Here is a 144,179-nt window from a genome sequence, read left to right as displayed (position 1 = left end):
GTGATCAGCAGTCTGTGGAGACAGGTGACATGATGAGGACAATTAAACAGGAAGAAGAGACATCTGTGAGGAGTGATCTTCAATCTATGGAGGAGGGTGACATGAAGAGGACAAATAAAGAGGAAGAAGAAGAGACATATGTGAGGAGTGATCAGAAGGCTATGGAGGAGGGAGACATGAGAACAATTAAAGAGGAAGAGACGTATGTGAGAAGTGATCAGCAGCCTATGGAGGAGGGGAACCTGATGGTGACATCTAAGGAGGAAGACTTTATTACAAGGATGAGAATTGGTGAGTAATAAACATTAGATATTCAAAAGCCTAAATAAACTGACTAACAAATATGTCCCTGCTGGGCACAGTACAGATCATCTTCCTCTCAGTATGTGTGGTAATATTACCAGAGTTTCATGAATCTGCCCCTTTGATACAATGTAAAGCAGTCAGTGTACAGCTTGTATAATGGTGTAAATTTGCTGTCCCACCAACATAACTCAACACACAGCCATTAATGTCTAAACCGCTGGCAACAAAAGTGAGGACACCCCTAAGTGACAAATGTCAAAATTCTACTCAATTAGACATTTCAGGGCCCAATCCATTTCACTTATTTCCTAAGTTTTCTCCTTGGTGATATTTTCATATCTTATGGCCTTTTAAGCCACCCGCAGGCAACAACAAATACGTACTTTGAATACATTTACATTACTTTTTCATTTGCAGAGTGTTGGGAAGTTATTTTAAGCAGAACATGAAAATTGATGTCCTAGGAGAGAACTTAGCAGAGGAAGGGAATTGGTTCAGGCCCTTTCCCTCCCTGAGGTCATGTGACTGGTTAGTGTTACAAGGTCTCAGGTGTGAATGGGGAGCAGGTGTGGTACATTTGGTGTTATCGCTCTCACACTCCCTCATACTGGTCACTGGAAGCTCAGCATGGCTCCTCATGGCAGAGAACTCTCTGAGGAGCTTTAAAAAGAATTGTTGCTCCACATAATGATGGCCTGGGTTATAAGATGATTGCCAACACTCTTACACTGAGCTGCAGCATGGTGGCCAAGACCATACAGAGGTTTAACAGGTCAGGTTCCACTCAGAATATGCCTCGCCATGGGCGACCAAGGAAGCTGAGTAAACATGCCCATTGTCATAGACAGAGAGTTAGGGAGAGAGAGAGAGACACCAAGTGTGTATACACACACACTGTGCACACACACAGACACAGCCTCTCTCTCTCCTTCCGTTGCTGTCCTACACAGGCTTGCTGTAATCGTCCTGGCAGCAGGGGGTGGGTGGAGCTACATCCTGCCTGCTTGTGCTCCTCCCCTCTCCACCTACTGCATGTGAAAATAAGGTGATAACTTAAGGACTAGAGTGATAAGACAACACTCTCACTGTGAAATCTTATCCCTATATATTAATAAGGAAAGCCTCTTTAGTGAAGCAGTGAAGTATTTTACTGTGTTAGCCATAAAAGCAAAAAGTTTTGAATCAGGGTGATACCATTTATAGGCTAACTTAAAAGAACAAGAGTAAGCTTCCAGCTGGGCAGCCTTCCTCAGATTTCAGTCCTGTTTGCTTACAAGATGTTGGAACAGACAGCTGTATACATGCAACATCAAAAGGAATACATAGATTTTTTTTGCAAGTATAAATACATGTCATTAAGATGCCTTAAATGAAACAGAACATCTAAATGGGGTGAGAGGTTGTTAGCTGATTTATGACTAATAGATAAGACTCCTTGTGTACTCAATCCTCACACAATTGGGACTCGGACTGTCACAGAGGAATAGTAAATTCTGTGTTCACAAGTTTTAGCTACAAGCAGAATGGATGCTATATTTATCTAGGCTGAGAAAGAGTTATGGCAGTAAAGAGGAACTCCATTGAAAATAATGTAATAAAAAAGTGCTTCATTTTTACAATAATTATATAATTATGTTTAGATGATTGAGTCAGTGTTTTCCCATTTTAAAATCTTTCCTCTCCCTGATTTACATTCTGACATTTAGCACATGGTGACATTTTTACTGCTGGCAGGTGATGTCAGTGGAAGGAGATGCTGCTTGCTTTTATGGCAGTTGGAAACAGCTATTATTTTCCACAATGCAATAATGCTCCCACAGTGTGATGTCAGAACCATGGTCCTGACATCACACTGTAGGAATGGTTTCTCACAATATCAGCCATACAGAGCGCCTGGTGATCTGTTTTAGAAAAGGAGACGATTTCTCATGGGAAAGGGGGTATCAGCTACTGATTGGGATGAAGTTCAATTCTTGGTTACGCTTTCTCTTTAAATATCATTGGCCTCATACCAATATAAAAAGTTCTTGTCTTTATTCAATCCTTTGTCCGCAGCTTTGAACCAATTTATATATTTTTGTATCTGCTATTAATCTCTCTTTTGCCGATTTGAAGCCACCCTTCAGGGCAGTGACAGCCTCTAAAAATAGAGCATCCATTCTGTTTGTAGCTAACTCAGAATTTACTATTCCTCTGTGACAGTCTGAGTCCCAATTATGGGAGGATTCAGTAAACAAGGAGTCTTATCAATTAGTCATAAATCAGCATCAGCTAACAACCCCTGAAGACCCCATTTAGATGTTCTGTTTTATTAAAAGGGAACCTAAACTGAGAAGGATATGGATTTTTCCTTTTTAAAATAATACCAGTTGCCTGACTCCCCTGCTGATCCTGTGTCTAATACTTTTAGCCACAGCCCCTCAACAAGCATGTAGATCAGGTGCTCTGACTGAAGTCAGACTGAATTATTATTATTTTTTTTTTAATCTACCCACTCCCTCCCCCCGCCAGCCAATCAGCGTGATTGTCGGTCCTGGGCCTGCTGCCGCGTTCACGCCAATTGGCGTGGAGCGGTCGGCAAGTAGTTAATGACATATATTTATGCTTGTAAAAAAAAAAAAACACTATATGTCCCTTCTGATGTTGCATGTATACAGCTGTCTGTTCCTACAGCTTGTAAGCAAACAGGATTGAGTCTGACGAAGGCTGCCCAGCCAAAAGCTTACTCTTTGAAATATAAATAAAGTGGGATTGAAAGATAGTTCCTTTAAAAACAAAGTCCTCAGGAGACAGTAAAATGTGGATGTGGATTTTAATTAATCGTTATTGAATCTTCGTAGATGTTCTTTGGTACATGAAAAATTAGTTACAAAAGATATAAAAACAGAATGAATAAATAGCTGTAAAGTCTGTATATGGAATCTATAGTTTGTAGTATTCTTCTTTGAGCAGAAGTATATTTGTATCAGTGTCTGTCATGTAAAGAAAATGAGTGAATGAATGGGTGTGTATGTGTGTGTGAGAGTGAGTGAGTGAATGAGAGACCGTCCAGTCTTCCCTGCTAGTTCTTATACACATCTTAGGCTTAAGTTTTCTACTGCTTTGCCTTTCTGATTGGACCAACAATGATGCTGCTACATATGGTGTGAAACCTCTTTTGCTAACTCAGGACTAACATATTTTGAACCTTCTACATATGGTTATGTCATGAGCAAAGCATCCTTTCCTGGCTAGTATAATTTAGGGTGGAGTTACGTCTCCAATATCCATCACCTGTCAACTCCGTAACCATGACACTATTCCTGTAACTAGAAGCCAGGCTTGCCAGAGATCTATATTTACACTCCTAATGAGGATGGTCTCGACCTCTGTGACCCCAAACTCCAAAAGGAAAGGACACATGCTAAGCTCAGCTCACTTGTTCATTTTAAACCTTAGCATATATTCTGACTGTATATCTGTTAACCAATATTGCAAAGGTATCACTATATTAAACAATAGCTTTGATATCTCAATCTCATGACATCGTATACAAATAACTTAATTCTGTAAATGGCAGGGCCCTTAGCCAAATGCATAAATCTAAGTCATCAAATATTTTATATCATTTGATTAAAATCTCAAAACATCCAACATATTACACTCTTATTCTTTTAAGTTATCCTGTCATCCTGACTCAAAACGTCTTGCTTTTTAGTGAATTAACACTTTAAGGAGAACTGTAGTGAGTTGAATAAGAAGGCTGCCATATTTATTTCCTTTTTAACAATACCAGTTGCCTGACAGCCCTGCTGGTCTATTTATTTGCAGTAGTGTCTGAATCATACCAGAAACAAGCATGCAACTAATCTTGTCAGATCTGACAATGTCAGAAACACCTGATCTGCTGCATGCTTGTTCAGGGTCTATAGTTCAAAGTATTAGAGGCAGTGGATCATCAGGGCTGCCAGGCAAGTGGTATTGCTTAAAAGGAAATAAATATGGCAGCCTCCACATACCTCTTGCTACAGTGGTCCTTTGAAAATACTGATCGATATGTGGAAATTAGTGTTGATCTCCGGATGAAATCCAGAGATCAACTCTAAATCCTAATTAGTGTGGTTGTGTGCAGGGGGAGGGGTGGGTGTGGTTAAACTTACCCAGCAGGCATCTTTCTTAATCTGTCCCACGGCTGAATTGAAGTGAGAGAGGAGAGAGTCAGGAATAGATACGGCACCTATTCTGCTGAACTTCTGAGACACAATCTCCTCCCCAGTTCTCCTTGAATGTCGCTGTTGCCCATCCTCCTCTGACCTTCCTAACCCCGGCTTCCCCTAATCAGGCACTCCTTGTTGTATATGAGGACGAGGTCAGCCAGATTCTCTGCTCTGCATGGCCTGACCTATATTCATCATGGGATATTATGTTAGTGGCTTGTATAATTAGCTGCTGCAGCAGGACTTGTAATTCCATTAGGAATAGCGGCCGTGTTGTTTGGCCTCGCTCTCCCTGATCTCCCCACACTGTAATCTTGGATTGCAGGTTACTATTACAGTAACGCACTTTCTCCAACTAGAGCAGATATAGCCCCGCCCCCTTGTCATAGCCTCTGAAGAAGCGCTTGTGTGTGAAACTGCCGTCAGGCTCCCAGCAACCAGCACCCACCATTATCCACCCCCGCACCGGTACGTGTTTAGTCTCTTCTTATGGACTGTGAGGTGATGATGTAACACACAGCCTACTTGTCTGCACATTGCCAAATAAAGGAAGTTGTACAGCAGTGCCGACCATCCTCTTTCCTTTCATCCCTAATGATAATTGTTCCTCCCCTCAGAATTCTCTAACAGGAAGTGATGATGTTTCTCTATTTGCAGGGCGGAGTCCCGGCATCAGGAACCTCTCAGAGACTCGTCTCTCTGTATCCACAGACTGTACAACAGATGATGTCACTGGACAAGAGTCTCCTGCAGATATCCTGGTTACCCCAAATATTCCCCCAGACTCCCCTCACCTGTCTAACCCTGAGGGGCCTCATACCCAGCACAGTTCTCCCCCTGCTGGAGGGTCTTATTCCTGTTCCACATGTGGGAAAACTTATGCATGTAAATCGCAGCTTGTCATACATGAGAGATCTCACACTGGTGAGAAGCCCTATTCATGTTCTGAGTGTGGGAAATGTTTTTTATGTAAATCACATCTTGTCAGACATGAGAGAACTCACTTTGGAGGGAAGCCATATTTTTGTGCTGAGTGTGGGAAATGTTTTAGATGTAAATCAGAGCTTGTCAGTCATGAGAGAACTCACACTGGTGAGAATCCTTATTCATGTGCTGAGTGTGGGAAATGTTTTAAATGTAAATCTGCGCTTATCATTCATGAGAGAACTCACACTGGTGAGAAGCCCTATTCTTGTGCTGAGTGTGGGAAATGTTTTAGTTGTAAATCACATCTTGTCGCACATGAGAGATCTCATACTGATAAGAAGCCATATTCATGTACTGAGTGTGGGAAATGTTTTAAATGTAAATCAGAGCTTGTCCGTCATGAGAGAAGTCACACCAGTGAAAAATCCTATTCTTGTTCTGAGTGTGGGAAATGGTTTACTTGGAGATCACAACTTGTCATACATGAGAGATCTCACACTGGTGAGAAGCCCTATTCATGTGCTGAGTGTGGGAGATGTTTTGCACAGAAACCAAATCTTGCCAGACACAAGCTATCTCATATTGGTGAGAAGCCCTATTCATGTGCTGAGTGTGGAAAATGTTTTGTACATAAATCATATCTAGTCAAACATAAGAGATCTCATACTGATGAGAAGCCTTATTCTTGTACTGAGTGTGGGAAATGTTTTGCACAGAAAACACTGCTTATTTTACATAGGAGTTGTCATACAGGTGAGAAGCCCTATTCATGTGCGGAGTGTGGGAAAGGTTTTAGGTCTAGAGCAAACCTTAACACACATAAGAGATCCCACACTGGTGAGAAGCCCTATCCATGTGCTAAGTGTGGGAAATGTTTTAGGCGTAAATCACATCTTGTCAGACATGACAGATCTCACTCTGGTGAGAAGCCCTACGCATGTGCTGAGTGTGGGAAATGTTTTGGGAATAGAGCAAATCTTGTCACACATGAGAGATACCACACTGGTGAGAAGCCATATTCATGTGCTGAGTGTGGGAAATGTTTTGTGCAGAAAGTAGAGCTTGTCTTACATGAGAGATCCCATACTGGTGTAAAACCCTATTCATGTGCTGAGTGTGGGAAATGTTATGTACAGAAATCTCAGCTGGTCATACATGAGAGATCTCATAGTGGTGTGAAGACCTAATCATGTGCTGAGTGTGGGAAATGTTATGTACAGAAATCTCAGCTGGTCATACATGAGAGATCTCATAGTGGTGTGAAAACCTAATCATGTGCTGAGTGTGGGAAATGTTTTGCATGGAAATCAGATCTTGTCACACATTAGAGATCTGATACTGATGAGAAACCCTATTCATGTGCTGAGTGTGGGAAATGTTTTGGCCATAAGTCGCTCCTTATGAGACACGTGTGTTGAGTGTGGAAAATGTATTGGCTATAAATGTTCTGATGTATTTTGTCTATTTTATTTAATTTTTTTCCCCAAGAAAGCATATTTACTCAGAATGCTGAGGATTTTTTCATGCTGCTCAGTGTATTGGTTTGTAAAGCGTTAAAGTCCCTGAACTGAGGTGACATGATGAGATAAATATGTGTGCAGCTGTGGCTGGATTGTGTAATGGTTAAGGACTCTGTGACATAGGAGACCAGGGTACAAATCTTGGCTCTTCCAGTTCGGTAAGCCGGCACCTATTCAGTAAGCATTCCTGGGCAAGACTCCCTAACACTGCTAGTGCCTACTGAGTGCGCTCTAGTGGCTGCCTCACAAGCGCTTTGAGTCCGACAGGAGAAAGGCGCTATACAAATATTGGAATTATTATCCTTTTAAATATGGGCATGTATAGTACTTAGCCTTGTTAGAACTTGCCTGTGTTCACATTTTTTTTTCATTGTAAAGGTTAATAAACAAATAAGGAAGAGTAAATACAACCAAAATATTTTTTTATCTGTCTGAACAAACACCCCTGATAACAAGAGTGCTAAAATGATCATTATTTGTTTTTGTGAACTGAATGAACCAGATTTTACATCACACTGATATGGCTGCTGTGCATAATTCAGAGTCATGATACAACCCCTTAAAATGTACCTGAGACGGGGAAGGTGGTGGTATCAAAAATTTATATCTACTTTGGACTTCCTCCGGCCAGATCACTCCCATGCCGCTGTAATCCACTGCCTGCAGCCCCGCAACTGGCCCCGGCAAGTCTTCCGGTCGAGGCCACAGGCCAGTCGACGCAGTTGGGATATGCAGTATGCCCCAGACCGGAGGACTTTCCAGGGCAATTTGCGGAGGATAGTGGTGTGGGAGCAATCTGGCCCAAATGGGAAAACTCAGTTATGGAAACATATTTTTAATATCAACGTCTCAGATTTCCTTTAAAGTGTAACTGTTGGGCATAAAATCAAAATGTTTATCTGGTAAACAAGTAATAAGGATGATAACCAGGCAATCCAAAAGTTAAAATCACTCTTACTTTTCTTGTTGATAAATTATCATTCCCCAGTTTACCTGACTCCTATTTGGTACACACAACATTTGGTTCACACAAAGGAAGTTGCAGGGCATGCTGGGTTGTCCATTTTTGCTTCTCTACTTTCCTCTCAGACTTAACCTGATTGGCTGAAGCCTCTTTCCCTCCTGTCTTAACCTCCCACACCTCTGTTCCTTTCCGATTGGCTAATATTTCTCATGCTGAGACAATGCACTTTCTATAGTGGAAGGCGGGCAATGCATACACAATCAGGCAGAAGAGAGTAAGGGAGGAAATGACATCAGGATTGGCTTGAAAATAGACACAGTTAAAATGGGAAACGCTAAGAAAGATTTTTTTTTTTACTGTAGACAAATCACTAAAATCAACGTGGACAGTGCAATACATATGTTATGTATGTAGAGCAAGTATTTATCTTCTTATATATATGTGTTTTTTCTCTGAGATAGTATGGCTGACCGTTCCTTTAAAGTGAAAATAAGAATGTGAGTCTCCAGGAAAGTTCTATATAACATTGTTATTTACCTGCTGTGAGCTGCAGATGTGGGGATATTAGAAGCTCCCATTCATCCAGACTGAACTGAGGACAGGAGATTTCCCTCTCTCTGTATCTCTGTTTTACAGTCATATGAAACAGTATGTGAATCCCTCTTGTTTTTTTTTTTTTTTTTTTTTTTTGTGGTGGGGAGGGGGGTGGAGCGCATTTTCTGTATGATTGGCAGAGCCTTCAACAGGGTTTAAATTGAGAAAAATATACAATGAAAATAAAGTCAAAATAATAAATGTACGTCTTTTCATCAATTTGCAAGCAAGCCATACTAACAATGGCTCCCATGTCCTGATTTCCCAGGATGCCAAAAAGCATTTGACACGGGGAAGTGGGATTTTTCTCTCCCCTTGTTACGCAGACTAGGCTTTGGATAAGCATTTATTAAATGGGTCCAGTTATTATACACTAAACCAGTTGCGAGGGTGAAAGTCAATGGTCTGTTATCCCCACCTTTTAACTACAGAGCGGCACCTGGCAAGGCTGTCCCCTCTCCCCCCTTCTTTTTGACCTTGTTCTGGAGCCCCTTGCTATCTTAAAGGAACACTAACAAACCAAGTGTTCTAAAATGCCAATGTACAAATAATGTCTAAGTGGCTGTGTGAACATTTTCCTACTTTTCATGTTAATTATCAGAGGCAAAAGCTGTAATTTGTTGTGTATAGGTTGTATCTGCATTGGAAGGATTAATTAGCACAGGGGTGGTGTCTGGGCTTCAATATTATACAGCCAGTGCTGTTCTTTGCATGTGAGACTGCAGAGTTATATGAAAAGCCCCTGGTGTCAGGTTTCACACACAATTACAGATGTTTATGCTGCACATAACAAGATACATTTCCTCTACTTTCAGTGCAGTCAGCTCACAGAGACGCAAACAGCTGCAGTTAACCACTTAAGGACTGCAGTCTTAAAACCCCTTAAAGTGATCCTTAAGTCAACTGTAAAAAATGAGATTTACTCACCTGGGGCTTCCCTCAGCCCCCAGCAGCCGATCGGTGCCCTCGCAACTCCGCTCCGATGTCCCAGGACCTGCCGGCGAGCAGTTCCGGTTTGGCCGTCACCAGCCTCCAGGCAGCAATAGCAACATAAGGGGCTGGGAACGCGAAGAATCACTCGCGTTCCCATGCCTGTCGGCCAGTGACGGGCAAACTGGAAGTGCTCGCCGGCGGGTCCTGGGACATCGGAGTGGAGCTGCGAGGGCACCGATCGGCTGCTGGGGGCTGAGGGAAGCCCCAGGTGAGTAAATCTCATTTTTTACAGTTGACTTAAGGTTCACTTTAAGGACCAGACAGTTTTTTTCCATTCAGACCACTGCAGCTTTAATGGTTTATTGCTCGGTCATACAACCTACTATCTAAATGAATTTTACCTCCTTTTCTTGTCACTAATACAGCTTTCTTTTGGTGATATTTGATTGCTGCTGTGAGTTTTAGTTTTTATTATATTCATCAAAAAATACACAAATTTTGTCAAAAAATGATTTTTTTTAACTTCCTGTGCTGACATTTTTCAAATAAAGTAAAATTTCAATATACATTTTTGTCTAAATGTATTGGGCTACATGTCTTTGATCAATAAATAGACACTTATTGGATTTTTTTTTGTTTGGGTAAAAGTTATAGCATTTACAAACTATGGTGCAAAAAGTGAATTTCCCCAGTTTGAAGCATCTCTGACTTTTCTGAGCACCGGTCATGTTTCATGAGGTGGTAGAATTCCAGGATAGTATAAATACTCCCCCAAATGACCCCATTTTGGAAAGAAGACATCCCAAAGTATTCACTAAAAGGCATGGTGAGTTCATAGATTTTATTTTTTGTCACAAGTTAGCGGAAAATGACACTTTGTGACAAAAAAAAAAAACTAAAAAAAAAGTTTCCATTTCTGCCAACTTACGATAGAAAAAAAAAAATGAAATCTGCCACGGACTCACCATGACGCTCTCTGAAAACTTTGGGGTGTCTACTTTCCAAAATGGGTTCATTTGTGGAGTGTTTTACTGTCCTGGCATTTTGGGGGTGCTAAATTGTAAGCAACCCTGTAAAGCCTAAAGGTGCTCGTAGGACTTAGGGCCCCTTAGCACACCTAGGCTGCAAAAAAGTGTCACACGTGGTATCGCCGTACTCAGGAGAAATAGTATAATGTGTTTTGGGGTGTATTTATACACATACCAATGCTGGGCGGGAGAAATATCTCTGTAAATGAGAATTTTTTTTTATTTTTATTTTTTTAACACACAATTGTCCATTTACAGAGATATTTCTCCCACCCAGCATGGGTATGTGTAAAAATACACCCCAAAACACATTATACTACTTCTCCTGAGTACAACGATACCACATGTGTAACACTTTTTTGCAGCCTAGGTGCGCTAAGGGGCCCAAAGTCTTAGGATTTCACAGGTCATTTGAGGCATTTGATTCCCAGATAGAGATGGGCCGAACCTCCGATTTTAGGTTCGCGAACCTACCACGAAAGTTCGGTTCGCGGGAACTTTCGTGAACCGCAATAGACTTCAATGGAGAGGCAAACTTAGAAATTTAGAAAAAATTATGGTGGCCAGAAAAAGGATGGAAAAGATGTTTCAAACGGTCTAAAAATGGACAGAGACATGGTTGAGTGGCATACACGTCAAAAGTCTCAATAAAAAAACCTAGATTTGATACAAACCACTGTTTTAAGGTCAGAAATCTCATTGAATGTTTAATTGCAGGCCTGCAGTGGCTGGATAGTGTAGTGGTTAAGGGCTTTGCCTCTGACACAGGAGACCTGGGTTCAAATCTCGGCTCTGCCTGTTCAGTAAGCCAGCACCTATTCAGTAAGGAGTTTCTTGGGCAAGTCTCCTTAACACTTCTACTGCCTTCTGAGTGCGCTCTAGTGGCTGCCTCATAAGCACTTTGAGTCTGACAGGAGAAAGGCGCTATACAAATACTGCAATTATTATTATTACACTGCTTTACAACATCAGGAATTCCCCCTTTCTGCTCCTCCTCCTCCCTTCTCCCTTCCTCCTCCTCCTCCGGATGGTCTTGTCTTCCAGGGAATTGTAGGATTTCAAAAGCCAGCTCACATACATTGGCCGGGAATCGAACACAGGTCTAGTGCTTGGTAGGCAGCTCTCCTCACCACTATACCACCAACACTACATGCTGAAGCCAGCCTAGCATGTACCATTATGATATATCCAAGAGAAAAATGAGCTTGCTTAGGGATTTGTAGGATATCAAAAGCCAACTCGCATACATTGGCCAGGCCCAGGAATTGAACCCAGGCCTACCACTTTGTAGGCTGCTATCCTAACCATTATACCACCAACACAACACACTACAACGCTACATGCTGAAGCCAGCCTAGCATGTACCATTGTGATATATCCAAGAGAAAAATGAGCTTGCTTAGGGAATTGTAGGATTTCAAAAGCCAGCTTACATACATTGGCCGGAAATCGAACCCAGGTCTAGTGCTCGGTAGGCTGCTATCCTAACCATTATACCACCAACACAACACACTACAGTGCTACATGCTGAAGCCAGCCTTGCATCTACCATTGTGGTATATCCAAGAGAAAAATGAGCTTGCTTAGGGAATTGGGGGATTTCAAAAGCCAGCTTACATACATTGGCCGGGAATCGAAAACATGTCTAGGGCTCTGTAGGCTTTTATCCTAACCATTATACCACCAGCACAACACACTACAATGCTACATGCTGAAGCCAGCCTAGCATGTACCATTATGATATATCCAAGAGAAAAATTAGCTTGCTTAGGGATTTGTAGGATGTTAAAAGCCAACTCACATACATTGGCTAGGCCCAGGAATTGAACCCAGGCCTACCACTTTGTAGGCTGCTATCCTAACCATTTGACCACCAACACAACACACTAGAATGCTACATGCTGAAGCCAGCCTAGCATGTACCATTGTGATATATCCAAGAGAAAAATTAGCTTGCTTAGGGAATTGCAGGATTTTAAAAGCCAGCTTACATACATTGGCTGGGAATCGAACCCAGGTCTAGTGCTCGGTAGGCTGCTATCCTAACCATTATACCACCAACACAACACACTACAGTGCTACATGCTGAAGCCAGCCTAGCATGTACCATTATGATATATCCAAGAGAAAAATGAGCTTGCTTAGGGATTTGTAGGCTATCAAAAGCCAACTCGCATACATTGGCCAGGAATCGAACCCAGGCCTACCACTTGATAGGCTGCTATCCTAACCATTATACCACCAACACTTACTCTTAACCTCCTTGCCGGTTTTCCCGACCTGAGCTCCGGGTAAAAAAAGGAAGCTATTAGCGGTGATCCCGAGCTCAGGTCGGGGTAGGCATTGCAGAGCTTTACTTGTAGTTGTGGAGTCCCGCGCGCGATCTCGCTGCGCAGCGGGACTCCAGCCTCTCTCCCCGGCAGTGTGGGGTCTTTCCCTGGCCGCCGGGATCCCCCATGTCCCCGCTATTCTTCCGGGGACCCGGCAGCCAGTTGGAGCAGCGCAGCCGTGGTGGTGGCAGCGTGACGTCATCGGGGGCGGGGCTAATATTGAAAACGAACTTCTCTATATTAGAGAAATATAGAGAAGTTCGTTTATATGTATATTAGCGCCATCTTGTGGGCAAAGAGAAAACTGCAGCACAGGAGCCCAGGAAGGTACATTTTTTTTTATTTTGCTGCAGATCTCCCTGCCAGAATGATTTTTTTCAGGTTTTAGGGTCTGAAAGAGTGGGAAAAAATTGCACCGCTTTTAGACCCTAAAATCTGGAAAAAATCAGACCGCCAAGGAGGTTAAGGGGCCATAGCCCCTTAAGAGAAAGTGTCATTAGGGTCTTGCTGTAACATAGATTGGAGTGTAACTATGTCAACTAATGTACCCTTCTTAAACTTGAAGATTGTATACAAATGTAAGCAGACTGCAGAGTGGCGCAGCAGAAGTGTGCTGGGCCCATAACCCATGGGTTATTACGGTAGCTAAGAATACTCCTGGGCCTTTCTTGTAGTTGAAGAGATGAGTGAACTGTGACACCACACTTAAGAAAAAAAAAAAAAAAAACTACAAACAGAGAAGCTTCCCCATATTGGAGCATTGGATTTGGTAAAGTCTTAAGCCAATGTGTTGTAAAAGACACAAGTAAAGCCACCTAGCTATTCATCCTTCCCAGGCCAGCTAGGCTGGCTTCAGCCTGTAGTGTTAGTGGTATAGTGGTGAGCATAGCTGCCCTCCAAGCAGTTGACCTGGGTTTGATTCCTGGCCAAGGTATGTAAGCGTGCTTTTGACATCCTACAAATCCCTGGAAGACAAGATCCTCCTCCGGAGAAGGAGGGGAGGGGGAAGGGCTTATGTATATTCACCAGTAAGGTTAGTCCCTATATTTATTTTGTATAGCCATTAGTGGCCAAATTAATTAATCAAATTTTCTATTAATTTTCACTAATTCTAGCATCAGCTAGATATAGGAGCAATTTTATACTATAGAATAGCCACTAGATGGCAGGCACACACTCCATCCACTAGGAAGTTCATGGTTAATTATATAGTACACTAGATGGTGTATCTAATGCCAATAATATTGGTTTATAGGGCTCATTATGCAATTCCTTATGAATTTTAAGTAGTGTTTAGGATATAATGTTGTTTATAATTTAATGTTGATGCATAGAATTTTTGTAAACAGTGCCCATTCTGCTACACGGCTGCTTGTCCAATCATCAGCCAGCAGCTACTAAATAATATTGCGTCAGACGTCTGCAGGCGGAGCCCCTGATGAGTCTGGCATGAGGACGAAACACGTGTAGGGCGGAGCTTAGTGTCTGACGTCGTACGCACTGGAGGAAGTGAGCCGACCCGCCTATCAGACTAGGAGTGCACACGGACACGAACTTTGCGGCTGAGGGTGGACGCGGAACTGTGAGACCACGGACACCCGAGCGGGATTCAGCGGATGGGCACTGTCACTTGAGAATCGTGATATGCTCTGTCAAAGCCTGGATGCGTAAGTGCAATTCCTTTAGCGCACAGAGGCTATTGTTTTACAGTATTATGCTATGTTGGCATTTTTATGTTTCTATTGAGAGATTTTACCGGATTAAAAAGGGGAAACCTTGAAAGAGGTATTTTTAAGAGAAGAGTCGTGGTCTTTAATTGGTTATCATCATACTGCACATTTTCCACCTGCAGCGAGAGGTGGGCCGTATCTGGTGAGTAGTGTGGCATGTAGAGTTTGGAGTGGCTTATTCACATGGTGATTGTAATGGATTGCAGAGATGCCGCCGCGCGGTCTGACGGCGGGGCGGCTGCCTCTCGGCATTCAGACCAGCGGTTTCCGCACAGCAGTATGCGTCTGGTTTGTCTGAGCCTTCTAGTGCACACAGATGGAGAGCTACGCGTGCACTGGGAGGCAGGACCTTAATGCCAGGAGGAGAGGGATCAGCTGATCAGGTTGGTCAGCTGATCTCAGTGCAGTCTGTCATTGGTTGAGTGGCGCTGAGGAGCGCTGCACTATATATAGATCTCGCTGGTCAGTCTCAGGTTGTCTGCCGTTGCGAATACTTACGTGTGAGCACTCAGACCAGTCAGATCCCACAGTGTGTTAGAACCAGGTGGACCTGGGAATTCACACTTAGCCAGATTACGCTTGTGTTATACTTTAGACCAGTTCCGGGGTGTTGTGACCAAGGACCTCACACCCAAGCTTAGGATTACTGTGTCATTGCTGTGTTATACTTTAGACCAGTTCCGGGGTGTTGTGACCAAGGACCTCACACCCAAGCTTAGGATTACTGTGTCATTCCTGTGTTATACTTTATACCAGTTCCTGGGTGTTGAGACCACGGACCTCACACCCAAGTTTAGGATTACTGTGTCATTGCTGTGTTATACTTTAGACCAGTTCCTGGGTGTTGAGACCACGGACCTCACACCCCAGACTAGGACTCTGCTCTATATCTGTTATGACCCTTAGCTCTGTCGACCTCTCTCCTGATTTCTGATTCGGTACCTCTGCATATCTGCCTACCTGTTGCCAAACCCTGCCTGTGCCCGGTTACCAAATCAGCCTACTGTCTCTGTACTTTATCTGCTCGTGTGTTGCCGACCTGGCCTGGCCGACCCTTCTGACTGTCACTCACCCCTTGAGTGTTCAGTCTGTCTGTACTTCCTGTGACACTGTTCCACCAAGTGTCAGTTAGCTGCAGGGGCCTCCTGCTCCTCAGGGAGTCCTTCCTGCAGTTCAGCCAGGGGCCCTATCCCTTAGGAGTCCTCTGGCTGCAGTAGAGTCTGATTCCCAGTTTACCAGGGAATCAGTGGCTGTCTCTATCCCCTCTCTTAGGAGATAGTTCCCACACAGCCAAGGACCACCTGCCCCTCAGGTGGTCCTTGCTCGAAGTCATATGTGTCTCACGGGAGATACGTTACTGTTGCACCAAACACTTACACTCTATCAGGTATCCAGAGGTTAGTCATACTTGTATTATTGGTGATTCTGCAGATCATCAATAATCAGGTATACATCTGTATTGTTGGTGATTCTGCAGATCACCAACAATCAGATTCTCTCTGTGTGCTGACACCAATCGTTACAGTAATACTGTAGATGGCACGGTGATTTGACGCATAGAATTTGTGACTCCTGGACAATATTACCCTATGTGGAGTTTATTCATTTTTTACAGATTCAAGTGAATGGATTATTAACACTGCTTAAGACCCACCATAGAGCTGAGGTGGCTCAGATCTGGTGAGCATCTAGAAATAGGGGATAAGGGCATTTGAAGTGATTTGCACTTGGGGAGCACCTGGCACTTGTGGCAATAGAAGTTTGGACTGCAATATATTGTATGAACGTTATTACCCTATGTGGAGCTTACAGTATGTGTGTTGCAGGTCTGGAGAGTGCAGCAGACATTATACATTTTATAGCACCCACATAAACCGGACATTCTGCAGTGATCCCAGGAACTGGTGAAAGAACTGTTGTATAATAATTATTGTGGACTGTGGTGCAGTGTTTTATATTGAATATCAGGGGAGGAGCAGCACAAACCAAATTTTATGCAAATTTTGTGCAATACTATGTGCCACAAACAGGAAGTTAATATCACCAACCATTCCCATTTTATTAAGGTGTATCCATATAAATGGCTCACCCTGTATCTGTATATAAATACATACAATAAATACATATACACACTAAGGGATCAGAGTGTAAAAATGTGTGTTGGAAACTTTTGTTTGCTCCTTGGAGCACAGTGTGACTCTCCCTGTTAGAAGATCACTGCCCTGATGGGAGAAATAGGCAGAACGGCTGCTTCTGAGAGAGTGATTGCTGTTATTGGCTCACAGCGATCATGGGTACAGGAGCCATGCTGATTGGCTCCTGGTTGTTACATAGTAACTAAGCTGTCACTGATTGGCTCCTGGTTTTTACATAGTAACTAAGAAGTCTAATGAAAACTTACCAGCGGCGAATGTGCGTGATCGCAATGGGGACGCTTTATTCATTAGGACGATGAATCTGTCATCAGAGCAGCAGCACCACCTGCTGGACCTAGACTTATACTGCGTCGGTCCTTATCACTAGTTCTTCCACACTCCATTCCATACCCGGTGTAAAGCCCAGTGGACCTACAAATTTTTTTTTTCTCCTTATATACTTAATCCACCGTTCTACTTTGGTTCATCTCTCTTTTTCAGAAAAAAACATGCTTTATATTCAATCTTCTAATTCCTCAAAAAAATCTATTTTAAATCTACAAAAATTTTTGGGTTAATGAATAGTTAAGGCCCTTCCTCGGGATACTAATGCAGCCTTCCGGGAACTCTATTTCCGTTAAATTTACAATTTTTTATTTTCTGTGACATTTCCTTCTCTTGGACCTCTGCTCCACATAATACTTGGTGTCCCTCCACTTCACTTTGTTTGCTCTTTCTTTTGGCCTTTTCCCTGCTTTTCCTAAAGGGGATACCCAGGCAGCTGCAGAATCTTCTTGAGTCACTTTTTTAATAATTGTTTTATGGCTTTTCACTTTCTCATCACTTGTTTCAATATCCTGAAACAAGTGGCTAGGTCCTGAATGGGCATTCAGGACCTAGCCTTAAGGTGCGTACAGACATACGATAACGATCGTTCATTCTGAACGACAAACGATGTTAAAGGAGGTATCGGACGATGATCGTTTGAAGAAGGGCTACTTTGAACATCGTTCGTGTACGAACGATCTTGGAACGAGCAATGCACATACATCTGTGTGATGTATAAACTGATTTCAAACACAAGTGTCAAAAAGAACTGTTTGAGCGTGTGCAAAGCTTTGAGAACGAACAATCCACGACCTATTGTACAGACATTACTTTTTGAATGATGGTTGTTGGAAAAGATCTGGCAAAATGGATCTTTCTTTACCAACGACATATCTTGTTGGTCGTTCGCTTTAATGATCGTTCCTGCACTTTTTACGAACAATCGTCGGACAATGTTGTCGGTAACGATCCTTTCCATCGACTATAGTCTGATGTCTGTACGCACCTTTCGCCTGGATCTCCTCCTGTCTCTCCTCCTGTCTCAATGGCTCCTCATCCACTCCCACACCCTTCTCAGTTGGTGTTCCTCAAGGTTCCGTCCTACGACCACTACTGTTCTCACTCTACACTGCCTCAATTGGAAAAATCATCTCCTCCATGGGCTTCAATTACCATCTGTATGCTGATGACCCCCAGATATACCTCCACGCTCCAGATCTCTCCTCCTCCACCATGGACAAAGTCTCCGTCTGCCTCACATCTATTTCCTCCTGGATGGCTGCCAGGGTCCTGAAGCTTAATTTAGACAATACTGAGCTTCTGATATTCCCGCCCCACACAGGTGCACCCCTCTCATATATGCATATCACTATCGAAAACCCTACCATTTGCCCTACCTCCCAAGCCCGCTGTATAGGTGTTACCCTGGACTCTGCACTTTCCTTTGCACCCCACATCCAAAGTATTGCCCGATTCTGCAACTTCCACCTCCGCAACATCTCCAGGATCCACTCCTACCTGTCCCCTGACACCACTAAACTCCTTATCCATGCCCTTGTCATCTCCCGCCTAGACTACTGCAATTCTCTTTTGTCTGGCCTTCCATCTAACCGTATTGTTCCCCCCCCCCCCCCCCCCTTTCAATCAGTAATGAATGCGGCAGCCAGACTAATACATTCTTCACCTCTATGACTACCCTCTGTAAAGCCCTACACTGGCTACCCATCAGCTTTAGGATCAATTTCAAAATCCTGTGCTTGGCATACAAATCAGTGCATAGGACCTGCCCAACCTACATCTCTGATCTCTTCCACAGGCACAAACTTGCCCACCCCCTCCGATCTTCCAATAATCTGGACCTGTTCACACCTCGCATATCTCACTCCCATGCACAATTGCAGGACTTCACTAGGGCTGCCCCCACTCTCTGGAACTCCCACCAGCCATCAGACTTGCTCCCACCTTCAAACAAGCCCTCAAGACTCACCTTTTCATGCTCGCATACCCCCCTACACCAGCACCATAATATGTTCCTTTGGACACCCTCTCAACAGACGCACCTATTATCTCTACCCCTGCCCTTTATAGATTGTAAGCCTCTGGCAGGGCCCTCCTCTCTAGTGTTTACAGCTTAATTATGCAATGTAACTGTGTGTCACCCCTCTTGTGGACTAGAACAGTCTCTATTTTGACCTATGACACTGAAGTACTGTTATCAAATACATTTGCATGATCTTGTTTTGTTGTGAACTCCTCGTATGTTCTACCTTGTATGTTAACCCTTTTATCTCTTGTGCAGCGCTGCAGTTGGAGCTTTGTAAATACAATGAATAATAATAATAATATCCATGGTCCATTAGCCTTTTTTAGGGGGGGGGGGGGTCCTCCCTTTGGTCTTCTCGGTCTTTTGGGCCTCCCTTTCCTTTGCTCCCAATTAAAGGTCTTTCCCTCTTTAAAGAGGAACTCCAGTGAAAATAATGTAATAAAAAAATGCTTCATTTTTACCATAATTATGTATAAATGATTTAGTCAGTGTTTGCTCGTTGTAAAATCTTTCCTCTCCCAGATTCACATTCTGACATGTATTACATGGTGACAATTTTACTGTGGGCAGGTTATGTAGCTGTTTCTAGCTGTTCTGGCTTTAACAGACAGCTGTAAACAGCCATTTCCTGTCTGTGAACATTGTTACATTGTGGCAGTTTGCCCAGAGTACCGCGGTACCAGAGCCTCTTGTGGGAGGGGTTTCAGCACAAAATCAGTCATACAGCGCCTCCTAAAGGTCTGTTTGTGAAATGCAATAGATTTGTCATATAAAAGGGGGTATAAGCTACTGATTGGGATAAAGTTAAATTCTTGGTCGGAGTTTCTCTTTAAGATCCTCTGTGTCTCTTATAAACGTTTGCAATGTCCTCCGCTTGATTTTTTCCTGTATTGGAACCAGTTTCTTTTTGATCACTGCATTGTACCATTCTTGTTCCACTAAGCCTTTGTATTGTTCTTTCACTTTCTTAATTCCCTTCACTGTATTCACATGTTCCAACTCTGGTCTTAAACTGTTTCCTGCAGGGTCATTGCAGACATTAGACTAGTGAGATTAAGAATTGGACTCGGTAGTTGAAGAATATGACCACCTGTTAAAGATAGACGGTAGGAACAGGGCACCTTGATGAGACATGTTTTTAAATAAGTGAGGAAGGAATAGATTTTGTATTTTGGCTTGAGGGGTAGTATGGCAGTGACAATATGTCAAAAATGCTTGTTTCTAATGGGAATTTTGTGCATTCATTTTGAATAATAGTAATGTAATTTCTTTTTACAGGCAATAATAATTCATGCCTTGGATTGCCTATAGGCTATAACCCGAGAGTCCTCCATATTTTTGTCCACAGTATGGCCACAATGAGTTATTTCCCGAGATGTGAAAGCAATGTGTGCATCTTGTACATCTTTTTATATTCACTTTGTAGCCTCTGGGAAGCATCCGGTTTTTTAAAGCGTTTGCCTTACAAGCAGTAAGCCTTTAAAACAGGGACTGGGAAGGCCAGGTGGAGAAAAAGTTGAAATTTGGGTGTATTTTTGAATACGCAATATTTGCAACCCCAACGTCACGCGTAAAAGTTGACGCATCAATACGTATTGTACAGGATGATGCATGAAGTCAGCGTGACTCGCCATTGGCTACTTGCGTGGTGACGCTTCCATACCAGGAAGTCCCAAGTTTTGCGGCGAGGTGGGCAGCGACGAGTGACGCAAATCTTTGGGAGGAAATCCAAGGTATAAATATGCCATTGTATGGCCGCGTCCTTTGCCACAAAGCCTCTGAAGATGCGACTGCGAAACAATTGCCAGGCGGGCCCACACTGCCATACTTCCCCCACGGCCTCTTAACCTAATTTGGTATGTCTACCCATTTTAAATGATCCAGATGTAATGCATATACAGCACTAAGCAAGTCACACAATAAAGCAGTTTTAGTGCAAGGAACCGTGATGGATCATCTTTCTTCATTTGGAAAAATAATTAGTTCTGTTTTACTCAAGTTTTAATACGTGAGAGGCCATGAAAGAGGATATAGCAGACAAGCAGTCAGGAACACGTGTGAGGAGGGAGAGAAGGTCTGGGGCTTAGAGGTACAGTTGTGTATCGTCTGCATATAAGTGCTATTGAAACCCAAATGAGTTAAGTTGCCAAGACCATACATGTAGATAGAAAGGAGGAGGGGTCCCAAGATAGAGCCTTGTGGTACCTCCACAGACAAAGGATGAGGAGAAAAGATGTTTCAAAACACGTACCCATCTGTCCCATGGAGTTTTACCTCTCAAGATTGGAAACTCCTGCGGAGCTTTAACTTTAGAGTTTGCTTAACAATTTGAGGAATAATGTAGTTAAACCTTTATGACTGGATCCATATCCGCTCTCACAGCATGGAATCTGTATGGGTAAGTGTTCATGCCAGAAATAAGAGTTGCCAACTGCTTATTGGGGTCTGTTATAAACCTCCACACATAAATGACATGGCGGAAGTGCAATCACTGGAGTAGACTGAAAAAGCTGCAAGCAAAAGTGGGGTCATAATTATGGGTGATTTCAGTTATCCAGATATTAACTGGCGCTAGGCGTGCTCAAATTGCGAATTCGGATAAAACCCGAATAGGTGTTATTTGGAGTTCATCCACTTAATTACAACACCTGTGTGGGTGGGCGAGGGGGGGGTTAATCTTACTCATCAGCCATCTTCTTGCTCTGTCCCTCTGCACCTCCCATGCTGCTTTCCAATCCGCCATCACCTGACTATACGCTTCCTCCTTCAACCAGGAAGAAGGAAGTGTTTGTAATCACGTGACGGCGGATTGGAACACAGCGCGGGAGGTGCCGTGTCAAGAAGACGGCTGATGAGTAAGATTAACCCCCTTGCCCACCCACACAGGTGTTGTAATTAAGTGGATGAAATCCGAATAACACCTATTCGGGTTTAATCCAGATTCGTGATTTGAGCACGCCTGACTGGGGCCACTCGCTCTAGTAAAAGTGAAAGATTTATATTAACCCTGCAAGACAATAACTTAACTCAGATGGTAACCGAACCAACCAGGGGAGATGCTCTGCTGGATTTGGTAATTTCAGATAGACCAGATGTTATATTTTTTTTCATGATATAGTTTTATTGAATAAGCACAAGTTACATTACAGGGAATGCAAACAAGAAATAGATAAAAAATATATGCTAGACAAAGACACAAATCTGGTCAATAGGATCTGTGCATATAATGAAAACAGTAAAATCATATGCACATAACAATCAGAAGTTGCTCGCACTCTATCATACCACGCACTCATACGCACCTGTTTACTGGCAGGTTGTACAATATAATACCCAAGAGGGGTATCCAACCAGCAAGAGAAACAGCAATTTACTTATTGAAGCAGAGGGCTAGAACAAACCCTCAATAAGTTTAATTTTCCTAGAAATGTACAGTGCTACATTTAGAGACGAGAGGAAAAGAATAGATTCATCTAAGACATATCTAGCTAGAGAAAACTCTCATATACTAAACTAACCTAAAAGAAAAAAAAATATTCACTGTGGTAAACATACGTAAAATCATTCGTAATGAACTCTAGGTTCTATAAGTCTAAACTCTGGCCCAGACAAGAATACTCAGCTTAACCAATTGCCGACCGCACACTTATACCGTGCGGCGGCAAAGTGGTAGCTGGAGGACCACATCTGCGTCGCCAGGTGCCTCCCTAATTAATCAGGAAAGGGCGCTCGCGCGAGCGGCCGTTTTCTGTTAGATCACGGAGCGGGTCTCCGTGAATAGCCTGCGAGCCGCTGATCGCGGCTCGCAGACTAAATGTAAATGCAGGAGACGTTTGTCTCCTTTGTTTACATTGAACAGCGCTGCTGCACAGCAGCGCCGTAAGGCAGATCGGCGATCCCCGGCCAATCAGCGGCCGGGGATCGCCGCCATGTGACAGAGGACATCCTGTCACAGGCTGCACAGGACGGATAGCGTCCTGTGCAGCCCCGATCACCAGGGGGGGGGAATTTCGCCGCGGAGGGGGGCTTTGAGGTGCCCCCCCGCAACATGCCAGCCGGCAAGAGCGATCAGACCCCCCCTGCACATCGTCCACATAGGGGGGAAAAAAGGGGCCGATCTGATCGCTCTGCGTGCCAGCTGATCTGTGCTGGGGCTGCAGAGCCCACCCAGCACAGATCATAAAAAACAGCGCTGGTCCTTGGGGGGGGGGGGGGGGGGGGTAAAGGCTGGGTCTTCAAGTGGTTAAGTCTCAGTGTCGTCCCCAACCCAGGAATCTGGGAGATTAAACATGTATACCCTCCCTGGTAATCTATTCCCAACCTTCTGTTCTAATAGCAATTTTTTTTTTTCTCTGTGTTTTAGCTGTGAGATAGAGATCTGGTCTGCTGCTTTCCAGTTAAAAGAAATTAGTGAAGTAGCTGTGATCAAAACATGGCATATTTGGGGTTGAAACTGTTTTGGAAGATCCTCCAATCCTATTCATAGAAGGAGGGGAGAGATCTTGAAGTTTGGAATAAATGATCTTCTGATCAAAGCCTCAACCTGAAGCCAAAAGGAAGAGATCAGCAGGCACTCCCAACACATGTGAAGTAATGTATCTGGTGCAGAAGAGCAATGCCAACATAGAGGAGACCTGTCAGCCGAAAAAGAAGCCAGCCTTCTAGGGGTATAACACCATTTATATAGATGTTTACAGGATTGTTCCCAATGGCAATTGCACTTAGCTTTTAGTGGTAGCTGAGATCAATTGATTAAATGATATCAAAATCTTAAGATCATTGGACCAACCTAGGGCATACCTTTGAAGGGGAGAGACCGAGGTTGTGATCATGGCTTCATACCATATTGAAGTATCTCCTCTGTGGGGGCCTCTAAAATTCAGTAGGGTAACAATATGGGAAGGTAATTGAGGGAGACTTAAAGGCTGAGTTTTAATCAAATGAAACAAACTCAATCCACTAGGTCTTACTCCATATGTAACTGGTTAATGGACTTACAAATTGCCCTCAAGCTGAAATCACACATCCTCCTCCTGGAGCAGGCGCAGGGAAGTCTCTGCTGTCTGGGGGGTAGGATTACAGCAAGAGAGCAGGCTCAGCAGGGGAGGGATAGAGTTCATCAGGTGGGCAGGCTCAGCAGGGGAGGGATAGAGTTCAGCAGGAGGGTGGGCTCAGCAGGGGAGGGGGAGAGTTCAGCAGGTGGGCAGGCTCAGCAGGGGAGGGATAGCGTTCAGCAGGAGGGTGGCCTCCGCACGAGAGTGATAGAGTTCAGAAGGAGGGCGGGCTCAGCAGGGGAGGGATAGAGTTAAGCAAGAGGGTGGACTAAGCAGGGAAGGGCTAGAGTTCAGCAGGAGGAACGCCTGAAGGTGCTGCTATGCCAGTTTGTTCTAGAGGAGATGGTCCTATAATGGCGGCCTGATGGGAGGAGCACAAAGTAGCGGTTGCCTGGGTGGGAGGGGTCACACAAGATCTTGGTGGCCCTTGACCTCATTCTTGCCGTGTTGAGACTGGGAGGTGGCAGGGATGATCCAATGACCTTTTCCACAGTTCTAATCACACTTTGGAGTTTGTATCTGTCACTGGCAGTTGCACCTGCATACCAAACAATGATGGATGAGCAGAGGATGGATTCTGTGGTAGTGGTGTAGAAACTGGACAGCAGCTCACATGGCATCCCAAATTTCTTCAGTTGCCACAGGAAGAATAAACCTCTGATGTGCCCTTTTCTGGATTTTGGTATTGTTCTGTACCCATCTTAAGTAGGTGGAAATGGTTGTGTCGAGGAATAGAGATGGGCCAAAGTATTTGCCAGGTGGATATATTGCCGTAAAGATCGGGTTTTCGCATTCGCCACCTTAGGTGAATATTTGGTGGATTTGGTTCCCCTATACATCATCATTGAGCTAAACTTTGACCCTTTACATCACAGTCAGCAGACTCATGGCAGCCAATCAGCTAGCACCCCCTCCTGCCTCTCCCCCCCCCCCCCACTAAAAACGCCATCTTAGAGTCATTCTGTGGCTGCACTGTTAGTGAGAACAGGGAGAGAGCTGCTGCACATAGGGAAAGCGTTAGCTAGATCTCTCTTCTACGTCTTCAGTGCAGATTCTTGCTGCTACCACATTGTCCTGAACAGCTAAGCTCTTCTTATGACTAATACATTGATTTTCTTGCTATTTTAATGTTCTTCTGTGGTGCACAGCTTAGCTGTTAGAGACAGGTCTGCTGGTCCTAGTAGTGCACCAACCGTAACCCACCTTCACACCACTACTGGCATCTAGTATCCACTAGCCCCTGTGTAACACCTCAGTACTGTAGGAGACAGGTCTGCTGGTCCTAATAGTGCACCAACCATAACCCAGCGTCACACCACTACTGGCTTCTAGTATCCACTGGCCCCTGTATAAGGCCTCAGTGCAGAATCAATGTTTTTTGGTCATATAACTGTCATTGAACTATCTCAGTGTGACCATAGAGGCTGGAAAACCGCCACCGCCTGCACTCCCACAATTATGCGCACAAACACGGCGGCCATTACACACCACTACACAAAGACTGCCGCCGAGAGGACTAACATTAATGTCATGGAGGTGTCAACTGTTATAGACAAAGATATACTCACCTGACGCAATCACTAAAGGTCTTTGCAGTTGTTTGTGGACTGCGGTCCGTTAAACTACGCATTTCGTCTGTCAGTGGGAAGCGGGTGTAACCCTTACATTTACGTACGTTTTGAAGCTTTTTATTCCGAACACAGTGAATCCATCAGAAGACGGAGCTGAAGTTACTTGTAAAACATTGTAATATGGCCGCCAGCAATAGCTGGAAGCTGAATTACATCATTCCCCATTATCCACATGGACCTGGAGGGGGAATAGTAATTAACATCGCCAGGACTTGTGCAGCAGCAGGATCAGCCATATACTGGCTGTGTCCTGTGCCGATTCCTCTCATACGCTTTTATTCTACCAATTTAGGAATGTAATGTGATTCCTGCCCTTTAGCGACTAAAAAACACTTTGAAAAAACATTTACATCACTTTTGTGGCTCAGAAACAGTCTTTGTAGGTTTTAAAATTCACCTGCCCATTGAAGTCTATGGAGATTCGCTTATTTGCGAATTTTTGCGGAAATTTGCAAAGCCAAAATTTGATATTTGGCCCATCACTACCAAGAAAACAAACACCCATTACCCTGGAAACCTTGGTGTCATTGATAAGAACTGAATGGAGTGTGGAAGGCTGTTTCCAGAAATTTACGATCAGCTCAACAGTCTTAGTTGCGTTGAGATCGAGCTTATTGTTCTTGCACCAGCTGCAGATTCTCCCAATCTCGCTGCGATAGGCGCTCTCTCCACTGCTGTCGATGAGGCCAATGACGGTTGTGTCATCCACAAACTTGATGACCTTAACCTCCTGGGCGATAATCCCGAGCTAAGCTCGGGGTATGTCGCGCAAAAGGATTTCTCAGGCCCGATTTGCATAATTTTTTTTGTTACACGCAGCTAGCACTTTGCTAGCTGTGTGTAACTTCCGATCGCCGCCGCTCGCCGCCGATCCGCCGCTACCCGCCGTGCCGCGCAGCCCCCCCGCCCCAGACCCCTTGCGCAGCCTGGCCAATCAGTGCCAGGCTGCGCTGAGGGGTGGATCGGGACTCCCTCTGACATCACGACGTCCATGACATCATCCCGCCCCGTCGCCATGGCGACCGGGGAAGCCCAGCAGGAAATCCCGTTCTGAACGGCATTTCCTGCCTACTCTGATTGCCGGAGGCGATCGGAGTGGGTGGGGGGATGCCGCTGCGCAGCGGCTATCATGTAGCGAGCCCAGGGCTCGCTACATGATTTAAAAAATTTTTTTTAAAAAGTGCTGCGCCCCCTCCTGGGCGATGCAATTGTATCGCCCAGAGGGTTAACTGAGTCTGTTGATGAGTTACAGTTGTTGGTGTACAGATAGAACAGAAGCTGGGACAGAGCATATCCTTGCAGAGCACCTATGTCGGGGGTTCTCATGTTGGATGACCAGGTGCTGACATCACACTGTGGGAGGGGCTTCACCACAATATCAGCCATACAGACCCCACTGATGATCCGTTTGAGAAAAGATTTCTCGTGGGAAAGGCGAGATTGGCTACCGATTGGGATGAAGTTAAATCCTTGGTTACAATTAGGGATGGGCCTGATTAGGAGAGCTCATGGAGAAGCATGCGATCAGTTTGATCAGCTGATAGATTTGTAAGGTTCTGATTTGCTGTGATGACTTCCTGGTTTAACACATGATCAGGACCAGCAAATCAGAACCTTACAAATCTATCAGCTGATCAAACTGATCACATGCTTCTCCATGAGTTATCCTAAGCAGGGCCATCCCTAGTTACAGTTCCTCTTTAACCACTTGCCGACCGCACGCTTATACCGTGCGTCGGCAAAGTGGCAGCTGCAGGACCAGCGACGCAGTTCTGCGTCGCCGGCTGCAGGCTAATTAATCAGGAAGCAGCCGCTCGCGCGAGCGGCTGCTTCCTGTCAATTCATGGCGGGGGGCTCCGTGAATAGCCTGCGGGCCGCCGATCGCGGCTCGCAGGCTAAATGTAAACACAAGCAGAAATAATCCGCTTTGTTTACATTGTACGGCGCTGCTGCGCAGCAGCGCCATAAGGCAGATCGGCGATCCCCGGCCAATCAGCGGCCGGGGATCGCCGCCATGTGAGAGGAGACAGCCTATCACTGGCTGCACAGGACGGATAGCGTCCTGTGCAGCCCGGATCACCAGGGGGGCCAGGTAGGAGAGGGAGGGGGGGGGATTTCGCCGCGGAGGGGGGTTTTGAGGTGCCCCCCCCCGCAACACCCGGCAGGCAGGAGCGATCAGACCCCCCCAGCACATCATCCCCCTAGTGGGGAAAAAGGGGGGCCATCTGGTCGCTCTGCCTGCACCCTGATCTGTGCTGGGGGCTGCAGAGCCCACCCAGCACAGATCAGCTAAAACAGCGCTGGTCCTTAAGGGGGGGTAAAGGGTGGGTCCTCAAGTGGTTAAATATTGAAACTTGAAATAGAGATTTGTTTACACAGGAAAGAGGGTTACTTTTTGTATTTTGACTTTTTAATTGCATTTTTTTTATTTAAATCCTGTTTAAAGGCTCAGCCAATTGTACAGAAAATGCCCCCCAAAAAATAATACTGTAATAAAAAAATAAAACAAGAGGGGTTAGCATACTGTTTCTCTGTTTTACAGTCATGTGAAACAGAGATAGGGAAATCTCCTTTTCACGGTTCAGTCTGGATGAATAGGAGTAGGCAAATAATAATGATATATAGAACTTTCCTGGAGTCTCACATACTTATTTTCACGTTAAGGGTTTTTATCCTGACTCTAAATTAAGCACAGCAGCAATCAGTGTGATGTAAAATTTGGATCATTCAGCTCCAAACAAAAACAAACAAATATATCTATATCTCATCATGTCACCACAGTCCAGACACTTTAACCACTTCAGGATCACCAGTAGTATTAAAAAGGTCCACTTTGTCCCTGTTAATGTACCAACGGAGGTATTAAAACGTCCAATGTTTAAAACGCTCGTGCATCCGCATGTGCACGCCCAAACTAATGTGCACTAATGTGCATTTTAAAAGTGACAACCTGGGGCTTCCTCCAGCCCCTGGCAACCTATCTCTCCCTCGCCGCAGCTCTGGCATCCCAGGATCTTCTCCTTGCCAGGTCGGCATCTTCTGTGCCTTCGTGAGTACAAGGCCGTGCCACTTGCGCTCGCTCATGTGGCCTGGAGCGTTTTGCACAGGTGCAGTACTTCTGTGCCTGTGCAGTATACTCCAGGCCACATGAGCATGATCACGAGTGTCGCGGCCATGCGCTTGCGCAAATGATACCGACCTGATGAAGTCTGTATCTGTCACGGAGGCAGAACTGCAGCGAGGGACAGATAGGGTTGCCAGAGGCTGGAGGAAGCCCCAGGTAAATGGATCTTTTTTTCACCTTGCACCTGTTCTTTCAGGCAGAGTACAGACTTTCAGGGCCGTTTTTCCCTGTAATTCCCAGGTCTCCGATGGCTTTTGCGGTCTCGCTTAACATGCTCAAACTCCCTGGCGGTATGATAAATGCGGCTGCGTGGCCGCGGGAGTTTTTTTTTTTTTAGCATGTAGCTAGCCTAGCGCTAGCTACATGCTTCCCCCCTCCCTGCGGCATCCCCCAGTACGCGCCGATTGCCGCCGGCGCGTATGCCCATCAAGAAATCCCGTTCTGAACGGGATTTCCATGAGGGCTTCCCCTGTCGCCATGGCGACGCGCGCGATGACGTCACCGATGTCATAGGGAGTCCCGATCCACCCCTCAGCGCTGCCTGGCACTGATTGGCCAGACAGCGCACGGGTCTCGGGGGGGGGGGGCACCCTCTGATGCGGCGGGTAGCGGAGAATCGGCGTGGGGCGGCGGCGATCGTAAGTAACACGCAGCTAGCAAAGCGCTAGCTGCGTGAATAAAAAAAAAAATTATGCAGATCGGCCCAGCGGGGCTTAGGCCCCATTCACACTTGCGTTTTGGCAGGTAAATGGACCGGATCCTGACCTGATCAGAACCGTATCCGGTCCGTTTGTATCAGGCATGCATCAGGCTGCCATCCGGATCCGTGGGCAAAAAATAGCGAAATTTAAGAAAAAAATGTTGGGGTCAGCAGAAGGTGCACGTGTAGAATCAGGTTCCTCCGCTGTAGGCCTCACCTCCACCTCCGACATTCTGCCAAACAGCTCCAGCACGTCTGTCACTGCTGCTCCACTCCAGACATGCTTGGCCCATGTGTCCCCATCCGAAATGGCCGCTTGGATACGCATAGGAAGTGGGGTAGAACTTCAGGTTTTTGTAGGCAGTGTGTTCTGTGCCTTCCGTTTCCCATTGGTTTCTGTGTTCCAGATGGTGCTGTCAGGCTCAGGTCCGGCTCCGGTCAGGATGCGTGGGCCGGAGATCCGGACCCAAAAAAATAGCGCATGTTGGAAAAGAGTCCGGATCCGATCCGGCTCCGGTACGTACGGAACAGAAGCGTGTGAACGTCCGCATAGACTTTACATTGCTATGCGGAACGTACGTTCCGTTTGTACAGTATGCGGTCCGGATCAGATCCGGAAAATCCGGATAGCGAACGCTAATGTGAACCGGGCCTTACCGCTAAGGAGGTTAATATGTTGTTTCCACATTTCTGACGGCATGTACATTATGCGAATGTGCGGGAAAAAGCAGAAAGTTGTGCAATTTAAGAATGTGTGAAAAAACGTAAAACGTGAACAAACAGTTGCCAAACACGTTTCCCACATAAGGTTATTGACTTCAATAGCCTGTAGAATCTTGTGTGTTTTGCCGTTCATGGGAAAATGCGGACAAACGCATCTAGTGTGTTCCGTAGCTAAAGGGAACCCTAACTTCCACACGTTTTTAAACACATCGCACATGTTCACATACAGTACATGCCGCTGCAAACACAGAAACATTTACGGAAAAACATTTGCATTAAACAAACAAAAAAGCCGGCAAAGACCCGGGAATCGCAGGGGAAAACAGCCCTGTGTGTTCCCTGCCTTAAAGTGCACCTGTACATGCGAGTGCACATGCGTGTGCATTGTAGAATCGTGCACGTTTTGCCGTCCGTGGGAAAAAGCGCACAAACGCGTCTAGTGTGTTTCCTGCCTAAAGGGAATCTTAACTTGCGAGTTTTTAAATTGCAGTTTTCTGCCTTTTTCTGCACGACGCACACATTTGCATACAGTACATGACCCCGCAAACGCGGAAATGCATAAACGGCCCTACAAGTTTGTTCCCTGCCTTAAAGAGCAAGAGCACGTGCGGGAGCGCGCATGTGCTGAAACAGGTGCAGGTGCATTGTAGAATCGTGCGCGTTTAGCCATCCGTGTCAAAACGCGCACAAACGCGTCTAGTATGTTCTCTGCCTAAAGGGAACTTTAACTGAACTAATAAAAAGTTTCACTTACCTGGGGCTTCTACCAGCCCCCTCCTGCAGCCGCCCTGTGCCCGCGACATCCTGGAACAATCCTCTGGTCCCCGCAGTGGCTTAGTTTCGATCCTGGCGACAAAGCCACTCACCAGCGACTGCACGGCCCTGGCCATGCGCGTCCTCAATCATGCTGCCGCCTCCGGGATTGTCTTGCGCATGTGCAGTAGGAGAAAATATCGGACTGCGCATGTGCAGAACACTCCCGGAGGAAGATCACATTCTAGTTTTCAGAATGGTAACATTAATGACATGTATCAAATGTTCTGTCACTCCAGGACCTTTGATAAGAAACAATGACATTATTGTTACATTTGGTGAAAAAAGGACCTTTAGTGCTACTGGTAGTTTACAGTCTGCCATGTGCCCAAAAACCTAACTTATTATGTATATAGGTTATGATTTTAACCACTTGCCGACCGCGCACTCATACCGCGCGTCGGCAAAGTGGCAGCTGCAGGACCAGCGACGCAGTTCTGCGTCGCCGGCTGCATGCTAATTAATCAGGAAGCAGCCGCTCCCGGGAGCGGCTGCTTCCTGTCAATTCACGGCGGGAGGCTCCGTGAATAGCCTGCGGGCCGCCAATCGCAGCTCGCAGGCTAAATGTAAACACAAGCGGAAATAATCCGCTTTGTTTACATTCGTACAACGCTGCTAACAGTAGCAGCGTTGTACCAGATCAGCGATCCCCGGCCAATCAGCTGCCGGGGATCGCTGTCACATGACAGGCAGGAGCCTGTTAGAGGCTGCACAGGACAGATCCGGTCCTGTGCAGCCTCGGATCTCCGGGGAAAGGAGGGAGGAGAGGGAGGGGGGGTTTTGAGGTGCCCCCCCGCAACACCCAGGCAGACCGGAGCGATCAGACCCCACCAGCACATCATCCCCCTAGTGGGGAAAAAAGGGGGGCGATCTGGTCGCTCTGCCTGCACCCTGATCTGTGCTGGGGGCTGCACAGCCCACCCAGCACAGATCAGCTAAAACAGCGCTGGTCCTTAAAGGGGGGGGGGGGGGGTAAAGGGTGGGTCCTCAAGTGGTTAACCATGACAAGTGAGAAAATAGAATTTGGGGTGTTTGAGAGATGAGGCCTATGTAATTTAATTATTTTTTTTTGTGCCAATGAAAAAAAATAAAAATAAAAAAAAAAAACCTGTAAAAAAAAAAAAAAAGTTATGGTACAATTGCAGCAAAACCGCATAAGTACAGATATTAAAAAATATGTATATCTGAGTAGGCCTGGGTCTCTAGTTTTCAGAATGGTGACATTTATGGCTTTTCTTGACTGTTCAGAAGCTCCATGGGCTTTGCTAAGAAAGAATGACTATTAGGGCTCGTTTCCACTATTGCGGTGCGGAATCGCTTGGATTCCACCGCTGATGAAATCGCATGCGGATGCGATTCCCCATGCGTTTTTTTGCCGCGAATTCGCATAGGTGAGGGTATATGCGATTTTAACCATGTCACTGCCTGTGTGAATTTAAATTGCTACCTATGCAAATTCACATGCGAATTCGTGGCAAAAAACGCATGGGGAAAACGCATGCGATTTCCCTATTAAATACATTGCATGCGATTCGCATGCATTCCACTCGCAGGCGAATTCTGAGGCTCTTTTGTGCGTTTTTTCACCGCTGAAAAAAACGCACATCAACAACGCTACAGTGGAAACAGGCCCATCCACTTGCATTACATGTGCGAATCCGCATGCTTTGGACGCATGCGGATTCGCGATAGTGGAAACGAGCCCTTACTTTTGGTGCAAAGAATGGCCTTGAAAAATCAAATGGTGCCGAAAAGCTACCTGATTATGTACATAGGGTATAAATTTAATTGTGACAAGTAAAAGAATATAATTTGTGGTGTTTGAGATCTGAGGCCTACGTCATTTGAATTTTTTTTAGCTGCAAACTGAATGAGAGAAGCAATAAAATTGTTTTTTATATACTTTGTACCAAAATAAAACACTTGTGTATAAAAAAAAAAAAAAAAAAAAAGTGACAGAGTTGAAAAGAGAATGCATAAATAGTTACTTTAGGGCCTCAGCTTTTTAAATATGTATGCCATGACTCTTATTTTTGCTAATAAGGGCTTGGAATCATTAGTAGTGTGCAATAAGAAAATCAAAACTACAACATAAAAAATACACCTTTATTTCCAAATACTATATTGTCACCACACTTTGTACTAGGGACATAATTAACCACTTTACCCCCGGCGGTACGAATTTCTCCGCCCCTTTTTTCCCTCCTAAAAAACCAGGGACGGAGAAATCCGTACCTTCCGCGCTCCCGCCGCTGTCCGCGCTACCGCCGCTCGTGCGCGCGCACCCGCCGCTCATGCACGCCGCCGCCCGCTTGCCCTTAGATCAATGAACGGGAAAATCCATTCCCGTTCGTTGATCTAAGCCCCCGCAATGATCTGCTGCTTCTTTCAGAAACAGCGAGATCATTGTGAGTCTCCCAGCCTCCTACTGCTTCCTGTAAGCGTCCTTCCGGTCGCTTACAGGTCGCATGTAAACATACACAGCCATCTTGTGTCCAAATAGTAAACTACACCCTAATGCATTTTACACATACAAATAAATTGTTTTACATAATAAATTAACTCATTACCTCCCACACTCCCCAATTTTTTTTTTTTTTGTAATTTAAAAAAAAAAAAAAAAATATATACAATAAAAAAAAAAAACATAAATAGTTACCTTAGGGACTGAACTTTTTAAATATTTATGTCAAGAGGGTATAACACTGTTACTTTATAAACTACGGGCTTGTAATTAGGGATGGACGCAAAACTGAAAAAAATGCACCTTTATTTCCAAATAAAATATTGGGGCCAAACATTGTGATAGGGACATAATTTAAACGGTTTTATAATCGGGAATAATGGGCAAATAAATTTCATGGGTTTTAATTACAGTAGCATGCATTATTTAAAAACTATAATGGCCGAAAACTGAAAATAATAATTTTTTTCCACATTTTTTCCTATTTTCCCCATTAAAACACATTTAGAATAAAATAATTCTTGGCATAATGTCCCACCTAAAGAAAGCCTAATTGGTGGCGGAAAAAACAAGATATAGTTCATTTCATTGCGATAAGTAATAATAAAGTTATAGACGAATGAATGGACGGAGCGCTGAAAGGTGAAAATTGCTCTGGTGGTCAGGGGGTAAAACCCCTCAGTGGTGAAGTGGTTAATATCTTGCGATAACCAGGACAAAACAGATAAAACGTGTGGGTTTTATGTATGGTAACATTGTTTATTTTAAAACTATAGGGGATGGAATTGGAGAAATTGTGTATTTTTTTCCCTTGTTTTTCCCTTTAAAATGTATAGAGTAAAGTAATTACTGAAAACAAATATCACCCCCCAAAAGCCTAATTTGTGTTAAAAAAAACTATTTATACATCATTTTGTTGTGATAAGTGTTGAAAAAGTTATTGGCAAATGAAAGGGAAGAGCGTTGACAAGTGAAAATTGCTCTGATCCGTTAGGGTAAAAACCCTTGGGAGTGAAGTGGTTAACGCTTTACAAACCAATACACTGAGTAGCATGAAAGAATCCTCGCGATTCTGAGTAAATATGCTTCCTTGTGCAATAAAACCAACAACAACAAAAAAACGACAAAAGTACATCAGAACATTTACAGCCAATACATTTTCCACACTCAACACAAGTGTCTGGTAAGCAATAAATTATGCCAAAAACATTTCCCACACTTGGTACATGAATAGGGATTCTCACCAGTGTGAGATCTCTCATGTGCGACAAGGTATGATCTATGTTGATAACATTTCCCACACTCAGCACATGTATAGCGCTTCTCACCAGTGTGAGTTTTCTCATGTCTGACAAGATTTGATTTATGCCCAAAACATCTCCCACACTCAGCACATGAATAGGGCTTCTCACCAGAGCAAGATCTCTCATGTCTGACAAGTTGTGATTTATCTGCAAAACATTTCCCACACTCAGCACATGAATAGGGTTTCTCACCACTGTGAGTTCTCTCATGTTTGACAAGATTTGATCTCTGAGCAAAACATTTCTCACACTCAGAACATGAATAGGGCTTACTTCCAGTGTGAGATCTCTCATGTTTGACAAGATGTGATTTCCGTGCAAAACATTTTCCGCACTCAGTACATGAATAAGGCTTCTCACCAGTGTGAGATCTCTCATGTATGACAAGTTCTACTTTTTGCACAAAACATTTCCCACACTCAGAACATGAATAGGGCTTCTCACCAGTGTGGGATCTCTCATGTATGACAAGTTGTGATTTCCGTGAAAAACATTTCCCACACTCAGCACACGAATAGGGTTTCTCACCAGTGTGGGATCTCTCATGTATGACAAGATGTGATTTCCGTGCAAAACATTTCCCACACTCAGCACATGAATAAGGTTTCTCACAAATGTGAGATCTCTCATGTGTATGAAGGTTTGAACTACTCTTAAAACATTTCCCACACTCAGCACATGAATAGGGCGTCTCACCCGTGTGAACTCTCCTGTGTAAAATAAGTTCTGTTTTCTGTACAAAACATTTCCCACACTCAGCACATGAATATGGCTTCTCACCAGTATGAGATCTCTTATGACTGACAAGACTTGATTTATGAACAAAACATTTCGCACACTCAGCACATGAATAGGGCTTCTCACCAGTGTGAGATCTCTCATGCGTGACAAGATTTGATTTACGAAGAAAAGATTTCCCACACTCGGAACAGGAATAGGACCCTCCAGCAGGGGGAGAGCTGTGCTGGGTATGAGACCCCTCAGGGTTAGACAGGTGAGGACAGTCTGGAGGAATATTTGGGGTCACCAGGATATCTGCAGGGGACTCTTGTCCAGTGACATCACCATCCGTTGTACAGTCTGTGGATACAGAGAGACGAGTCTCTGAGAGGTTCCTGATGCCGGGACTCCACCCTGCAAATAGAGAAACATCATCACTTCCTGTTAGAGAATTCTGAGGGGAGGAACAATTATCATTAGGGATGAAAGGAAAGAGGATGGTCGGCACTGCTGTACAACTTCCTATATTTGGCAATGTGCAGACAAGTAGGCTGTGTGTTACATCATCACCTCACAGTCCATAAGAAGAGACTAAACACGTACCGGTGCGGGGGTGGATAATGGTGGGTGCTGGTTGCTGGGAGCCTGACGGCAGTTTCACACACAAGCGCTTCTTCAGAGGCTATGACAAGGGGGGTGGGGCTATATCTGCTCTAGTTGGAGAAAGTGCGTTACTGTAATAGTAACCTGCAATCCAAGATTACAGTGTGGGGAGGTCAGGGAGAGCGAGGCCAAACAACACGGCCGCTATTCCTAATGGAATTACAAGTCCTGCTGCAGCAGCTAATTATACAAGCCACTAACATAATATCCCATGATGAATATAGGTCAGGCCATGCAGAGCAGAGAATCTGGCTGACCTCGTCCTCATATACAACAAGGACTGCCTGATTAGGGGAAGCCGGGGTTAGGAAGGTTTAAATGTTGTGAAAAACTTAACCTTAATTTTAATTTAAAAGAAATCTGGGTATCGCATGGCAGTTTAGGGGCCCCGGTCTGTGGCAGATTCCAGGACCCCTGACTGTTGTGTGAACCAGTGTTTTGTGGGTTTAAATTTCTCTTTTTGCAGCTTCCAGGATGCGCACAGGGAGTAACTTCGGCGCCGTCACAAGATGGAGCTGAAGTTACGTTTAAAATTCGGCCGCCAGCAATACCTGCAGGCCGAATTACATCATTCCCCAAATAGATAATTAAATACCTGGACTGTACTCAGGGGCGGACTGGCCTGGGGGGAAGGGGGGCAATCTCCCCCCGGGCCGCCTCCTGTCTCCTGTATCAGGGCCGCTCAGAGCCACGTTTTACATCTATGTTGGTCCGGCAGTCAGCGGCCCTTTAAACTGCGGGACCTTCTTGCTCCCTGTTGTGGCTGCTGCTGTGACTGGCTGCTAGGCAGCAGAGGTCCCTCCCCCCTGCCTGCAGACACAGCCAGTCAATGAGAAGGCGCATGGAGCGCGTCATTTGAAATGGCAGAGGGGCTGCTGTCCCAGTCCTGCCTGATGTCTGCAGCTTTCCTGCGGTGCGTGTGGACTGGAGTGCCAAACGTTCCCTTGCTTGAAGTAGGAAGGGACAGGGACACTGGCCGTGCAGACTTGAGCTCCGTGCAGACTTCAGCTCCGGACACTCTTCCTGGTAAGCTGACACTTCCCCTCCTCCCCATTTGTCTCCTGTGCTTTCATCAGACTAGCCCTGTGCCCACACAGCTGCCCCCTCCCTGTATCTCTGTCTCTCTTCTATGTGTGTAACCCTTTCATTGCTGGTGCCCTGTTAGCCAATTTAGCTTGTTGCAGCAATGGAAGTTTGTTTAAAAGTAAACTTGAAATAAGTAAAAAAAAAAATTTCACTAACCTGGGGCTTCTGCCAGCCCCCTGCAGCCATACTGAACGATCCTCCGGTCCAGCGCCGCAGTTTAGTTTCATAATCGCAACTCAACGGCCACTGCGTCTGCGTGGCCATGGCTGCACGCAACCTTGTTCACCTTCGCCAAACCGGGAGCATCCTGCGCAGATGCAATATGATGTTTTCTCTACATGAATGAGAATGCGTGCGACTAGGGCTGTGCAGGTGCAGTGGCTATTGATTTGCAAGTCGGGGAGAAGGAAACGTAGCCACTGCAGGGGACTGGGGGATTGTTCCAGGACAGCGTGGGCACAGGGCGGCAGCAGGGGCCTGGCAGAAGCCCCAGGTAATTTAAACTTGTTTTTTGTTTTTTTCGGGGTTTTAAGTTATTTTAGTCTTCCTTAAAGTGTAGCAGAGACATTTTAAAATAAAAGATTTATACATACCTGGTGCTTCCTCCAGCCCCCTCCACACCAATTGTTCCCATGCCGCCATCCTCAGCCTTCTGCAGCTCTGGTACCGTAACTTCCTCCAGTAGTGGCCAGTCTGCGCAAAAGAAGTGCGCCATCTACGTCTCTCTCCGGCAGCTTCAGACTGGCCGCGACTAGAGGAAGTTACGGGACCCGGTGCCGGCGATAGAGAAGGCTGAGGACGGCGGTGTGGGAGCGACCCGAGCGGATGCGGCTGGAGGAAGCCCCATGTATGTATAAAACTTTTATTTTAAAACGTCTCTGGTTTCCTTTAAGTAAACCTAATGTGGTCAGTGTAATTTACCTAGGGCTTCTAATAGCCCGCTGTAGTACTTCTGGTCCCTCTCTGATATCCATTCAGCAGCTGTTCCCTCCAAAAGCTGCATGTGCCTCCTCATTTGCGCTCCCAAAGCTGGGAGCATTCTGCATTTGCACAGTTTGTAAAAATTGCTACTGCGCATGTGCCAAATATTTCCAACTATGGGAGCGCGATCGGGGAGGCATGTGGCCGCGCATGTGTAATAGCCAGTAGCTCAATCAAAGGAAAGACACCTCAAATGGTTATAAATGGCTGTTTCTGCCACCTAAATCACAATATACCTCATAAATGAGTACTGCCACACATAAGCATCAATTGGAAATATATTATCAAGTTTATTAGGGACATGTCCCTTTAAAAACAATTTAAAACAACAATGACATAAAATCCCTCTAAATGTTCTGCCTATAAGCAAAAACCCTTGCTGCATAAATATACCACGTGAAAAATTACAAAAATATCATGATAATAGCTGATGAAATCAATAAACCCACTGGTTAATCAAGGATCAAAGTGTCTGTGTGCTCAATGTTCCTGTGCAAAAAAAGCCTAGTACCAAATAGTGTATGAGTTAAGCCTCACTGAGGAGGTAACATAGTGTAAAAAGATAATAAAGTGCAATGTGCATGCGTGCTGGACAAGGCCTTCCCTCTTCCCTTGCTGCAGCCACAAACGGGTGAGTCCAGGTCTTCATCTATTTTCTCGTTTTCAAACACTATTGAGAGGGACTTGCTTTACCTTGTCCAGCACGCATGCACATTGCACTTTATTATCTTTTTACACTATGTTACCTCCTCAGTGAGGCTTAACTCATACACTATTTGGTACTAGGCTTTTTTTGCACAGGAACATTGAGCACACAGACACTTTGATCCTTGATTAACCAGTGGGTTTATTGATTTCATCAGCTATTATCATGATATTTTTGTAATTTTTCACGTGGTATATTTATGCAGCAAGGGTTTTTGCTTATAGGCAGAACATTTAGAGGGATTTTATGTCATTGTTGTTTTAAATGGTTTTTAAAGGGACATGTCCCTAATAAACTTGATAATATATTTCCAATTGATGTTTATGTGTGGCAGTACTCATTTATGAGGTATATTGTGATTTAGGTGGCAGAAACAGCCATTTATAACCATTTGAGGTGTCTTTCCTTTGAACAATTGCTATCTCCTTTTTGGTTACATACAGGAATTGTTTATTACGCTCAAGATAGTATGTGTTTTAATAGCCAGTAGCTGACTTAGTCTGGCAGCTTTCAGAGAGGCACAACTGCTGAATGGATCAGACTGGAAGCATACATTTGAAATCGGCGCGGTAGACTTGGGCGCAGGATACAGCCGGTATATGGCTGATCCTACTTCTGCACAAGTCCCGGCCATATTAATTACTATTCCCCCTCCAGGCCGCCATGGAAGGTGGGGAATTATTGTGTTTTTAAGCAACTTCGTCTCCGTCTTCTGACGGCACCGACATTACTCACTGAGCACCGCTATAGACTGATTCCCATTACTGTCTATGGCGACGCCGGCTGCGCCCAAATCTAGCAGCACTGAAAAGCACTGCTCTGAACTGGAATGTCAGCAAGGGGACTGAAGGACTGCAGGGGGCTAGAAGAAGCCCCAGGTAAGTTACACTGGGCACCTTAGATTCACTTACAATATACATTTAAAGGGAACCTTAACCGAAGAAAAAAAAAAAGTTTAACTTACCTGGAGCTTCTACCAGCCCCCTGCAGCCACCCTGTGCCTGCCCTGTCACTGAACAATCATCTGGTCCCTAGCAGTGCCCCTCTTCCGGCCAGGCGTCTCTACGGCCACTGCACATGCGCAGCCCTGGTCACGCTCCCTTCCTTGTAGAGATTTGGAGTGGCTGGATAGTGTACTGGTTAAGGGTCCTGCCTTTGACATGGGAGACCAGGGTTTGAATCCTGGCTAGTAAGGAGTTCAAGGCAAGACTCCCTAACACTGCAGGGTGGCCTCCTGAGCACGTCCCAGTGGCCGCAGCTCTTGAGCGCATTGAGTCTGACAGGAGAAAAGCAATATACAAATGTTTTGATTACTATTATTATACATTTCCCGTCGCTGCATGATCAGGAAGTGCACGGACTGGGGCCGCACATCCAGAAGAAAAAAAAAACGCTGCCAGGGCCCGGAGGATCGGTATGTCCCGGTGCGGGGGCCCGGAGGATCGGTATGTCCCGGTGCGGGGGCCCGGAGGATCGGTATGTCCCGGTGCGGGGGCCCGGAGGATCGGTATGTCCCGGTGCGGGGGCCCGGAGGATCGGTATGTCCCGGTGCGGGGGCCCGGAGGATCGGTATGTCCCGGTGCGGGGGCCCGGAGGATCGGTATGTCCCGGTGCGGGGGCCCGGAGGATCGGTATGTCCCGGTGCGGGGGCCCGGAGGATCGGTATGTCCCAGTGCAGGGGCCCGGAGGATCGGTATGTCCCGGTGCAGGGGCCCGGAGGATCGGTGTGTCCTGGTGCGGGCACAGGGTGACTGCAGTGGGCTGGTAGAAGCACTAGATAAGTCAAACTTTTTTTCTTTTGTCTAGGATTTAGATTTACTTTAAAGTAAATCTAAAACCAATGCAACACAAGAATGTATACTTCCCTGTGGCTTCCTTTAGCCCCCCTGTAGTCCATGGGCTCCTTCGATGTCTGTCTGGTACTGGCCATTCTCCCACTGTTAGCCTCAGTAGTTTCGGACTACAGGGGCTAAGCCGGATGTTGGCTACTGCACATGTGCGGCCATGTGCCTCCTCAATTACGCTCCTGTAGTGTGGAACATTCAGTGCATACGCAGTAGCAATTTTTACAAACTGCGCAATTGCAGTGTTGAGGGATCCCTCACCCTCTCCAGAGGACTTGTGCTGAGCTGCCTCTGTGCTCCATGGCCGCCCCCCTTAAAGGGGAACTGAAGAGAGAAGTATATGGAGGCTGTCATGTTTATTTCCTTTTAATCAATACCAGTTGCCTGGCAGCCCTGCTGGTCTATTTCTCTGCAGTAGTATCTGAATAACACCAGAAACAAGCATGCAGCTAGTCTTGTCAGATCAGACTTATAAGTCTGAACCACTGAAACACCTGATCTGCTGCATGCTTGTTCAGGGGCTATGGCTAATAGTATTAGAGGCAGAGGATCAGCAGGGCTGCCAGGCAACTGGTATTGTCTAAAAGGAAATAAACATGACAGCCTCCATATACCTCTCTCTTCAGTTCCCCTTTAAGAGTAGTACTCACATGCCCCCAATCCAGCGGCAAATCTCTCTGCTCATGCTGGGAGTAACAATGGTGACTGGGGGGACACAGTAGTCACAGGGGTTGACACAGGAGCCACAGTGGAAAGCACAGGTGACACAGGGACAAAAGAGATACAGGGAAAACAGGTGCTACAGCGGGACAAGAGGCACAGGGGAAACAAAGATGGCACAGGGGACAAAAAAGACAGTCAGGGACATGAGGTGACACAGAGGGGGACAAAAAAGATTGGTAACCAAGGGGACATGAGGTGACGGGGACAAAAGAGATGCAAGGGAACAGAGGTGACGCGGGGAAAAAAAGGAAAAGGGGGACAGGAGAGCAGAGGTAACACAGGGGGACAAAAGAGACACAGGGGAAACGGGGGACACAGAGGGGGACACGAGGCACAGAAATGACACTGTTCTGACTTAAGAACTGATTCAGGTTAAGATTGAACCTGCATTCCCTATCCCGTTAATCGGTGACTGCCTGTATTTCACTAGCCACTTTATTATGTATGTCTTGCTAGTACTGAGTTTGACCTTTTTTGCCATCAGAACTGCCCTAATTCTTCGTTGTGTCGTGACATTCCTCAGACATTTTTGGTCCATATTGACATCATATCATCATGCAGTTGGCCCCGCCCACATCATTTAATGGCCACGCCCCCAGGGCCTATGGGTTGTGTTTTCCCCCTAGGCCAAAAGTTCCCAGTCCTCCCCTGACTGTACTAGTAATGAGAAAAACGACATCTGGACAACAAAACCAGGAATCACCACCTAACATGATGTATATGGATAATCAACAATGGAACTGGATGGGAGTCCCAATATGACACTCAGCAATAGGACTGCATGTAAATCCATATAAATGTACCAATAGCCAAACACATTTACGAATACCAGGGAGGAGAAAGCTAGGGGGAAACAATAATGTATGATATTTGCTATTTGCATATTGTTCTGTTTTTCACTTTATTTACACATTTGGGTGACTCTTTCCCACTTTGATTAGTGATGCCCTTCTGAGGGAGGTTTCTTTCACCCCACCCTCTTTTCCAAGACTAAAAGCTATAAATTTGGTGCCTGCCGCCTGTTCGCCTTTTCTCCCCTGATGATGCAAGACTGCGAAACCGGTCGGAAAGGTAACAGGCGGCACCATTGTCTATTGATCTACGATTGACCATTACATGCGTGCTAATCTTCCGGGGTTCCCTGTTTATGGGCCCCGTATGTGAGTTATCGTTTTTATATCTACTGCCTTTTAAAGAAATTTTATGTAAATAAACGGGTTACGCTTAGATATTGCCGTTTTTGTTTTCCTATATAAATTCCTGAAACTTTACCTCCATACGGGTGTCCACTGGATCTTCACGACGTCTGATGTTCCCTGGACGTTATCTGTGACCTGAGCCATTTCACAACCTTATAATGTGGGTTGTTGGGAGCTGGTAAGCCTTTTCTAGTTTTGATGTTTGGCGGATACCTACCTCTGAGCATTTGATATATTGTGATGAAGAATTTACCATTCCCTACATACAATGACTTTCTAAACCTGCACTGACCTTTGATGTATGCCTGACTTCTGAACTTTTGGACATTGTTCTTCTCAGCGGCGGTTCCATTGTCCCTTGGCGCCGATATATTTGCTATTATATAATAATGTATGATAAACACAGTCCTGTAAGGGCAGATCTCAATGAAGTCCAAAGACTAAAAAATATACTCTAAACACTATAAATGACACAAGCCCAGGGCGGAAAAACTCAACCCAAAGTATAAGAGACCGTATAATACTCACTTTAATCATGAAATGCACACCGCACACAGGCAGGACGACCAGGAAGAGAGTGGTGGCAACTAACATGTGAAGGATCTAACTATACAGGCCCAGAAACGCCCAGAGGGAGGGTCAGAGTAAATAGGGCACAGCTGACACTAATAAAACACCGGGTGAAATACAGGAAGTAGATGTCACGTCCGCCTATAAAGGAGGCTGAAAAAAACAGTACATGGGATGTTTCTGTAAAGATGAATCTTTATGAAGAATTGTGAACTATTTTTGCACTTTTGATATATTAAAGTTTATCATAATTTTTTTAAATTTTTTTTAATGGTTTCCTTATTTATGGACATATCCTTTTATTGATACATGAGAATTATTGGTGTACTGGCACACCATGGTGGATATGGTCTTTCGAGCGCAGTAAAAACAGCGCAGGAGATTTGGGAGCAGCTGGCGCCACCATAAATTACGGCTATTGCGGCACACAGTGTGTAACTTCGGAGCCATCAGAAGACGGAGCAGAAGTTTCTTTTAAAACACTGTAATTTGGCCGCCAGCAATAGCTGGAAGCCAAATTACATCATTCTCCACTATCCACGTGGACCTGGAGGGGGAATAGTAATTAACTCTGCCGGGACTTGTGCAGCAGCAGGGTAAGCCATATACTATCTGTATCCTGCGCCCAAGTCTCCCGGCGGTGATTTCATACGTACATGGGAGGGGAGAAGCACACACAAGAAGGATGTAGCTCCACCCCTCCTGTCAGGAGGAAAACAGCAAGCCTGGGTAGGACAGCAAGGGACGAACAGAGAGTGAGTGTGTGTTGAGCATATTTACTCAGCTTCCTTGGTTGTCCATAGCGAGGCCTATTCTAAGTGGCCACCGTGCTGCAGCTCAGTGTCAGAAAGTTGGCAATATTCTTATAGCCTAGGCAATCTTTATGTGGAGCATAAAGATGCCGGGACCAGGCGGAGAAGAAGACAGCGGTGGACCAGGGGACTCGCGCCGGACGGAACAGGTAATGTATGCAGGTGGGGAGAGGGGTGGGGAGAGGGGGGGGGGGAGGGGCGTGGCAGCTCCACAGATTGTGATCGGTTTCAGGCTGAAATTGATTCACAATCTGTTTGCAGTAAGGTGGCCATACGATCCCTCTCTGATCAGATTCGATCAGAGAGGGATCTATCTTTCGATCAAATCTGATGGCAAATCGACCAGTGTATGGCCACCTTTAGATGGCGAAACCACCGTCTTTACGCATTGAACAGCGCTGCGATCAGCAACAGTGCTGTACTGGAGACAGCCGTGTGACACAGCTGTCCCCTCCTGACTGTTGGTGGTGATCGCCTGAAGCCTATGACAGCTGATCACATGGATAGGCCAGCGGGGAAAGAGATGGAGGGGGGAATATAAACAAAAAAAAAAAAAGCAAAATTTATTTAAAAAACAATTGTTTATTGAAAAATAAATAAACAAATAAACATCCGGGGGGGGGGGGGGGGGGCGATCTGACCCCACCAACAGAGAGCTCTGTTGGTGGGAAGAAAAGGAGGGGGGAATCACTTGTGTGCTGAGTTGTGCGGCCCTGCAGCTTGGCCTTAAAGAGAACCTGTACTGAGTAAAAATATTTAAAATAAACACATGAGGTAACTTCAAATGAACATTACATAGTTACCTTGCCATCAGTTGCTCTCAGAAGCTCACCATTTTCTTCTGGCAACAATCCCTTCCAGTTCTGACAATATTTTGTCAGAACTGAAATATATCAGTTGCTGTCATTTATAGCTGAGAGGAAAACTGATGTACCAGGTAATGTCCATGTTTCCCTATGGCTCAAGTGGGCGATGTTACAGTTTAACTGAGTGCTGACCAGAAAGCTGTTAGGGGTAATGGCCATTTTCAAAAATGGAGGACGGAAAATCCCCTTGATCACAGTGAACAAACAGGACGCGGGAGAGGAGAAATACACTGAGGAGTAGACTACATGGAAGGTAAGTATGACTTGTGTATGCTTATTATGACTTTTAACTTTCAGTTCAGGTTTTCTTTAAAGCTGCAGTGGCCATTTTCACAAAAATTAGCCTCGTCTTTGGGGGGGGGGGGGGGGGGGGGGGGTTTCCCAATGTGGTCCTCAACTGGTTAAGCTCCTCAGAGAGTCCTCTGCCATGAGGAGCCATGCTGAGCTTCCAGTGACCAGTATGAGGGAGTGTGAGAGCGATAACACCAAATGTACCACACCTGCTCCCCATTCACACCTGAGACCTTGTAACACTAACCAGTCACATGACCTCAGGGAGGGAAAGGGCCGGAACCAATTCCCTTCCTCTTCTAAGTTCTCTACTAGAACATCATTTTTCATCTTCTGTTTAAAATAACTTCCCAACACTCTGCAAATGAAAAAGTACTGTTTGAGTTTTTGTTTGTGGGTGGCTTAAATGGCTATTTATTGATAAGATATGAAAGGATCACCAAGGAGAAAACTTAGGGAAAGAAGTGAATTGGATTGGGCCCTGAAATGTATAATTGAGTAGAATTGTGACATTTCTCACTTAGGGGTGTCCTCACTTTTGTTGCCAGCGGATTAGACATTAATGGCTGTGTGTTGAGTTATGTTGGTGGGACAGCAAATTTACACCATTATACAAGCTGTACACTGACTGCTTTACATTGTATCAAAGGGGCAGATTCATGTAATTGTGGGAATATTACCGCACATACTGAGAGGAAGATGATCTATACTGTGCCCAGCAGGGACATATGTGTTAGTCAGTTTAATAAGGCTATTGAATTACTAATGTTTATCACTAACCTGTGCTCATCCTTGTAATAATGTCTTCTTTCTTAGATGCTCTCATCATGTCACCCTCCTCCATAGGCTGCTGCTCACTCCTCACATATGTCTCTTCTTCTTCCTCTTTACTTGTCCTCATCATGTCTCCCTCCTCCATAGACTGCTGATCACTCCTCACATACGTCTCTTCTTCTTCCTCTTTACTTGTCCCCATCATGTCACCCTCCTCCATAGACTGCTGATCACTCCTCACATACGTCTCTTCTTCTTCCTCTTTACTTGTCCCCATCATGTCACCCTCCTCCATAGACTGCTGATCACTCCTCACATACGTCTCTTCTTCCTCTTTACTTGTCCTCATCATGTCTCCCTCCTCCATAGACTGCTGATCAATCCTCACATACGTCTCCTCTTCTTCCTCTTTACTTGTCCTCATCATGTCACCCTCCTCCATAGACTGCTGATCAATCCTCACATACGTCTCCTCTTCTTCCTCTTTACTTGTCCTCATCATGTCGCCCTCCTCCACAGACTGCTGATCAATCCTCACATACACCTCTTCTTCTTCCTCTTTAATTGAGACCATCATGTCAGCCTCCTGCATAGACTGCTGATCACCCCTCCCATATGTCTCCTCTTCTTCCTTTTTTATTGTCCCCATTATGTCACCCTCCTTCATAAGTTGCTGATCACTCCTCACATATGTCTCTTCTTCCTCTTTGACTGTCCTCAAGACAAACTCTTCAACAGACTGCTGATCACACCTCACATACGTCTCCTCTTCTTCTTTTTTAATTGTCCTCATCATGTCACCCTCTTCCATAGACTGCTGATCACTTCTTACATAAATTTCATCTCCTTCCTCTTTAACCACAGCACTTACATGTATCAGTTCTCCACCCTAATTGCACAAAATAAGAAGCACTTTATAATGTGAGCACAAATAATAACTTAGACAACAGGAAACAATGTCACATAGTTTGGGGTCTCTAATGATACTCAGTTCCGCCTACCTGATAATGGCGGGGGGGGATCTTCCTGTAGACAACCCCGGGAATAAAGAGGACCTGTACATCTCTCTGGTGGGTTTCGCATCCTATTCCCCTTCGCGCTAATTGGAGCCGCATCTGGACTTCAGGAAGACAACTGGAAGTCACCCGCTGCTGAGTGCGGATGTGATACGATGCAATGATCACATCTGCAGCTAGTGGAGATGGACCCTGAAACTAGCAGTAATGTCTAATCTGCCTGCCTGGCCAGCACTGGCTTTATCTGACACAAGAGTCTGCAGCAGCACAGAGAAGCTATGTCCAGCAAGTGAGTGCAGATTTAGCACAGCAGGAGACCATGTATACAGCTATGGCTGCCTAGTGTGGCATGTGGTGTCAGCCAATCAGCTGCCTGCCACCAGTAAGATGGAGGAGCAGATCCCTGAATTGATTGGAGGGCCCTAGGCATCATGGGAGGGGTCGCTGGGCATTATGGGCGTGTCTAATTAGCAGCATCCAATCAAGTGATTTTCAGGTTGACCTGAGCAGAATGGTACAGCCATATTTGGGTTGAACATAGCAATGACCCAAATCCAACACTACCTGTAGGGCACCACATGTCCCAAACTTCCCATTTGATTCCCAGCAGATTCAGTCACTTTGATCAAAACAGATAAGAATTTCTTGCCCTACATGTCCAATCAATGAAATCGGAAATTATTCTGACCTCAAATTGTTTGAAAGTATCGATCAGATTTAACAGAGGATGACTACTGATTGGGGGCGGGGCAGGAACGGCAGTTGAGGGATAGGCCATAGCGATGCCCTGCATTGCACAGTCTAACATTGCATTGTCATCATTCTGGAATCTATTACACACCAATGTGCTGCATGAGGGAAGAAATTCATCAGAATCCATTAGATTCTAAACAGAGAGTGATGAATTGAAGGAATATTGGCTCATAATTGAGGAGTGTATGGCTACCTTTACAATGGCACAGAGGGAAAACAACATAATGCAGCCAATCACAATGCACAAATAGTCAAGGATGACATTATGGTTTCCAAGTCTCACATATATGATGTCACATCTCCTCATATGCCCCAACTGTCACGGTTTCAGTGGGACAGTCCCTCTGTGGAAGCTCTGTACCGCTGTCCCGGGGCACTGAATACATGTCCCGGGATCCCGGCAGTCACAGCTGATCACGGGCAGCAGTGCGAGTTTCTGACCAATAGGAGTCAACTTCCCTTAGCCAATGCCAGTGCTGCTGTGGCCAGCCAATCAGAGAGGAAGGAGGGACAACCTTTGAATCTCCTCTGCCATGGCAGAACAGCAAATATGTAAACACAGGATGGTAACAATATGTCTGCTTCCATGAAAGCAGGAAGTTGGCTCAATGCAGATTTACAGTGGCTTGCAAAAGTATTCGGCCCCCTTGAAGTTTTCCACATTTTGTCACATTACTGCCACAAATATGAATCCATTTTATTGGAATTCCACGCGAAAGACCAATACAAAGTGGTGTACACGTGAGAAGTGGAACGAAAATCATACATGATTCCAAACATTTTTTACAAATAAATAACTGCAAAGTGGGGTGTGCGTAATTATTCAGCCCCCTGAGTCAATACTTTGTAGAACCTCCTTTTGCTGCAATTACAGCTGCCAGTCTTTTAGGGTATGTGTCTACCAGCTTTGCACATCTAGAGACTGAAATCCTTGCCCATTCTTCTTTGCAAAACAGCTCCAGCTCAGTCAGATTAGATGGACAGCGTTTGTGAACAGCAGTTTTCAGATCTTGCCACAGATTCTCGATTGGATTTAGATCTGGACTTTGACTGGGCCATTCTAACACATGGATATGTTTTGTTTTAAACCATTCCATTGTTGCCCTGGCTTTACGTTTAGGGTCGTTGTCCTGCCGGAAGGTGAACCTCCGCCCCAGTCTCAAGTCTTTTGCAGACTCCAAGAGGTTTTCTTCCAAGATTGCCCTGTATTTGGCTCCATCCATCTTCCCATCAACTCTGACCAGCTTCCCTGTCCCTGCTGAAGAGATGCACCCCCCCGAGCATGATGCTGCCACCACCATGTTTGACAGTGGGGATGGTGTATTCTGAGTGATGTGCAGTGTTAGATTTCTGCCACACATAGCGTTTTGCATTTTGGCCAAAAAGTTCCATTTTGGTCTCATCTGACCTGAGCACCTTCTTCCACATGTTTGCTTTGTCCCCCACATGGCTTGTGGCAAACTGCAAACGGGACTTCCTATGCTTTTCTGTTAACAATGGCTTTCTTCTTGCCACTCTTCCATAAAGGCCAACTTTGTACAGTGCATGACTAATAGTTGTCCTATGGACACAGTCTCCCACCTGAGCTGTAGATCTCTGCAGCTCGTCCAGAGTCACCATGGGCCTCTTGACTGCATTTCTCACCAGCGCTCTCCTTGTTTGGCCTGTGAGTTTAGGTGGATGGCCTTGTCTTTGTAGGTTTACAGTTGCCATACTCCTTCCATTTCTGAATGATCGCTTGAACAGTGCTCCGTGGGATGTTCAAGGCTTTGGAAATCTTTTTGTAGCCTAAGCCTGCTTTAAATTTCTCAATAACTTGATCCCTGACCTGTCTTGTGTGTTCTTTGTACTTCCCGGTGTTGTTGCTCCCAATATTCTCTTAGACAACCACTGAGGCCCTCACAGAGCAGCTGTATTTGTACTGACATTAGATTACACACAGGTGCACTCTATTTAGTCATTAGCACTCATCAGGCAATGTCTATAGGCAACTGGCTGCACTCAGACCAAAAGGGGCTGAATAATTACGCACACCCCACTTTGCAGTTATTTATTTGTATAAAATGTTTGGAATCATGTATGATTCTCGTTCCACTTCTCACGTGTACACCACTTTGTGTTGGTCTTTCATGTGGAATTCCAATAAAATGGATTCATGTTTGTGGCAGTAATGTGACAAAATGTGGAAAACTTCAAGGGGGCCAAATACTTTTGCAACCCACTGTATTTCAGGATTTGTATCAGCTGTAACAAAAAAATGTTTTTTCTTTAAAGGTTATTATGCTGTTACTTATCTTTTAGAGCAGGAAGGAATTTCTAAATTCAGGTCCACTTTAAGGCTTCTTGCACACCAAGACGTTGTGTTAGGTGCCACGTTAAGGTCGCATAACGTGCACCTAACACAACGTATGGTGCTGCAAAAGCCGACGGTAGAGTGAGCCGCGTTCGGCGGCTCGATTCCTATAATGTCTCCCAGAGTGGCGCTGATTGGCCAGCGGGACCACGTGATGCGGAGCGAGACACTCCGCATCACGTGGTCCCGCCGGCCAATCAGCTACCGCCAGTGCAGTGAATATTAAGTAGCCATGTGCGCGGCTACTGTAGCTGGCTCTCCCCGCCTCCTCTCCGCCCCCCACTGCGCATGTGCAAACAGTCTAACGCGGCTATAGCCGCTCCAACGCAGTAGCATGCTGCACTTTGCACCGAACGTGCAGCGTTACATGTAACGCAACGTGGGCTGTGTGAACAGCCCACTTGTGGTACATTGCTGTGCGTTGGGGGAGCGTTACAGGCGCACTAACGTGCGCCTGTAACGTCTTGGTGTGTAAGCAGCCTAAAGTCTAGGAAAAGTATGTTTGTTGGGTTTGTATAGACTGAGCATGTATAAGACACACCTCCCAACTTTTGGAGTCAGGAAAAGGGACACGTTTAGCCACGCCCCAACTTTACATGTGACACGCCCCCTCCCTCCTCTATGCAATGCCATGATGTGAACAATGTGATTTGTTGACAGGCAATATGGTAAACAATGTGATCGTTGAAGGATACTAGATGCAAAAGCATCCATGGTAAACTGAAGCTGTACTGGGTAGGGGGGCATAATAAAATACTCACCTCCGACCCTCGCCGCTCTTCTCTGGTCCGGCCCGTGATTTATGCAAGTCCTGGAAATACTGCACCGCGCATGCGCAGTATGTCCGTTCTGCACCCCTGTGGCCACTCTTGTCATGTGACATCACATGGGGAGCAGAATGGACATACTGCGCATGCGCGGTGCAGCATGTCCAGGTTTGGAGTCACCAAGACAACGGGATGGACCAGGGAAGAGCGGCGGGGGGGGGGGGGGGGGGGAGGGGACGGGACAGGAGGCGTGGTGAGCATTTTATTATGCACCTCCTACCCAGTACAGCTCCAGTTTGTACCAGATGCAGAAGCGGAACATTTGACAAGCACAGAAAACACATCGTTGAATAATCGTTCATGTTTTTAATGCAATGCTCAGTGTGGCTGATGTGCTGACGGTGTAACATAGAACAGCATGGTAACACACACGTTTACAGTATCCTTTTCATTGACTGTATGCTTCACTGCATCTGTCACAACACGTGGGTAATGTACGGCATCGTTATCCTGGTCTGTTGTGTTCCTGCAGCTACAGGGAGCGGGCACTGTGATCCTAGCTGCCAAGGCTGTGCCTATGTGAGGTGCCCAGACCTGCCGTGCCAATCCAGCTGCACTTATCCGAGCAGTAAATATGGGGGCGGGGCTTTATCTGTAGCAGGCAGCTGGGAGGGGCCCGATAACATCTGAGTAGTATGAAAGGCTGAGGGGACTGCTGCCAACATATGCTTGTTTTATCCTTTCATTGCCCAGAATGTAGAACTCATTACTGGTTGTCTAGGACAGATACAGTCCAAATGAGCACCAAGCATCTCTGGTAGTCAAAGAGTTAAAGCGGACCTGAACGTCCTCTCGGTTCTAAAAGATAAGCAACAGCATAATGACATTTAAAGAAAAATATTTGTTACAGGTGATACAATGCAATAAATCTGCAATGTGCCTACTTCCAGCTTTCAGGGAAGCAGACATACTGTATTGTTAACATCCTGTGTTTACAAATTAGCTGCTCTGCCATGGCAGAGGAGATTCCTAAGCTGACACAACTGAGAGATCGAATTACAACCTATGATTAGTCACAGATGAAGGGTAATTAGACAGGCTAAACTCTCTTCATACTGGGTGCATTTCTCGGTGTTTTCCTTTTGTGCAAGAGTACTGGTCCACTTTAAGTAAAAACTGCACTAGGGGGAGAGGCTGGATAGTGTACAGAATATACACTTCTGGGTGGGACCAGCATCTGTTCAGTGATACATTTACTATGCAGCTTAATGCCCAGGAGGGGAGGGTAATACTGACTGTGCCTTCTGTGGCTGCAGCTCCCAAGCACTGTAAGTCAGACAGGAGAAAAGCCCTGTGTGACTCAGGGGCATAACTAAGACCCATCGGGCCCCCCTGCAGAAATTCTGATGGGCCTCCTCCCCCCTGGGGCCCGCTCAGGGACGTTTTGGGGGCTCGAGGGGTCACAGCATGAGAGGAAAGCCATGGCCACACATTGGCAGGGGGAGGGGACGACCCCCCCTCCCTCAGCTCGGGCTCTCCCCTCAGCGCTCCCCTCCAGCTTAAATCAGTGTCTGTGCAGCAGCGTACAGATACAGATACCTTCCTTGCATTCCACTGTGGATATTCCTCGCTCTAGTGTCTGACGCTACTTCCTGTTTATACTGTACACCGCTGCACAGACACCGATTTCAGCAGGAGGGGAGAGTTCCGAGGTGAGGGGGGTGTCCCCATTCCCTGCCGATATGTGGCCATGGCTTTCCCTCTCATGCTGCGACCCCTCCAGCCCCCCCAAACGGCCCTGAAGGGCCCCTCCTCCTCTTCCACCCCCCCCCCCCCCCCGCAGGTGCAGTGGCCGCAGTCCCTATTGTTACGCCCCTAGTGTGACTGCTCACATTCCATCTAACACTAATGCTCTCTTCACCATCTCTCCTATATACAGTTATTGCTGCATACAATCTCTATGCTCATTCATACTATTACTATCCTCATACTTGCCCATGTCTGCACTGATCTCCCCACTGCAATACATCCTGTACAATGCCCAGCAGCCATATATGTGCTAGTCTATAACAAGAACCACACAATTACCTCTTCCAACAACGTCTCCTCTCCACTTCCTGCAACTTCTCTTCTTCCTGCTGTTACATCACTTCCTGTCAGTGTGATCGCCATCTTGTGGTAAATAGACTAACTGCAGCCACTGTTTGTACTGTAGTATCTCCTTCACCAAGAGTTACCCAGCAAGCTCATAGTGAACCAGAACTCCTAGGAGATAAGGGGAACCGAAGTAAAAGGTATAGAGGAGGCTGCCATATTTATTTCCTTTCCATATTTATTTAATCAATACCAGTTGCCTGGCAGCCCTGCTGGTCTATTTCTCTGCAGTAGTATCTGAATAACACCAGAAACAAGCATGCAGCTAGTCTTGTCAGATCTGACTTTAAAGTCTGAAACACCTGATCTGCTGCATGCTTGTTCAGGGGCTATGGCTAATAGTATTAGAGGCAGAGGATCAGCAGGGCTGCCAGGCAACTGGTATTGATTAAAAGAAAATAAATATGGCAGCCTCCGTATCCCTCTTACTTCAGTTCCCCTTTAATGAATGAGGTAGGGACTGTAGGGAGTACATTTGAAATCGGCGCCGGTAGACTTGGGCGCAGGATACAGCCATTTTATGGCTGATCCTGCTTCTGCACAAGTCCGTGCCGTTTTAATTACTATTCCCCCTCCAGGCTGCCATGGATAGTGGGGGAATGAAATAATTCGGCTTCCAGCGATTGGTGGAGGCCGAATTATTATGTTTTTTAAGCAACTTCGGCTCCGTCTTCTGAGGAGTGATTCCTATTGTAGTCTATGGAGGCGCCGGCTGCGCCCAAATCTAACAGCGCTGAAAAGCACTGCTCCGACTGTAGGTTCGTTATTAACCTGAATCTGTTTTCTTTTGTCCCCCTCTGCTCCAGCTCCGAACAAAAATATCTATAGCTCATCATGTCACCACAGTTCAGACACTTTAACCACTTCAGGATCACCAGTAGTATTAAAACATCCAATTGGTCCCTGTTAATGTACCAACAGAGGTATTAAATCGTCCAGTGTTTAAAACGCTTGTGCATCCGCACGTGCACGCCCAAACTAATGTGCACTAATGTGCATTTTAAAAGTGACAACCTGGGGCTTCCTCCAGCCCCTGGCAGCCTATCTCTCCCTTGCCGCAGCTCTGGCGTCCCAGGATCTTCTCCTTGCCAGGTCGGCATCTTCTGTGCCTTCGCGAGTACAAGGCCGTGCCACTTGCGCTCGCTCATGTGGCCTGGAGCTTTCTGCACCTGCACAGTATACTCCAGGCCACATGAGCATGATCATGAGTGTCACGGCCAAGCGCTTGTGCAAATGATACCGACCTGATGTAGTCTGTATCTGCAACGGAGGCAGAACTGCAGCGAGGGACAGATAGGGTTGCCAGAGGCTGGAGGAAGCCCCAGGTAAATAGATCACTTTTTCACCTTGCACCTGTTCTTTAAGGCAGAGTACAGACTTGCATGGCCATTTTTCCCTGTGATTCCCAGATCTCCGATGGATTTTGCGTTCTCGCTTAACATGTATGTTCTTCCGGGAACGTTTCCACATTTCTGACGGCATGTACATTATGCAAATGTGCGGAAAAAAGCAGAAAGTTGTGCAATTTAAGAATGTGTGAAAAAACGTAAAACGTGAACAAACAGTTGCCAAACACGTTTCCCACATAAGGTTATTGACTTCAATAGCCTGTAGAATCTTGTGTGTTTTGCTGTTCATGGGAAAATGCGGAGAAACGCATCTAGTGTGTTCCGTAGCTAAAAGGGAACCTTAGCTTTCTGCCTTTTCCCACACAACGCACATGTTCACATACAGTACATGCCGCTGCAAACGTTTGCATTAAACACAAACCAAAAGGGGAAAACAGCCCTGCAAGTGTTTTCTCTGCCTTAACCACTTGCCGACCGCACGCTTATACCGTGCGTCGGCAAAGTGGCAGCTGCAGGACCAGCGACGCAGTACTGCGTCGCCAGCTGCAGGCTGATTAATCAGGAAGCAGCCGCTCGTGCGAGCGGCTGCTTCCTGTCAATTCACGGCGGGGGGCTCCGTGAATAGCCTGCGGGCCGCCGATGGCGGCTCGCAGGCTAAATGTAAACACAAGCGGAAATAATCCGCTATGTTTACATTTGTACGGCGCTGCTGCGCAGCAGCGCCGTAAGGCAGATCGGCGATCCCCGGCCAATCAGCGGCCGGGGATCGCCGCCATGTGACAGGGGACGTCCTGTCACTGGCTGCACAGGACGGATAGCGTCCTGTGCAGCCCGGATCTCCGGGGAAGGGAGGTAGGAGAGGGAGGGGGAGAATGTCGCCGCGGAGGGGGGCTTTGAGGTGCCCCCCCCCCGCAACATGCCTACACGCAGGAGCAATCAGACCCCCCCTGCACATCATCCCCATAGGGGGAAAAAAAGGGGGGCGATCTGATCGCTCTGTGTGGCCGCGGATCTGTGCTGGGGGCTGCAGAGCCCACCCAGCACAGATCCAAACAAACAGCGCTGGTCCTTAAGGGGGGGTAAAGGGTGGGTACTCAAGTGGTTAAAGTGCACGTGATTGTTGACAAGAAACAGATTCGGGGCACCCTCCGTCATTAAGCTTATTTATTATAAAACAACTCGTGCAATATAAAGCATCAAATAGACATCACCTGATTGTCCATGGCGATACTGTGTGGGGTAAAGTGGAGGTGGGTGCTCAGAGCTGCAAAAGAGTCGGCGACGGCCGTTTTGCGTCCACAAGGACGCTTGGTCACGCTGCGTTCCACGAGAATGGCAGCCGAAGCGCTTTTGGAATATGATGGGGATAAGCCCCGCCCCTTCCGGTTCCGCATCGGCGCCAGTGCTAGGAGGTGATTGGTCGGCGTAGATAGAGCTCGGGACACGGTGGAGGTATTGCGGATGTTGGAGCGTACCACATGGGTCCCAGGAGACAGACTGGCCACTATTGACATGGTCAGTCTATATAGCCGTATCCCTCAAGACTTCTGGGTGTCGGCGGTCAGGCAATTTTTGAAACGCACCAATAAGGATGACGAATATGTTGAGTTCCTATGTGAATGTTTGGAGTTTGTGCTGAAGCACAACGCGTTCCTATTTGATGGGCGCTGGTTCCAACAGACCGCCGGCACCGCCATGGGGACCCCTGTGGCATGCTCCTTTGCAAACCTCTTCCTTGGGGCATGGAAGGAGTCTGCTGTATTCTCCGAGAACAATCCGTTTCGGAGATGCGTCAGACAATGGTCGAGGTATGTGGACGACGTCCTGGTGGTGTGGTCGGGCTCTGATCATGAGTTTGACCTATTCATGGGATATCTGAATACTAATGAAATTAGTATGGAATTCACGGCAGAATTGAGCCATACAGAGGTGACCTTTTTGGATTTGACGTTAGTGATGCAGGATGATGGGATTTACAGCAAGGGCTACAGGAAACCGACGGCTACAAATGCAATCCTACATGCTAGTAGTTTTCACCCGAAACATGTCATTAGGGCAATCCCATATGGACAGTACCTAAGAATAAGGAGGAACAACAAAAAAGAGTTAGACTTTAACCGCCAAGCAGACGAAATGACAGAAAGATTTACTAAAAGAAGCTATGATCTTGCCCAATTGGGAGCGGCTAGACAGCGTGCTAAAGAGCAAGATAGGGCAGACTTGTTAACATCTAAGAAAGGAAGGGAATCGGACAAAAAAAGAATGACCTTTACGTTTGACTACACCCCCATGGCGGATAAGATTAGAAAGACCATTTTTAAACACTGGGACGTTGTTATGAAGGACACTGACCTGTCGAGGAAGGTGGGAGGACCACCACGAGTAGCTTTTAGACGGGCACCTACTTTGAGGAATATGCTCACTCGGAGCGAGTTTGTTTCCCCTAGGAAGACGACTTGGCTGAACAGAACCATCCCGAAGGGGAACTTCAGATGTGGACATTGTGTCCATTGTCCCCACATGCTGCTCCAAAAGAGTGTGCAGGTGGGGAAAGAGGTGTTCCAGGCTAAGGCTTTCTTTTCCTGTATTACCGATTTTATTGTCTATGTGATGTTTTGCCCGTGTGGCCGCTACTATATAGGCCAAACAACTCGTCCATTAAAGGTCAGGATAGGAGAACATTTGAGTTCGGTGAAATCCGGAAAGAGTGGGACACGGCTTGTGACACATATGAATGAGGTACATGGGGGGAATGGTAGGGGTTTGAAATTTGCAGTACTGGAAAGGGTTGAGCCCCAGAGACGAGGGGGCGATAGAGAGAAAATGTTGCTGAGGAGAGAGACCTGGCTGATCCTACAGACTAATGCTATTGGACCCCTTGGTTTAAATGATAAAATAGAACTTTCTTGTATGTTGGACCCTTAATGTTTCTTGGATGAAATCTTGCCCAGGGGGATTTTTGTTGCTATTTCCCTGAGATACTATGTAATCTTTTGTACTGTAAGTGTGAATTGAAATCATTGATACTGTGTTGTGTACTTTCCCCCCTCCCCCCCCCCCCCTTTTCTATAATGACGATACTGTGAAACACTTCCCGCATTCCTTTATTGTAGCTAGTAATACTGTATAATAAGTGTTCAGGCTACTTAGGATTTAGTGCTTCTGGAACATGTGCAATAATATGGTCTCCTGTCAACTCCGCCCCAATGTTATTGGTTTTAGTCACTATGTATCTTTGTGGTTGTATAATACACAGTAGTGCACTAATTGTTTCGGCCGCGAGATGGCGCTCGGATCTTATGTGTGCATGTATTTTTAAGGCTTGTATGGGCATACTTTGAGGTCGCATGACTTCTGCGTATACGCGTAAAATAGGGCGGCGTGGCCTTTGCCGGCTGACTTTAAATGTAAATTTGTGTTTTTGGTCGGCCGTGCGACCTTGTGGTCGCACCTATTACGCGTAACCAGGCCCCGCATGCGTACTGAGAGCCGAGCTCTCTCTACGCCGACCAATCACCTCCTAGCACTGGCGCCGATGCACAACCGGAAGGGGCGGGGCTTATCCCCGTCATATTCCGGAAGCGCTTCGGCTGCCATTCTTGTGGAACGCAGCGTGACCAAGCGTCCTTGTGGACGCGAAACGGCCGTCGCCGACCCTTCTGCAGCCCTGAGCACCCACCTCCACCTCACCCCGCACAGTTATCGCCATGGAAAATCAGGTGATGTCTATTTGATGCTTTATATTGCACGAGTTGTTTTATAATAAATAAGCTGAATGACGGAGGGTGCCCGAATCTGCTTCTTGTCAACAATCAATTTATGATATGCTTCCTTCCTTAAAAGGCACACGTCAGTGGCTGTTTACTGTGCAATAGACCCCCTGTGCTGGAAGTTTTCACCTACCCCATTTCTGCCCACGGATCCTTCCTGACCAATTGGGAGTGCCACACTAACTTTTCCTTTTGATCAAACTTAAAGTACACCTGTACATGCGAATGCATGTGCGTGTGCATTGTAGAATCGTGCACGTTTTGCCGTCCGTGGCAAAAAGCGCACAAATGCGTCTAGTGTGTTCCATGCCTACAGGGAACCTTAACTTGCGAGTTTTTAAATTGCACAGTTTTCTGCCTTTTTCTGCACGCGGAAATGCATAAACGGCCCTACAAGTTTGTTCCCTGCCTTAAAGAGCAAGAGCACGCGCGGGAGCGTGCATGTGCTGAAACAGGTGCATGTGCATTGTAGAATCGTGCGCGTTTAGCCATCCGTGTCAAAACGCGCACAAACGCGTCTAGTATGTTCTCTGCCTAAAGGGAACTTTAACTGAACTAATAAAAAGTTTCACTTACCTGGGGCTTCTACCAGCCCCCTCCTGCAGCCGCCCTGTGCCCGCGACATCCTGGAACAATCCTCTGGTCCCCGCAGTGGCTTAGTTTCGATCCTGGCGACAAAGCCACTCACCGGCGACTGCACGGCCCTGGCCATGCGCGTCCTCAATCACGCTGCCGCCTCCGGGATTGTCTTGCGCATGTGCAGTAGGAGAAAATATCGGACTGCGCATGTGCAGAACACTCCCGGAGGAAGATCACATTCTAGTTTTCAGAATGGTAACATTAATGACATGTATCAAATGTTCTGTCACTCCAGGACCTTTGATAAGAAACAATGACATTATTGTTACAGTTGGTGAAAAAAGGACCTTTAGTGCTACTGGTAGTTTACAGTCTGCCATGTGCCCAAAAACCTAACTTATTATGTATATAGGTTATGATTTTAACCATGACAAGTGAGAAAATAGAATTTGGGGTGTTTGAGAGATGAGGCCTATGTAATTTAATAATTTTTTTTGTGGCAATGCAAAAAAAAAAAAAAAAAAAACTAAAAAAAACAAACAAACAAAAAAAAAACAACATTTTCAAAGTTATGGTACAATTGCAGCAAAACCACATAAGTACAAATGTTAAAAAATATGTATATCTGAGTAGGCCTGGGTCTCTAGTTTTCAGAATGGTGACATTTATGGCTTTTCTTGACTGTTCAGAAGCTTGCGCTTTGCTAAGAAAGAATTACTATTCGTTTTGGTGCAAAAATGGCCTTGAAAAATCAAATGGTGCTGCTTATGGTTAACAGTGTATGGCCGAAAAGCTATCTGATTATGTACTTAGGGTATCATTTTAATTGTGACAAGTGAAATAATATAATTTGGGGTGTTTGAGATCTGAGGCCTACGACATTTTAATTTTTTTTAGCTGTAAACTGAATGAGAGAAGCAATAAAATTGTTTTTTATATACTTTGTACCAAAATAAAACACTTTTGTATGTAAAAAAAAAAAAGTGCCAGAATTGAAAAGAGAATGCATAAATAGTTACTTTAGGGCCTCAGTTATAAATATGTATGCCATGACTCTTATTTTTGCTAATAAGGGCTTGGAATCATTAGTAGTGTGCAATAAGAAAATGAAAACCACAACATAATAAAATACACCTTTATTTCCAAATACTATATTGTCCCCACACTTTGTACCAGGGACATAATTAATATCTTGCGATAACCAGGACAAAACAGATAAAACGTGTGGGTTTTATGTATGGTAACATTGTTTATTTTAAAACTATAGGGGATGGAATTGGAGAAATTGTGTATTTTTTTCCCTTGTTTTTCCCTTTAAAATGTATAGAGTAAAGTAATTACTGAAAACAAATATCACCCCCCAAAAGCCTAATTTGTGTTAAAAAAAACTATTTATACATCATTTTGTTGTGATAAGTGTTGAAAAAGTTATTGGCAAATGAAAGGGAAGAGCGTTGACAAGTGAAAATTGCTCTGATCCGTTAGGGTAAAAACCCTTGGGAGTGAAGTGGTTAACGCTTTACAAACCAATACACTGAGTAGCATGAAAGAATCCTCGCGATTCTGAGTAAATATGCTTCCTTGTGCAAAAAAACCAACAACAACAAAAAAACGACAAAAGTACATCAGAACATTTACAGCCAATACATTTTCCACACTCAACACAAGTGTCTGGTAAGCAATGAATTATGCCAAAAACATTTCCCACACTTGGTACATGAATAGGGATTCTCACCAGTGTGAGATCTCTCATGTGCGACAAGGTATGATCTATGTTGATAACATTTCCCACACTCAGCACATGTATAGCGCTTCTCACCAGTGTGAGTTTTCTCATGTGTGACAAGATTTGATTTATACCCAAAACATCTCCCACACTCAGCACATGAATAGGGCTTCTCACCAGTGTGAGATCTCTCATGTGTGACAAGTTCTGATTTCCATGCAAAACATTTCCCACACTCAGCACATGAATAGGGCTTCTCACCAGTGTGAGATCTCTCATGTATGCCAAGCCGTGATTTACGTACAAAACATTTCCCACACTCAGCACATGAATAGGGCTTCTCACCAGTGTGAGATCTCTCATGTGTGACAAGATGTGATTTCTGTCCAAAACATTTCCCACACTTAGCACATGAATAGGGCTTACTTCCAGTGTGAGATCTCTCATGTTTGACAAGATATGATTTCCGTGCAAAACATTGTCCGCACTCATCACATGAATAGGGCTTCTCACCAGTATGAGATCTCTCATGTGTGACAAGCTGTGATTTATAAGCAAAACATTTCCCACACTCAGCACATGAATAGGGCTTATCACCAGTGTGAGATCTCTCATGTGTGACAAGATGTGATTTCTGTCCAAAACATTTCCCACACTCAGCACATGAATAGGGCTTCTCACCAGTGTGAGATCTCTCATGCCTGACAAGATTTGATTTACGACCAAAACATTTCCCACACTCGGAACAGGAATAAGACCCTCCAGCAGAGGGAGAGCTGTGCTGGGTATGAGGCCCCTCAGGGTTAGACAGGTGAGGGGAGTCTGGGGGAATATTTGGGGTCACCAGGATATCTGCAGGAGATTCTTGTCCAGTGACATCATCCGTTGTACAGTCTTTGGATACAGAGAGACGAGTCTCTGAGAGGTTCCTGATGCCGGGACTCCGCCCTGCAAATAGAGAAACATCATCACTTCCTGTTAGAGAATTCTGAGGGGAGGAGCAATTATCATTAGGGATGAAAGGAAAGAGGATGGTCGGCACTGCTGTACAACTTCCTTTATTTGGCAATGTGCAGACAAGTAGGCTGTGTGTTACATCATCACCTCACAGTCCATAAGAAGAGACTAAACACGTACCGGTGCGGGGGTGGATAATGGTGGGTGCTGGTTGCTGGGAGCCTGACGGCAGTTTCACACACAAGCGCTTCTTCAGAGGCTATGACAAGGGGGGTGGGGCTATATCTGCTCTAGTTGGAGAAAGTGCGTTACTGTAATAGTAACCTGCAATCCAAGATTACAGTGTGGGGAGGTCAGGGAGAGCGAGGCCAAACAACACGGCCGCTATTCCTAATGGAATTACAAGTCCTGCTGCAGCAGCTAATTATACAAGCCACTAACATAATATTCCATGATGAATATAGGTCAGGCCATGCAGAGCAGAGAATCTGGCTGACCTCGTCCACATATACAACAAGGATTGCCTGATTAGGGGAAGCTGGGGTTAGGAAGGTTTAAAAGTTATTTAAAACTTAACCTTTATTTTCATTTAAAAGAAATCTGGGTATCGCATGGCAGTTTAGGGGTCCCGGTCTGTGGCAGATTCCAGGACCCCTGACTGTTGTGTGAACCAGTGTTCTTGCAGCTTCCAGGATGCGGTTGATAGGTAAGTGGTTAGGGGGGAGACCAAGTGGTAGTTGTACCTGCACACAGTGTCCCTGCTGAGTGACATAATCTACGATTACGTCCAACCGAAACCTCCCACCTGAATGCTGCTAAATTTATGCAATTCATGCTAGATTTGTTACGGCAGGCAAAGGGTTTATACCATTACACTTCACAGGCATCTGCTGATCAGATATAAGTTAGGAATGTGCTAGCTGGCTGCCCCTGATGAGTCATTGTGACGAAACCGGTAGGGCGGAGCTACAGGCAGAGCAGGAAGAGATGCCATACAGCACATGTGGACTGATTACTTGATATGCGCATTTGATTCGTACAATTTACAAAGAAGCAAGGCAGCTATCGCCCACCGGAGCAATAATAAGCGATCTCTGCTGGTCTGTGAGGGGTCAGCATTAATTCTGGTGAGCGCATTGTTGTGTATGCAGTCACGAGGTGGTGTAGATGTGGGCACCAGGCACTGTGGTGAAGTGCAGTGTGATATTGAGAATAGTTGAGACAGATTCACACTATGTATATTTTGTTTGTTTGATCCTTACTATGAGTTGCTGAGAGAGGAAGAAAACCTGAAGTGATCAGCTGTGGATTGACTTGAGCGCTATTTGCTGTCTGTTATGGGTCAGCAAATAAATCTGGTGAGCGTATATATTTTCTTAAGGTGACGGAGGAGTGTTGGCACATTTTAACACAGCACGGGAAGTTCTGGTGGTTGAGTGTATATATACATATATATATATATATATATAAAACGTTGAAGTAGCAAGCAGGACTTCACTATATATTCTTTTTCCTTTCTCTTTTTTCCCCGTTTTTTCCTCTGTGGTTGGAATCTCCCTGTATGTAAGGTCCTATTAATCTGGATGAAGAGTTGGAGAACTTATTGTGAGGAAACGCGGAAAAGCCGCCGCTAGAGCTCAGAGTGAGGCGGCTGTTTCCGCGTCCAACATGGCGGCACAACGCGAAGAAACCGCCACGTGCCGCATGGGCAGAGCGGTGGAGTCCGCGTTGGACGCGGCGGATTGCGCGCATGGCAATACCACTGACGTGGTTGGACGCGGGGAAGCCGCCGCTGGCTTGGAGAGCGGTGCGGCGATCCCCGCGCCCGAATTGGCAGATACATTGCAAGACATGTCTGGTGTGGCTGGGACTGCTAGTCCACACAGGTTCAGAAGGACACGCGCGCGCGCTGAGAGGCAGAGCTTATATGACAGCCAGAGAAGAGTCAGCTGACCAAGCTGGTCAGCTGACATTTTCACCACCTTCCATTGGTCCAGCACTTAGGGGTGGCGCTCGTGAGCGCTATGGTATATATACTAGGTGCTGGTCATTTCTCTGGTGTCTGGCGTTGCGATCACTACGTGGTAGCACTCAGACCTTGTCTGTATCTGTGTTCTAGCATAGTTTCCAAAGGACCTCACACCTTAGCATTAGGAATATTGATCAGTATTATTTGTTATGACCTTTTGCCTGCCTGACTACTCCTCTGAACTCTGATTCTGTACCTTGCTATTTCTGATATCCTGTTGCCAAACTCTGCTCATTCCTGAACTCTGTATTTGCCTCCTTACTCTGTACCTCGCTATTCTGACACCCGTTGCCAAACTCTGCCTGTCCATTGGATTACGAATCTGTCTCCTGAATCTGTACCTTATCTGTCTGTGTGTTAACGACCTGGCTTGCCGACCTCGAGAACTGGCCTTACTGTTAGAGGCAGTTCCCAGACCTGTTAGTGACACCCCCTCACTGGTGTCACTCACGCTCTGTCCTTCCTACTCTTAGCCTAGCTCCTCCTGATGCAGTTATGTATAACCAAATGTACCACACCTGCTCCCCATTCACACCTGAGACCTTGTAACACTAACCAGTCACATGACCTCAGGAAGGGAAAGGGCCTGAACCAATTCCCTTCCTCTGCTAAGTTCTCTCCTAGGACATCATTTTTCATGTTCTGCTTAAAATAACTTCTCAACACTCTGCAAATGAAAAAGTAATGTACAATTATTTTGAGTTTTTGTTGCTTGCTGGTGGCTTAAATGGTCATTTACTGATAAGATATGAAATTATCACCAAGGAGAAAACTTAGGAAGAAAAAGGTGAATTGGATTGGGCCCTGAAATGTCTAATTGAGTAGAATTATGACATTTTTCACTTAGGGGGTGTCCTCACTTTTGTTGCCAGCAGTTTAGACATTAATGGCTGTGTGCTGAGTTATGTTGGTGGGACAGCAAATTTACACCATTATACAAGCTGTACACTGACTGCTTTACATTGTATTAAAGGGGTAGATTCATGAAATTGTGCTGATGTTACCACACATACTGAGAGGAAGATGATCTATACTGTGCCCAGCAGGGACATACCTGTTAGTCTGTTTAATAAGGCAATTGAATTACTAATGTTTATCACTCACCAATTCTCATCTCTGCAATAATGTCTTCTTTCTTAGATGCTCTCATCACGTCCCCCTCCTCCATAGACTGCTGATCACTCCTCACATACGTCTCTTCTTCCTCTTTCTTTATCCTCATCACGTCCCCCTCCTCCATAGACTGCTGATCACTCCTCACATACGTCTCTTCTTCTTCCTCTTTACTTGTCCTCATCATGTCACCCCCCTCCATAGACTGCTGATCACTCCTCACATACGTCTCTTCTTCTTCCTCTTTCTTTATCCTCATCATGTCACCCCCCTCCATAGACTGCTGATCACTCCTCACATACGTCTCTTCTTCCTCTTTCTTTATCCTCATCATGTTACCCTCCCCCATAGACTGCTGATCACTCCTCACATATGCATCTTCTTCTTCCTCTTTCTTTATCCCCATCATGTCCCCCTCCTCCATAGACTGCTGATCACTCCTCACATACGCCTCTTCTTCTTCCTCTTTCTTTATCCCCATCATGTCCCCCTCCTCCATAGACTGCTGATCACTCCTCACATACGTCTCTTCTTCCTCTTTCTTTATCCTCATCATGTTACCCTCCCCCATAGACTGCTGATCACTCTTCACATACGTCTCTTCTTCCTCTTTCTTTATCCTCATCATGTTACCCTCCCCCATAGACTGCTGATCACTCCTCACATAGGTCTCTTCTTCTTCCTCTTTTATTGTCCCCATAATGCCACCCTCCTCCATACACTGCGGATCACTCCTCACATTTGCCTCTTCTTCTTCCTCTTTCTTCATCCCCATCATGTCCCCCTCCTCCATAGACTGCTGATCACTCTTCACATAGGTCTCTTCTTCCTCTTTGATTGTCCCCATCATGTCTCCCTCCTCCATAGACTGCTGATCACTCCTCACATTTGCCTCTTCTTCCTCTTTGGCTGTCCTCAAGACAAACTCTTCAATAGACTGCAGATCACTCCTCACATACGTCTCCTCTTCTTCCTTTTTAATTGTCCTCATCATGTCACCCTCTTCCATAGACTGCTGATCACTCCTCACATAAATTTCATCTTCTTCCTCTTTAACCACAGCACTTACATGTATCAGTTCTCCACCCTAATTGCACAAAATAAGAAGCAATTTATAATGTGAGCACGGATAATAACTAATGCTGTGTACACACTTAAAAGATAAATTTAAGATATCAGACCAATTTTACCCCCTTCCATATAGTATGAGAGCCATACCTGCACAGTCTATTCTATGGAGCTGAACTCCCCATCAGATAGAAATCTTACCCCCTTCCATGTAGTATGAGAGCCATACCTGCACAGTCTATTCTATGGAGCTGAACTCCCCATCAGGTAAAAGTCTTTGCAAGATGCGGCACACACAGATGCTGTACACATTCAAAAGATCAGTATCTGCAAAAGATCCGTCCTTGCAAAATGCATTCATAGTCTATGATATCTGCAGATCCTCATACACACCTGGTTTAACAGAAATTCATCTGCAGATAATCTGCAGATCACATCCACCAGGATGGATTTTCAGATCTGCAGATGATTGTCAGATATGCAGATGAAGTCTGTCAAACAAGGTGTGTATGAGGATCTGCAGATCTCATAGACTATGAATGCATTTTGCAGGAACGGATCTTTTGCAGGAACAGATCTTTTGCAGATACTGATCTTTTGAATGTGTACAGCATCTGTGTGTGCAGCATCTTGCAAAGATTTTTACCTGATGGGGAGTTCAGCTCCATAGAATAGACTGTGTAGAGTATGGCTCTCATACTACATGGAAGGGGGTAAAATTGGTCTGATATCTTTCATTTATCTTTCAAGTGTGTATGTAGCATTAGACAACAGGAAACCATGTCACAAAGTTTTGGGGTATCTAATGACACTAAGTTCCGCCTACCTGATAATGGCGGGGGGTGGTGGGATCTTCCTGTAGACAACCCCGGGAATAAAGAGGACCTGTACACCTCTCTGGTGGGTTTCTGTTACTGGATACATCTGTAGGAAACACACACTGACTGAATACATTGTCTCTATGTGTTTATCAGATGATGGGGGATCTAGGTGGACAATCCTGGGAATAAAGAGGACCTGTACATCTCTCTGATGGGTTTCCATTACTGGATCCTTCTGTAGGAAACACACACACTGACTGAATACTATAGGCTTAATTAACTAAGCAGTTGAGAAGTAAAGCAGCACGTTGAAAAGTAAAAATGACTGACTAGCGAGGTAAATTACCAGCTTATGCAGTGAATACCTCAAAAAAAGTGTCAATTCACTTAGATTAGAGCATTCAGTAAAACAAATAAAATGTTGGGTATTTTTAAGACCTGGCTGGACCTGTTGATAACTAGAAATCAGCATGAGGTAAAATTGACAGACTATGGAGAAAGCCAATAGGAAGAGCCACCTGGCCCTGCTACTCACCTCATTTGATCAGATGCATTTCCGGGCGGGTTATCAGAAAGAAAAACAAAATACAACAGCAAGGCTTGGTGTACAGAGGCGCCAGAGTAGAATAAAAACGTTTAAAAACCGTCTAAAAGAGGGGGATGTTCAGGTGGACGTACCTCCCTCAAAAATATAAAACTCAATTGAGATATTTTTGAGGGAGGTAAGTCCACCTGAACATCCCCCTCTTTTAGACGGTTTTTAAACGTTTTTATTCTACTCTGGCGCCTCTGTACACCAAGCCTTGCTGAAATCTTGATTCCACCCTCGGTGGAGGGGTGCTACCCCATTTCCTATCTACAGAGAGCGACATCTTAAAAACCTGAGTGGGGTCAGGTTCTAATACTCCCCACCTGCACTTGAAGTGGTTGCCTATTGGTAACCCATGATTGTGAGTATATCTAAATATTTTGCTTTAAACCACAACCAACTTAACAACACTACACCATATTGGGCTCTCGATTTCTCTTTGTTTTTCCAAGCAAAATACAACAGCAGAAGACATTGAAAGAGGCTTCCCTGTATCCCCTTAGACATACAGATCTACACGCGAGAAGTGGAAAGAAAAATCACACATGATTCCAAACATTTAAAAAAAATAACTGCAAAGTGGGGTGTGCGTAATTATTCAGCCCCCTTAGTCAATACTTTGTAGAACCACCTTTTGCTGCAATTACAGCTGCCAGTCTTTTAGGGTATGTCTCCACCAGCTTTGCACATCTAGAGACTGAAATCCTTGCCCATTCTTCTTTGCAAAACAGCTCCAGCTCAGTCAGATTAGATGGACAGCGTTTGTGAACACAGAAGAGGGCCCTTTAGTGCCACATGTGTGACAATCTTGGTGAACTTGGGAGAAAAAAAGTCTAAAATACAGAATGTGGTATTTTACCAATTTTTTTTTTTTACCAAACAGCCCTTAGTGAATTGAGGTCATTGTCTGTTTGTGTTTATTAGATGAGGGGGATCTAGGAGGACCCCAAGCACTGCTTTCTCCATTACAAGAAATGAAAATCTCCTCTTACCCGGTGATGTGAGGGGCGGCTGATTCTCCATCATGGTGTCCTTGTAGAGGTCCTGGTGTCTTTCTATATACTGCCACTCCTGCATGGAGAAATAGACAGTGACATGGCTATACTGGGAAAGAAAAAGCATTACAGGGGTGGGGGGACAATACTTACTGGAGGATAATGGCAATGCTGGGAGACACAGGGTGGACATGGCTATACTGGGAAAGAAATGGCATTACTGGGGTGGGGGACATTACATACTGGAGGATAATGGCAATGCTGGGAGACACAGGGTGGACATGGCTATACTGGGAAAGAAATGGCATTACTGGGGTGGGAGACATTACATACTGGAGGATAATGGCAATGCTGGGAGACACAGGGGGACACGGCTATACTGGGAAAGAAATGGCATTACTGGGGTGGGGGGACATTACATACTGGAGGATAATGGCAATGCTGGGGGACACAGGGGGACACGGCTATACTGGGGGAAAAATGGCATTACTGGGGTGGGGGACATTACATACTAGAGGATAATGGCAATGCTGGGGGACACAGGGAGGACATGGCTATACTGGGGAGAAATGGCATTACTGGGGTGGGGGACATTACATACTGGAGGATAATGGCAATGCTGGGGGACACAGGGAGGACATGGCTATACTGGGAAAGAAATGGCATTACTGGGGTGGGAGGACATTACATACTGGAGGATAATGGCAATGCTGGGAGACACAGGGTGGACATGGCTATACTGGGAAAGAAATGGCATTACTGGGGTGGGAGACATTACATACTGGAGGATAATGGCAATGCTGGGAGACACAGGGGGACACGGCTATACTGGGAAAGAAATGGCATTACTGGGGTGGGAGACATTACATACTGGAGGATAATGGCAATGCTGGGAGACACAGGGGGACACGGCTATACTGGGAAAGAAATGGCATTACTGGGGTGGGGGGACATTACATACTGGAGGATAATGGCAATGCTGGGGGACACAGGGGGACACGGCTATACTGGGGGAAAAATGGCATTACTGGGGTGGGGGACATTACATACTAGAGGATAATGGCAATGCTGGGGACACAGGGAGGACATGGCTATACTGGGAAAGAAATGGCATTACTAGGGTTGGGGACATTACATACTGGAGGATAATGGCAATGCTGGGGGACACGGCTATACTGGGGGAAAAATGGCATTACTGGGGTGGGGTGTCATTACATACTAGAGGATAATGGCAATGCTGGGGACACAGGGGGACATGGCTATACTGGGGAGAAATGACATTACTGGGGTGGGGGACATTACATACTGGAGGATAATGGCAATGCTGGGGGACACAGGGGGACACGGCTATACTGGGGGAAAAATGGCATTACTGGGGTGGGGTGTCATTACATACTAGAGGATAATGGCAATGCTGGGGACACAGGGGGACATGGCTATACTGGGGAGAAATGACATTACTGGGGTGGGGGACATTACATACTGGAGGATAATGGCAATGCTGGGGGACACAGGGGGACACGGCTATACTGGGGGAGAAATGGCATTACTGGGGTGAGGGACATTACATGCTGGAGGATAATGGCAATGCTGGGGGACACAGGGGGGACATGGCTATACTGGGAAAGAAATGGCAATACTAGGGTAGGGGACATTACATACTGGGGATGATCAGGATAGTGACAGGTGTACTTTGACCTCCTCTGTAACAAGGTATGTCCACCCAGACCTCTGCTCTGCCCAATATATAACAAGTATGTCCACCCCGACCTCTGCTCTGCCCAATATATAACAAGTATGTCCACCCCGACCTCTGCTCTGCCCAATATATAACAAGTATGCCCACCCCGACCTCTGCTCTGCCCAATATATAACAAGTATGCCACCCCGACCTCTGCTCTGCCAAATATATAACAAGTATGACCACCCCGACCTCTGCCCTGGATGGTGGCCCATTGCTGCAACCCACCTCTGTGAGTACCACAGTCTCTATTGCACATTGTTTTGAGACTCTCTTCGTACACACTGCACTATCTGAGCTCCCGGGGTATCTGCGTTCTTTACTGCAAGGTCCACTCCTTCCACCCTATTGTCAGTCCCTAAGGTAACTATTCATGTATATTTTTTTGTTGTTGTCATTTTTTATTGCAAACGTTTTATTTGGTAACTATGGGAGAGTGGGGGAGGAAAGGGGTTCATGTTAAATGTATGTATAAGAATTTTTTTATTTAAAAAAAGTTATGTAGGTGTAATTTTACTATTTGGCCACAAGATGTCCTTCTGCATTATAAACATTAGGATAGAAAAGATGAGGGGAGTGAAACTAGTGTTGGGCGAACAGTGTTCGCCACTGTTCGGGTTCTGCAGAACATCACCCTGTTCGGGTGATGTTCGAGTTCGGCCGAACACCTGACGGTGCTCGGCCAAACCGTTCGGCCACATGGCCGAACTAAGAGCGCATGGCCGAACGTTCCCCGAACGTTCGGCTAGCGCTGTGATTGGCCGAACAGGTCACGTTGTTCGGACCCGAACGCGCTCTGATTGGCCGAACGGTCACGTGGTTCGGGTAAATAAATACCCGAACCACGTCATATCTCCGCCATTTGTCTGTGGGTTTAGCTTTGGGTAGGCAGGCAGGGTAGTTCGCGCTCCAGCCACGCTAGCCAGGGTCCCCCCCAGTCATTGTGTGTCGCAGCTGGGAACAGTAGTACACCGCTCGCTCAGCCACACTATATATAGCATTGTTTACTGCCACTGTGTACCTCGCTCAGCCACACTATATAGCATTCTGTGTACTGTTCTGTGTCTGCTGGGAACAGTAGTACACCGCTCGTTCAGCCACACTATATAGCATTCTGTGTACTGTTCTGTGTCTGCTGGGAACAGTAGTACACCGCTCGTTCAGCCACACTATATAGCATTCTGTGTACTGTTCTGTGTCTGCTGGGAATAGTGGTACACCGCTCGTTCAGCCACACTATATAGCATTCTGTGTACTGTTCTGTGTCTGCTGGGAACAGTAGTACACCGCTCGTTCAGCCACACTATATAGCATTCTGTGTACTGTTCTGTGTCTGCTGGGAACAGTAGTACACCGCTCGTTCAGCCACACTATATAGCATTCTGTGTACTGTTCTGTGTCTGCTGGGAATAGTGGTACACCGCTCGTTCAGCCACACTATATAGCATTCTGTGTACTGTTCTGTGTCTGCTGGGAACAGTAGTACACCGCTCGTTCAGCCACACTATATAGCATTCTGTGTACTGTTCTGTGTCTGCTGGGAATAGTGGTACACCGCTCGTTCAGCCACACTATATAGCATTCTGTGTACTGTTCTGTGTCTGCTGGGAACAGTAGTACACCGCTCGCTCAGCCACACTATATATAGCATTGTTTACTGCCACTGTGTACCTCGCTCAGCCACACTATATAGCATTCTGTGTACTGTTCTGTGTCTGCTGGGAACAGTAGTACACCGCTCGTTCAGCCACACTATATAGCATTCTGTGTACTGTTCTGTGTCTGCTGGGAACAGTAGTACACCGCTCGTTCAGCCACACTATATAGCATTCTGTGTACTGTTCTGTGTCTGCTGGGAACAGTGGTACACCGCTCGTTCAGCCACACTATATAGCATTCTGTGTACTGTTCTGTGTCTGCTGGGAACAGTAGTACACCGCTCGTTCAGCCACACTATATAGCATTCTGTGTACTGTTCTGTGTCTGCTGGGAACAGTGGTACACCGCTCGTTCAGCCACACTATATAGCATTCTGTGTACTGTTCTGTGTCTGCTGGGAACAGTAGTACACCGCTCGTTCAGCCACACTATATAGCATTCTGTGTACTGTTCTGTGTCTGCTGGGAACAGTAGTAAACCGCTCGTTCAGCCACACTATATAGCATTCTGTGTACTGTTCTGTGTCTGCTGGGAATAGTGGTACACCGCTCGTTCAGCCACACTATATAGCATTCTGTGTACTGTTCTGTGTCTGCTGGGAATAGTGGTACACCGCTCACCCGCCACTGTATAGCATTGTGCACTGTGTCGCTGCTGGGAATAGTGGTACACCGCTCACCCGTCACTGTATAGCATTGTGCTCTGTGTCGCTGCTGGGAATAGTGGTACTGTATAGCATTTCTGTACTGCCACTGTACTGCTGCCAGTCAGCGTGTACTGTAAGGATAAGTGAAATGAGGAAGAAATCCGGTGAAAGAGGGAGGGGCAAGGGAAGAGGTGTTTCCCCTGACGGTTCACGTACAGGCCACAGGGGAGCACCCAAGAAAACCCACTCAATACCGCCCATGTTGTCAGTGGCCATCCCACGTTACGTGGTTCCCAGCCGCTACCACTTTGCACGCTCTGCAGTGCCTGAGTTGCATGAGCACGTGGTCAGCAAAATAACCCGAAGCTTGAAGAATGCCGTTGCCTGCAAGGTTCACCTCACCACTGACACCTGGACGAGTGCGTTCGGCCAGGGTCGATACATCTCCCTTACCGCGCACTGGATGAACCTTGTGGAGCCTGGCAGCGATTCCTCACCTGCTACGGCACGGGTGTTGCCCACGCCACAAACAGCTGCACCGCCGTCCCTCACACTGGATAACAGCAGCACCTACCTCTCTGACTCCTTCTCCTCCAACGCATCTCAAAGCTGTACCTCATCCGGAAACGCTAACCCAGCAGCAGTAGGATCGTGGAAGCAGTGCAGCACAGCTGTTGGCATGCGTCAGCAAGCGTTGCTGAAGCTAATCTGCCTTGGGGATAAGCAGCACACAGGGGAGGAAATTTGGAAGGGAATAAAGGAACAGACGGATTTGTGGCTGGCACCGCTGGACCTGAAACCGGGCATGGTTGTGTGTGATAATGGGAGTAATCTCATTCGCGCTTTAAGGTTGGCTAAGCTGACACACATCCCTTGCCTGGCGCACGTGATGAACCTAGTAGTTCAGCGGTTCCTGAGGACATACCCAGGCGTGGCCGATCTTCTGTTGAAGGTGCGTCGAGTGGCCAAACATTGTAGAACTTCCAGTACTGCTTCGGGGGCACTCGCCAAGATGCAGGAGCGCTTCAATCTCCCCCACCATCGCTTGCTGTGTGATGTCCCTACGCGCTGGAATTCTACGCTGCACATGCTAGCCCGCTTTTGCGAGCAGAAGAGTGCAGTGGTCCAGTACATGACGGCGCAGTACCGAGGCGCATCCGGCCAGCTGCCAAGCTTCTGTGGATCCGATTGGGCCAACATGTTGGACCTCTGCCAAGTCCTCCAAAATTTTGAGCAATCCACGTTGCTTGTGAGCAGTGACAACTCTTCAGTCAGCATTACCATACCACTGCTGTGTTTACTGAAGAGGTCGATGTTAAAAATCAAGGAAACAGCTGTCATGATGCAACTGGGGGAATCTGAAGGAGAAAACGATCAGCGTGATGGTACCAACATCAGGCCATCCGCCTCAGGGAACGCTGGCCCCAGCAGCTATGACGAAGAAGAGGAGGAGGAACAGCTGGAGTTGGAGCAGGAGTTTCATGCCACCACTGACGAGGGCCAGAGCGGTGCACGTTGGACTTCCACAATTCAACGCGAATGGTCAGCAGAAGCAGACCAGGAGGAAGGTGACGACTATGATGCATCACAACAACTATCACAACGCTCACAAGAGGATGATGAGGATTCTGGTAGGACTCTGGCACACATGGCTCAATTCATGCTAGACTGCATTGAACGTGACCCACGCATTGTGCGCATTCTGGACAACACCAATTACTGGGTTTATACCCTTCTGGATCCACGGTACAAACACAATGTTCCAAAACTGCTTGAAGAAAGAGTCAGACAGGTCAAAATGGAAGAATACCAGCAGGCCCTTGTGGAGACTTTAGAGAGGAGATTGACATCCTCCCCCTCCTCTAGCCAGTTGTACGCAGACAGACTGACTTCCGCAAACCCAGGACGATCAGGAGGGCAGCAAACAACGCAAGCCGCAGCTAGTACCCAAAAGGGAATGGTATCGGCAGTGTCCTTGGAGTGGGAAAATTTTCTGACACCCATGCAGCAGCAGCCCACTGAACAGCAAGCGTGCAGATCCACCTCCAACACCGATCGCCTGGAGAAGATGGTCAAGGACTACATGTCAGATGACGTAGCTGTGTCTAACAATCCATCTGCACCCTTCAACTATTGGGTATCGAAGCTAGACACCTGGCACGAACTGGCAATGTACGCAATAGAGGTGCTGGCTTGCCCGGCAGCCAGCGTTATGTCGGAACGCTGTTTCAGTGCTGCCGGAGGCATCGTCACAGATCGGCGTATCCGCCTCTCCACAGAAAATGCAGACCGTCTGACTCAAATTAAAATGAATCAATCCTGGATTGGAAACGACTACGCAACACTCCAGGACCCCAACCAAGTAACATGACCAATGAACATCTGGGATGGTTTAGCGTTTCCGGTCCCTGTTTATTGAACCTCTCATCTGTATTACACTTATGACTGCATGGCGGCAAAAAGCATTGCTATATCCGCACGCTTTTTGTCCTCATGCAAGGCCTGTGTTGTTGTGTCTCAAAAAGCTTGGCCTTCTCCTCCTGCGCCTGCTCCTGTTCCATCACGTCTGCTGCTGCTGGGTTAGCATTTCCAGTCCCTGTTTATTGAACCTCTCATCTGTATTACATTTATGACTGCATGGCGGCAAAAAGCATTGCTATATCCGCACGCTTTTTGTCCTCATGCAAGGCCTGGGTTGCGTCTCAAAAAGCGTGGCCTTCTCCTCCTGCGCCTCCTCCTGTTCCATCATGTGTGCTGCTGCTGGGTTAGCGTTTCCAGTCCCTGTTTATTGAACCTCTCATCTGTATTACATTTATGACTGCATGGCGGCAAAAAGCATTGCTATATCCGCACGCTTTTTGTCCTCATGCAAGGCCTGGGTTGTTGTGTCTCAAAGCGTGGCCTTCTCCTCCTGCGCCTCCTCCTGTTCCATCACGTGTGCTCTGTGCTGCTGCTGGGTTAGCGTTACCGGTCCCTGTTTATGGAACCTCTTCTCTTTATTACATTTATGACTGCATGGCGGCAAAAAGCATTGCTGCTATATCCGCACGCTTCTTGTCCTCATGCAAGGCCTGGGTTGTTGTGTCTCAAAAAGCGTGGCCTTCTCCTCCTGCGCCTCCTCCTGTTCCATCACGTGTGCTGCTGCTGCTGCTGGGTTAGCGTTACCGGTCCCTGTTTATTGAACCTCTTATCTTTATTACATTTATGACTGCATGGCGGTAAAAAGCATGCTATCCGCACGCTTCTTGTCCTCATGCAAGGCCTGGGTTGTTGTGTCTCAAAAAGCGTGGCCTTCTCCTCCTGCGCCTCCTCCTGTTCCATCACGTGTGCTGCTGCTGCTGCTGGGTTAGCGTTACCGGTCCCTGTTTATTGAACCTCTTATCTTTATTACATTTATGACTGCCTGGCGGTAAAAACCATGTTACCTGTGCAAAGAAACATGACATTTTCAGCATTTAAAAGACAATTTTTCCTTTGAAACTTTACAATCAATTTTCTCAAAAACTATAAGCTCTTTTTGCTAAAAAATTTTTTTCCTCTTGTACCCACTCCCAAGGTGCACATACCCTGTAAATTTGGGGTATGTAGCATGTAAGGAGGCTTTACAAAGCACAAAAGTTCGGGTCCACATTGACTTCCATTATGTTCGGAGTTCGGGTCGAACACCCGAACATCGCGGCCATGTTCGGCCTGTTCGGCCCGAACCCGAACATCTAGATGTTCGCCCAACACTAAGTGAAACTGACAGTCGATATCAAGTTTGCAAATATATCAAAATTACTTTATTAATCCAACAACACTCACAGAAAAATCTATAATTAAAAGTATCTTGCAGCTAGGTGGCCACCCTGCAATCAAACCGGCGCCCTCACATACACGCACCTGACCAACTCACACATCAAACAAACTGACATTCTGCATTACTTCCCGTTATCCATCTAACCATCTATCTAACATAAAATTGTACGGTGTGTACCTATCTTGTTTGTCATGTCTACCAGAGCCTCTCCTTCTCCTACCCCCACCTGGTCTATTATCAAGTTGGTTAAGAAGTAATTTGGTAGGGTATCCCTTTTGCTTAAAGCGTACCACCATTTTGGACAACCTCAAGTCTTGTTTGCCCTCCTGGCTGACAATTCTGTCAACCCGTTGGAACTGTCCACCAGGGATATTATGGATCATGTGCTGCGGGTGAAAACTCCTGAAATGTAAAATAGCATTCCTGTCGGTCTCTTTACGAAAAAGATCGGTCACCAAGTGTCCATCTTCCTTGATAACCATGGTGTCTAAATAAGAAATCATCAACTGATGATAATTGATGGTCAATTTAATGAAGGGACACTTCAAATGCAGGGAACTGACAAAATAAACTAGGGTCGAGTGTGGCCCCGCCCACAGACAAAAAACATAGTCTATGTGACGAAGCCAACATCTGGCATATTTCTGAAAAAAAGAATTGGTGTAGACAAAGGCTTCTTCATAAAGACCCATAAAAAGGTTAGCATAGACAGGGGCCACACTCGACCCCATCGCCGTTCCCCTGCATTGAAGATAAAAAGACCCATCAAAAAGAAAATAATTTTCTCTCAAAATAATATTCAGAAGCGCCAGCAGGAAGGCCCTTTGAGAGTCGTCAAAATCAGACAATGTGAACAAATAATACTCGACAGCCTCTACACCCCCATCGTGTGGGATGGAGGTGTAGAGGCTCTCAACATCCAGGGTCACCAACAACCAATGATCTTCAACATCAGTAAACTTACCGATCTCTTCCAAAAAGGCCCCAGTGTCTTTAATAAATGATGGCAGGCTACAAACAAATGGTTGGAGAATTCGATCAAGAAAAGAGGCTAAGGGAGAAAAAACAGAATTAGTAGCAGCAACGATAGGTCGTCCTGGGGGAAAAAAAAGAGTATTCTTATGTATTTTTGGTAAAGTGTATAGCAATGGAGTGGATGGGCACCGATTGCTAAGAAACTTAGATAAATCATCACCAATTAATCCACTATCATGGGCTTGTTTAACTAAAACATCAATTTTGCCCATGATGGAAACAATCGGATTACCATCCAACCTGCAATACACTCTAACATCAGATAATTGTTTCTCAATTTCCTGGATATAATAATCCCGATCAAGTATGACCACCGCTCCTCCCTTGTCCGCTGGGCGATTGATGATTTGTAAATTCTGTTCTAAAGATCTAATGGCATTCCTTTCATCTGAACTCAAATTGTGATTCACAACTAGCTTTCCCGTTCTCACTATCTTCTCAACCTTACCAATCTCCCCCATGACCCTTTTAGAAAATAAATCAATGGCCGGGTGGCTATTTGGGGTAAATGTACTTTTATTCCTAAGGCCCAAATCCTGTAATGTAAGACATTCATCTCGGGCAGGAGCAGTGAAGTGAAAAATACTCTCAGATCGGGGAGTCCCGAAATTTTTTTTTAGTTTTAGTGTTCTGAAAAAACGATTTAGTTCGACATCCAGTGAAAAAAAGTCAGGAAAACTAGTTGGACAAAAAGAAAGTCCATATTCGAGAACCTTCTCAGAATCTTTTAATGGATACTTAGAGATATTCACGACCAGTGAGGGTGTCAAGGTCGCTTCCTGAGTTGCATTGGACTCTTCTGTTTGATTGTATTTCCTCCTGTGTTTCCCCCCACCTCGTCTGTTCTTATGTTTGTTGTTTCTGGAGAGTGGTCCCGGGAGGATAAAAAATCAGAAGATGATCCTCCAGATGTATCTACACCAGATTGATGCTGTGGTCTACGGTTCTTTCTAATGTTACCCGGTCTGCCTCTCCCTCTAGGGGCTGGTTGGAACGGTTTCTTGCCGGGAAGGGTCCGCCTCTGCCAGCTGTAAACATAGCCATTAGTATAGTCATTTTGGTCCCTTTTAAACTTAGATCTCTTAGAGTCCTCCAGACCAACAGCAAAGGACTTCATTTTGGTGTCTAAAGTCTCCAGATAAACCTGAAAGTCATCATCACTGAGGGTCTCTTTAAGCTCAGATTCCAACGTACTCATTTTAATCTCCAGTTTAGGAAGTTCTCGGTGTATACGAGCTACCATATGGACCATCGAGTCAAAAGAGGCTTTGTTCCATATTTTCGCCCACACATTGGTAAACTCCACATCATCTGAAAAAAGGAAAGGATCCACATGTGATCTACTTGACCGTGGGATAACACCTGCTCGATGATACTCTGCCAGTGTCTTTGCATGCAGGTCCAATGTCACCTACGATTTCCTAGTCATCTCCAGGTCCTGTTTAATAAGTTCAGGATCCGTTTTATTGAGATAGGTTGAACCTCCTTCTACTCGAGCCAGAATAGTGCTGATCTGCTCATAGGTATAGGAAAACACATTGCCATTGGCAATTTCTGACAGTGAAGAATCCGGTCACGCCCACCTTGTACTTATTACCTAAGGTACATAAAAATAGGGAGGCACCGCCGGGTAGACCCATAGTGGCGGGTATTGGTTGTTAGAACGTTGTTGTTCTTTTATTGATTTCTTTTTGCAAGACCATGTGACTAGTTTGGACTCATATGTAAGAGATTCGTCAGATCTTATTACTAAATTGGATGATGATGTTTTACCACCAGATTCACTGCTTATCACCTGCGATGTCAAATCCCTTTATACAAATATCGACCACAGAGATGCCTTATCGTCTGCTAGATACTTTCTCAAGACCACCTCAACTGTGAGGGATGACTTCAACACCTTTCTTCTTCAATTATTGGATTACGTTCTCAAACATAATTTCTTTACGTTCAACGGTAAATATTATCTACAAATTCATGGCGTTTCTATGGGGGCCAAGTGTGCCCCCTCAATCGCCAACCTTTTTTTAGGTTGGTGGGAAAGGGAAATTGTGTGGTCCTCAAAAATGGCAGTCTATCACGATAATATCCTGGGCTATTTTAGGTCTATGTCTATGTATGTATGGTGTAGTGTATGTATCAGAGGAGCTCACAATCTAATCCCTACCATAGTCCTATGTCTATGTATGTATTGTGTAGTGTATGTATCAGAGGAGCTCACAATCTAATCCCTACCATAGTCATATGTCTATGTATGTATCGTGTAGTGTATGTATCAGAGGAGCTCACAATCTAGTCCCTACCATAGTCCTATGTCTATGTATGTATCGTGTAGTGTATGTATCAGAGGAGCTCACAATCTAGTCCCTACCATAGTCATATGTCTATGTATGTATCGTGTAGTGTATGTATCAGGGGAGCTCACAATCTAATCCTACCATAGTCCTATGTCTATGTATTTATTGTGTAGTGTATGCATCAGGGGAGCTCACAATCTAGTCCCTACCATAGTCCTATGTCTATGTATGTATTGTGTAGTGTATGTATCAGGGAAGCTCACAATCTAATCCCTACCATAGTCCTATGTCTATGTATGTATTGTGTAGTGTATGTATCAGAGGAGCTCACAATCTAGTCCCCACCATAGTCCTATGTCTATGTATGTATCGTGTAGTGTATGTATCAGAGGAGCTCACAATCTAGTCCCTACCATAGTCCTATGTCTATGTATGTATTGTGTAGTGTATGTATCAGAGGAGCTCACAATCTAGTCCCTACCATAGTCCTATGTCTATGTATGTATGTACTGTGTAGTGTATGTATCAGAGGAGCTCACAATCTAATCCTACCATAGTCCTATGTCGATGTATCCATCGTGTAGTGTATGTATCAGAGGAGCTCACACTCTAATCCCTACCATAGTCCTATGTCTATGTATGTATGGTGTAGTGTATGTATCAGAGGAGCTCACAATTTAATCCCTACCATAGTCATATGTCTATGTATGCATCGTGTAGTGTATGTATCAGAGGAGCTCACTATCTAGTCCCTACCATAGTCCTATGTCTATGTATGTATCGTGTAGTGTATGTATCAGGGGAGCTCACAATCTAATCCTACCATAGTCCTATGTCTATGTATTTATTGTGTAGTGTATGTATCAGGGGAGCTCACAATCTAGTCCCTACCATAGTCCTATGTCTATGTATGTATCGTGTAGTGTATGTATCAGGGGAGCTCACAATCTAATCCCTACCATAGTCACATGTCTATGTATGTATTGTGTAGTGTATGTATCAGAGGAGCTCACAATCTAGTCCCTACCATAGTCACATGTCTATGTATGTATTGTGTAGTGTATGTATCAGAGGGGCTCACAATCTAGTCCCCACCATAGTCTTATGTCTATGTATGTATCGTGTAGTGTATGTATCAGAGGAGCTCACAATCTAGTCCCTACCATAGTCCTATGTCTATGTATGTATGTATTGTGTAGTGTATGTATCAGAGGAGCTCACAATCTAGTCCCCACCATAGTCACATGTCTATGTATGTATTGTGTAGTGTATGTATCAGAGGAGCTCACAATCTAGTCCCTACCATAGTCACATGTCTATGTATGTATTGTGTAGTGTATGTATCAGAGGAGCTCACAATCTAGTCCCTACCATAGTCACATGTCTATGTATGTATTGTGTAGTGTATGTATCAGAGGGGCTCACAATCTAGTCCCTACCATAGTCCTATGTCTATGTGTGTATTGTGTAGTGTATGTATCAGAGTGGCTCACAATCTAGTCCCTACCATAGTCCTATGTCTATGTATGCATCGTGTAGTGTATGTATCAGAGGAGCTCACAATCTAGTCCCTACCATAGTCACATGTCTATGTATGTATTGTGTAGTGTATGTATCAGAGGGGCTCACAATCTAGTCCCCACCATAGTCACATGTCTATGTATGTATTGTGTAGTGTATGTATCAGAGGGGCTCACAATCGAGTCCCCACCATAGTCATATGTCTATGTATGTATTGTGTAGTGTATGTATCAGAGGGGCTCACAATCTAGTCCCCACCATAGTCACATGTCTATGTATGTATTGTGTAGTGTATGTATCAGAGGAGCTCACAATCTAATCCTACCATAGTCATATGTCTATGTATGTATCGTGTAGTGTATGTATCAGAGGGGCTCACAATCTAGTCCCTACCATAGTCACATGTCTATGTATGTATTGTGTAGTGTATGTATCAGAGGAGCTCACAATCTAATCCTACCATAGTCATATGTCTATGTATGTATCGTGTAGTGTATGTATCAGAGGAGCTCACAATCTAATCCCTACCATAGTCCTATGTCTATGTATGTATTGTGTAGTGTATGTATCAGAGGAGCTCACAATCTAGTCCCCACCATAGTCACATGTCTATGTATGTATTGTGTAGTGTATGTATCAGAGGAGCTCACAATCTAGTCCCTACCATAGTCATATGTCTATGTATGTATTGTGTAGTGTATGTATCAGAGGAGCTCACAATCTAGTCCCTACCATAGTCCTATGTCTATGTATGCATCGTGTAGTGTATGTATCAGAGGGGCTCACAATCTAATCCCCACCATAGTCATATGTCTATGTATGTATTGTGTAGTGTATGTATCAGAGGAGCTCACAATCTAGCCCCTACCATAGTCACATGTCTATGTATGTATTGTGTAGTGTATGTATCAGAGGAGCTCACAATCTAGTCCCTACCATAGTCCTATGTCTATGTATGTATCGTGCAGTGTATGTATCAGAGGAGCTCACAATCTAGTCCCTACCATAGTCATATGTCTATGTATGTATTGTGTAGTGTATGTATCAGAGGAGCTCACAATCTAGTCCCTACCATAGTCCTATGTCTATGTATGCATCGTGTAGTGTATGTATCAGAGGGGCTCACAATCTAGTCCCCACCATAGTCATATGTCTATGTATGTATTGTGTAGTGTATGTATCAGAGGAGCTCACAATCTAGCCCCTACCATAGTCACATGTCTATGTATGTATTGTGTAGTGTATGTATCAGAGGGGCTCACAATCTAGTCCCTACCATAGTCACATGTCTATGTATGCATCGTGTAGTGTATGTATCAGAGGAGCTCACAATCTAGTCCCTACCATAGTCACATGTCTATTTATGTATTGTGTAGTGTATGTATCAGAGGAGCTCACAATCTAGTCCCTACCATAGTCACATGTCTATGTATGTATTGTGTAGTGTATGTATCAGAGGAGCTCACAATCTAGTCCCTACCATAGTCATATAGGCATCGTGTAGTAGATGTATCACAGTCTAGGGCCAATTTAGGGAGAAGCCAATTAACTTATCTGTATGTTTTTGGGTGTGGGAGGAAACTGGAGAGCCAAGAGGAAACCCACACAGACACAGGGTGAACATGCAAACTCCTTGCAGATGTTGACCTGGTTGGGAATTGAACCGTGGACCCAGCGCTGCAAGGTGAGAGTGCTAACCACATAGAGAAATGAACCCTGTATGTATTTAGAGAGTTTAGCCTGTTTAATTCCCCCTCATTTGTGTCTCATCACAAGTTGTAATCTGATCTCTCCCCTGTGTCACATGACTGCCTATGGCAGAGATGGCAGATAAGCCTATGTGAAAGCACAGGAGGTTAGCAATATGTCTGCTTCCATGAATCAGGAAGAAGAAACAGGGCAGATTTATTGTAGGATGTGTATCAGCTGTAACAAAGAAATGTTTTTTGGTGAAAGGTTTATATGTTGTGGCGGATCTTTTAGAGCAGAGAGGAAGTTCTGGGTTCAGGTCCGCTTTAACTCTTCCTGTACTGGAAACAATATGAGACTCATATCTGTGCTACTAATGTTCTATTCATTATCCGTACTGCACAGACAATTCATTATATCATCCTTTTATATCATATATCATACTTCTTTTTTTTTTTTTTGCTTTAGTGTCACTTTAAAGTGGATCCGAGATGAAAAACGAACTATAACAAGTAACTTGTCTATATATATTATCTATAGTTTAGATAGTTTACACAGCAAATCTGGCTGCAAGCAGCTTCAACAGTTTATGATGATTTATTCCTGTGATACAATGACGGCAGCCATGTTCTGTTTGTCACATTACACAGGTAATCTGCAGCTGCATCTCCACCACTCAGCCTGTCAAAAATTCACTCCCCCCTCCCCTCTCCTCTGAAATCTCTGGCTGGTAACCTCCTCCTCCTCCTGCCCAGACTGAGCTCCCATAAGCCCTTGCCACATGGGTCTGAGTGCCTTGGCGTTTTGGAGAAGCTGTGGGTGAGGCTTGTTTAGTTTATAGGGAATTAGAGTATTACAAAAAAAAAAGTATTTGGCTTGAGGAATGCCCTATAAACTGTATGTAAGGAACACAATTATGCAATGAGTAAAAGATCATCTCGGTTGTACATGAATACATACCTTAAAGAGGAACTCCAGTGAAAATGATTTAGTAAAAAAAGTGCTTAATTTTTACAATAATTATGTGTAAATGATTTAGTCAGTGTTTGCCTACTGTAAAAGCTTTCCTCTCCCTGATTTACATTTTGACATTTATCACATAGTGACATTTTTAATGCTGGCAGGTGATGTCTGTGGAAGACGCTGCTGCTTTCTTTTTTAGCAGTTGGAAACAGCTGTAAACAGCTATTTCCCACGAGGCAACGAGGTTCACAGACAGGAAACTGCAGGAAAATGGTCCTCACAGCAGTGTTGCCAACTCATCCCTTTAATTACTGACACATATGAATTATACAGGTTTCGTGGCTAGGTAGATGCAGTTAATGCACTGATTATGTGTAAGAAGCCCCAGAACCTGTAAAACTTAGATGTGTCAGTAATTAAAGGGATGAGTTGGCAACACTGCCTCACAGTCTCCTGTGGGAGGGGTTTCACCACAATATCAGCCATACAGCGCCCCCTGATGATCCATTTGTGAAAAGGAAAATATTTCTCATGGGAAAGGGGGTATCAGCTACTGATTGGGATGAAGTTTAAAGGATACCCGAAGTGACATGTGACAGGATGAGATAGACATGTGTATGTACAGTGCCTAGCACACAAATAACTATGCTGTGTTCCTTTTTTTCTTTCTCTGCCTGAAAGAGTTAAATGTCAGGTATGTAAGTGGCTGACTCAGTCCTGACTCAGACAGGAAGTGACTACTGTGTGACCCTCACTGATAAGAAATTCACCTTTTTATCTCTTTCTTGCTCTCAGAAGCCATTTTCTGTTAGGACATTTTTTTATAGTTGGAATTTCTTATCAGTGAGGGTCACACTGTAGTCACTTCCTGTCTGAGTCAGGACTGATTTAGCCACTGACATACCTGATATTTAACGATTTCAGGCAGAGAAAGAAAACAAGGAACACAGCATAGTTATTTGTGTGCTAGGCACTGTACATACACAGTGTTCTCCCCAGAGCCAAATAGGTGGGCGGGCAGCCCGGGTAAGATTAACCCCCCCCCCCCGGCTGCCAACATGTGGCTGTAATTGAAGCCCGGGCTGTTCTGCTCCTCTGCGTCATAAATCCCCGCCGGCTGACAGCATGTGCCTGTGAATAGTGAAGCCAATGCTGTTCTGCTCCTGCTCCTCAGTGTACGAGATCTCGTTGAGCTCGTACAGTCATTGAATTAGCATGGACTGGGCGGGACCATTTACATCCTCATCAGGCAGCCACTCTGTTTCCAGGATCGTAAGTCAGGAAGCCAGTCAGTGAGTGAAGCTGGGGGTCGGGGAATGGGATTCCGGAGGGGAATGGTATGTGTGCCTGCAGCTTCTGTGTAAGTGTATGTGTGAGAGCAGCCCCACTGCCCCCCCCCCCTATTCTGAAGCTGTTCTCTGGAAGCAGGGAGACCAGCTGTAAAGCCATTTGGCCAGAACTTCTCCCTACCCCCCTCCTGGCAGAACTGATAAGGACCTGGGGCTTGCAGGGATGAGACTTCAGGGTCCAAATGCTGACATGCTAAAGTGAAGGAGTCCATACATCTAGTGATGATGGGCAGATTCAACCAAGAGACAAATCTCTCTCTTATCAAATCTGACTAGAGAGAGATCTGTCGGCTGCCCATACACTGCCCCCTCCCCCCCCCCCCCCCGGTGTATAAATGTACCCCCTGTGTGTGCATTTATACATTACCTGTCCTGTGTCACCCACCGTGCAGTGCCCATCTGTCTGCCGCTTCCTGCTCCTCCATTTGCACGTCACATGCTGCAGGCGTTTATTGCGTGGCATGTGACCTCGCCCCCCCCCCTGGTGTATAAATGTGCCCCCTGTGTGTGCATTTATACATTACCTGTCCTGTGTCACCCACTGCGCAGTGCTCATCTGTCTGCTGCTTCCTGCTCCTCCATTTGCACGTCACATGCTGCAGGCGTTTATTGCGTGGCATGTGACCTCGCCCCCCCCCTGGTGTATAAATGTGCCCCCTGTGTGTGCATTTATACATTACCTGTCCTGTGTCACCCACTGCGCAGTGCCCATCTGTCTGCAGCTTCCTGCTCCTCCTTTTGCACGTCACATGCTGCAGGCGTTTATAGCGTGGCGTGTGTGACATCACTCGCGCTATACGCCGGCAGCGTGAGACACAAATGGAAGAGGAAGAAGCTGAAGACAGATGGGTACTGTGCAGGGGGCAACAGAGGACAGGTAATGTAGAAATACACACAGGGGCACATTTACACACTTTGTGAACAGCACTGGGGGTTTCGTAGTTCATCCCAATAAGATATCGCTCACTGTTACCGCGCACAACCGATCAAACATGGTGGGCCAGCATCTTGCAGCATGTCTGTCGTTCCCAAAATAGGTTCCATCGTTAATTAGGCATGCTCTTGGCCGCACCAATTTTTATCCAATTTGATAATTAGCGAATTGGATGGTTGATCAGCCGCCAAGTCGAGAAAAGTATGGCCAACTTAAGTAAACCTCAATAGGTGTTTCACTGACTGAAGTTTTCATTGACTGACAAAGTGAAAGAAAGGGAAGGAAATATAGATTTTTACTTACCTGGGACCTGTAGTCCTTCAGCTCCCTCGCTGTCCTCCCAGTCTGCTCTATTATGTGGTCCTCCAAAATCTAGCTGGCTGGGCTACTGCGCATGTGCTGTCCTGGACACGTGCCTCCTCAATTGTGCATCCGTATCCTGGAGCATTCTGTGCATGCACATTTGAGACATTTTACAAACTGCGCATGGCCAGAATGCTGCTGGCCATGGGAACTGGATCGAGGTGGTGCGTGAGGCTGGCACAGCACATAGTGTGACAGCTGCACAACAGAAAGGACCTGGGGGACAGCAAGGCACCTGAAGGACTACAGGGGGCTGGAAGATGCCCCAGGTAAGTAACATTTAATGTCTTTCCCTCACTTTAGGTCTTCTTTAATTACTAATTTAATCTTACCATAGTCATAGTCTAATGTCCTACCATATTATTATTATGTATTATATAGCACTGACATCTTCTGCAGCACTTTACAGAGTACATAGTCATGCCACTGACTTTCCTCAGAGGAGCTCACAATCTAATCCTGCCATAGTCATAGCTCCGCATAAGCCACGCCCACATTCAGTTGCATGGTAACACCCATTTTTTTGAGCTGGCCCTTTATTCCCCCGGTTGCTCCCCACCCGGCTACTTTTTCATGCCACCCGGCTGGAAAAACATTCTGGGGAGAACACTGCATACACATGTCTATCTCATCATGTCACATGTCACTTCGGGTATCCTTTAATTCTTGGTCACTGTTTCTCTTTAAGTACCAGCAGTGATACTGACGGTCTATAACTCAGGGCTCGTTTCCAGTAGCCCAATGCGATCATAGCTTTGCATTCAAACTGAAACCAATGCTATTCCCCTTCACGCTAATTGGAGCCGCATCTGGACTTCCGGAAGACAACTGGAAGTCACCCGCTGCTGAACGCGGATGTGATACGATGCAATGATCACATCTGCAGCTAGTGGAGATGGACCCTGAAACTAGCAGTGCTGTCTAATCTGCCTGCCTGGCCAGCACTGGCTTTATCTGACACAACAGTCTGCAGCAGCACAGAGAAGCTATGTCCAGCAAGTGAGTGCAGATTGAGCACAGCAGGAGACCATGTATACAGCTATGGCTGCCTAGTGTGGCATGTGGTGTCAGCCAATCAGCTGCCTGCCACCAGTAAGATGGAGGAGCAGATCCCTGAATTGTCAAAAAATAAAGAAAAAAAGATAGACTGGCACTGCGGTCATGGGACAAACATAGAGGTAGCAATTGGATCAGGAGAGATCAAGGATCCGTGCGCACGGAGCCTCTGAAGAAGCTCATCTTTGAGCGAAACAGCTGTCGGGTGGACCGCTGCTCCCACACTACCCCACAGCTAGGAACAGTAAGGGTATGTCATTGTATGCATAAAATTGATGGACCTGTTTGCATGATCAGGTAAATGGATACAATAAATGACAAATATGCTTAACCTCTATATGTAGTGCCGGATGGTTCAATATTCTTGCCATGGATCCCTGAATTGATTGGAGGGCCCTAGGCATCATGGGAGGGGTCGCTGGGCATCATGGGCGTGTCTAATTAGCAGCATCCAATCAAGTGATTTTCAGGTTGACCTGAGCAGAATGGTACAGCCATATTTGGGTTGAATATAGCAATGACCCAAATCCAACACTACCTGTAGGGCACCATATGTCCCAAACTTCCCATATGATTCCCAGCAGATTCAGTCACTTTGATCAAAACAGATAAGAATGGCCTTCCCTACATGTCCAATCAATTAAATCGGAAATTATTCTGACCTCAAATCGATTGAAAGTATCTATCAGATATGACAGAGGACGACTGCTGATTGGGGGCGGGGCAGGAACGGCAGTTGAGGGATGGGCCATAGCGATGTCCTGCATTGCACAGACTAACATTGCACTGTCGTCATTCTGGAATCTATTACACACCAATGTGCTGCATGAGGGAAGGAATTCATCAGAATACATTAGATTCTAAACAGAGAGTGATGAATTTGAGGCACATTGGCTCATAATTGAGGAGTGTATGGCTACCTTTACAATGGCACAGAGGAAAAACAACATATTGCAGCCAATCACAATGCACAAATAGTCAAGGATGACATTTTGGTTTCAAAGTCTCACACATATGATGTCACATCTCCTCATATGCCCCAACTGTCACAGTTTCAGCGGGACAGTCCCTCTATGGAAGCTCTGTACCGCTGTCCCGGGTCACTGAATACATGTCCCGGGATCCCGGCAGTCACAGCTGATCACAGGAAGCAGTGGGAGATTCTGACCAATAGGAGTCAGCTTCCCTTAGCCAATGCCGGTGCTGCTGTGACCAGCCAATCAGAGAGGAGGGAGGGACAACATTTGTATCTCCTCTGCCATGGCAGAGCAGCAAATATGTAAACACAGGATGGTAACAATATTTCTGCTTCCATGAAAGCAGAAAGTTGGCACAATGCAGATTTATTGCAGGATTTGTATCACCTGTAACAAAGAAATGTTTTTTCTTTAAAGGTTATTATGCTGTTGCTTATCTTTTAAAGCAGAGAGGAAGTTCTGAGTTCAGGTCCACTTTAAACTCTAGGAAAAGTATGTTTGTTGGGTTTGTATAGACTGAGCATGTATAAGACACACCTCCCAACTTTTGGAGTCAGGAAAAGGGACACATTTAGCCACGCCCCAACTTTACATGTGACACGCCCCCTCCCTCTATGCAATGCCATGTGAACAATGTGATTTGTTGACAGGCAATATGGTAAACAATGTGATCATAAAAGGATACTAGATGCAAAAGCATCCGGTGTAAACTAAAGCTGTACTGGGTAGGAGGGGCATAATAAAATACTCACCGCGCCTCCAGTTCCCCTCCGTCCCCCGCCGCTCTTCTCTGGTCCGTCTCGTTGTCCTGACGACTTCAGTGACTCCAAACCCGGACATACTGCACCGCACATGCTCAGTTTGTCTGTTCTGCTCCCCTCGCAGCGAGATCAGTTCCGCAGCGAGATAGAGAGAATCTGCAGATGGTGCGAGGTCAACAAGCTCGTCCTTACCGCAGCCAAAACAGGGGAACTGATCTTGGACTTCAGGACACACCCCCCCTCCCCACACACACACAAACAACCAATCTTCATCAATGAGATTGAAGTGTCCAGGGTCTCTAGTGTTAGGTTCCTAGGAACAACCCTAATGAGTGACCTAAGATGGGCGCAGAATACCACCAAAATCCAGAAGAAGGCTCAGCAGAGACTATTCTTCCTGCACCAATTGAAAAAATTTGGTATGCTTCAGGAGCTGCTGTCCAGCTTCTACACTGCCACTATTGAAGCTACCCTCTGCTCCGCCATTATTGTGTGGTACATAGAGCAACCGCCAGAGGCAGCACGGTGGCGTAGTGGTTAGCGCTCTCGCCTTGCAGTGCTGGGTCCCCGGTTCAAATACCAGCCAGGGCACAATCTGCAAGGAGTTTGTATGTTCTTCCTGTGTCTATGTGGGTTTCCTCCGGGTACTCCGGTTTCCTCCCACATCCCAAAAACATACAGATAAGTTAATTGGCTCACCCCTAAAATTGGCCCTAGACTACATTACTTACACTACATAATACATACATAGACATATGATAATAGTAGGGATTAGATTGTGAGCTCCTTTGAGGGACAGTTAATGACAAGACAATACTGTACAGCGCTGCGTAAGATGTTGGCGCTATATAAATACTAAATAATAATAATAATAATAATAATAATAAGTATAAGCTTCAAAGAGTTATCAGCTCAGCAGAAAGGACCATTGGCTCTCCTCTGCCACCTCTAGACCTCCTCTACACCACTAGAATGAAAACAAGGGCTAACAGGATCTCCCAGGACCCGTCCCACCCAGGCTGCCACTTCTTTAACCACCTTAGCGGTATGGACGAGCTCAGCTCGTCCATTACCGCCAGAGGGTGCCGCTCAGGCCCCGCTGGGCCGATTTTGATAAAATAAAAAGCAGCACACGCAGCCGGCACTTTGCCAGCCGCGTGTGCTGCCTGATCGCCGCCGCTCCGCGGCGATCCGCCGCGAGCATCGGCGAAAGAGGGTCCCCCCAGCCGCCCGAGCCCTGCGCAGCCGGAACAAATAGTTCCGGCCAGCGCTAAGGGCTGGATCGGAGGCGGCTGACGTCCGTGACGTCACTCCGCTCGTCGCCATGGCGACGAGGAAAGCCAAACAAGGAAGGCTGCTCATTGCAGCCTTCCTTGTTACTTATGCTTGCCGGAGGCGATCGGATGAACGCCTCCGGAGCGCCCTCTAGTGGGCTTACATGCAGCCAACTTTCAGTTGGCTGCATGAAATAGTTTTTTTTTTAATTAAAAAAAAACCCTCCCGTAGCCGCCCTGGCGATCTCAATAGAACGCCAGGATGGTTAAGCTCCTCCCATCTGGCCGACGCTGCAGGACCATCCGCCCAAGGACTAACAGGCATAGAGACACCTTTTTTCCCCAAGCAGCCCTCCTGCTGAACTCCTGCCCCTCGTCGCCACGCTAGCCGCATTCAGGTCAAATTAGCCTGGTCTAGTCACACCTGAGCCCGGGCCAGTAAATAACCCAGCTGTCACCCTGGTGCACTTCTGGTAGAACTCTACTCAAAGTGTTGAATGAAGTGACTTTATCCCTTGAGCAGCACAATATCCAAACCCGGAAGACTCTTGCAAGAGCCAACCGCACTTTGTACTACACCGACCCTTAAAACTGGAGTTACTTGCCTGCCTTGCTTGTATTATTGTTATTGTCTTATGCCTGTCTTGCTTGTATTATGTCACTGTCTATGCCAATCTCTGTCTTTGCTCTGTTGCCACTGCCATGTGAACCACAACCAATTCCGGGTACGACCTTGGTCGCACTTGGCAAAATAAAAAGATTCTGAGATTCTGATTCTGTGGTCGTGTAGTGATGTCACAGGACAGGAGCACACTCATTCCTGCATCCCGGTATGAGCACTGCTGATTGGAGACGCGAGGGGAGCAAGCGCGCTCTTGTCATGTGACATCACAGTGCAGCCACAGGGGAGCAGAACGGACATACTGTGCATGTACGGTGCAGCATGTCCAAGTTTGGAGTTGCCAGGACAACAGGACGGACCAGGGAAGAGCGGCGGGGGATGGAGGGGAACTGGAGGCGCGGTGAGTATTTTATTATGCCCCTCCTACCCAGTACAGCTTCAGTTTATACCAGATGCAGAAGCGGAACATTTGACAAGCACAGAAAACACATCGTTGAATATTCGTTCATGTGTTTGATGCAATGCTCAGTGTGGCTGATGTGTTGACGCTGTAACAGAGAACAGCATAGTAACACACACGTTTACAGTAAATGTGAAGCATCCTTTCCATTGACTGTATGCTTCACTGCATCTGTCACAACACGCGGGTAATGTACGGCATCGTTATCCTGGTCTGTTGTGTTCCTGCAGCTACAGGGAGCGGGCACTGTGATCCTAGCTGCCAAGCCTGTGCCTATGTGAGGTGCCCAGACCTGCAGTGCCAATCCATCTGCACTTATCCGAGCAGTAAATATGGGGGCGGGGCTTTATCTGTAGCAGGCAGCTGGGAGGGGCCCGATAACATCTGAGTAGTAGGAAAGGCTGAGGGGACTGCTGCCAACGTATGCTTGTTTTATCCTTTCATTGCCCAGAATGTAGAACTCATTACTGGTTGTCTAGGACAGATACAGTCCAAATGAGTACCAAGCATCTCTGGTAGTCAAAGAGTTAAAGCGGACCTGAACGTCCTCTCGGTTCTAAAAGATAAGCAACAGCATAATGACATTTAAAGAAAAACATGTATTTGTTACAGGTGATACAAATCCTGCAATAAATCTGCAATGTGCCTACTTCCGGCTTTCAGGGAAGCAGACATGCTGTATTGTTAACATCCTGTGTTTACAAATTAGCTGCTCTGCCATGGCAGAGTAGATTCCTAAGCTGACACAGCTGAGAGATCAAATTACAACCTATGATTAGTCACAGATGAAGGGTAATTAGACAGGCTAAACTCTCTTAATACATACAGAGTGCATTCCTTTATGTTTTCCTTCTGTGCTGTACAAGAGTTCAGATCCACTTTAAGTAAAAACTGCACTAGGGGGAGAGGCTAGGTGGGACCAGCATCTATCTGTTCAGTGTCTTTTTGTTTTTTATATGCACCTAAATGCCCAGGAGGGGAGGGGGTGCTACTGACTGTGCCTTCTGTGGCTGCAGCTCCCAAGCACTGTGAGTCAGACAGGAGAAAAGCCCTGTGTGACTGCTCACATTCCATCTAACACTAATGCTCTCTTCCCCATCTCTCCTATATACATAGGGTGGCCATCCGTCCGGATTTAGGTCGGACAGTCAGGTTTTTGGACTGCTTGTCCTCAGTCCGGCGCAAGGCAAGGAAAGACGGCCAGATGTCCTCCTTTTTGGACGCTGGGCTGTGTGGAGGGAGAGAGCGCAGAGAAGAGGGAGCGGTAGGTACAGGGAGTGGGAAAGGGGGGACATCTCCCCCCCCCTTTCCTCACCTTTGGGCTCCCCCTTTCTCGCTCTACCCTCTAGAACTAAAGTTTTGGGGTGACTGGCAGCGGGCGGGACTTACCTCTGCCTCGCTCCAAGCGCTGCGTAGTGATGTCCAGTTCATGAGTCATTTGAGCCGGTTCTTTCCTGTGAGTTTAATGATCCGGCTCATCCACTGAACCGAATCAGTTCAGTGGATGAGACAGGAGTGTTGAGCTGCAGTTCCTGTCTCATCCACTGAACTGATTCGGTTCAGTGGATGAGTCAGATGATTAAACTCACAGGAAAGAACCGGCTCAAATGACTCATGAACCGGACATCACTACTGCATCTCGGTGGAAGGAGACAGAGGTAAGTTCCCCGCTGCCAGCCACCCCAAAACTTTAGTTCTAGAGGGTAGAGCGAGGAAGGGGGAGCCCAAAGGTGAGGAAAGGGGGGGGAGATGTCCCCCCTTTCCCACTGTGCCCACCGCTCCCTCTTCACTGAGCTCGCCCCTCCTGCCGGGGGACACCTGGCTAACTATTCTGGGGACACCTACAGACCTGGCTACATATACTTGGGACACCCATAGACCTGGCTAAATATACTGGGGACACCTATAGACCTGGCTATATATACTGGGAACACTATACACCTGGCTATCTGTACTGGAGACACCTATACACTTGGCTAACTATTCTGGGGGAACCTAAAGCCCTGGCTACATATACTGGGGACACCTATAGACCTGCCTAACTATTCTGGGGACACCTAAAAACCTGGCCATCTGTACCAGAGACATCTATAGACCTGGCTAACTACTCTGGGGACACCTATAGACCTGGCTACCTATTCTGGGGACACCTATAGACCTGGCTACCTATTCTGGGGACATTATACACCTGGCTACCTATTCTGGGGACATTATACACCTGGCTACCTATTCTGGGGACATCTATACACCTGGCTACCTATTCTGGGGACAACTATACTCATGACTACTTATACTGGGGACACCTATAGACCTGGCTACCTATGCTGGGGGTACCTATTTTGGGGTAACTGCTGTCAGATTATCTGTATTTATAGGGAACCGCTGCCATATTATGTATGTTAGGGGCACGGCTGCTGCCAGATTACGCGTATTTTGGGGAACTGCTGCCAGATTGTGTATGTTTGGGGGACCACTGCTGCCAGATTACATGTATTTTGGGTGTTATGTGTATTTTGGGTGATCCGCTGCCAGGTTTCGCGTATTTTGGGGAACTGCTGGCAGATTATGTGTATGTTTGGGGGACCACTGCTGCCAGATTATATGTATTTTGGGTGTTACGTGTATTTTGGGTGATCCGCTGCCAGGTTTCGCGTATTTTGGGGAACTGCTTCCAGATTATGCGTATGTTGGGGGGAACTGCTGCTGCCACATTGTCTATTTTGGGGGAACCACTGACATATTATTTGTATTTTGGAGGAACTTCTACCAGATTACGCTTATTTTTGGTGAAATGCTGTCAGATTACATCTATTTTGGGGGGCTACACTACGGCAGAGCTCAAACTTCCCCGTCAGACCATTTACACCACTGCTAAGGTCATGTATATTTGGCCCCACACATGACCACGCCCACTTTATGCTTGCCCACGCCCACTTTTGGCACACTCAGTACGATGTCCTCCTTTTCAGGGTGTGATGACCTCCTTTTTGGGGTTCTGCAAGTGGCCACCCTATATATACAGTTATTGCTGCATACAATCTTGGCGCTAGTCTACTTTAGGGGACCCAGCAGGAAACCTCATAGGGAACAGTTCTCCAATCACAGCAGCCTCTGCAGCACAAAGAGTTGTGATTGGCCGAATAGTGTGGGCGTGGTCTACTATAACCTATCTGAAACCTAGCAGCTCGAGAGGGTGCCGTCCAGCCAATCACATTAGCAGAATTTCCCTATGAGGTTTCCTGCTGGGTCCCCTAAAGCAGACTAGCGCCATCTTATGCTCATTCATACTATTACTATCCTCATACTTGCCCATGTCTGCACTGATCTCCCCACTGCAATACATCCTGTACAATGCCCAGCAGCCATATATGTGCTAGTATATAACAAGAATCACACAATTACCTCTTCCAACAACCTGTCCTCTCCACTTCCTGCAACTTCTCTTCTTCCTGTCTTACATCACTTCCTGTGTGTGTGTGATCGCCCTCTTGTGGTTAATAGACTAACTGCAGCCACTGTTTGTACTGTAGTATCTCCTTCACCAAGAGTTACCCAGCAAGCTCATGGTGAACCAGAACTCCAAGGAGTTAATGAATGAGGTAGGGACTGTAGGTTCGTTCTTAACCTGAATCTGTTCTCTTTTGTCCTCCTCTGCTCTCCCTGTGCTTCTTTTGTCCCCCTCTGTGTCACCTCAGTTCCCCATGTACCTCTTTTGTTACCCTCTGTGTCACCTCATGTCCCTGTCTCACCTCCATTTTTGATAACACAATCCTGATGTATGTCCGTTTTCAACTACACCCTTTGTTATTTTAACTGCATCATGTTGCACAATGTATTGTTCCAATTTTGCTGCTATTAAACCATAATGCCAGACTCTTCATATCTCTCAGCTGTTTTGCATGGACTTTGCTTTCATGTCTTGAGCACATAGTTTAGCTGGGTGTTTGTACACAATTGCCTGCCTAATTCAGCATTTCCCGACTGCCTGCAAGCTCTCTCACAAACTTCGAAACACCACTTAAGGACCAGACCAGATTTTTGTTTTTAGGTATCTCCAGTATAGATAGCCAAGCATAGTTGTCCCCAGTATAGATAGCCAGGCAGAGGTGTCCCCAGTATAGGTAGCATCCATTATTCGCCTCCCCAGCTCCAGCGATGAGCAGTTCTCCCCGCCTCCTCTCTCTCTGCGATCCAGCCTTGTGCTGCTGCTAAGTACCAGGTCCCAGCTTGATTATGTCATCAAGCCAGGACCCAAGACTAGAGCCAGTGTGAGGCTGGATGCCAGGCAGAGGGGGAGTGACGATTGCTGGAGGAACATCGGCAGTGGTGATTCTGGTCCTTAACCACTTTGTCCACCACTACAGTATATCTATGTCAGCTGTGGCACCCTCCAAGCCACAGCCACGTAGATATACTGACCTGGCTGCAGCCCTGCTGTGCATGATCGGGTGCACTTCAGAGCGCACCCTCCGGCACTGTCAGCTGCAATACTAATTGGTGGAAGGGAACATGTTCCCTTTTGGCCAATTAGTCCACCCCCCTCCCATGAACGATCACTGCATCTGTCCCCCTCTGTGCAGAAATAGTAAAAAAAAATCCACCAGCAAGCAGCCTCACTCACCTACCTCGTTCCTGCGACTATCCTGAAGCCTGATCCGCCAATCACCGCTCTGCATTCAGCCGCATATTGCCGGAAACCTGGGTCCCGGCTTGATGACGTCATGGGGGGGGGGGGCATCTGGCTATCGATCCTGGTGGGGGTAGGGTATGTAAAAGGGGGGGGTTACATATTTGCTGGGGGGCATCTAATTGACTAAGGGGAGGGGAATTTACTAATTTGGTGCATATGGGCACCTGGGGGGGCAATAATCATATACTGGGGGCACATTTGGCTATAATGGGGGGCAGCATTAATCCTGGGGGTACATCTGGCCATAATGGGGGTAATCCTGATCCAGGGACACATATGGCTATAAAGAGGGGCACTATTCCTGGGGGTGCGTCTGTCAATCTATTCTGGGGCTGGCAAAAGCAGGGGACACATGTGGCTATGCTATGGGGGCTGATATTGGGGACACATACTGGGGCGACTTTAACTGGTGGCACAGTTTTTATGTCAATCGCACATTTTATTTCCAAACAGAAATTGGTCAAAATTGAGAAATAATGCATTTTTTAAAAATTTTCCCAGTTTTTCCCATTAAAATGCATAGGGAGGAACATTTTACTTCGTATCAAATACCCCCCAATGAAAGCTAAGTTTGTCTTGAAAAAAAGATATATAGATAATGTAAGTGGCACTAGTACAGATGAAGTTCTTATTTCTAAGGTTGGAGGGCGCTTATGTAGGTGGTTTTTAGAAATATCTAATCTTGCCCTGCAGCAGACCTGGTATAGTTGGGGGACCCACTCACCCCATACAGAGAGTATATCACAAAAAAACACAAAAACCAGTAGCGCTGGGTATAGTTTACAATATATATCAATTTACCTCTAATAAATGATTGTTCAAAGTCATCCAATCTGATAAAATCTATATATATCCCAATTTATTCAAAATGCATATAACATATAACATCCACAATGGGATTGGATAACTGATTATCACATAAATTGCATAAAAACAATATAGCTAAAGAATTGTGCACAATTCAATCAATCTGACATTTATGTATATATTCCTTAAAAGTTCTATTTATCACATTCATATCCACACAATCATACAGACCTTCCAATGTGCAATGCTAAAAAATTGGTGAATAAAAATGTAAAAATATAGAGTATGTCTCTAAAAATTAAAAATGAAAAAATAGATGAATGAAAAAATTCACTATATATCCAATGGAAGGGTATGATCACTCTAAATATGATGTAGCAAAAGAAAAATTCCTGTTGGTGTTAGAGTAGGTTACAATCCGTGGTTCCCACAGGTTTCTGAGGTAGATATGGTGGAGGTGTGAATATATATGCACACACTCACATCCAACATGGATCTGCAGCTACCATGTTTCATTTCAGTGAGCCAGACATACTCACGCCCCTAAGCGCTGGTAGATCGGGTCAGAGCTCCGGCCGGCAGCTCGCCCACTTGGATCCACTGCGTCTTCGGTCCGTCCGCTGTTAGGATACAATACTTCCGGGTCGCGGCTCGTTCTCTTTCGGTGACGTCACCAACTCTTCACGTCCTCTATTGCGTCTTCTGTTGCTAGGTTGCGCTTGAGTATAGCTAAACTTTAATGCGAACTCCCCACGCGAACCAGTCGTACTTTGCATACAGTAACAGAGTCCTTGTTTCTGTAGCAATTGAGGATAGTGCAGAGTGCGTGCAAGGGCTAACGCGTTTCAGCGGTCTACGGCCGCCTTTCTCAAAGCCTACAAACTTGTGAACGGCCGTGCCTGGATATATGTATCCCATTAACTCCTCCTCTCCTGGGGGGGGTTGGTTTTTCCTGGGTCATAGTGTCCTAGTTTTCATTAGTATAAATCTCCCATCGATCTTTATGTGTGGAGATAATCATTGCGTATAGTCTATATTCCCTACAAAAAATGTATTAATCCTATCTAAAGAGGCTAAACGCATGCATATACATATATATATATATATCTGATGCGGAAAAGCACCCATAGTAAATTAAGTGAAGTTGGAAAAAACTCTCGGTTATGTGTATGATAAATATAAGTAAGTGCATACTGGAATTGAATTCCACACATCTCACTATTAAAGGGTTTTTTTTTATCAGCGTTTGGGCATAACTGAGCAATCGCTCGGGGTAGTGGTGGAAAGGAACTCATAGGGGTTTCTAGAGTCCTACTTAAATGTCTGTAAAATAGAATAGAAATTGTAATCAAGGTCCAAGGTCTGAAATTTGATGTCACGCATATACTCATATGTCCCCACATGTCCATGCATACAGGCGCACGTATGTGCGCGTGCGTGCATGCGTGGAAAATAGTACCCCTCAGTAATAGCACACGTGAAATGCAAAAAGCATGTACACGTATGCACCCACAATAGATCGAAAAACATACACATAGAAAAATATACACACATGTACATGCATGCATAAAATATGGTATATTATGTACATAAAGTGAAACAAAAAATGAAAAATGAAGATAAAAAAGGAGAGTATTTAAATGCACAATTGGACTGTCTGCCACATTGGATAGGTCCAATACAGACAACCACATTCAAAGAAATCCAAATATTTCAAATTCTGCATTTAGCCCCCTAGGGGCCATGGTGCCTAGGCTAAAAATCCAAACTAGTACAGATGAAGTTATTGCTGATTAAAAAGGGACACCGCTAAAGTGTCAAAACTGCTCTGGTCAATAAGGGGAAAACAAGGTCTGGATGCAAAGTGGTTAATAATAAAAAGGTTTTGTTGGGAATGGAATGAAGCAGATTTAATGTCTCACTGATATGGCTGATTTGTACAATTCCGAGTTAGAATTCAACCCCCTTAAAGGGAAAATAAGAATGTGAGACTCCAGGAAAGTTCTATATAACATTGTTTTTTACATGCTGTGAGCTGCAGATGTGGGATATTAGAAGCCCCCATTTATCCAGACTGAGCTGAGGAAAGCAGACTTCCCTCTCTCTGTCTCTCCGTTTCACAGGCATAAGTATGGGAACCCCTCTTAAAGGTTACCCGAGGAGAAAATAAACGAATGAAATAAACAATTGTATCTATCTTCCTTCTCCTAAAAAATTACTTTTTAATATACGCCACAGTTTTATTTAACATTAAAATCTACTTTTTAAAGTTTTAACTGTTTTATTGTTTTTGCTCAATTACACATTCATTGAATTATGCCAGAGCTAAAATCTATGAACTATTGACCCTTTTTATCTCTTTCCTGCTCTCAGAAGTCATTTTCTGCTGGGGAAGTGTTTTATATAGTTGGAATTTCTTATCAGTTAGGGTCACACTGTAGTCACTTCCTGAGTCACTGACTGAGTCAGCCACTTACATCTCTGATACTCTTTCAGGCAGAGAAAGAAAAAAGGAACACAGCATAGTTATTTGTGTGCTAGGCACCGTACATTCACATGTCTATCTCATCATGTCACATGTCACCTCGGGTATCTTTTAATGTTTTCTGTTTCTATGGCCTCTATTTATAAAGCATTACTGCTTGTGGTAACAGATGACTTTACCTGTCAATTCTTTAAATGTTATTTCATTAAAAAGCAGTTACTGCATGGAAAGCTGAAATTACCGAGCAGTGAGGTAAATTACCAGCTTGTGCAGTAAACACCTCAACACACGTCAGTAAATGTCAATTCATGAAGAACATGCGGTAAAGCCCAGAAACATGTGAGGTGCCCCGGATATTTCGGGGATATAAATACATCATTCTGCCGCAGGAATGCTGAGTTTCAGCTATGATCTTATTGCTTAACATAAATGGCCAGTAAAAGCAGGTATTTTCCTGGGCCTCAGACTCTCTTTAAATAACCCCTTCACTGAAAAAGAGCTGTTAGACACCATAAGAACTCTGGAATGTAACGAGGCTCCTGGGCCTGATGTTTTTTGTAACAAACACCTCATGACCTTCGCCCACCTTACTAATAATGCCTTCACTGCTTTATCTTAAATTCCTTATGGATATTGAGAAGCTGTAATCCCTAAAGCAGGGAGAGACCAGCCCAGCCAACTATAGGCTGCTCTCATTGTTAAATGCAGATACCAAGTTGTATGCAAGGCTTATTGCTAACTTCTTGATGCAATTTACTCCTTATTTGCTATCATATGATCAGGTGGGATTCACGAGAAGAAAGCAGGCCTCTGACGGAACAAGACGCATGCTGGGTCTATATGTAGAACTCTGTCTGATGCCTTCTGTGATGCTTACTTTAGATGCAGAGAGAGGGCATTCCACAGAGTTCACTGCAATCTTCTGAAATGTGGCTTTTCTAGTCCTACAGTTACGGCTCCTCACCTAGAGTGAATGCAGCGGGCTTTATATCCAAATCCTTTGAGATATCCATGGCACCCATCAGGGGTGCCCCCTTTCCCCTATAATGTTTGTCCCATTAATGGAAACAATAGTCCTCTTATAACGGGAAGTTGGTGATGTTCACCGTGTAATTAGCATGTTTTCGGATGATGTGGCCTTCATTTTGTCTGACTCTAGTGTGTGTATCCAACACCTCCTAGTGGACCTTCAGGTTTTTTTGCAGCAACCTATTACAAGCTAAATCGGCATAAGTCGCTCCTGATGGGGTTAAACCTGCTTCCTTCTCTAAAATTGAGCATATTAAACAAGTTTGAATTTCCCTGGGCTGCCTCTCGAAAGTCAGCTGACCCTTTCAAGAGCAACTTTATTCTCTTACTGTCAAGACGGAGTGTACATCTATGTCTAAATATTGGCACTCTTGGTCCGGACGTATAGTAGCATTAAAGATGTTTCTTCTCCCTAAAATGTTGTATCTTTTTAGGACTTTACAGATGCCAGTACGCAAGTCCTTCTTGCTTGACGTCAAAATATGCATAAATCACTTTATGTGGAGTGGCAAGAAAGCTAGAGTCCCGTGTGAAGTGATGGTGCTTTCTAATAAACTTGGAGGCTTGGTGCTCCTGTGTATCTCTTATTACTATGCTTCAGCTTTAGATATGGCCAGACATTGCAACCCGGATTCTACTAAGCCTTGGGTATCTCTTGAGGGTAAACTATTAGGTTCCCCTTAGAGATGTCCTTCTGAGCATAGCTCTTGGTGCACCACTCTTGATCTCTCAGTCTCTCTCTAGCTAAGCGGAGGGCCTTTGTCAATCATCCTCCAGACTCCACCTTAACTCACTCTCTGTTCATACAGTTATCTGTCCTTCAGCAATTTACTCATAATCTTCATCTATCACAGTGGGATGCTGCAAATATCAATGCCTTTACAGATCTTTTCAATGGCCCAAGGATCAAATCTTTTTCTGCTAAGAACTTACAAGCTTCCCCATTCACAGTTTTTTACTTACCACAGAATTGATGACCTGGTTAAATGCAAGCAAATTGCCTCTCCTCAACTTCCAACTCGCATAATGACAAAGTTAAATTTTAAGAGCAGCTACTCAGGTGGCATATCTGTGTGGTACGAAGAACTGATTAGGCCTTCCATCTCCCCATTACAGGAATACGCTTACACATGGTCCTACGATCTGCATACGTCTATTAAGCTAAGTACACACATGAGATTGGAAAATAAAAGATCAAAGACCAATTTTACGGCCTCCATGTAGTATGAGAGCATACCTGCAACCTACACAGTCTATTCTATTAAAGTGGACCCAAATTAAAAATACAAGATTTCAGAAATAAAATCTATTTTCTAAATTATAATAATAAATAGTAGCCTTTTTTCAGCTGCATGATAACAAATATAAAATATTTTAAATTTATTAGAGGAACCCCTCCCTTTTTTTCATATTGCCGGGATAGAATCCGGCAAACTTGTGGAGGAGATTAAAAAACAAAACACAGGTTGCTACTGATGATGTCACAGGGGAGGTGATCACAGCTTGTGTGAGATTTCACATAGACGATGCCCCTGTGAGGGAGGGTAGCTGATGACAAACACACCCATGATCTAAAACCTCCTACTAAGCTCAGAAGTAATGGCTGCCACCTGTATAACCCTAGTTATGAAAAGAGAAAGGTGAAAAGCATGCACTGAAATGCTCATAGTCATCTGCAGAAAAAAAATGGATGTGTGTATGGACCTTTACCCCAGACCAATGGGTAGCCAATGCCTCAATTCTCAAATATTCTAGGTGCTATTCCCACTGGGAAACTATTCTTTAAATGGCACTCCACCACAGAAAGATCTTGTCTTCCGCTTCCGATACTTCCCCTTTATGCTGGCATTGCTCATCTTCTTTTCCCACTCTAGTTCGTATGGTTTGGGACTGTCCAGCAATCTCACCCTTTTGGCTACAGATTGAGGGCCTGATTCAGAAATTTTTCCTCAGAATTTGCAAGATCTCTCCACAATTAGTCCTACTTGTAGTGGGATGGAACAAGCTGCCTACAAACGAACAACCTGAAACACGCCACATCATACTTAACCACTTAACGACCGCCTAACGCAGATAGGCGTCAGCAGGTCGAAGTGGTGTTTCCATGGAAACGGCATGTCAGTTCACGAGGCGGGCTCCGTGAACAGCCTGCGAGCCTCCGATCGCGGCTCGCAGGCTAATTGTAAACACACGGGGAAGAAATCACCTGTGTTTACAGCCATACGGCGCTGCTGCGCAGCAGCGCCGTAAAGGAGATCGGCGATCCTCGGCCTCTGATTGGCCGGGGATCGCCGGCATCTGATAGGCTAAAGCCTATTAGAGGCGGCGCAGGACGGATCGCCGTCCTGTGCTGCCCACAGCAAGGAGGGGAGGGAGGGAAAGGGACGGAGGGCAGAATAGCGCTGCGGAGGGGAGCTTTGAGGAGCCCCCCCCCCCCCCCGCAAAACCCAAACAGCCGGCGGCGATCAGACCCTCCCCCCCCCCAGCAGGACATCCCCCTAGTGGGGGAAAAAAGGGGGGTGGGGGGGGGGGGAGTCTGATCGTCCTGGCTGAAACACGATCTGTGCTGTGGGCTGAAGAGCCCACGCAGCACAGATAAGGGGAAAATCCCCTGGTCCTTAAGTGGTGTTAAGGCTCATACACACGCTCAACAAAAGTCTTTTAAATGCACGATTATCAAACCACCTTTGTTGCTGAAACAAGTTGAAACAGCCCCAAAAAAGTTCTTTGCTATTGTTCAAACCACCGATGAATCCAACAGTTGGATTGATTTGAGCTGCGTCTTATGCGTTGTTTGAACAATAGCAAACAACTTTTTTTGGTTGTTACAGCAACAAAAGTTGTTTGATAATTGTGCATTTAAGACTTTTGTTGAGCGTGTGTATGAGGTTTAACTGCCCGATCTCTTATCTTTTCTAATTGATAAGCTGCAGACTTAAGGCCCATACACACGTCGGATTTTTGCGAACGACCCGTCGTTTGAACGTTCCGTCGTTCGCACGTCAAATCCAGCATGTGTACAGACTATCGTTCGGGTGATAAGACTGGTTTTCAGCGATCCGCCGGGTGGATCACTGAAAACCAGTCTTATCACCCGAACGATAGTCTGTACACACGCCGGATTTGACGTGTGAACGACGGAACGACGGAACGTTCAAACGACGGGTCGTTGGCAAAAATCCGACGTGTGTAAGGGCCTTAACTCTCCTTAGTGAATCTGTTGTCTGTGGTCAATCGAGAAATCATCATGGAGCATAAGATTAGGACTAGATCTTCAGACCTCCAATATGATTTTTCTCTTCAGATGCCTGGTTACAATACAATGACATACTCCATTTCGATTCATTTTTATACTCTCCCAATAAGGCCAAATATTCTTACCCTGTTGTTTTACGTTTGTTTTCTTCTTGTCTAACATGTTGTCCCTTCCCAGCATACTAAACGATTCCAAGACCCCCTTTCCAGATTAGGCTCTGTCGACGGGCACTCTGCCCAACTGGTATAGATAGAAAACACCTGGTGAACTCAAAGCGCCAGAGCTGCAGCCACTCGGTGAGCTCTATGGGCAGAAGCAGTGTTTGGGAGTTTTCCCCAAGATCTCCTGCTAAATAGTTGCTGGCTTTCTGAATAGGAAGAGCCGAGATTCAGACCCTGGTAGACACTATGGGCTCGATTCACAAAGCGGTGATAACCCAGTTAAAGACTTTAGGCGTGATAACCATTTTTATCATGCCTAAACTCAGTTTAGGCATGATAAGTTTAGGCATGATAAGTTTAGGAGTGATAAGTTTAGGCATGATAAGTTTAGGAGTGATAAGTTTAGGCATGATAAGTTTAGATAAGTTTAGATCGCGCGCAAAGTCCCGCACGCAAAGCAGCGCCATTAAACTCTATGCAAAGTGCACCAGACTTTGCTAGCGCAAAACTTTTGATCAGCTGTGCACTGCGGTGCTAACCCAGTTGGTGCTTAAACTTATCACGCCTAAAAACGTATCACACCTAAACTTATCATGCCTAAACTTATCACACCTAAACTTATCACACCTAAACTTATCATGCCTAAACAGAGTTTAGGCGTGATAAAGGGCTTTTCACTAGCGTGCTAACTGTTAGCACCGCTTTGTGAATCAGGCCCCATGTCTGACCTATGATCTGTGAGGTCAGCCCATATAGTCCTAGGAACTTGACATCATGAATAGGTTTCTTCGGGTACATCTCATCCCTGGTGCCGGGCAGTTGGGTGCAGGGAGAGACGAATGATGGCTCTCCCTGCTGCCGCTAATCTCCCCAGGGGCATTAAATACTATTTTCCCTCCTAGTTGTCGTAACTTGGAGGGATGTGTAATTCGGGGTCTGGTGATCGCCGGATTCCAGAATTACCTGTACGTGGGGGGCCCAAAATAGCATTGCTACTATGACGGCGCCCGGCTTAGTGCGGGACGTGGAAATGAACTACGTCGGGTTTCTTTACCGAAAACTGACCTGGTTTCTGTCTTTTGTGTGAATGCTGTGTTATGATTGACTGTTTGAGTTAATGTTATTTACCCACACTTCAACTCTTTTGTCATGTTACTTCTGCGCATTTGATTGTTGTCGATGCTCTATTTCATACATCATACATAAAAACATTTATTATAATAAAAAAAAATCATTGAAAAATATCAATAAGACATGAAAGAAATTTCCTGTCAATTAACAATAACATTTCTATAGGTTTTCAGTCTGGATTTAACCACTTCTCCTCCCCTGGGACGAGTAACTACGCCCCTGCAAAATGCCACAACTCTGTGCAGGGGGCGTAGCTACTACGTCCCTCCCCGCCGCACGTTCCCACACGCCCCCCCCCGTGCTCGTTACCGCCGCCGATCGTTAGCCACTTGATCAATGAATAAAAACACAGTTCCCATTCGTTGTTCTAAGTCCCCGTGTGAATGACTGCAGCCGTCTATTAGATGGAGCCATCATTCACAACGACAGTCCACGCAGTGCTTCCGGTTTGCGTACTAATACTACGCTTACGGAGGTCAGCTACGAGGACATCTGGTGGCCACATAGTCAAATGACATCTGCAATTTTTTTTTCAATAAAGGACATATTTTTAGCTTATTTTCGCATTTAAAATAGCTACCCCCAAAAAATGTTTGCAAAAAATTAAAACTTTTTTTTACAAATAAAAAAAAAATACATAAACAGTTACCTAAGGGACTGAACTTTTTTTTAATATGTATGTAAAGAGGGTATGTTACTTTATAAATTATGGGCTTGTAATTAGGGATGAAAGAAGAACTGAAAAAAATGCACCTTTATTTCCAAATAAAATATTGGCGCCATACATTGTACTGGGGGAGAAATTTTAAATGTTGCAATAACCAAGACAAAGAGCAAATAAAATGTGTGGGTTTTAATAATATTTTAAAACTATAATGACCTTAAATAATACATTTTTTCCATTTTTTTTATTATACCCGTTAAAACGCAGTTAGAATAAAATAATTATTAGCAAAAATTACCCCCCAAAGAAAGCCTAATTGGTGGCTGAAAGATCAAGATATAGATCGTTTTGTTGTGATAAGTAGTAATAACGTTATAGGAGAATGAATGGAAGTAGTGCTGACCCTTCGAGGTGAAGTGGTTAAACACATCCAGAGATGGAGCTGTCCTGATCTGCTGAGGTAAGGATGCAGATATGTGGGGTGATCAAGGAAGATACCCTGGAAGAAAAGCACAGAGACAATGAGACCCCCAATAGTGTAATAAGTAACGGCACAGGGTTAAATATGTGGTAGAAGGTGGTACTCACAAACGGAGGTTGCAGAAGGGCAACCAACCACTGACAGCAGGTGGAGATCAACAACCTCGACTCCACTTGGGTGTCCAGATACAGTGGATGCTGGTCACACTCTTGGCAAAGGATTCCAATCTGGTTATACAGGTGAGGGCACACCTAGCCGAGATAGAACACCCTTCCCAAAGGAGAGCGGGTAACACAAGGCACCCAAATATTGATAAAACTTAAAAACAGCTAAAATAGAAAAAGGTGAGGCGGCTTAGCTCAATGACGATAAATTCATATATGAAGTTAATGAATTCTATTAAGCACTAGCAATGCGTTTCACAGGTCCTTTCCCACTTCTTCAGGCCAAATGCAGAACCAGAAAGAATCCAAGCCTGCTTGAGGGGCGCCTCTCCTGCAGGGATGAAAACTTCTTAGTAAAGGCTACTGTACAAATGTGTTAAATGTGTATGCTAGTTGGCTGGAATGTTGGACATCTCACTAAACTTACTGATAAGCAGTCCGCTAGAGTGATTCTTTCCATCACCCTGCTGTGTGCAGACTGCACACAGTAACTGAGGCTTTCTGACAGGACATGCCTAGTGAATAGTGTGTACAGGGAGGGTTATGCCTGTTTTTAGTAGTTTGTCAGCTTGTGAGGCTGGTAGTTTAATTTCAGTGTGCAGAATATGCTGAATGGCAGTAAGTCGCTCTTTCTCTGCCCACCCATTGTCTATCTCTGTCCACTCTCCCCCTCCCTCTCTACCCACACTCTCCCCCTCCCTCTCTACCCACACTCTCTCCCTCCCTCTCTACCCACACTCTCCCCCTCCCTCTCTACCCACACTCTCTCCCTCCCTCTCTACCCACACTCTCTCCCTCCCTCTCTACCCACACTCTCTCCCTCCCTCTCTACCCACACTCTCCCCCTCCCTCTCTACCCACACTCTCCCCCTCCCTCTCTACCCACACTCTCTCCCTCCCTCTCTACCCACACTCTCCCCCTCCCTCTCTACCCACACTCTATCCCTCCCTCTCTACCCACACTCTATCCCTCCCTCTCTACCCACACTCTATCCCTCCCTCTCTACCCACACTCTATCCCTCCCTCTCTACCCACACTCTCCCCCTCCCTCTCTACCCACACTCTCCCCCTCCCTCTCTACCCACACTCTCCCCCTCCCTCTCTACCCACACTCTCTCCCTCCCTCTCTACCCACACTCTCTCCCTCCCTCTCTACCCACACTCTCTATCCCTCCCTCTCTACCCACACTCTCTCCCTCCCTCCCTCTCTGTTTACCTCTGCCCACCTCTGTACCCACACTCGCATTTTTCAATTGTAAAATGCCTGAAAAGTTATTTTAAATCGAAGATGAAAATAATCTCCTAGGAGATAACTCAGGAGAAAAAGGTGGATTCCATATGGGCCTGGTATGTGGTTGTGTGTGTGTGCGTGCACGCGAAGAGGATGAATGGGGGGGGGCACCAAAATCTGGTTACGCTCAGGGCGCCGTGAAACCTAAGGCCGGCCCTGTTCAGCAGTACCTGGGTCTTGTGGATCAAGTTTGAGGAGTCACCAGAGTATAAGCAGTTGATGGAACCTGCTCCTTGACCAATGGGAGCTCATTTCCCTTGACATTGTTGAAATTCATTGACACTTGCATGAGTGGATGGCCTCGCGCCCTCCTCTGATGGAAGCAGGCCTGAAGCCCTCTGTGTGTAGTACTGCCCTTGGACCTTCTGTTCCTCTCTTCTCTATACTTTTCTTACTCTCTTTTCCTTCCTTTGTCTTCATGTATTTTTGAAGATGGTTCTCTATGACTCTCCTGATAGCTGTTCTACTAGTCTCTCTGGTGCCTTCTCATATTTGAGTTACGTGAGTACACTCAAAGGTTTGGTTTTGGAGATGTAGCACCCAGACCACTATTGGGGTTTTACATAGAGCTTATCCTAGGTGTTTGTACCCGTAGGGCCCTGGGATTTCCTATTCTCTGTTGACCACTTTTTTGTGGCTGTAGCATTGGTTCTGGCATTATTCTAGTGATGTACAAACAAGGAATCCGGTGCACAGGTCTTCAAATGTATAGTAAACCCCCTAAAATAAGGGGGGAAGGCTGGTTACAAAATTCTTGGATAGAAATGCTAACTACAGCATTTCTGTACTGAGGAAGTCCACGTCACATGGACGCAATGAGTATACAGGCGTGGAGTGACGCACTGCACGGGAGGAGCTCCTGAGGGCATGCTGATGGGGGTGATGCAGGTCTGAGAGGTGGCCAGTGTAGAAATGCATCTCGCAACGACAGGTACCTGTATCACCGCGGAATGCCGCGTATCCAGATTAAGATCTACAGGAGGAGGTAATATTGAACGCTGTGCGGAGAGCCAGCGGTAGCATACTGGACAGTTGTAACAGTGGAACAGTCAGCTGATATTACCAGGAGTAAGATACTATATCTGGAAGTTTACCTACTGGTTGGTCTGATGTGCGCACGTACTTGGACTTTGTCTAGAGGAGCAAATTGGAGTCTGTGAGCATATGGAATTGCTTCGGAGTGAGGGTGCTTTGCCACATAGGACTTCCAGGATTGTATGTGTGGTATGCAAGTGAGTGTGCATGCATACAGGAGTGCTCCTTATGTTAGTGTGTTTGGGGGACCACATTAACCCAGTGTTGCCAACCTTTCACGTTAATTTTTACTAACAAATACCTAAAAATTTACTGACAAAATCCCCTGCACCGCGCAGAAAAATGGGTGTGGTCACGCAACAGAATGTGGGCATGGTCATGGGTGGGGCCAAATATACATGATTTTAGTAGTGCTGTAAAAGGTCTGCCAGGGAAGTTTGAGCTCTGCCATAGTGTTTCCCCCCCCCTTCTTCCAAAATACATGTAATCTTACAGCATTTCACCAAAAATCCATGTAAAAATACAGATAATATGGCAGTGGTTCCCTAAAAATAGATGTAATCTGGCAGCAGCGATTCCCCCAAAATACACATAATCTGGCAGTAGTTCCCCAAAATACACTTAATCTGACAGCAGTGGTTTCCCAAAAATAGGTAGCCCCAGGTCTATAGGTGTCCCCAGAATAGGTGGCCAGCGGTATAGATGTCCCTAGAACAGGTAGCCAGGGCTAGAGATGTCCCCAGAACAGGTAGCCAGGGGTAGAGATGTCCCCAGAACAGGTAGCCAGGGGTATATGTCCCCAGTATATGTAGCCAGGGGTATATGTGCCCAGTATATGTAGCCAGGGGTATATGTGCCCAGTATATGTAGCCAGGGGTATATGTGCCCAGTATATGTAGCCAGGGGTATATGTGCCCAGTATATGTAGACAGGGGTATATGTCCCCAGTATATATAGGCATGTCCCCAGTATACAGTGGCTTGCAAAAGTATTCGGCCCCCTTGAAGTTTTCCACATTTTGTCACATTACTGCCACAAACATGAATCAATTTTATTGTAACTCCACGTGAAAGACCAATACAAAGTGGTGTACACATGAGAAGTGGAATGAAAATCATACATGATTCCAAACATTTTTTACAAATCAATAACTGCAAAGTGGGGTGTGCGTAATTATTCAGCCCCCTTTGGTCTGAGTGCAGTCAGTTGCCCATAGACATTGCCTGATGAGTGCTAATAACTAAATAGAGTGCACCTGTGTGTAATCTAATGTCAGTACAAATACAGCTGCTCTGTGACGGCCTCAGAGGTTGTCTAAGAGAATCTTGCGAGCAACAACACCATGGAGTCCAAAGAACACACAAGACAGGTCAGGGATAAAGTTACTGAGAAATGTAAAGCAGGTTTAGGCTACAAAAAGATTTCCAAAGCCTTGAACATCCCACGGAGCACTGTTCAAGCGATCATTCAGAAATGGAAGGAGTATGGCACAACTGTAAACCTACCAAGACAAGGCCGTCCACCTAAACGCACAGGCCGAACAAGGAGAGCGCTGGTCAGAAATGCAGTCAAGAGGCGCATGGTGACTCTGGACGAGCTGCAGAGATCTACAGCTCAGGTGGGGGAATCTGTCCATAGGAAAACTATTAGTCGTGCACTGCACAAAGTTGGCCTTTATGGAAAAGTGGCAAGAAGAAAGCAATTGTGAACAGAAAAGCATAGGAAATCCCGTTTGCAGTGTGCAACAAGCCATGTGGGGGACACAGCAAACATGTGGAAGAAGGTGCTCTGGTCAGATGAGACCAAAATGGAACTTTTTGGCCAAAATGCAAAACGCTATGTGTGGCGGAAAACTAACACTGCACATCACTCTGAACACACCATCCCCACTGTCAAATATGGTGGTGGCAGCATCATGCTCTGGGGGTGAATCTCTTCAGCAGGGACAGGGAAGCTGGTCAGAGTTGATGGGAAGATGGATGGAGCCAAATACGGGGCACTCTTGGAAGAAAACCTCTTGGAGTCTGCAAAAGACTTGAGACTGGGGCGGAGGTTCACCTTCCAGCAGGACAATGACCCTAAACATAAAGCCAGGGCAACAATGGAATGGTTTAAAAAAAAACATATCTGTGTGTTAGAATGGCCCAGTCAAAGTCCAGATCTAAATCCAATCAAGAATCTGTGGCAAGATCTGAAAACTGTTGTTCACAAACACTGTCCATCTAATCTGACTGAGCTGGAGCTGTTTTGCAAAGAAGAATGGGCAAGGATTTCAGTCTCTAGATGTGCAAAGCTGGTAGAGACATACCCTAAAAGACTGGCAGCTGTAATTGCAGCAAAAGGTGATTCTACAAAGTATTGACTCAGGGAGCTGAATAATTACGCACACACCACTTTGCAGTTATTGATTTGTAAAAAATGTTTGGAATCATATATGATTTTCGTTCCACTTCTCACGTGTACACCACTTTGTATTGGTCTTTCACGTGGAATTCCAATAACATTGATTCATGTTTGTGGCAGTAATGTGACAAAATGTGGGAAACTTCAAGGGGGCCAAATACTTTTGCAAGCCACTGTATGTAGGCAGGGGTATATGTCCCCAGTATATGTAGGTAGGTGTATATGTGCCCAGTTTATGTAGCCAGGGGTATATGTGCCCATTATATGTAGCCAGGGGTATATGTGCCCAGTATATGTAGGCAGGTGTATATATGCCCAGTATATGTAGCCACTAGCCAGAGGTATATGTCCCCAGTATATGTAGGCAGGGGTATATGTCCCCAGCATATGTAGCCAGAGGTATATGTCCCCAGTATATGTAGGCAGGTGTATATGTCCCCAGTATATGTAGGCAGGGATATATGTCCCCAGTATATGTAGGCAGGGATATATGTCCCCAGAATAGGTAGCCAGGTGTCCCCCCAGCAGGAGGGGAACAGCGCAGAGAAGAGGGAGAGCTGTGGGCACAGTGGGGAAGGGGGGCCATCTCCCCCCCCCCCCTTCCATCACCTTGGGGCATCCCCCTCACTTGCTCTCCCCTCCAGAACTAAGTGTGGTGTGGTGGCTGGCAGCGGGCGGAACTTACCTCCGTCTTGTTGCAGGCGCAGGATGGATTTGCCGCTAGTCTGGTCTGGTCCAGACCAGAGCAGCGGCACCAGAACTTCCGGCGCTTGGAGTGAGATGGAGGTAAGTTCCGCCCACTGCCAAACGCCACACCATACTTAGTTCTGGAGGGGAGAACGAGCGAGGGAGGGAGAGCCCTAAGGTGAGGGAAGGGGGGTCCCACAGCTCTCCCTCTTCTCTGCGCTGCTACCCTCCTGCTCACAGGGCGGCCCTTACAGACGCTGCTGAATTCCTTACGGAATTCACGGGCAGCTAAAATTGTAAATTTACGGGCGGTTGGCAACACTGCATGAATCCACTGTAATTTTTTAAACAATAAAGTTTTGTACGTTTATAGAAGATGAGTGACGGGTTCTCATTTGTTTATTATTCTAGTGGTGATCAAGTAGATGTAAATAACTTCGACTTGATGCAAATTTATGCAATTTTTTAATGCAAATGTATGCAGGTTGAAAATGAACCAATCGGATTTCACCTTAGCAGGATTTGATTGGTTAATTTTCAAGCTGCACAAATTTGCATCAAAATTTGTATACATTTGCATCAACTCGGAAGTTATTTGCATATACTTGCCCATCACTAATTATTACACATAGGGGCAGTTATGTGTTATCTTTCCTTTCCCTATTGTTATAGCTACAGTATTCTTCTATTATCATGCCGCTTTTTATTATATGCCTTATATGGTAAGTGTACATCTTGCTTTAGTATCTTCCATTTTCAGATGTTCCTTGGTGGCGCTGGACGGCCACAATGCCTCAGTATATTGTTCCTGTACCTTTGGAATGATGTACGTTTTAGTGTTGTCTGGATCATGAACGATTCGGATCTTTGATCCGAATCTATTTTGTGAGTCGAACATCCGAATCATCTAAATGAGTGATTCGGATCGCAAAAGGGGCGGGACCAGGAGCGACACGCCCCCTCTCAGCGGGCAGCGGGGTCCTGGAAGCAGAGCAGACTAGGATCGCTCTGTTGGAGGGGACTCAGGGGAGCCAGCCTTGCAGGGACAGGTAGTGGGGACATGGGTGCCACTGCCAGATATGTGTAGAGCCAGGGCCGGATTTAGGCCTAGGCCGCCTAGGCCATGGCCTAGGGCACCACAGGAGCAAGGGCACCAAAGCAGCAAACTAAACTGGTGCAGTATTTGCAAGACTGCAAATGCTGCAATGCAGGGAGATCAAGTGAGCGCCTAATCTCCCTGCTGCCAGCCACCTGTGCAGCAGCCACCTTGCTCTCTGTGCACATTGGCATTGTGGCCGGCGGCTATGGACTTGGGCAGCATTGGAGACGGAGGGGAAGAGGGAGCTTCTGCACTGGAGATGAGTAGAGAAGTGAGTGACACTGATGGCTGCTGCTGTGTGGAGGAGAGCTGTACTGAAAGGGGGGAGTGGGAAAGGGAGGGATTAAGGCAGTCATCTGGCTACCTAAACTGGAGGGGGAGGGGAAGGGGTCATCAGGCTACCTATACTAGAGGGAAAGAGGGGACGGGTCATCTGGCTACCTATACTGGAGGGGGATCCTAAGGCTATCTATACTAGAGGGAAGGATGGAGGGGTCATCTGGCTACCTATACTGAAGGGGGGCGGCTGGTGAAATTGGCCTTGGGCGGTAAAGAGTACAAATCCGGCCCTGTGTAGAGCACACATACTGGCTGAACTGTGCGGCTCATTATAGGCTGTCTGTTCCTAGTTGTGCACAGTGAACACATTGGAAGCTTTTGGCTCAGCTCAGCACAGCTCAGTAACTTTGCAGGCACTGTGATTCCAGGGCAATATGATCCTCCTGCACTCGCTCTAAACAGCTGCAATTATCTTCTGGGAATGCTTTGGGGAATGATTTCTTTCACTGTGCGACGTTTCCATTCAAGGTATACAGATGAACATGTAGGTGAAATGTATGTAAAGCACATGATTGCAGCATGTGGGTATTGTGTGCAAGCAAACATTTCTGCTCTCTGCTCGTCCCTCCTCCCTTCCCTGTCCACTCCCTGCCCTCTGTCCATCTTCTCCCCTTCTCTGCGTGTCCACCCCCCTCCCCTTCTCCTGTCCTGCTAGTCATTTCACCCCCGAATGCTTCCATTGTAAAATGATCCGAGATTCGGATCAAAGATTCAGATCTTTTCAATGATCCGATTCGAATCATCCGGATCATTGAAAAGATCCGAACTTCCCATCTCTAGTACTTTTATCTGCTTTTTCGGCACTGTGGTGGTCTGTTTATACCACGTGAAAAAATGTTGTTAAATAAAGAATCGTAAAAAAAAAAAAATGTATTCTATTAAGTGCAATTCTCACAATTGACCACTAGATGGCAGCAGATAATCTCTAACTACATTTGTGCTTGTCGTAATTGTAGCCTTATATGCACCACATAATCGTGTTCTGAATATTTCCCTGTGTACAGAGGTATATAACTCGTATACATCTGATAACTTCCCACACTACTAGTAAGGGCCGATGGTAATATATATGTATAACTTTTGCCAGTCTCCAAAATGGCGACCACAGCCTCAAACAGCATGTATGATGTCATGATGCCACCGCCCACTGGCTGCCATTACCCAGAAGTCCCTGAGAGTGTGTGTGCTGTACACATGGCAGGCACAGAGGTGCCCAATCATGGGATTCCATTGTTACAGGTAAGCCTGATTCACTTATCACCCGCACCCCAGTATCTTCTACTCCTGATGGGCATTATAGCACACCTGAAGTGACAGTGATATGGAGGAGGTGTTAAACAATGCTCACACCCCTTCCCTTGCCTACCCCTGGTGGCCCTCATGCCCTTAGGGCCCACCTCACAAGGGTCATAAAACAAGTGTGACCATGATGATCGGCACACCCATAACCAGTTTAAGCACAAGTATAGTCCCCTGGATTGGAGGGCTGCTCCTTTTTTAGTTATGCCCCTGAATGCAAGTTACCTGGCTGTCCTGCTGATCCTCTGCCTCTCATACATTTATCCATAGCCCCTGACCAAGCATGCAGATCAGATGTTTCTGACTGAAATCTCCCTGGATTAGCTGCATGCAGGGGCGTAGCAATAGGGGGTGCAGCGGTAGCGACCGCATAGGGGCCCTTGGGCCAGAGGGGCCCCGAAGGGCCCTCCCTCAACTACAGTATTAGCTCTCTATTGGTCCTGTGCTCATAATAATCCCTTCTATATATACATTGAGTAGTGGTAAACATTAACAAGCTCTTCCCCATCCCCTTTTTGCACCTCTGACACTGTAGTTGCCATTGTCAGGTTTTGGTGCGCCGTATCAATTGTTATGTATAGAGTGCCTGGGGGGCCCCATTGTAAAACTTGCATCGGGGCCCACAGCTCCTTAGCTACGCCACTGGCTGCATGCTAATCATGCTTACCAAGCTATATAGGGAGCTCACCCTCACTCTCTCACACAGTAATGCTGATTACATACTCAAATGGGAAAAAGATTTAGGCTTGCAGGTTGGCTACACTGATATGTGTGATATCTGGGAAAATATCCCTAAAACATCAATAAACGCTGACCTTGTTGAGGTAAACTATAAACTTGTATTTAGATGGTATTTAGTTCCTCAGAGGGTGGCCAAGTACAATAGGAAGTGCTCGGGTGACTGCTTTAGAGGATGTAAAATGACAGGATCTTTTGCCCACATATGGTGGAATTGTACAAAAGTGCCTAGACTGTGGATCAGGGTGTGTACCTCGGAGCAGTGCTTTTCAGCGCTGCTAGCTTTGGGCACAGCCAGCGCCGCCATAGACTACAATAGGAATCAGTCTATAGCGGCGCTCAGTGAGTAACGTCGGCGCTGTCAGAAGACGGAGCCGAAGTTGCTTAAAAAACACAATAATTCGGCCTCCAGCAATCGCTGGAAGCCGAATTATTTCATTCCCCCACTATCCATGGCGGCCTGGAGGGGGAATAGTAATTAAAACGGCCCGGTCTTGTACAGAAGCAGGACCAGCCATATAACAGCTGGATCCTGCGCCCAAGTCTACCGGCGCCGAATTCAAATGTGCGCGTGTACCTGGGCATCATCTTTGGTCAATGCCCTGGTTTCACGAAACCCTCTTCATGTTTTACTGGGATGCCCTTACCCAATTCTATCTTCTGCACAAAACGCCCTCATTTATTATATTTTTACTGTAACTAAAATTAAAATAGCAGCAGCTTGGAACACCCAACCCTTATCCTTTGAGGCTATTGTTAACAGACTTTGCAATATACTGTTCTTTGAGAAGTTGAGGGCTCGTATGAACGACAATATGAAAAGGTATCACAAAATGTGGGACCCTTTAATTGCTTACCTATTAAGCCCTGAACAAATTGCAATGGCACGTAACTAATGATCTTTATCAGGTGGTTCCCCATAGACACGTGTGCGTCTTGTACAAAGAGGATTACCTTGGACACCCCTCGTCTCTGGACTTTCCCGCTTCTCTTTCCATTCTCTTCTGAGCTTTTTCCTACCTACACCTCTAATCTTTACTTTTTGACTTTCCTTCTCCTTCTAAACATGTTTTCCTGTAACGTAGATAATAATGATGGCTTAGAAATACAACAGCTTTATTTTAAAATATTTTTATGGTTACTGAACTATAGTACATCCCGTCCTCCTTTTTCTCTTGTTGGACCTTCTACTGCAGTCAGGACCTAATTAAACGTGAGCTTTGTTTCCTCTAGTTGGTAAGCGAGCCTGACCTCGCTGGAGAACAGGTCCCACATCAAAGGGTACTGAACAAGTCCATGTAGGTTTGTCTTCATCCGACCCTATTAGGGTTAGTGATGGACGGTAGACTTCCTTTATGATATCTTTCTGGAAAACGTTCTGTTTATACCTCACTATTACAAAGTCATGGTAGTTTTTAAAGAAACTAAATTGGAGCGAATACCAAAGATACTGGGACGTCTCTCTTCTTTTTCCAAATGGTTTGAAAATAATGGTTGGTGGTGTATGTTACTATGTTGTATGTTTTATTACATGAGTATTTTGACTTGAAATAAGTTAATTACTTTACAATGTTGTTGTAATTGTATTTACTGTAATTGTGAAGTTATGCAGTAAAGCTGCTGTTACTTTTCAAATATAAATGATTGAAACTCGGGAGGGGGAAGCCCTCTGGGGGATACTCACCTCGGGAGGGGGAAGCCCTCTGGGGGATACTCACCTCGGGAGGGGGAAGCCCTCTGGGGGATACTCACCTCGGGAGGGGGAGGCCCTCTGGGGGATACTCACCTCGGGAGGGGGAGGCCCTCTGGGGGATACTCACCTCGGGAGGGGGAGGCCCTCTGGGGGATACTCACCTCGGGAGGGGGAGGCCCTCTGGGGGATACTCACCTCGGGAGGGGGAGGCCCTCTGGGGGATACTCACCTCGGGAGGGGGAGGCCCTCTGGGGGATACTCACCTCGGGAGGGGGAGGCCCTCTGGGGGATACTCACCTCGGGAGGGGGAGGCCCTCTGGGGGATACTCACCTCGGGAGGGGGAGGCCCTCTGGGGGATACTCACCTCGGGAGGGGGAGGCCCTCTGGGGGATACTCACCTCGGGAGGGGGAGGCCCTCTGGGGGATACTCACCTCGGGAGGGGGAGGCCCTCTGGGGGATACTCACCTCGGGAGGGGGAGGCCCTCTGGGGGATACTCACCTCGGGAGGGGGAGGCCCTCTGGGGGATACTCACCTCGGGAGGGGGAGGCCCTCTGGGGGATACTCACCTCGGGAGGGGGAGGCCCTCTGGGGGATACTCACCTCGGGAGGGGGAGGCCCTCTGGGGGATACTCACCTCGGGAGGGGGAGGCCCTCTGGGGGATACTCACCTCGGGAGGGGGAGGCCCTCTGGGGGATACTCACCTCGGGAGGGGGAGGCCCTCTGGGGGATACTCACCTCGGGAGGGGGAAGCCCTCTGGGGGATACTCACCTCGGGAGGGGGAGGCCCTCTGGGGGATACTCACCTCGGGAGGGGGAGGCCCTCTGGGGGATACTCACCTCGGGAGGGGGAGGCCCTCTGGGGGATACTCACCTCGGGAGGGGGAGGCCCTCTGGGGGATACTCGCCTCGGGAGGGGGAGGCCCTCTGGGGGATACTCGCCTCGGGAGGGGGAGGCCCTCTGGGGGATACTCGCCTCGGGAGGGGGAGGCCCTCTGGGGGAGACTCGCCTCGGGAGGGGGAGGCCCTCTGGGGGAGACTCGCCTCGGGAGGGGGAGGCCCTCTGGGGGAGACTCGCCTCGGGAGGGGGAGGCCCTCTGGGGGAGACTCGCCTCGGGAGGGGGAGGCCCTCTGGGGGAGACTCGCCTCGGGAGGGGGAGGCCCTCTGGGGGAGACTCGCCTCGGGAGGGGGAGGCCCTCTGGGGGAGACTCGCCTCGGGAGGGGGAGGCCCTCTGGGGGAGACTCGCCTCGGGAGGGGGAGGCCCTCTGGGGGAGACTCGCCTCGGGAGGGGGAGGCCCTCTGGGGGAGACTCGCCTCGGGAGGGGGAGGCCCTCTGGGGGAGACTCGCCTCGGGAGGGGGAGGCCCTCTGGGGGAGACTCGCCTCGGGAGGGGGAGGCCCTCTGGGGGAGACTCGCCTCGGGGAGGGGGAGGCCCTCTGGGGGAGACTCGCCTCGGGGAGGGGGAGGCCCTCTGGGGGAGACTCGCCTCGGGGAGGGGGAGGCCCTCTGGGGGAGACTCGCCTCGGGGAGGGGGAGGCCCTCTGGGGGAGACTCTGGATCCTATATAGGCTTGTTCCGGCCTCCTCCATCCTACAGTGCTTTCACTGGGCCCCTCAGAAACCACAGCCGATGATTTGTCAGGCTATGGCGCAGGTGCAGTAGCGCCTGCAATATTTTCCTTCCCCGGCTCCAGCACAGGCGCAGTAGTGGTTCTCGGCGTGCCTGCGCAGTAGAGTGGACCCGACAGGGATCAGTAATTCCTGCCTGATCCTGAACCGAGAGTAACTACTGTGCCTGCGCTGTAATCGTGAAGGTAAATATTTACATGGCCATCGTTCGATGGGCTCAGCGAGGCCACCGTGGTATGGAGGAGGACTTACAGGTTTTCTTTAAGTTTGATCACATGTGAAACGGCTTATTTTTGTTTACTGAACTTTTTTGCAGAACTGAAGCAAATTGGCATTAAATTTCCCCTTTACACATCTCCATGTATTCGATGGCAGATTTGGGACAAAAATATACTGAAGAATGCCTCCAGCTATTGCAGTTAATAGCAAATCCCCCGTACATGCTAGAATATGGCCTAAGTTTGTTAAGGAGAACAAGTTGGGGAAAAGTGAAAAAGAGTTGGAACAAGTGCCATTATCCTCCAGTATGTAATGTCCCCCACCCCAGTAATGCCATTTCTCTCCCAGTAGAGCCATGTCCCCCCTGTGTCCCCCAGCATTGCCATTATACTCCAGTATGTAGTGTCCCCCACCCCAGTAATGCCATTTCTCCCCCAGTATAGCAATGTCCCCCTGTGTCCCCCAGCATTGCCATTATCCTCTAGTATGTAATGTCCCCCACCCCAGTAATGCCATTTCTCCTCCAGTATAGCAATGTCCCCCTGTGTCCCCCAGTATTGCCATTATCCTCCAGTATGTAATGTCACCCACCCCAGTAATGCCATTTCTCCCCCAGTATAGCCATGTCCCCCCTGTGTCCCGCCCATATTGCCATTATCCTCCAGTATGTAATGTCCCCCACCCCAGTAATGCCATTTCTGTCCCAGTATAGCCATGTCCCCCCTGTGTCCCCCAGCATTGCCATTATCCTCCAGTATGTAATGTCCCCCATCCCAGTAATGCCATTTCTTTCCCTGTATAGCCATGCCCCCCAGCATTGCCATTATCCTCCAGTATGTAATGTCCCCCACCCCAGTAATGCCATTTCTCCCCCAGTATAGCCATGCCCACACTCCAGTATTGCTCCTTCCCCCACCTCCATGCAGAGTAGTAATAGGAGGGATTACATTGGTTTATAGCTAGCTGTCACAGTGCGCTCCAGTCCTCTGCTCCCATTAGCCTCAGACTCTGCCTCTCCTCATATCCTCATCCATCTACCACTACCAGCACTGCTGTAACATCACAGGAATGGTAACAGTGGGAGGGGGATGTGAGGAGAGAAGGCCAGCTGGAGAGGAGGCAGAGGAAGGACAGGACTTCAGCACGCTGTGAGTATAGTGCACAGGTAGCTATAAACCAGCTTATTGTGCTTTCCTGCAATACTCTGCATGGCCCCACCACCCACAAGTGACAGCAATGGGGAGTGCTGGGGGATCCTGTATTGGTAGTTTCACCACTGACAGCTGTATAACCTAGATTATTCTTCCCTTATTATCTATCTAAAGGCAGCAGCAACCTGTACAGATCACACGACCACATCACTGAGGATGGACGAGGACCAGAGTCACATGACCGAGAGGATATTCAACCTAACCCTGGAAATCATCTATCTGCTGACTGGAGAGGTGAGGAGCATTCTGGGAGGTCACATGACATCACTCTTATCTCTGTTAATAAAACACACAGCTGACTGGAGAGGTGAGGAGGATTCTGGGAGATCATGTGACATTAATGTTGGTCTTTCCATACAGAGTTTTCCTCCTGTGAAGTCCAGTGATCATGTGACCATCACGGTGTCCCCACCTCACTCCCTTATATCTGAGGGACACAGGAAGCAGAAGATTCTGGAAATCACCAGGAAGATGATGGAGCTGCTGACAGGAGAGGTGAGCGGTGCTGGGAATTATGGGACATTATCCAGTAACAGCAAGGGGTGTGTCTGGGTGGTGACTGTATTATTGTGTGTGTCAGGTTCCTATGAGATGTCAGGATGTCTCCATCTATTTCTCCATGCAGGAGTGGCAGTATATAGAAGGACACCAGGACCTCTGCAAGGACGCCAGGATGGAGAATCAGCCGCCCCTCACATCACCAGGTAAGAGGAGAATTTCATTACTTGTAGAGGAGAGAAAAGTATGGAGGAGCCACCTAGATCCCCCATCATCTGCTAAACACATAGAGACAATGTATTCAGTCAGTGTGTGTGTTTCCTACAGATGTATCCAGTAACAGAAACCCACCAGAGAGATGTACAGGTCCTCTTTATTCCCGGGAAGATGATCACACCACCTCCCACTATTATCAGGTAGGTGGGATGAGATTCATCAGTGACTCCAAACTGTATGACGTTGTTTTTTTCTAGGAATCTGTGTTGACATTTTACATATTTTCTTTTTGTGAACTTAGGGTAGAGAACTGATACATGTAAGTGCAGTGGTTAAAGAGGAAGAAGAGACATATGTGAGGAGTGATCAGCAGTCTATGGAGGAAGGTGACATGATGAGGACAAGTAAAGAGGAAGAAGAAGAGACGTATGTGAGGAGTGAGCAGCCATCTATGGAGGAGGGTGACATGATGAGGACATGTAAAGAGGAAGAAGATACATATGTGAGGAGTGATCAGCAGTCTATGGAGGAGGGTGACAGGATGAGGACAAGTAAAGAGGAAGAAGAAGAGACGTATGTGAGGAGTGAGCAGCCATCTATGGAGGAGGGTGACATGATGAGGACATGTAAAGAGGAAGAAGAGACGTATGTGAGGAGTGATCAGCAATCTATGGAGGAGGGTGGCATGAGGAGAAGGACGACTATAGAAGGGCACCCTCTAAAAGAGGGTGACAGGATGAGGACAAGTAAAGAGGAAGAAGAGACGTATGTGGGGAGTCATCAGCCGTCTATGGAGGAGGGTGACATGATGAGGACATGTAAAGAGGAAGAAGAGACATATGTGAGGAGTGATCAGCAGTCTATGGAGGAGGGTGACAGGATGAGGACAAGTAAAGAGGAAGAAGAGACGTATGTGAGGAGTGATCAGCCGTCTATGGAGGAGGGTGACATGATGAGGACATGTAAAGAGGAAGAAGATACGTATGTGAGGAGTGATCAGCAGTATATGGAGGAGGGTGACAGGATGAGGACAAGTAAAGAGGAAGAAGAGACGTATGTGAGGAGTGATCAGCCGTCTATGGAGGAGGGTGACATGATGAGGACATGTAAAGAGGAAGAAGATACATATGTGAGGAGTGATCAGCAGTCTATGGAGGAGGGTGACAGGATGAGGACAAGTAAAGAGGAAGAAGAGACGTATGTGAGGAGTGATCAGCAGTCTATGGAGGAGGGTGACAGGATGAGGACAAGTAAAGAGGAAGAAGATACATATGTGAGGAGTGATCATCAGTCTATGGAGGAGGGTGGTATGAGGAGAAGGATGACTATAGAAGGGCACCCTCTAAAAGAAAACAGAACAGGTAAGTGATAAACATTAAATCTTAAACATCTTTGAATATCTTGAAGCTATGAGGCAACTGTAGGATCCATCTACTTATATTAGATTACAAGGGGACCCCACTTTTTCCTATCAGAAAAAGTTGAAAGATTTACTCCGGTTTGGTGTTGTCTGGTTTCTTGGATAAGAAGCTGGGGGGCGGGGAATCTTTCCTTCCCCCCCCCCCCCCCCTTCCCTGTTCCTCAGGAAGCCAATCATATAGTTTTTACCTAAAGTCCATAAGTCTCTTGTGGACACCCTGGCAGGCCCGTTATCTCTGGAAGGGGATTGGTGTCTGAGCCCCTCGCTAAGTACCTGGATCATGCTTTCAGGCCTCTGCTGTCCTCCGTTCCATCATTTCAAAAACATATGATGCATGTTTTTTTATAAATCATCAAACCGATAAACTGGTGGGATGGCGATAGTCTCGCAACCATCGACATTGTGAACCTGTTCAACAGGATAGCGCAAGAGATGGGTACTTGAAATGTTACACACTGCTAGGCTCATTGATAAGCCTGAAAGTGAATTCTTAGGAAATTGTCTGAGGTTAGTTTTGGGACGTATTGCGTTTCAATTTAGAGGTGAATGGTTTAAAAAAAAAATCTGGAACGGCGATGGGGACGTTAATAGCCCCAACGTTCGCCAATACATTTTAGCTGAAAGGGGAGGAGGAATACATCTATGGGGAAAGAAGACCCCTATAAATGGGACTTGAGGACATGGTTCAGGTATGGTGACGATGGGCTTGTCAATTGACAGATTCACTTCCTTCTTGGAATGTTTGGACAGAAACATGTTGTTCACAGGTGATTGGGAGGTGATCGGGTCTGCTTTCTAGATCTCACAAGTGTGGTACACAATGACGTGCTTATTTCAAAATGACATAGGTGCTCGACCACAAACTCAGTCCCTCATAGAAAAAGTTACCACCCTCCTCTAGTAAAACTGCTGTACCATGTAGTCAATTTCTGAGGTTAAAAAGGAACAATAGTCAGGAATTAGACTTTGAGACTCAGGCCAAAGAAATGAAAAATAGATTTGTACAAAGAGGATGGAGCGGTGAGGAACCGGCGGCAGCTCTAGATAAAGATTGGACAGGGCAGAGATCCTTGAGAAAAAAAAGTAGACAGAACAAAAGTTTTGTAACGACTTTTGATTAAAGATTGTGAAAATTAAAGAAATCCTGGTAGGAATTGGCACATTCTAGAATAGGATCGTGGGTTTGGCCAGAAAATCCATCAACCACCTATGTTGGCTTACAGAAGGGGCCCTACTTTAGGGTCTCTCATCACTAGAAGTGACAGACTAACCAGCAAGCTCATGGTGAACCAGAACTCATTGGAGTGAATTCGTCAAGCCACAATTGAGGTCTTGGCCAGGTTCTCACAGAGTTCGGGGATGAAGCCGTGTGGGTCTGCACTTGTTTTGAGGACAAATAATGTTAAAGTGGATCTGAGATAAACTTTTACACATTTCACAATTGTGCCCCTTACATATACTTTACAGGGAATTCCTCAAGCCAAATTTCTTTTATTTAGTTTTAATGCCTTTATTCCATATGAAGTAATCAAGCCACCCCCACAGCTCCTCTCCAACGCCGAGGCATTAGAGTCCCATGTAGCAAGTTCTCATCGAAGCTCAGTCTGGGGAGGAGGAGAAGGCGTTACCAGCTGGGAGCTGCTGAACTCTTTGAGCAGCATCTCTGACTGCAGAAACTACTCTTCTGGTTATTCCGCCTCTTCCCAGCCGCATCAGCCCAATCAGAAGCCTAAGGGGAGGTGCCCACTCATTGAACTCGTGTGCTGTCATGTGGAGATCTTCTGGAGTCAGGATGGGTAATAACGCAGCACACTCGTGCTACCAGGGCTGTATTTCTGTGCAAGGGACTTCACTGTCACTTCAAAGGGGCAGTGGAGAGCCACACATGCTGAATTGCCTATCACAGAAAAGCCTTGTCCACTCGAGCACAGAGTGATAAAAGTGCCTGAATGCTCCGTATCAGCTGGAGCTCAGTTGGGTAACTTGCTGGCTGCCCAGGCTCTCTCTCCCCCCTGCCGTTATCTGACACACACTTTGCCTGGCAGAGGAGAGCTGAATGTGCTGTATATCTGCAGCGGCCCCGCCCCCCTTCACAGACACAAACACAGAAGCATGAGGGAGCCAGGACAGAAAGCTGCTAGTGTTTCTGCATAAGAGAGTGCCTGGAGTGTGCAAGAAAGTGAACGCTGACACTGCACAGTGGTATGCTAAGGTACACAATGGCTAATACTATATTGGTTTTCTAAATGAAGTCAGAGAACTCTGTGATATGTCCTGCAATCTTCTGCAGTGCTGCTGGCCACCATCTTATCACACCTATTTTTCTGCTTTCTAGAAATTGTGCTGTGTGTGACTGTGTCCCCTCTTCTTTTCTCTTTCCCCAGCTGTCTTTTTGCCTCTCTGCTGTCTCTCACTGAGCATGCACAAGATTTCAGAGGCAAGGGGGTGGAGAGGGGCGTGGAGTTTACACAGGCTGAGGAGTGGAGATGCAAAATAGCTTTACCTGTGTGTAATGGTGACAAGCAGAACATGGCTGCCCGCATTGTATCACAGTAAGAGATCATCATATACTTTTGAAGCTGTTGGCAGCTAGATTTGCTGTGTAAACTATCTCAACTCTAGATAAGGTATAAAGATAAGTAACTTGTTATAGTTTGTTTTTCATCTCGGATCCACTTTAAATGGGGGACGATAAACTTCCAGATTAATGATTTTATTACCTACAGGACCAAGTTAGTGCCTCTTCTCCTATATAGGGAAATCTACTCGCCCTATGAGAGAAAGACTAGTTGAACATATTAGATCAATTTGTAAGGAAAAAGGTGGTGTCCCCAGATTAGTGGAGCACTTTGAAGAGAACCCGAGGTGGGCAGATGGGACACAGAGGCATGTTCTCTGCCTCATGACATGCCTGTGTCCCCACACCGCTGCTCTCTGCCCCCCCCCCCCCCCCCCTCCACCACGCTGTAGCCCCCTGAGTTTGGCAATAATATTTGTTGCCATCTCGGAGGTAAACATAGGGAGAGGGATTCCCTGTTCAAAATGCCCACCAGGGGCGCTCCTGCAGGATCTCCAGAGCTGCCATTGGCCAGCTCTCTCTCCCTGGCCACGCCCCCTGCCGCTCCCCTGCCTCCCTGCACTCTGTGACAGACACACAGTCTCTCCATGCAGCATCGTAACCCAGAGGTCACGAGAGTGAAAATGGGCCAGTGCGGCCCACGGGAGCAGCGGTTTTTGTGGCTACCTGATCTGCTCTGCCCCCCGAATCAGGTAGTCTACTTTTTAAAATTTATTTTTTGAGCCCACCTCGAGCTCTCTTTAAAGCGGACCTTAACTCAGAACACCCTTTCTGCTCTAAAAGATAAGCAACAGCATAATAACCTTTAAACAAAAACATTTAATTGTTACAGCTGATACAAATCCTGCAATAAATCTGTATTGTTTCTACTTCCTGATTCATGGAAGCAGATATATTGTTAACATCCTGTGATTTTAAATGAGCTTATCTGCCATCTCTGCCGTGGCAGTCGTGTGACACAGGGGAGAGATCAAATTACAACTTGTGATTAGACACAGATGAGGGGGGATTAGACAGGTTAACCTCTCTGAATACATACATAGTGTTTCTCTATTTTCCTTCTGTTCTATGCAAGAGTTCAGCTTCACCCCAGCGACCATTATTGTTTGAGAATGGTGGGCCTGATGTCGGTTCGTGGTCCCTAGGAGGGGAGGAAACTGGGATAGACTTTTCTCTCAGAAACAGTCCACTTGGATTTCCAGGGATAATGCTATTGGCCCTTTGGGTTTTAAGGATTGCAATAAATTGAGCTTCTTCTTAGAAAAATAATAGTCATTGTTTGCTGCTCTCCATGGCCTTCCTCTGGGTACTGCCTGAGGAAGTGGGGTCACGCCCGTGAAACGAGTTGCAATATTGTGAAGTATAATGTTTTTATGTTATACCTTTTTTAAAAGGTGCTCGTTGTAGTGTCCTTAGGAGTGGTTGTGAGTCCACCTCCGTCACATCCATGTTTTAAGCCTTTTTTATTATATTTGTTTTACCCTGTTGGTGCCTCTGTTCACCTGCATCTATTTCTAGTCCACCCTTGGTGGAAGGGCAGAAAACGTTCTACGTTTCTTCCTATCTACAAAGAGTGATTTCTTAATCCTGAGTGGGGACAGGCTTGTTCTCCCCACCTGCTGTTACAGTGGTTGCCTTGGAGGTAACCCTGGTTTGTGACTATTCTGTACTTACGTTTCATTCTTCCTCCTCTGGTCCAAACTTACTGCACTATATTGGGCTCTCGGTGTCCCTGTGTTTTTTCTTCCATTCCTCTGGGTACTGGGCGCCTCTCTCTCTTGACTTTCCTTTCTTGCACCTTTTGGTTAATTTCTATGGACACACCACCTCCTTTGCTTCCTTTTTCTCTTATTGGTATGGTTTCATACTGTTATTATAGTGGCTCGAAATTAATAACCTGTTCTTGTGTCTAATAGTCCGCCTGTCCCATATCCTGGCTGCCAGTTTTAGGCTTAAATTGTGGAGCTTACCATCTTGTGGAGGTTAGTCCTGTTGGGTGACTTCCGGGTAGATGAAAGCATTACGGATACTTTGTCCGGTTGCCATGAAATCGATGCTCAGGTGAGCGCCGGTATGCGTGGAATGCATAGAGCCATTAGCCAATCCCCTTTCAGCTTTGCTCACGTCGTGAAGGGGGTGGAAAACGTGTGATGTGATTGAGTCAGGCGGATGCTGGAGGCATGCCTCTGCAAGGGATTTAGCGCACGCTGACTCCTTGGCGTTTGAAAAACATTAATAAAGCTTGGGCTACTTGTATCAGCAAGGAATACAAATGTTTATTAATGCAAAAACTGACAGATCAAAATATCACAGAAAAATAAACCTTATAGCGGATCCGAGATGAAAAACTTACTATGACAAGTAACTTGTTTATGTATCTTATATAAAGTTTAGATAGTTTACACAGCAAATCTAGCTGCAAACAGCTTCAACAGTTTATGATTATTTATTCCTGTGATACAATGAGGGCAGCCATGTTCTGTTTGTCACATTACACACAGGCAAGCTAATAGCATCTCCAGCCCTTAGCTCGATACCCTCTCCTCCTCCCTCTGCCTCTGAAATCTCTGGCTAGTAGCACCTCCTCCTCCTGCCCAGACTGAGCTCCCATAAGCCCTTGCTACATGAGTCTGAGAGTGGCAAGGCATTGGAGAAGCTGTGGGCGAGGCTTGTTTAGTTTATAGGGAACTAGAGTATTAAAACAAAGCAAAAAAAAAAAAGTATTTGGCTTGAGGAATGCCCTATAAACTATATGAAAGGAACACAATTATGCAATGAGTAAAAGTTTATCTCAGATCCACTTTAAATCATTAGTGCCAATAGTACAAATAACTAAAAACACAAGCCTGGCAGATAGCTCCTGGTGGGCGGAGCTTCAGTCAGCTGATCGCTCCAGCAGCGTCTGCCTGATATATGCGCAACGTCTGACGTGCTCTGTTGCTGGCCGGTAAATCGTCACACGTCGAGTCCCCGCGGCAAGTTCAGAAGGATCGGCGGGACTTGCAATCTTATGGTCAACCTTTGGAAGGCGGTGACGGCGAATAAGAGCTTGCTGACAGACATCAAGTTGGTGAGATTACACCATATTAGTGCCTCACAGCACACCCCGCATATGCAAGTGGGTGTGGTTTAAAGGATGATAGACAAAAGAAGAAAGGCAATCCTGCACTGCTACAAAGGCTTTTCTTTATTGTGGTTTAGTCAGTTTCAATCTTCATCCATAAAACATACATGTTTTTCATAGAGAGGTAAATATAACTGACATACCCTGTTGAAGTCCTGGCTGTGGGGCAATGTGGGGGTGGCAGCGGCCCGCCTGACGACCGTTTCGCTCCAACGAGCTTCCTCTGAGGCTCCGTGCAGCCTCAGAGGAAGCTCGTTGGAGCGAAACGGTCGTCAGGCGGGCCGCTGCCACCCCCACATTGCCCCACAGCCAGGACTTCAACAGGGTATGTCAGTTATGTTTACCTCTCTATGAAAAACATGTATGTTTTATGGATGAAGATTGAAACTGACTAAACCACAATAAAGAAAAGCCTTGGAGCAGTGCAGGATTGCCTTTCTTCTTTTGTCTATCAGCTATACTATATCTAGTTCCTCAATCTGTGCACGCAAGAGGCGATACCCTGTACCCCAATACCGCAGAGTGGAAACCCTCCACAAGACCCGTACCCACTGTGCCAGCCGCTTTTGACTCTACTCACTGACCATATTAATTGTGGTTTAAAGGATACCCGAAGTGACATGTGACATGATGAGATAGACATGAGTATGTACAGTGACAAGTACACATATAACTATGCTGTGTTCCTTTTATTCTTTCTTGGCCTGAAAAAGTTAAATAACAGGTATGTAAGTGGCTGACTCAGTCCTGACTCAGACAGGAAGTGACTACAGTGTGACCCTCACTGATAAGAAATTCCAACTATAAAACACTTTCCTAGCAGAAAATGGCTTCTGAGAGCAGGAAAGAGATAAGGGCCAATCGTTCATAGATTTTTAGCTCTGGCATACTTCAAAGAATGTGTCATTTGGCAAAAACAATAAAAAAGTAAAAACTTAAAAAGTAGATTTAAACATAACTAAAACTGTGGAATATCTTAAAAAGTAATTTTTAGGAGAAGGACGATAGATACAATTATTTATTTCATTAGTTTTTTTTCGCTTCGGCTGTCCTTTAACAGTGGCTGCTGTAACAGGATCCCAGAAGTATTCAATAGTGGACATGTCATCATGTATAGGAGGCCCACCAACTAGTGACGCATCACTGGGCACGGTACCCGTTAGGCTGAATGCACGGACGGATGTGATGGACGTGTGTCATTAGTGTATACATTGCACATGTATAACTATAATGGAGCTTACATTCTTTGACAGCTGACTTATGAAGCTCTCTGCCAGGCTTGTGTCTTTAGTTTTTTTTTTGTACTATTGGCATTAATGGATTAAGGTGTAATTTTTCAGTGAGATTTTGATCTGTCAGTTTTTGTATTAATAAACATTTGTATTCTTTGCTGATACAAGTACCCCAAGCTTTTGTAATTTTGTTTTCTACACGCAATCAGGGCTGTGTCACGCTCCATATAAGGGAGCATAAGGTACTATGTATTACTGACTTTTGATCAATGCATATAATTAAAGTGAACCAGAGACGAAGCTCCCTCATGTACTTTACCTTATATATCAGTGGGAACATTAGAGAGAACCCCTACCTTGCTTTCTGTTTCATCCTTCACTGCTCAGCCTGCTTCTAATCAGCCCTGATAAAATCTCCGACTGAGCATTCAGTCTGGCTTGGCTCAGCAATCATTATAGCCGAGTCTGTCTTCTCTGATGTCTGCCCAAGCCCGCCCCATTCTGGCTCTGCTATAATGGCTCTGCTATAATGATTCCTGAGCAAAGCCAGACTGAATGCTCAGTCAGGGATTTTATCAGGGCTGGTAACAAGCAGGCTGAACAGTGAAGGATGAAACAGAGAGCAGGGCAGGTGTTTTCTCTAATGTTCCCACTGATATGAAGGTGCTTCATCTCTGGTTCACTTTAAGCTTGTTTTTGTATATCCTTGGCGTATGAGCCTTATCCCACCACGGAGAAGTGCGGTCTGTGAAGAAGCTGCCAAAGCGAAACAATTGTTTAGAGGTCTCTGTGGGAGAAGCCACCTGGATGGGTGATGTACTTGTAAAATGTGCAAAGCAGGCATGCTGCTGTTACTCTTTCTATCTCCTGCCATTAACCACTTACCTACTAAGGGGTTTTTCCCCTTCTGGACCAGAGCAAAATTTTACCTGTCAGCGCTCCTCCCATTCTTTCGCCAACAACTTTATTACTACTTATCACAATGAAATGATCTATATCTTTTTTTATTTTTTGCCACCAATTACACTTTCTTTGTGTGGTGCATTTGGCTGTGAATTATTTTATTCTTAATGCATTTTAACTGGAATAATAAGGTGAAAAAAACAGTAATATACCCTCAGGACATACATAATAAAAAAAAGTTCAGTCCCTAAGGTAACTATGTATTTGGGGGTTGTCATTTTTTTTTGATATGCAAATGTTTTTTGGGGGGTAACTATGGGAGAGTGGGGGAGGTAAGGGGTTAATTTTAATGGTATATGTGTTATTTTTATTAAATGTATGTAGGTGTAATTTTACACTTTGGCCCCAAGATGTCCTCACACATTTTCTTCCTAAAGTGTACTAATAGTACGCAAACAAGAAGTAATGCGTGTAAGTTTAACTTTAATTTGTTGCAATGACCGCTGGTATCTCATTGATGCCGGCGATCATTGACAGGGACGCTTGGAATGGTGAATGGAACCTTTTAACATTCACTGATCTGTAGACTAATGGGTGGCGACGGGAACTCGCACAGGGGAGCGGGAGCGCGCATAGGGCCATATATCTAGGCCATATATCTAGTAGATATACTGCCACGGGAGGCAAACGTGGTTAAACGGACATCTTTAGCAGCTGGTGCCCATGTGAATGTGCTTTTTGTTCTTAGTGTAATTAATATTAATATAAAAAGCACCAACATGTTTTGTGGTGCTGTACACAGTAAGAAACCAACAAGGGGTACATAATAATACAGACACTGGCATACATACAATATAGATACTGGTATAATATAGATACTGGTAGACATAGTAATTAAAGTGACAAATGTAACACAATGATCAAAATGTATTGCAAATTCCAAGACACAAAAGGGTGGGAGAGCCCTGCCCTTGCCAGCTTACAATTTAAAGTAATATCTAAAGTAATGTAGAGGAAACAGCGGCGGGGTAATATATAATATGTACACCTAGAGACAGTGTGTTTTATCTTGTATTTAGCAAGGAACACAACTTGGCCAGAGGTGAAAGGGGGCTGGCCTAAGTTACAGTGTATGGGTTTCAAAAAAAAACAAAAAAACTGGGAGTGCTTAAAGAGAACCAGAGATGAAGCACCCTCTTGTATTTTACCTTATAAATCAGTGGGAACATGGCAGTAAACCCCTAATCTGCTCTTTGTTTCATTGTTCTCTGTTTAATCTGACTGTTATCACCTCTGATAAGAATCCCCGACTGAGCTCAGTCTAGCTTTGCTACAGAAAGATTATAGCTGAGTCTGTCTTCTCTGGTCTTTTCATGCCCAAGCCTGCCCCCTTGTGGCTCTGCTATAATGACTCAGCTATAATTATTTCCTGCAAAGCCAGACTGAATGCTCAGTCCGGGATTCTTATCACAGCTGATAACAGACACTTTTAGCAGTGAGGATGAAACAGAGAGCAGGGTAAGTGTTTTCTCTAATGTTCTTACTGATATATATGGTAAAATACACAAGGGTGCTTCGTCTCGGGTTCTCTTTAAAGATTGATTGATGTGTTTTGAGAGGGAGGAGGGATGAAGTACATGAGAAATCTTATAAACATGAATGTGAGGAGGTGATTCTAGAGGAGGTCAATAGAAGATCATGTGCAGATCTGAGATTGCGATTGGGTTGGTATCTGGAAACGAGTGAGGATATGTCCCAGGGAGAGAGATTGTGGAGAGCTTTGTAGGTTTGGTTTAAGAGTTTGAACTGCTTCCTCAAGCTGTCAGCCAATGAAAAGCCTGACAGAGAGAAGCGGCAGAGGAAGACCGAGAAGAGAAATGAATGAGACGAGCAGCTGAGTTCAGTACAGATTGGAGAGGTGCCAGTCTGTTAGTTGGTTGTCCAGAAAGTAGCATGTTGCAATAGTCCACACAAGATATTAGAAGACCGCATACTAACATATTAGTAGTGTCCTGAGTGAGAAAAGGCCGGGTATGAGATATGTTTATGAGCTGGAGGTTATAGGAGCTGCTTACAAAGTGAATGTGAAGCATAAATGAGAGAAACCAGATAATACCACGAAGAATGTGCTTTGGGAACTGAAGTTGTAGGGATGTTATAAGCCCAGCTTTTCCAGGTTTTCTCGGTAAGTGAAATCTTCCATCCCTTTGATTCATTTGGTTTGTACTCATTCTAGAAGGTCAATGTCCTTCCTATACTGTTGTGCCCAAAACTGTATCCCGAACTGGAGATGCGGCCTCACAAGTGATTTTATACAGAGGGAGTAGTGTACTGACATCTTGTGATTTTATTTCCTGTTTTATGCATCCCAGAATTGTATTTGCTTTAGCTGCTGCTGCTAGGCATTGTACATGGTGACTTAAAGGACACCTGAGGTTAACCTCCGGTCAGAAAACAGATACTTACCTTAGAAGAAGGAAGCTTATGGATCATGCAGAGGCCTCTCACACCATCCTCTGGGCCACCATTGCCGCTCACGGACCCCTGAAAGATATTTGACAAGAGTTTGTTGGATTTCTGATGGCTACTGTGCTCTCCTTTACACATGAGCATGGCCTTACTGTACGAGTATAGCCACGCCTCCACAGTAACAGCCAATGCATGAAGAGGAGCATGCTTGCAATCTTCAGGAGGGCCCCGGGGCAAAATAGGTGGTTTTGGCGCACATCGCTCACCACAGAGCACCGAAACCAGGCGCCCCGTAGCAGCAATGTAATGGTGTGCGTAAGGGATATTTGGGGTACCTGCGGTTACCAGGGCCCAAATTACATCTCCCTCTGAGTAGCGACAACTCAGAGGGTGAATAGTATTTAACTACGCGGGCGAGTTTTGCATCATTCGGCGCTCCCAGCACCCAACTCACCGGCGGCTCAGCAACACGTACGCTCCCGGGCAGAATTGCTAAATGTCATCAACGCATGCGGTAAATTACCATACATGCCGTCATTTGCTTGAAAACCCTACCAGCCAATGTACTTCAGAATACAAACAGAGAAGTGATTTCTCGACAATTTTTGCCTGCACATTGCCAAATAAAGGAAGTTGTACAGCAGTGCCGACCATCCTCTTTCCTTTCATCCCTAATGATAATTGTTCCTCCCCTCAGATTCTCTAACAGGAAGTGATGATGTTTCTCTATTTGCAGGGCGGAGTCCCGGCATCAGGAACCTCTCAGAGACTCGTCTCTCTGTATCCACAGACTGTACAACGGATGATGATGTCACTGGACAAGAATCTCCTGCAGATGTCCTGGTTACACCAAATATTCCCCCAGACTCCCCTCACCTGTCTAACCCTGAGGGTCCTCATACCCAGCACAGCTCTTCCACCACCCTTGGAGTGTGCTACTCCTGTTCCACGTGTGGGAAATGTTTTGTTTGGAAATCATATCTTATCAGACATGAGAGATCTCACACGGGTGAGAAACCCTATTTATGTGCTGAGTGTGGGAAATGTTTTATGCTGAAATCACATCTTGTCACACATGAGAGGTCTCACACTGGTGAGAAGCCCCATTCATGTGCTGAGTGTGGGAAATGTTTTAGGCATAAATCACAACTTGTCAAACATAAGAGATCTCATACTGGTGAGAAGCCCTATTCGTGTGCTGAGTGTGGGAAATGCTTTGGACAGAAATCACATCTGGTCGATCATGAGAGATCTCACACGGGTGAGAAACCCTATTTGTGTACCGAGTGTGGGAAATGTTTTGCATGTAAAGCACATCTTTTCAGACATGAGACATTACACACTGTTAAGAAGCCCTATTCATGTGCTGAGTGTGGGAGATGTTTTGGGAATAAATCAATCCTTGTCAAACATGAGAGATCTCATACTGGTGAGAAGCCCTTTTCATGTGCTGAGTGTGGGAAACGTTTTGCACACAGATCAGCACTTATTAGACATGAGATATTTCACACGGGTGAGAAACCCTATTCATGTACTGAGTGTGGGAGATATTTTGGCTATAAAGCAGACCTTGTCACACATGAGAGATTACACACTGGCAAAAAGCCATATTCATGTGCTGAGTGTGGAAAATGTTTTGTACAAAAATCACAGCTTGTCATACATGAAAGATTTCACACTGGTGAGAAACCGTACTCTTGTACTGAGTGTGGAAAATGTTTTGGGAGTAGATCAAATCTTGTCACACATGAGAAATCCCACACTGGCGAGAAATCCTACTTTTGTGCTGAGTGTGGGAAATATTTTTGGAGTAAATCACATCTTGTCAGACATGAGAGATCTCACACTGGTGAGAAGCCCTATACATGTGCTGAGTGTGGGAAATGTTTCGCAAGTAAATCAACGCTAGTTGTTCATAAGAGATCTCACAGTGGTGAGAAGTCTTATTCATGTGCCGAGTGTGGTAAATGTTATGCACATAAATCAAATCTTGTCAATCATGAGAAAATTCACACTGGTGAGAAGCCATATTCATGTGCTGAGTGTGGGAAATGTTTTGTGATTAAATCAAATCTTGTCAGACATAGGAGATCCCACACTGGGGAGAAGCCCTATTCTTGTGCCGAGTGTGGGAAAAGTTTTGGGAATAGATCAAACCTTGTCTTACATGAGAGATCCCACACTGGTGAGAAGCCTTATTTTTGTGCTGAGTGTGGGAAATGTTTTAGGAATAAATCACATCTTGTCAGCCATCAGAGGTCTCACACTGGTGAGAAGCCCTATTCATGTGCTGAGTGTGGGAAATGTTTTGCTGAGAAATCAAACCTTGTCAAACATAAGAAATCTCACACTGCTAAAAGCCCTACTTTCATGTGATGAGTGTGGGAAATGTCAGTGTAAGTCACTACTTATCAGACACTTGTGATGAGTTTGGGAAATGTCTTGGCCTAAAGTGTTCTGTTACAATTTATTTCTTATTTTCTTTTTGATATTTGCACAAGGAAGCATATATACACAGCGGCCCGAGGACTCTTTCATGCTGCTCAGTGTGTTGGTTTATAAAGCAAAGTCCCTGAACTGTGATGACATAATGAGGTAAACAAGGGTGAGCGCTGTTAAAACAGCGCAGGAGATTTGGGTGCAGCTGGCGCCACCACAGGCGGTAATAGAAGTTACAGCTACACTGGCGCACAATGAGTAACTTTGGCGCCGTCAAAAGACGTAGCTCAAGTTACCTTTAAAACTATAATTCGGCGACCAGCAATAGCTGTAAGCCGAATTACATAATTCCCTACCATCCAACCATCCACGTGGACCTGGAGGGGGAATGGTGATTAACGCCACCGGGACTTTTGCAGGAGTGTAAGCCGTATATCTGCTTTATCCTGTGCCCAAGTCTCCCGGCGGCGATTGCATAGGTATGCAACATGGGCACACAGTAGTACTAAGCCTAGATACAACTTTCCTGTGTTCATTTTTTCCCCCTTTTGCAAGGGTTAATAAACCAGGAGCTTTATCTATGCAAGTGAGGCCGAATCATGAGCCTTCGTAGGGTGACCTACTGCATATGTTGTGGAAATGTCCTAAACCATTTTGTTACTGGCAGAACATGACTAGAGCCCTATCTGGAATTTTCCTTATAAAAGTCCCTCACAATTTTAAGATGTGGCAGATTTGTCAGACCTTAAAGAAACTTCCCTTTTGGAAATCCATAGAAGTCTCTGTTGAAGAGAAACCGTAACCAAGAATTAAACTTCATCCCAATCAGTAGCTGATGCCCCCTTTCCCATGAGAAATCGTCTCCTTTTCTCAAACGTACCATCAGGGGGCTCTGTATGGCTGATCTTGTGGTGAAACCCCTCCTACAGTGTGAAGTCTAGAGTTGGGCCGAACCTCTGATTTTAGGTTCGCGAACTTCCGCAGAAGGTTCGGTTCGCGTTAAAGTTCGCGAACCGCAATAGACTTCAATGGGGATGCGAACTTTGAAAAAAAAATAATTATGCTGGCCACAAAAGTGATGGAAAAGATGTTTCAAGGGGTCTAACACCTGGAGGGGGGCATGGCGTAGTGGGATACATGCCAAAAGTCCCGGGGAAAAATCTGGATTTGACGCAAAGCAGCGTTTTAAGGGCAGAAATCACATTGAATGCTAAATGACAGGCCTAAAGTGCTTTAAAACATCTTGCATGTGTATACATCAATCAGGTAGTGTAATTAAGGTACTGCTTCACACTGACACACCAAACTCACTGTGTAACGCACCGCAAACAGCTGTTTGTGTAGTGACGGCAGTGGCGGGTTCACAGAACAGGAATACAGTGGTGGGTTCACAGAACAGGTATGCAGTGGCAGGTTCACTGAACACAACAGGTATGCAGTGGCGGGTTCACAGAACAGGTATGCAGTGGCGGGTTCACAGAACAGGTATGCAGTGGCGGGTTCACAGAACAGGTATGCAGTGGCAGGTTCACTGAACAGGTATACAGTGGCAGGTTCACTGAGCAGTACAGGTATGCAGTGGCGGGTTCACTGAGCAGTACAGGTATGCAGTGGCAGGTTCACTGAACAGGTATGCAGTGGTGGGTTCACTGAACAGGTATGCAGTGGTGGGTTCACTGAACAGGTATGCAGTAGTGGGTTCACTGAACAGGTATGCAGTAGTGGGTTCACAGAACAGGTATGCAGTGGTGGGTTCACAGAACAGGTATGCAGTGGCGGGTTCACTGAACAGGTACGCAGTGGTGGGTTCACAGAACAGAACAGGTATGCAGCCAGGAACAAGCTAAGCCTAACTAATCTTTCCCTATGAGAGACAGTCTGCAGCAGCTCGCCCTACTCTCACTAACGCAGGCACACGAGTGACCGTAATGGCCGCCGCTGCCTGCCTTTTATAAGGGGGGGGGGAGTGGCTCCAGGGGCTAGTGTAGCCTAATTGGCTACACTGGGCCTGCTGACTGTGATGTAGAGGGTCAAAGTTGACCCTCATGGTGCATTATGGGGCCAACCGAACTTCCGCAAAAGTTCGCCTGCGGGACGCGAACGCGAACCACTGAAGTTCGCATGGAACCGTTCGCAGGCGAACCGTTCGGCCCAACTCTAGTGAAGTCAGCGCCTCACATCACTGAGGTACTGATATCACACTGTGGTAGTCTTGTTGCATTGTGGGAAATAACTGTTTCCAACTGCCAAAAAAGCAAGCAGTATCTCCTTCCAGTGACATCTGCCAGCAATAAAAATGTCACCATGTGATAAATTTCAGAATCAAAATTGTGGAGATAAAAGATTTCACAATGAGCAAACACTGACTAAACCATTTATACATAAAAATTAAGCACTTTTTATTACATTATTTTCACTGGAGTTCTTCTTTAAGCCAGACTGTTACTCCTTCAATGCTGGACTGATGAGAATTCCCCCCACCACCACCCATCATATGCTCAGTGGGTTAAGCGGATGAATGCCTACAGTGTATATTAAGTTAGGAAAACTGGAACATGCTCATAGGGGACATCCAACTAGGTGTAATAAAATATGGTTTAGCTGGCTTGAGACACCGGCGGTTGTGGACTCAGCGAGAGACAGGCTTCTTGGGTCTGTCGGTTGATAATGCTCTGTACTTGCTATAGTTTGGTTCTGTCCTAATTAGGTCTTTTCTTATTTACTTTGGCATTATTCTACCTTTTTGTTCTCTTTTTTTTTAATATGTATACTTGCCTGTCCTGGTTTTTCAATTGGTGCGTCTGTAATATCCCAGAGGGGACCATTAGTTTTGTGTTGTACAAGATTATAACCTAAACTGTGCCTGTCTTTCTTTTTGCGCTATGTGTGTGGGTCGGTTGCTGATTGCAGTATCTGTATTACCTGCCACCAAATGTCTTGTACACAGTATACATTTATTTCAATAAAAATTGTTTAATTAAAAAAAAGTGAAGCAGAATCTGCATTTGCTTGCAGCCACGGCTCTCCTGAAGAGTAATTAGAAGCCAGAACACTTTTATCTGGCTGGACAAACACTCCTAATGAGAAGAAAGTGCTGAAAAGATGATTTGTTTTTTTTGTTAAAGGACTTCCGAGGCCAAATTTAATAAAATCACACTGTACCTTTTTATTATCATAATCCACGGAGGACGTCCTGCCCGTCCTCCGCTCCTTTCCGCCATCAATGCAGGTTTTTCCGTTTCCCTATGGCTTGGCCCGACCCCACCGAAGGGGTCGCATCGATTCCACCTGTAAGATGGCCGCCGCCATGCTCCGCGGCTGCGCAGTACGCTTTGCCGCCAGCGCGACTGCGCAGCCTATTGCCCTACACTTGGGGAGCATGCCGGGACCTAATACGCGGCGGAAGGCGGGCAATAGGCTGCGCAGTCGCGCTAGCGGCAAAGCGCACTGCGCAGCCGCGGAGCATGGCGGCGGCCATCTTACAGGTGGAATCGATGCGACCCGTTCGGTGGGGTCGGGCCAAGCCATAGGGGAACGGAAAATCCTGCATTGATGGCGGGACGGAGCGGAGGACGGGCAGGACGTCCTCCGTGGATTCTGATAATAAAAAGGTACAGTGTGATTTTATTAAATTTGGCCTCGGAAGTCCTTTAAGAGCTGAATGAAGATTTTATGTCACACTGATATGGGTGTTTTGTACAAATCAGAGTCAGAATTCAACCCCTTAAAGTTAAAAAAGCTCCCTACTTGTACCCCTATAAATAGCTTGTATACCTCAGCTCTTATGGGTGCCGTAGTGTTAGAAATACTTAATCTTTATTATCGAGTTGTCATTATCTCAAGTAGCTGTAAGAAATAGAAAGAGCGATAGATAGATATATAGGGTAGTGTGACTTATAATAATCACATGACTCCTTAGTTAAACTGGAGTAGCATTTGACCTACTTAAGAGTGAACAGAGATTGTACAGAGAGTGAATGGAGTATAAACTTTGAGTGAACTCTGAGAATACAGTTCATGTACCTGCAGTCTGTATAAATCAAGTTGGCACGGATTGAAGGCCAAGCTCATCACATGGATGGGATGTGTCTAGACACGTCTATCTTGTGATGACCCGAAACTCGTGAGTGAAACTCTTATATGAGAAATATCACCTATAATTATAGGTCAAGAACGCTCAGATAGGACATTGCTGAGATGCTGTGAAGGAGGTGGTACGTATTTTTAATTTATGTACTCCTGATGACTGAGAAATGTTGCTAGATATTTTGATATTGCTATTTTGATTATAACTCTGTTATATGTAATCTTTGTATATCCCTTGCATTTAATTACAAGAATACATTTATTTTAGAAAAATAAACAGATTTTGGTCTAGACTCCAGTTTTCATTGGTGATATATGTGATACTAAATATATATTGTTGGGATGACCAATGTACATACAAACAAGATGGCGCCGGACTTTTTTTGATTCTTTATATGTAATTTCTATCTCCACTCACCTCTGAGCTCTATTTTCTTGCTGAGGCAGGAGGCGGAGGACATGGGAACTGCTGGTCTTGTTCTGCACCAGCCACAGACTGTGGTCTGCAGGTCGGAGTGGGATCAGCTGTTCGGGGCCAAGTGCAGTGAGAAAGCATGGAGAGGCAGCAGGCGCTGCCAGAGGATCCAGGTCGCCGTACGGTGGAAGTCACAGCTGGTACTCCGCTACTGCTCCCAGCCTCTCTCTGTACACAGGTCACGCCATGGCAGGCCTCATCCATCAAGGCTGGAGGATCCTTTTACTCTGCGGCTGCCGCTGCCATCACGGACCCACTCGGGGCCCTCCGCTGCCGCGGTCCGAAGGGGTATGCATACTACTGTTCACCCTACCCCCTGTCCTGCCTTCTCACGGCCACTGAGAGTCATGGCCACAGCTGTTACACACAGCAGCCCTTGATTCCCATGTACAGGCCTGACCACCACCGCTCCCTGCTGGGCCTACCACGTGGAAGAGATCCCCAGGCTGAGCTCCAGAGAGGGTCTCCACCAGCCGCAGCCTCCAGCCTGCTCGGCCACCCAGTGTCTACCTCTGCCACTGCTGAGGACAGTGTCAGCCTGCACCACCACCCAGCCCTGAAGTTCAGCTGCCCACCTTCCTACATCGGGGAATTGGACCACAGGAATGGACATTTTTCGGACTGATTGTCGGACCTAGGGGTGGGTTTAATATGCTGCCCTAAAGGGACTCTGTCTCTCTCCTCTTGCCTTGGTTCTTTCTCTTCTTTCCTCAGTCTCTCTTATCTATCCCTTCACTCCTTCTCTATCCACTCTTCTCCAGTACACACTGCAGGGCATCTGGAAACTGCTGGGGAGCTGAGCGAGCGCCGCCGGTAGATGTGGCTGCTCCCCTCACACAGCACTCCAGACCCCCCCCCCCCCCCCCCACACACACACACACACACACACACATCCTTCACTATTGCTATGTGCTGTTTGTATATATAGGTATATGCTTACTTTGTACTACTGTACCTGACTGTATGTGTCGGATTGCATGTATGTGTTTGTACCATCTCTGACCCTGTACGTGTCAAAAATAATTCCGGGTACAACCCCCCATTGCACTTGCCGAAATAAATATGATTCTGAACCCATCTGACCAATCTGAGGTGAAATAACGCTTCACTAAGTTAAATATTCTCCATAGTTGGTTCTCCTATTTTATATAGGAGCTGTCAGTAGCCGTGCAGCAGGAAGCTAGCTCAGCCAGAGGCATTGTGGGTATTTGTATTATTCTGTCAGCGTGGTGGGAAAGTATGGGGAGAATTAGCAGTGAAGGAGAGAGAATCGCTGCTGGTCACCAGAGATCTGGGCATGTGCAGAAAGATGCTCCCCTCATTCATTACATTTCATGCTTAATATCCCCCCAGCTAGGCCTCCTACAGTTTCCCCATGTGTAGGGAGGGGACCCCCTGCAAATGGGAGTGGCAGTAGCTTAGGGGGGGGGGGTCTCCTCACCCTCCCAATTTGGGGTCTGTGGGAGCCATGGTGGCAGAGGTCCTTTAGCTCAAATTTAGGGTACAACATTACTGTGACACTAAAGCCCCTCCCATAAGTGTTTCCTTAGTATGATCCCGGCCTCAGCTGCTGTCAGCGGACCGGCGGCTGATGTGCAGAAAATGCACAGAATGCTCTGTGAAAATCTGCATCCTTGTGTCATCCCTGCCTCACTGTAAAAATGTGTGCGAATTGAAATGTTTAATGTCTCTATATCTGTGTTTGTGTCTGTTGTAAATAAAGTTTTTTTTAAAGTGGAGCTGAACTCTTGCACAGGACAGAAGGAAAGCATAGAGAAATTCACCCTGTGTGTTTAGCCTGTCTAATTCCCCCTCATCTGTGACTAACCACAAGTTGTAATTTGATCCCTCAGCTGTGTCCAGTGACTGGCAGCCTATTGGGCCAATCAAAGTGCGGGGATTACCTGCTAAACAGCTACAGGACGCGATGGTGCTCAGGGCGAGGAATAAATAGCGGCCACTAAACACGGTAGAGCGCGTAAGTTAGAAACAGTCCATTGCGCTGAGGATTTTTACTCAAACTTAGCAGTGCAGCTTAATGAATCCAGCTGTCAAAGTGAACCTGGACTGAGGATATAGAGGCTACCATGTTTATTATCTCTTAAGCAATATTGTTATTATTTATTGTATTTATAAAGCGCCAACATATTACGCAGCGCTGGACAATAAATATATACAATGATTTAAAGATGACAGACATAACAAGGTTGTACAACATAGAACAAAGTTATACAAGGCAAATGGTACAAGATACATGATCATGTATTATTGGACCTACCTAACCTGCCCAAATCACATGATCATGTATCTTGTACCCTCTCCATTCCCTAGTGTAGTCTACAGGATCGTGTGCTCCTTTCCTATGGCAGCCTCGTACTTGTATTACTGGACCTACCTAACCAGCCCAAATCACATGATCATGTATCTTGCACCCTCTCCCTTCCCTAGTGTATTCTACATGATCATGTGCTCCTTTCCTATGACAGCCTCATACTTGTATTACTGGGCCTACCTAACCAGCCCAAATCACATGATCATGTATCTTGTACCTTCTCCCTTCCCTAGTGTATTCTACAGGATCGTGTGCTCCTTTCCTATGATAGCCTCATACTTGTATTATTGGACCTACCTAACCTGCCCAAATCACAAGTATGAGGCTATCATAGGAAAGGAGCACACGATCATGTAGAATACACTAGGGAAGGGAGAGGGTACAAGATACATGATCATGTGATGTGGGCTGGTTAGGTAGGCCCAGTAATACAAGAGGCTGTCATAGGAAAGGAGCACACAATCATGTAGACTACACTAGGGAAGGGAGAAGGTACAAGATACATGATCATGTGATTTGGGCTGGTTAGGTAGGTCCAGTAATACAAGTATGAGGCAGTCATAGGAAAGGAGCACACGATCCTGTAGAATACACTAGGGAATGGAGAGGGTACAAGATACATGATCATGTGATTTGGGCTGGTTACGTAGGTCCAGTAATACAAGTACGAGGCTGTCATACGAAAGGAGCACATGATCATGTAGAGTACACTAGGGAAGGGAAAGGGTACAAGATACATGATCATGTGATTTGGGCTGGTTAGGTAGGTCCAGTAATACAAGTATGAGGCAGTCATAGGAAAGGAGCACACCATCATGTAGCATACACTAGGAAAGGGAGAGGGTACAAGAGACCTGATCATGCGATGTGGGCTGGTTAGGTAGGCCCAGTAATACAAGTACGAGGCGGTCATAGGAAAGGAGCACATGATCATGTAGAATATACTAGGGAATGGAGAGGGTACAGGATACATGATCATGTGATTTGGGCAGGTTAGGTAGGCCCAGTAATACAAGTATGAGGCTTTTATAGGAAAGGAGCACACGATCATGTAGATTACACTAGGGAAGGGAGAGGGTACAAGATACATGATCATGTAATACAAGTACAAGGTGGTCATAGGAAAGGAGCACACAATCATGTAGAATACACTAGGGAAGGGAGAGGGTACAAGATACATGATCATGTGATTTGGGCTGGTTAGGTAGGTCCAGTATAGGGATGGTCGGAAATGCCAATTTCCGATTCCGCGGAAAATCCGCATTCCGCCATTGCCGATTCCGCTTTCCGGTACCAATTTCCGCATTCCAATGCGGAATTTCTGCCGGAAATCGTGGAAATTCCGCCCGACTTTAACATTGATTTTCTCAAAAACTATAAGGTCTGTTTGAAAACTTTTTTTTGCATCTTGTTCAGAAGATTCTGTTTAATAAACCCTGAAATTTGGTTTGGTGTTTCTAGGACTTATGGGGGCTTTGCTATTAACCGCTAAAGTCGGCTGATTTTTACTGTAATATAAATGCAGAAAAATAGGCAGATGCAGATTTTCTGCATTTTACTTTACAGTTAAAATACGCCGACTTTAGTGGTTAATAGCAAAGCCCCCATAAGGCCTAGAAACACCAAATTTTCAGGGTTTATTAAACTGAATCTTATGAACAATATGCAAAAAAAAGTTTTCAAAAAGACCTTATAGTTTTTGAGAAAATCGATGTTAAAGTCGGGCAGAAGTTCCGCAATTTCCGGCGGAAATTTCCGCGATTTCCGGCGGAAATCCGCCTAACACACTTGCATTACCGATTTCCGCATTCCGATGCGGAAATGCAAATTCCGATCGGAATTTTGGAAATTGCATTTCCGCGGAATTTGAATGAGCATCCCTAGCCAGTAATACAAGTACAAGGTGGTCATAGGAAAGAAGCACACAATCATGTAGAATACACTAGGGAAGGGAGAGGGTACAAGATACATGATCATGTGATTTGGGCTGGTTAGGTAGGTCCAGTAATACAAGTACGAGGCTGTCATAGGACAGGAGCACACAATCATGTAGAATACACTAGGGAAGGGAGAGGGTACAGGATACATGATCATGTGATATGGGCTGGTTAGGTAGGCCCAGTAATACAAGTACGAGGCTGTCAAAGGAAAGGAGCACATGATCATGTAGAATACACTGGGGAAGGGAGAGGGTACAAGATACATGATCATGTGATTTGGGCTGGTTAGGTAGGCCCAGTAATACAAGTATGAGGCTTTTATAGGAAAGGAGCACACGATCATGTAGAATACACTAGGGAAGGGAGAGGGTACAAGATACATGATCATGTGATGTGGGCAGGTTAGGTAGGCCCAGCAATACAAGTACAGGCTGTCATAGGAAATGGCAAAAATCTATTAACCCTTCGCACACTCACATGCCAATGTTCACACAATTGCATTCACAGATTCACTCATCCAGGCACAACTGTTATCCCTACAGCTAAATTAAAAGCCAGGGTTTTAGTTCACAGAAGAATGCATTCTTATGCTTAATCACCTATACTGCGCAGAAGTACCCAGGTAAACATAGGTGTCCTAACTCTGGCCCTGTAACATGCATAGTGCAGACATGCAAACACATTCA

General features: G+C 45.9%; 2 protein-coding genes and 1 pseudogene across 2 annotated transcripts; 2 read left to right on the top strand and 1 right to left on the bottom strand.

Moving 5' to 3' along the window:
• LOC137535457 (zinc finger protein 665-like) overlaps window positions 1-9,400 on the top strand; it is a 19,960-nt pseudogene extending 10,560 nt beyond the window's left edge.
• Window positions 9,401-33,930: 24,530 nt separating this feature from the next.
• On the bottom strand, window positions 33,931-94,693 carry LOC137535493 (zinc finger protein 420-like). Its single transcript, XM_068257328.1, has 7 exons — window positions 94,670-94,693; window positions 76,931-77,017; window positions 68,119-68,197; window positions 66,543-66,640; window positions 64,640-65,735; window positions 60,541-61,497; window positions 33,931-35,789 (listed from the first exon to the last, which is right to left on the bottom strand). Exons 3-7 carry the CDS (start codon window positions 68,150-68,152, stop codon window positions 34,711-34,713), a joined length of 3,264 nt encoding a protein of 1,087 aa, XP_068113429.1. The 5' UTR covers window positions 68,153-68,197; window positions 76,931-77,017; window positions 94,670-94,693; the 3' UTR covers window positions 33,931-34,710.
• A 19,469-nt stretch (window positions 94,694-114,162) lies between these two features.
• Window positions 114,163-135,806, top strand: LOC137535452 (uncharacterized). The gene is made up of 7 exons (XM_068257283.1): window positions 114,163-114,229; window positions 119,896-120,015; window positions 120,142-120,276; window positions 120,407-120,485; window positions 120,607-120,695; window positions 120,797-121,856; window positions 132,958-135,806. Exons 1-7 carry the CDS (start codon window positions 114,185-114,187, stop codon window positions 134,595-134,597), a joined length of 3,168 nt encoding a protein of 1,055 aa, XP_068113384.1. The 5' UTR covers window positions 114,163-114,184; the 3' UTR covers window positions 134,598-135,806.
• Window positions 135,807-144,179: the final 8,373 nt, after the last annotated feature.

This window comes from Hyperolius riggenbachi, chromosome 10 (genome assembly GCF_040937935.1).
Source record: "Hyperolius riggenbachi isolate aHypRig1 chromosome 10, aHypRig1.pri, whole genome shotgun sequence".
Classification (NCBI taxonomy): domain Eukaryota; kingdom Metazoa; phylum Chordata; class Amphibia; order Anura; family Hyperoliidae; genus Hyperolius; species Hyperolius riggenbachi.
The sequence above is the reverse complement of the archived record's forward strand: the minus strand, read 5'-3'. Positions and strand labels throughout refer to the sequence as shown.

Coding starts and splice junctions, on each gene's coding strand:
- LOC137535493 (XM_068257328.1), bottom strand. CDS start 68,152: ATGATGGAGAATCAGCCGCCCCTCACATCACCGG. Junction 66,641..68,118: donor GCCGCCCCTCACATCACCGG/GTAAGAGGAGAT, acceptor TGTTTCCTACAG/ATGTATCCAGTAACAGAAAC. Junction 61,498..64,639: donor TATTGCAGAGATGAGAATTG/GTGAGTGATAAA, acceptor CTCTATTTGCAG/GGCGGAGTCCCGGCATCAGG.
- LOC137535452 (XM_068257283.1), top strand. CDS start 114,185: ATGGCAGGCACAGAGGTGCCCAATCATGGGATTCCATTGTTACAG. Junction 120,277..120,406: donor TGGAGCTGCTGACAGGAGAG/GTGAGCGGTGCT, acceptor TTCTCCATGCAG/GAGTGGCAGTATATAGAAGG. Junction 120,696..120,796: donor CCACCTCCCACTATTATCAG/GTAGGTGGGATG, acceptor TTGTGAACTTAG/GGTAGAGAACTGATACATGT.